This window comes from Haliotis asinina, chromosome 8 (assembly GCF_037392515.1).
Source record: "Haliotis asinina isolate JCU_RB_2024 chromosome 8, JCU_Hal_asi_v2, whole genome shotgun sequence".
Taxonomy (NCBI): Eukaryota; Metazoa; Mollusca; class Gastropoda; order Lepetellida; family Haliotidae; genus Haliotis; species Haliotis asinina.
Window position 1 is genome coordinate 63,057,293 of NC_090287.1, and position 106,188 is coordinate 63,163,480.

A 106,188-nucleotide genomic window follows, 5' to 3' on the forward strand; every position below is an offset into this window, starting at 1 on the left:
AAACCAGGATAAACGATGTAACTGAATTGTATACTGCTTTTGAGATGAAAACTGCAACATGAAGTTTTCCAAACAGCATCAGTTATGAAATTTGTGATGGACGCTAAGTTTAGTAGGTGTCAAAAGACTCCATCACGTGAGTCAGTGTCTGTTATAATATCTTATAACCCACACAATGCCTATTGATGTTGTGGTGATACACTGATCAAAGACCTCTCCAAATTGTACAGTAACATGAATTCCACTATACATGCATTCCTTTCTTGCAAAGGACATTGTATGCATACGGTTGTGTCGGAAACAGTATGTAAACACCCATATATTACCTACATTGCATCAACTGTATCACTTGCAGTACAAGACACATCTTCTTTTCCTTCAAGGAAACCACAGAAGGTTCAGGCACTTGACGCGCACTACAAAATGCGTTCTTGTTTTTTTAACCTTGTCCGTTTGATGTGTGTGTCGGCAATCAAACCAGACACAGTGTATAGTATTCCCAGAAATTATTGAGAATCATGTTGCGTCATGTAACTCATTACGTTTATTAACTTCTGGCGTTTTACTTACATAAACATGTTAAAACATCATCCTCTTACAGTCTCAGTCTTGTTTTAGTACTTTGTTAGACCTCCTCGCTCAGCAATGCATGCCTGAATACGCCTAGGCACACTACCCATCAAAGTTTGTAGGTAATCGTGTGACAGGGTATCCCAATATTGGACCACCTCGGCCTTCATATCTTCAATATTTCTCAGTCCCTTTTGGTTTATTCTGTCCTTCATGACTCCCCACACATTCTCAATTGGGTTTAGGTCTGGGCTGTAACTGGGCCAGTCTAAAACTTGAACATTTTCGCCCGACAACCACTGTTTTGTGTAGGGCGAGGACTGAGGACTTCCTCTGCTAATCATTTCATTTCTGATGTTCTCAACACTTTTCAATTTGCCCCTACTCACAATCTGCCCAAGTCTTCGGCGATCCACAACACTGAATTTCCTAGGCCGACCTGCCCCTGCTTTGTGCTCTATCCCGGTTCCTGTTTGAATATTCTTCAAAGTTCTGTATACTGTAGACAGAGGAATACCATGTCTACAAGCTAACACTTTAGCATCAGCTTCACCCCTTTCAAAATCATCTAGAATGAGCTTTCTTTTCTCTCTTGCTGTAAATTCTGCCATGTCAACACAGGAAGCAGTCTGCTCAGACAAGGGAGATAACTCTTGACGTAATGAGCTGCCTTCTAAGCCTTCAAGAGTTGTCTCCTTTAGTGCATAGTGAAAGCCCTTTTTCCAATCTTAGCATCATTAGAAAAAAACAAAGATTTTCTCAATAATTTCTGGGAACACTGTACTTATGACAATTTCATAACGATCTGTTTCTCTCCGTTGTGATGTTTTTGACATACACACACACACACACACACACACACACATACATACATACATACATACATACATACATACATACATACATACATACATACATACATACATACATGTGTGTGTTTGTGTGTGTGTGAAACATATACGACTAGTGATCCCTACGCTTTTCAACATTGATCAACATAAACAAATATTTAAAATATGAATGGTTTGCTAATGCACGTTAACGACTTGATTCATTTTAGCCAATAAGATGATAATGATTGTTGTAAGATGTAGAAAGATATTGTCCTGCGACTGTATGCAGTCTCGAGGTCTACATGTCTAAATACACCACACCGCTCCTCATGTTCGTCACCCTGTTGTATCGACCAAGTCATCACAGATGATCGCGATCGTAGACGACAATCTCGATTTACTTTAAACACATTTCAAGTATAAATAAATAAACATGTCAGTTGATCTTTCACTGCGATGTGTGTTGCTCCTGTTGCCTGGCGTTTCAAGGCATGAAAAACAATGTAGTTATTTTGTGAGTTAGAGCTGTCGTAAATCCATTCTCATCACTTCAAGTCAACTGATATGGCCGCCTAAACATGAAACAGAGGAGAGTGTCTCCCTGTTTTGTATTTTAAAACTATGCATGGAGATTCAGAGTGGAACAACCTCTCCACAAAAATGCATTGCAAGAGGGATCTCTGCTCATCCCCACAGTCAACTTCCCCTTCATAACAATTTATTTTAATCCCAAATGAATTTTTGAAGTATTAACATAAACCGATTCATTTTTCATTGCGACTTTGTTAAATCATACCAAATCAAAGTTTTCAAAGTCATTTTACATATACCCTACTGCAGAATCAAAAGTGGTTAATGTAACTTCGAACACTGCATGTTTGACAAGTTCTTATGGCAAAATAATACAGACAAGATTCTTTTCAAAACCTGAAAGAGTCGATTGTTCCATTTATACTTGTTGATTGCATGTGTTCGTGAATCTGTAAGCAGTAGCTGTGACACATGAGTTCACGTTAGCGTGTGGGGACCAAAGGTTTTAGTTGTTATATATGTTTATATATTCATGTAGTTATACACATGGCTGACACATGTCATTGTTTGTGTAGATCGATGCTGTTGATCACTTGATTGTCTGGTCCAAATCTGATTGCTTGCAGACCATATACCCGGAACATTCCTTTGGAACATTAAACAACAAACCACCAATCAAGCAGTACATAAGTCACTTTATGATGCGGTAAACGCCCAAAACATCATCAGTATTACTCATTAGTGTTGTTGTGTCGGGGGAGGTTGGGATGGGGGTGGGGTGGTTATAAATATCATTTTATCATCAGAGTCCAATACCTCTTTTTTTCTTTTTTGTTTTCTTGTAATCGAGATATACCTGTGAACATATCCATGGCATTTCTGTTTAGAATTACACCAGATGTATAACCATTTCAGACGTAGACTGTCATATTATGATAAGTGGCTGTATTTTTTAATATATTATTGAACCTTACAGACACAACGTTGTTCAAGGAGGAAGGCAAACACGTTTTTTATAATATCATGGGTGTTATCAGTTTCTTCGTAAACCTGCCCATTAAGAATTTACAATGGCAAGAGTAAACAATGTGTGGACCCCAGGGATTTATCAAAATAGGTCAATCGATAGATTGTTCTATACCTACTCTGTTCAAATAATATAAAATACAAGTAAATTACAATGTACTTGGGTGACCACCAGGGAAGCAGACCTTTGGGTCCTTAGATAATCATTTAATTTGCTCGGATTTTTCAGATACAAATAAAGGATCTATTTCAACGACACTTAGAAAACCACATTCTGACACGTGAATACGATATCGATGGTCATCGATATCTAGTACTCGTTCAAACGTATCTCAAGAAATCGATACCATGGGATCCTCAGTTAAGCGACACATGGTTAAGTGAGTGAGTGAGTTTTAGTTAGTTTTACGCCTCGGCAATATTCCAGCTATAAGGCAGCGGTCTGTAAATAATCGAGTCTGGACCAGACAATCCAGTGATCAACAACATGAGCATCGATCTGCGCAATTGTGAACCGATGACATGTGTCAACCAAGTCAGCCAGCCTGACCACCCAATCCTGTTAGTCGCCTCTTACGTCAAGCATAGTCGCCTTTTATGGCAAGCATGGGTTGCTGAAGGCCTATTCTACCCCGGGACCTTCACGGGTCCATATGGATAAGAGTGAGTGAGTTAATATTTAACGTCACATCGGCAATGTTGCAACCATATCGTGACGAGATATATATTCTTGCAACAAATCACTGTTGTCAGTGTTTTTATATTGTAAATATGACATACTCGGCATCTTGGAGAGGGCGTTCCTAAGTTGGATACATTGTGCTGATTCCATTTCATTTTCGAATAAAATATGTTTGAAATATATTTAAAATGAAATGAAATTTGTCATGTTCGTCTCGCTCAGTTACCTGTGGCGCGCAGTCGATTCCATGACTCTCTGACAAATCTGTGCTGACATCCTACCTCTTTACAACTGTCGGTGGTGGCCATCTTTGCACGTTACAATCGGCTCCCCGGGCTTTGTGCGATCACCAACTGTACTGTCACATCCGATTCCTGAGACTCTTTTGCCCATTTTGCCTTTCAGTCCATTTTGCATACGACTGGATTGTCCACTATTTACTCCACTCACGCGTACGTTGCTGGCTTGCAGACTCGCTTTCACTTTCGATGCGATTTCCTAATTTGCCACTGCGCGTGTGTTTGCAACCCAATGCACGTTCTATCGCGAAAGTGAACACGTGACTCACTGCATAAGGGAAATCATTCACCAAATAACTTACAAGACAATAAGGCATATCTGATTCCAAGGCAAAATTTATAGTAACATACTAATAACACATAGAAATATTTACTCCAGTGCATGGGAATATATCACACGGCTAGAAACGAGAAGAAAACTTGTATGCACTGTAAATAGTAACACGCTACACGAAGAGCGCACTTGTTACATTAACGAGTTTTGTGACAAGAGGAGGTTCAGAGGCACGTCCACTGTGTCTGTAGAAAGGTGTTGTCTGTCTTGTAAGGCCAGACACCTGCGTCTCATTGAGGACATCACGTGTACCTATGCGGGAACTAGCAAGTGTTTGCAACGTTGTCGAGAGATCTGGAAGAGGGCCGGACGCCGACTGTTTGAGTTGTTGTTTTACGCCACAGTCAGCTATATCTGTAAATAATCGAGTCTAGACCAGACAGCATTTCCATAAATCTACTCAAAAGCAATACGACATGTGTCAACCATGTCAGCGAGCTCGACCACCCGATCCCGTTAGTCGACTTTCACAAGAAGCATGGGTTACTTAAGTTCAAATCTAATACGGATCTTCCTGGGTCGCTCTTCAGGCTCGCTGTCTTGGTTGACTCACTTCTGGTTTACAGACCATATATCTGGAATATTGCTGTGTGCGGCGTCCGACTAAACTCACTCCCTGACCCTGATCTTCACAGGTCTTGACGGTATCTCTCGTAGTTGTTCTGTTGGTTACGTCGCCATTACGTCCATAAGGTGTTGTGGACGCTGATCTGCGAGGTAGTGGAATCTACCATTCCCATAACTTGTCATGATGTCGGATAAAATTAAAGGTGTTTTTCAGGGACTGCTAAGACTGATAATGATAATGGAGAGGATACGAGGCCTTCTAAACAACGGCTGAAGATATTTCGCACAAACCTATTTCCTTTGGTTGGTTGGGTTCATCTTCGAGTGCAACTGGCAAATTAAAATAATATCTTTTTTTCTCTAAGACTCGAAAAACGGCATTTCTAGCAGCTATGGGACAGGAAGAAAGTTAAGATTCTTCATGGATAACAACTTCTATGTTACATATGATGCGACGTTCTGGTGAAGAAGGAGTGAAGTAATACAGCACAGAACGTCGATCAAACAAAGCTATGGAAAGTTCATATGCTTACTAAAACAGTTCACAAGAAAACTGGTGGCCCGTGAGTGAGTGAGTGAGTGAGTGAGTGAGTGAGTGAGCGAGTGTTATCAGACGCCATTTGTAGTCCAGTGATATTAGAGGCGGACATTTGAAATAGAGCCGACAAACTGCAGCAATGTGTGGTGTCGAACCCATGCACTTTGTGCCATGTGCAAACGCTTGCTATAAGGCCACCCTATCTACACCTGGTGTCCAAAGGAACAGGTACCTTGGTACCATGACGTATTCAGGCTATCATCGAATGTCTTATGTCTGAAGTATTTAATCAAGTTTTAATCTCAGAGCGGTAAAATGCCATTATCTGTCCGTATCGTCTGGGCTTAAACGACAGTTCCTGAACTTAATCTTCCCCTTCGAAGTGAATTCGATTAGTTTGTCAACACAAGATAATCAATCAACATAAAAAATACTTGTATAACTAAACAGTGAAGGAATAGTTAAGAATGAAAACCGTGCCACGACGATATGGGAGGTTAATTTCACACACGCTACTCCATTCCACATACTCCAAAAAGATTACCTATATCACTGTATGCACAGACCAAGACAAGGACAAACACCCTGATTCCCTTTGGTGCTCTTCTTGTCTGTTGAAACAGGATCATGTTCTGTTCCTCCAGAGGGTTACATGTTTTTGTAGCTACGTTTGGAGTGACAGCTGCATTAAATACTATGTAAAATATTTACCTACTTCAAGCAAGACACTACTATTTTAGTCAATCGATCACGCCGACTAGACTTCACAATGTAAATATTCTATATATCGCTGTAGTCACATGCCACACTGACGGGGACAACACATCGATTATGTTTTATACCAAGCTTTCTAAGATTAACTGTCCAGGTCGCCCGTTAGTCGCTGTTGTCTAATGCAGAACACACCCTTCTGTTAAAGTAACTAAACGTCCCCAGAAAATAATATTTGTCCGGCTAGGAACCGAAGGTCAAGCACTTAAAGGTTGGATTACTGCCTTAACATTGCCTGGTCTTACATGAACATGAAAAATGTTAACCTGACACTTTAAACTCTGATATACTTTTCATATACTCGTCATAGCTTTGGGCAGGCATTATTAATGATATCATTAATCGCTTATGCATAAAACCATCGTTGTGGCGTCGGCAGGTAGCTCGTCAGCGGACATGATATTGTAGGAGTGAGTGAGTTAAGATTTGAAGTCTTATCGGCAATATTCAGCCATATCGTGACTGTTAACAAGTTAAGAAATGTTATCCCTTTCTGCAAACACCCTGTATCATAAGCTTGCCATACCCGAATGTTCAGATTCCTTGATATGAAAGTGACTAAACCCTTTCCACATCCATAAGCAATCACTGCAATAAAATTCGGACCATATCATAAGTATTTGTGTGTACGTTTGTTAAACGCCGCATTAATCGCTAAATGACGACGATCTGGAAACAATCGAGTAGGAACCAGACAGTCCAGTGAGTCTCTTTATGACATAGGTCGACAAAGTATTGTTATTAATCACTCTCATGTAGTCATGATACGAGGTGTTCGCGAAAGGCTGAGAGTATACTGTCCCGCCGGTGATGCCGGCCATGATACGTAGTCAATTGTTCATCTGAAGATAACTGATAACTGATGGTGCACGTTTATACAGAGAATTGTATCGGACATCATCTTATTCACAGATACATCAATTCTTTTACATGTCCTCCATATTCATATCATAAACCTCTTTCAAAGCTTTGTTTGGGCCTTGAACCTTGTTAGCTTGATCAAACAACTTCTGAGCAAGAATTGTATGCCATCTAGGACAAAAGATCATCAAGCTAGATTGTCCCTCAAAAAACTGTGAACACCGAAAGTTGGAGCAGTGGGAATATTGTTCGACATGAATGAGTTGATTATGGGGAAGCTGAAATCATTACTTTTGTCGTACAGCCCTGTGAGTATATTGTCACTCTGAATGTTTATGCATATAAATATAAATATGAAACAGTTAAGCCGGACTCACTTGTCTTAAGTTCAGGTTGGTATGGTAAATTAGTCAATGATAGGGAATATATTTTGGGTTACACCTTTACAGTAAAGAACAAATTCTAGTACTTATATTTGGTTCTGTTGAATCAGGGATTTCGACTCACACCTTAAGAGTTTGCACATGGTCCTTAGAAATCTGAGACGATTATCAAGTGCCGATCCTAAACTTTCGTTCGATCTGAATTATGACTACCCAAACTGTGTTTACGAGCCAACTGCGTAACCAGCTGTTGTTCCGAAATTGTGGTGATTCTGCCAGAATGCACTTTACTCTTACATTTAATCCTGAATGAGATAATCATCATCGTTGTGTAAGATCATCATCTCACTCGTAATAGATTGTACACATCAACAGAAAGTTCAGTCGAGTGCGTTTGACTTAAACCCGCTACAGAATGTCTACTCCTAATAACTAGTCTAAATGATGACATAACTTTGATGATCGATGTAAGTAATGAATCTGACCTCCTGAGGCCGGAGTGATTCTGATTCAAATGCTGTGATACATTACAATGTGCTAGCGCTATCAGTTGTAGTTCCAATGGAAGCCGCCCCACGTCTTTTCTTACACTCGCAAAATACACGTTTCTAATGTACTTACAACTCATTCTACTGTACTTATATATAAAATGAATAATGGCCTCTTTGAAGCAATTAAATTGTAAAAGAGACCATATATGGTGATAACCCGGACCTGAAATTAGTCAGAAAACAAGTTTTTATTAGTCTTCAGATCAGAGCACTACTACTTGAACTAAATACAATTTTGTCTGTAACACAACTAATCAATACTAATGTTGATGAATCTCTGGTTGTTGCACTTCATCTATATGTGAATAAGATGTGTTGTCCAACCAAGAACAGAAAAACAATGCCAGTTTAGGTAAGTTCATATAATAGGCAACCTTTGATTGATGTAAAGCACAAATACAAGTAAACGCAACTTCTATTTTACAGATTGTTCTCCTTCTTTGATTTATATGGTTGCAATTATCAATCAAACTGTATTCAAGGACTACAGAAGCTTCATCATCCACTCCATCTCCCAGTCGAATATTTTCTGTCGAGCCTCATTCCTGTGTTGACTCCTTTCAAGACTTCTTTTCCTCCGGGTGTGACTCAGTTGGTGAAATGTGAAAGGTGATATTGCGAATCTGCTGTGATCGGAACAGGTATGGCCTGCCCACACGTCCAGGTTACGCTGCACGTCAGCCTTTATCAAATCAATGTCAAGGTCATCATAGACATGGAACTGGACTTCAGATACGTTCTTGTTGTAGACCATGAGAACCTTCGAAAGAAACACACGTGAGAAATCGTCCAAATAACTGTGCAGCATGAGAAAAACAACACTATACATGGTGGTTGAATCTGCTTTCTAGGACATCCTGGATCACCAGGGGAACGCTGCTCTTATGGAGTAATCGGCAGCAGGGCAGATCCCAAGGCCTTAGCTTGTTATAAATTTTAGCGAGTGAGTTTAGTTTTACACTCAGCAATATTCCAGCTATATGTCTGTTAATAATCGAGTCTGGAGCGAGATAAAGTGACCAATGGGTAGCATAACATTTCACAAACTGCAACCACCCTATAAGTCTATATTTGGTAAAAATGACAATTTAACGTGACGCTAACTTTCTTCAAGGATTGTTGTTCCTTATGTGAAACCTTGACGCCAAAAATGCAATTCCTGCTATACCGACAGGAAACCTTTAGCGAAGCTCATATTATATTTATATGTACTTTGCCACTTTGGTCATGACCTATAATTGCCGCCAATCTGGAACATGGAACGTTAGAATTACATCGTGATTACCTTCAGAATTCCTTTCAAGCTCTTTACATCTTCCTGGTGATCTATGAAGATTCGAACCCTACCCACAGCTCTGTAGGCCATTTCCTGCTCCACCAATTCCATCAGTGGCATCGGATTCTTCTCGGAGCTGAACATCAAAACCTCAATACTCTCTGAAGGATTTGCTGGATAACGTGACGACATCAACGGCACTGGAACCAAGTGATATCACATACTAGCTAATGATATATAAATCTTTTATGCAACAATGTTTCTGCGGAGAAGAATTTTAAGGCATAAATCATTGAATTCTTATTATTGGATATTGATTTATTTAAGGAAATTGTTTCCATGAATCCTGATTGAGTTTCCAGATGAAACAACAAAAACTATGCTCACACAAACAGCATGTGGCATCACATATGATGTCAATATTTATCCACAAGACTTTATCACAACCGCTTCGACATCCACCCCGTATGACTATTAACATTGTTTATCTCATCCTTTTAGCATACATAAACACACATTTGCATTAAAGGAAATCTCACTTAACAGAGAGTAGAGCTGAATGTTTTCAACACAGATGTTGCCATCATGGCAGGCGAGGGAGTGGACGCTGGACTCTGCCGTCTCGGTGTCAAAGAAGGTTGCCCGGTCTGTCAGATCAGGGAATGCTCTGGTTGCTCGATTGATGAACTTGTCCACAACCGCTGAACACGCTTTCACTTTCTCATCCCACAGCGAACCTGGAAGACATGCATGTGTCAAATATTTAGTTTTAAAATACAAACTACTCAAGGAGCTGTACTTCTTGGAAACAAGACAGGTTTGTGAAAACCTGTGAATGTAAAACCACAAAAATATATGTCATTCATATCACAGGAAACATGTTGAAAAGGACAACACGTACATGTAGGTACGACTTTCACATCATTTCTGCAAAGGAGAAATCGATTATGGGTAGAAAGCTACTACTATTACTTTAACACATGTTAATTTGGGGATTACCACTTTCTAAATGGAATATTCAAACTATTATTTTATGTCAACCCATTCTCACGATTATGGTAAGCGAGCTATGACGTATACCCTATCATTAGTATCGAATACACAGCATAGCTTTGTGGTTTGTACCTTTTGTTTTAAAACATGTTACCTGTCGCCGGACATCCCCCGCATAACTCAACAACACATTTCTGTATGTCTGGATTGAGATCCGCTCTGGGTAGACGACCAAACCCAGCAGCTGAAGTCATCCGCTCCTGCAACTTTCTAGCTTCCTCCTTGCGGAATGGTAAGGTTTGATTGCAGAATGCTGGCTGCTCAGTCGTGGTGCAGAGTCTGAGGAAACATTCAAATGTCATTTAACACACTAAAGATAGAGCTTCTAAATACCGTTTGACTTAAACGCTGCAGTCATTTACTAATAACCAACAGCTTTCTCATATTTGAAAATTTGCCGGACTCCACCGAAAAAAGTTGTTTAAGAAACTATCATCATTGAAAACGCAAAAGTTACCTGTCGGGGCGGGGTGAAACCGCAGAAACGTAACAACCAAGGTCCCGGGGTAGAACAGGCCTTCAGCAACCAATGCTTGCCATAAAAGACGACTATGCTTGTCGTAAGATGCGACTAACGGGATTGGGTGGTCAGGCTCGCTGACTTGGTTGACACATGTCATCGGTTCCCAATTGCGCAGATCGATGCTCGTGTTGTTGATCACTGGATTCTCTGGTCCAAACTCGATCAATTACAGACTGCCACCACATAGCTGGAATATTGCTGAGTTCGACGTAAAACTAAACTCACTCACTCACTGTCTTGTCCAAATAGTGATATGTTCTCGTCACGATATGGCTGAAATATTACCGATGTGACGTTAAATATCAATTCACTCACTCACTGAAGGCTGTGCGATCTGAAATTTGTCGAGCCATGATATCATATCACCTTTTCGACTGATGTCGGGGTTTTACTGTCGCGGTCCTGCAAGCTGTGATATGGGGCATTTTCCATTACGATAAAGGACTTCTCTGGTAGAGCTGGTGCCTACTTGTTTTTAACCCAATCGAGGAAAACCGCACCATATATCTCGGAATGGTAGTCTCTGTTATCTGTGGACTTTGCCCTGAATACCAAGTCGCAGCCTGGGAGAAAGCCTATGCGACCAGCATGGAGAATGATTAGCGTTTCTCCTTTCCCTCGAGGCAGCTTTCTAAGTGACCCCTTATCACCAACGCCGGGTACTCACTGACTGCTGGCAGTGTGCGAGGCATTGACCCAGGCCTCGTCCAAGTACACTGGCTAGAACCTTTCCTCTTCTTTATTACCCTGAGAAAATTATTTCTCAAGCGAACGATATCAGGGCGTTCATAGAGTGCTAACCTCTTCTCCCCCGAAATTTTCTTATAACGAGTACCAGTTGCCAGAGTGTGTACTTCGCTACTCTGAGGTTGTGTTCTTGATTCAAATGCCTTTTTCAAATTTTCAGAGACATGTTTTCAGAATAGAGCTTGTTGATAGACTGCCTTACAAGGTTCATTTGAAAGTTGTCCAAATGTTTCAATTTGTGTGATTTTGCCCTACCTGATTCGCATCACCCTCACAATGTTTGTGTTCCAAAACATTTGTCAGTACCTTTGCTGATACTCCTAAAGCTTTTGAAATTTCCTAATGGCATAAAATGGTTTGTCCCTTTCGGCTTCAACGCAGAAAAAAATCCTACACTTTAATCAATACACTGTTTCACGTTCAGCATTCAACTTCATTTTTCATCAGGCATGTGTATCCCGTGCACGACTGGCTGTTCCGTTTCTGCGGTTTCACCTCGCCGCGACAGATAACAACTTTTGTGTTTTCAATGATGATAGTTTCTTAAACAACGTTTTTGATGGAGTTCGGAAAATATCAGAAAGCTGTTGGGTATTAGTAAATGATAAGCACGTGCAGTATTTATATTTATGCGGCAATTTGTACAATGATAATATTTGCAATTCATCGGTCAAACGGACTGTGCCGCATAAGGACCCTGAACTACCTTTAAATGGTAGTCCCATCAAGGTTGTACTGACTCATCTCAAAACAATTACTCTTTACACAGAGATTGTTCCAGTCGTCTAGGGTGACACAATTCACCGTACCACTCAGCGAGCGAAAGCCTTACCCACTAGGCGACTACACCGCCCGCTTCCACAATGACATGAAATTATTCCGACTTACATACCCATTTTGATGAAACTGGAAGGTGAGGTATTGTTTCGAACCACCTAGAGGATGGATATTGCAGATCCCTCTGTCAAAAGGGTGAATAACAGGGCCACCTTAAAAAAATGATTGCTTGAAAATATTAATTATGCAACATGAAGATATATCAATCTACTATTTAAAAATATAAAACGTCAGTGGAGAATACTTGGTCAAGACTATCGTAAAAACATTCCACTTGATGTAAAGAGGAAACTACATACGAAAATTACATAAACGGGCCACTAAAAATCAGCTATGACATCAGCTGTTCGTAACACTTCGGTTCATTTTAGGGCCTCTGTTTGGTGTAAAGTTGCCTCTATCACAGGACCATTACATCACACATGTGAAGTATCTCACCCTGAAGTAACTCCTCTTGTATGTCCAATATCTGTTTGCAGAAGGTAGCGTTCCCGGTATTCCATAGTGTGATGTAGTTCAGTTCATTGCCAACTTGAAGAGGTCTAATGTCCACATACAGTCGATCTTGGTGACACCCTACACCCAAACCCCTCATCTCCTGTCTAAGAAATGGCGTGCAGCACCTGAACAACATCTTAGCCAAATACACTAATTCAGAATAATGTCGATATCGAGGTGGCCTCAACTCAACAGCCTGACCTGTTTGGAATCTATACATTTCCTCCTCATGCCTTATGTCAAAATTCAACATATTTACGGACTGTGTACGATACCCAGAACCTTTTACAATTTCTACTTTATCACCATATTCCTCGGAAATAAGATCAAGACACATGAGCAGTGATGAGTCAACCCGCAAATAATGTCTATTTGGGCAGCTCATATCTTGAATGGTGTAATATTCAGAGAGATATGTGTCTCCGTCAAAGCCGATAAAAAGGTTTGGCAATATTGCTTCATGTTCTAGCGATACCGGGTACATATATTCTGCTTGTTCATTTGAAGGAGGGGCAACAGCAAGCCTAGCAATGTCCTCATGAGAAAACTCGACCCGTATTCCAATAAAATCTTCCTGACTTTTGACAAACACTTCGATAAACTGAGGGCTTGAAAAATTCATGAAATCGAAACCAGAGCATGCAGCCAGAACTGCCAATCTATTTAACCTTGAAATCGGTGAACTTGTAAGACGCAGCCCTCTGAAAATGCATTATGTACCATTGTTCAGTAACAGAATTCATTACAAGATAACATTCTCGATAACATAATTAATATATTTGGAATGTATTATTGACGACAGTACTTTTTGTGTGCGTAATTTTGCTGAAATCAACAAAACTACCTAGTATCCAAGCCTCAAAATCTGTACCACACATTCCTGAAATTGTGTAGTTTTCACATACAATGGCTCACTATCCCCGCTATCTCTGCCGATATACTAAAAGAGATATCGAAGTCACAAGCGGTGGTTTTATGAAGAGCGGGATGCACAATGGCCATAGTCCCCGGGGTGTCCTCAACACCAAGTAAATAATTTGTATCTTGGACATAAAATTCTTGCAAACTGTATTACTGAGCAGTAAAGATAGTTCATGGAAAACATTTGATAAATACCTTCCTTCTCTGTAATGCAGTGACATGTCTGACTGCTCAGTAAATGCCCTTTCAACGTTCACTCCTGCAACACAATATAAGCAAATAAAATATATCTATTTCTGCAGTTTTATTCAATCAGTTGCTCCACATCTTCACATTTCAGTTATGAATAAAGCAATGTATTACCCTTGTTGACGTTTAGTTTGGTGATAGTCAGTCTTCCGCTGTCTGTCAAACCAATGAGCATCTGGGGTGAAACTGGTCTCCAGCATACTATGTCACTGTATCCCGCCAGTATACATAGACTGGTGATCAGTTGCTGGAGTTCCTGTTCTAAACGCTATTATATCTATATCGTCTTTATGTAGCTGGCATAACAGTGCGGCGTTAGGCAAGAAACAAACTATTATTACATAAGAACAGAATATGTTAAAACATATATGTACCTATGCCATCTGCATGTGCTAGTTTTGCGAGTTGTCGTAGTTTGAGCGCCATCCTGGGAGTCATTAGCCGGGTGCTACAGTATGACCAAGGTTCTGTTTGGTTCATGGAGGGCAGACATGGCGTCCTACATTTTCGGGTGGAGAATCCACAAACACTGCTGGTACTTCCCTCAGCCAGGAACACAACATCAGTCCTGTCGTAGTGATACAACCTAGAACAGAACATTTGAATTATCAGTGTGCAGAAAAACATTTCACATGTCAAAATATCTGCAGTGTTGTATTTTCATACCTTTGCATGTCTACAGGGTTTAACCTGCTCAGAGCACCTTGAGGAGGCCCGCATGATTCATCCACACTTTCTCCTGAAGGTATGGTGTCGCCTACATTGAGAGTAGGGGCCTCTTTCGCACACTTTTGCAATCGAGGGTCATCACCTGGAAGATATTAAAAATGAAAAAAATAGTTAAAAATACACATATTTGCATATATATGTAATATACACATATTACTTCATACTTATATGATACGTTTATTCATACGTTTACGTCATAACAACGTTGTTGAATCATATGACATAAACAACAACATGCAATGGGTAAAATTCAATTAAACATACACACAATGAGGAATCTTATAGTTTAAACTTGTTGGATAGCTAGAACTCCAAAGCCAAAGAAGAAAGGTCTTAATGTTTGCTGAAATAGCAGGACAAACAACAAAAAGGTGTAAAGGAAAATGTGTTGAACAGATCAAAGCAATTCAATGATGATCTATCAACCCTTACTATCGTCAGCAATAAGTTCTTCAAACATCGCTCTGTCAGTACTCATGGTCATCACACTATCCTTCTTCACTGCCACGTTAACAACAGCGAGGTCTCTGTTGATGCTGACATAGTCAAATCCAGAACAGACACAGAGGGTACCCAGTCTGTCAAATGTCGCGTTGTCAACCGTCTTGGTGGCTATAGGAGGATACAGCGAAGGTATTCACACTTACTATACGTCGGTTTGTTAGTGAGTAACATGTAACATTGTATTGCTTTTCTGAAACCAAAACCATATGCAACTTTTATCCTATCTAAAGGAACATATATATGCAGTAGTGTTTCTAAGGATACGTTTAAAAACATTAGCATGACCATGGAGAGTGTACCATTTGACTCTGAAATCTAGAAACATATCCGTTTACTATTATTTTACTGGATTCCTGAGATCCCACAGAGAAAAAAACCATGGGACAAAGGAGTGTCATGTCACCAAATCCCTGCCTATATGATTAAAGAGAATCCTTATTTACATTATAGTCAGATAAATTATTCGATACAGAGGATTCATAAAAAGCATAAATATATTTGCTTACGCATTTTGTAACCTAAGAAATTAAAAGTATTCGATCTTGACAAAGATCTTAACTTTGAACACAACTGTCTCATTTGAAATATATGGCATTGTATGTTTCCCTTGATACTCGTAGGTGACAATATGCAAAACATTATAATAATGTGTTTGGTGCCCAAACAACAACATGACGATGTCAGTTACCTATAGCATTTTCGAAGACATACCTCGAACTCCTGTCAAGGTTACAGCAGCAGCCCTGCCTTCGTAGTGTAATGAACTGTTTCCATGGTGACCACCAGGAAAGGCTGGGCTTGGCTCATCCCAGGCAGCGAGTACTATGAGTGTTGCTATGGGAAGTATTGACTAGTTTTATCACCAACATTTTCCCTTGGACATAGTTTTGTAATGTTGTTAGTACAAATTCGTGGTGTTGCGGACGCTTGTTAATATCTATGTTTAAGTTTCAAAATGCCGCCAAAAATGCTGTAGGGTAATTTATCGAATGTTATTAGTGTTGCAATAAATATGTGTACATTGTCTTAAATATTCCACCAAACCTATGTCTAAGCTGATACGAGAAACACCATATACATACCGTTTGCCCACTCTGCTTTGACCATGTGACTCAGTTTAGTGATTGCACGGGCAAGACGGGGTGTCACATATCTGCTTGCACAGATGCTTGATGAATGGTTGTTGCATACTGAACATGTTGATGGTGTCAGTTCACACAGAGCTTTTTCCTCAGCAGCAAACACAATGTCTGTTCCTTCCAAGACCTCGTACCTACAACAGGTTGAACGATCCTTAAATAAAGATAATATAAATGGTTATTCTTAAGCTACCGATGTTATCATTTCGAGTCCAACGAGACGAATTACAAACCATTCAAACATGACATAGGTAATAGAATACGATAAAGAAAAACATACTTAATCGATTATACTGAGGTAGAGAACGCCAACGTACTTGTCGAATAGACTGCCGCCCCGTAAAACCCTGTCCGTCATTTCGCCACACACCTGGTCCTGCGTGAGCGGAGGTCCGAGCTCTGCAGGGCCGCCACAATGGGCCAAACATGTTAGAGACAGACTGGACTCTGTGAGTGTCTCTCTTTTCGTGATTTTCGGATTTAACATAACGTCCCTGAAACAAATACCTTTACATTGACATGCTGGTGATGCAAGGTCATTTCACAACATGACGCTATATCGCAAGGTGTCATTTCCGAAATAGCTTGGAAATCGTGCTGATTGCACCTATTCAATATGACTTCCGTATATCAGCAAGGCTTGGTGCTTACCATATGCTCAATCCAAATGCTTCAACGGAAAGAACTGACTTTTCAACAGAGAATAATCCATCTACTGCAAGTGTCGCTTCTGTGCAGACTTCAAGTCCACTAATGACAGATTCCATTTTCATGCTTGGCCTTACTCTGTAAATCCAAAGTGAATATTATAATAACTATGTTAACATAATGCACATATATTGATAGGTGATCTGACAGATATCAAAATACACAGTGGTGGGTAGTCTACATTCAGAACACACGAATATGTACGTCATGACTTATTTATCAGCAAAACAAATTGTTTGATTATTTCATTACGAGTTTTCTGATTAAATGTAGATAAACGTAATTCTATATTCTGCCAGTTTCATATACACGGAACAAACAGACACATCACGACACGCTATACACACGTACATTATTTCCATTGGCGGGTACAGGTTCATGGTTATGTCCTTTACCTTCCAGGAGACAGAGGCATTGAAGAAAATCTGGAAAATGACAGCATGTTATTTAGATACTTGCCTATGTGCATTATATGTTGCATCAACGATTGATTGCCACAGCTTCGCATTTGCCGTGAATACCTTGAACTTCGTCGTCGCAATGTACACCATATTTTAGTGACATTGCAACACGTTGACCTTATACATAACATAACCAGTAGCAGTCCAATGCAAATGATACGCTAATGCTCACATGGTAGATGCATTCTGTAACAAATCAACTAATGCGTTCAACTACTACCTTCTGGTACACATCAACGGTGATGTTGAATGTGTCAGGAACAGTCATCTCTACTGTGTCCTGTCCATCCGATGTCCAGGCGTGAGATGTAATGTCTCCGTGTAGCGATGTTGATGCCTCAAACTGCTGTGCTACAACGGGTTATGCATTGAAATTGTAAAAACAGGTGTCGTGTGTGGTGTCGATACAGATGTTGAAAGTTGACGCAAGTGTACCAACTATGCATCATACAAACATACAATATAATTAAAGATATGCGTTCATGATTGTTTCACCAAAAGCATAGCATAAAGTTCCATGTCAGAATATCTATTGATCTATTGAGAAACAGTATATCTATCCACGAATTTGGGAATTATATTGAGAAATGTCTCAGGAAAAAATATGATAAAACAGAAACCTTTAGGTTTTTTAAACTGTTTGAGGTGCAAGCGAGAAATCTATCAATCCCACTTAGGTTGTTAAAACTATGACAATCTACAAGTGACACACTTCTGAACGGAAGTAGAAAATAACCCGGGTTATCGATATAGTGACCAGGCGTTCTTAATTGACAGGCACAAGATACTAATATTATCGCTAGAAATGACGTAAATTGCCTCCTTTGTACTGTCACGGACTGGGGACGAGAATCGAAAATAGAGGAATTAAATCTAGTTAGTACAATATTGACACTGCACATTACAATATTGATCTGTTTACTTCGCTTTCATCGCACTACTGTAACAAATACAAGATGATTTCACCTTTTATTGAAGACGTTAATCTACACAATAAACTGCACATATACTCACATATTGTATATCTGCCATTTGCTCGGAAACCTGTTCTACCTCTGCCAGACCCTCCCGAGTAACCGAAGACGCTTGCCAGAGTTTGTGTGTTGTAAGCAAGGGATAGTTCTACTGGAGGTAGTCGTCTGACTACAGCCACAGGTATACGGATGAGCTCTATTGGCCCAGTCTCCCACAGCGGGGTTGTGTAGTTTATACCCATCTCCTGGCTGAACTCTACTTCAATATCAGCCCGTAGTTGGGATTCACCTTCGAGCTGTAGGGTAGGGGTTATATATGTGAACGTGTCTCGAACGTCCATTTAATGCGAAGCTAATGCTGTTTTTGTCAGAATATGTCATCATTGTCAATGCTATACTTAAGGATGACATTGCAAAGGAATTTTGGTACCAAATGAGAAGCTAAATAATGGAACAATCTTAAGAATTAACGTTTTGAAACATATTACATGTCCACACTGATGTAGTACTGCTTGAAACATCTAATTGTGTAAGTCACTGTATAATTTGTTTAGTCAGTATTTGGGTCTGAGGTGTAAACCACTATTAACATGTTCGAAGGAGAAGAAATGGTAACATACTGATACTTCTCACCTGTGAAATGTATTTCACCAGTTTGGGCTTGTTGTTTACCTTCTTTATGAGCAGTTCACTGTAATGATAAAGTATAAGATATTTTTGGCAAATTCAAGATACTCTAGATAAACAATATCGCGGACTGGTAGAGTCATTTCTGACAGCGGGTTGAGTCCATCAGCTTCAACGATGCAGCGATCGTACATTACAAAGCCTATTCGCCACGATTGGGATCCTTAGCCTGTCAGATGAACACATATGCTAATTGTAATAACCAACATTAAAACACACACAGCATACTTCATGCAACTGCTGCCAACTGCCCGCTAGGCTGCCACCAAACTGCTGCCGATATAATCACCAGTGCTTTTTAACATTAATACCTTTGCCGCTTTTCCACAATAGCTATTTTTCACAATAGCGTGAGCAACCTTCAATGGTGGCCGCAAGTAAACAATTCTTATGGACGTTGTCTGTGTATATGGCAAAACAAATGGTCGGAAGGAAAAGGAGAAGCAGTGCAATCTCTTTCATCTACCTCAGTGGCCTAAACCAGGGCTTGGTAAGAAGAAACCCACCAAAAGAAAACACGTCTCCAATTGCTTACACGCATAACACAACATGTAAAACAACATGGACCTCTTGCTGCACTCTTGCACTAGCTGGTTTGTAAACATGGATATGCAATATGTCAACATACTCACAATACATATGACATGTCAGTTCCTCCATGACAATCCATGCACCTCACAGCGAAGTCATCCTTCAGCATGAGAAGGTCTTCATGTGACGGAGAAAATGTCACATTTACCCGCCTAGCTCCTAATGTTTTGTGGACTGCAAAGTATTTGTCTGGGGCACTGCTTTGATTATGCTCTTCATTGAAGGGTATTCTGGTTGAGAAGTTGGCGTGCCAGTCGAGATTCCCGAGTATTTTGGTGAGGATGTTCGACAGGTAACGGCGATGACGTCGTTTGGTTTCAACGGGCAGATCCGATCGTCCAGGGTTGTAGCGGAAGTGAATGTTGGCTTCCTCTATCATGTCATAAGGCCTTGAAATGAAATCGCAGTCATTAAGTTCAGTTATGGTTAGTTATGCAACCCTTTCGTATTACCGTGAATTACAGAACTTGGCAACGTCTTACAAAAGAATAATTTCGAACGTATTTAATGTGCCCCTTTTTTCTCTTTCTCGTTCTCACTTTTTTGTTTATGTTACGGTTGCACACATGGACATATTGTTAAACTTATGACGGATCATTTTAGGATGGGATAGGATCTTTAAGCTTTACACGCTAAGTTTTACACGTTGAACAGCGTGAAATTGGGAGTTATCTGCGGGAGACAATCGTCACCATAGTCTTGAACACATTCTATCTAATACTTGTGCAAGTCGATAAGAAATTCGCCTGCTTAAAATCATATCGCCCTCTTTTGACAGCTGAAGGGTCTTCAAGTCGTTGTTTAAACTTCGTACGAAAGTTTTTCGCACCGTGCAAACATGATCGAGATAAACAGTTCTGGGGAACAGAAACACCTGTATGCTTCGCTCGAACACTAAAAGTACTGTGGTATTCTGAAATCATATTCCGTTCCAATGTGGATTTAAATCATTTTACGATGGATAACGCTATATGGTGCTGAAGCTGACATTTCTGTTTCCACTGGTCCAATACGATCCCAGGGTAGGGCACTGGACAGGTACACGTTTCGTGAAACCTCTTTCCGGTAGCACCACAGATTTTCATACATTTATGGACAAAATTTTCACAGTTATTTTGCCGTCTTTTAAGCCAAACGGAATCTGTTTTGGCAGATATACAAAATTGGTTATTCTTTGACTGTGCCCATATTCAAATTCAGCTAATTCAAGATAATATATTAACCATAATTATCTCCAGTCACACTCCTCTACATTCTACGAAAACTGTTCCGTCACAACAATGCCGACCCTCGACTGAAGGTATTATCAAGGCTCAAAAGATTTGAGTACCTGCGTTGTCACCACTTCAACGTTATCATGGAGAACCTCCTACACTGTTGTCATCCGGTTTACTATCTCCAGTATCCCAAGGTAGGCGTCATGATTATATTATCATTTTGTCTGTAGTGTCATTTCCTTTAAAAAAACGTTATCCGTCTAACAGAGATGCGAATAGTTTTTTATACCTCCAAGAAATGCCCATTTTAGAACCAAACAATTGCAATCGTATCGGCTTTTCTCTTTCTTAGAACTCAGGAGAGGTACGCAAGTCCCCAAAGTCAAAGTCAATTCAGCTCTACCAAACAATCAGAATATTTGTTATTTTTAATAATGGCTAAACCTCAGCACACTTGCCAACCTCCGAAGTGATGGTGTAAATGAAATAGGGTCCTTACAGCTAGTAAAAAGTTCATTATGTCCCTATTTACCCTAGTATGGTGATATACCTTCAGCTGTTGGTGAAGTACATGTGTCTAGCCCATTTTGTACTGTCTGTAGTGATTTCATGTTACTGGATGTTGTAAATTCATTGGTTTTAACACTGATATAAATTCTATTTATCTCATCAAGGTACAGCTGAAATATTGTCATTAAACGCTAAACATTGACTCACTCACTCACCCTTTCCTAGAGGGTCGAAAAATTTCCAATACGTGCACATCACGTTTATTGTGATTTTTTATCGGATATTTGACTATTTTCTGACTATTTGACAACATTGTGCATTAATGTTCAGTGTTACTGCTCTACAACATTCAGTGTTTGCAATACTTGAGAGTCCACCGTCAGGGACTGCTGCCGTCCGCAGGCTTTAAAATCTACGGGGCTTCAATTACATCTGCAGGCCGATGTTGTTAAAGTCACACCAATGAAACGAAATCGCACTGTTTCTATAAACTCCATTAGCGAAGACTATGGTGCAGAGAGAAATTTGTATTTTAGTCAATGTATGGTACTCGAGCGTCGATAAAAATGTGGGTAAGATTCTGGTTCAAAAGATGACAGACAATTCACTGACGGCCATAAGGGTCTGCTTATATTTGAAACAACCGTTCCTATGCAGCAACAGCAGGCACTGGGCACCTGGCCAAAGGTATTTCGAACGCTGATAACATTTGGTGAGACTTATACCATTACCCATTATCGCTCGCATGTGCATATAGTCCCGTCTTCATTTCGGTTTACAAAGTGAATGACAAATGGTTCAATAGACACAGCTGTTCCTTAAATTATCCATAACATGAAATGTCTCTATTTACTTTCGTTTTTTGTCATTTACTCACATGTTTACGTTTTCGGCAGGAGAAAAGAAACATTCCATTGAATAATGACTACAATATCCCAGAACAAAGTTGTTGAATGCCCCTGCGTTTTCACTATTTGAAGATGAACAGATCGTGACGTGCTATCATAACCACTGTGTGTCAGGGTGTTTGACAACCTGTGCTTGAAAGTTTGATAGAATAGGGTGTACAAAGTTCTGATTTCAGCTAAACGTCACCACGTCTTCACAGTCTTGCCTTTAACGTGAACCCGCAGACAGTACGTAACCGTCGACGTGAGACGTCAAGGATCCATGAATTCGCATCTCATCCACCAGACCTCACAATGAGACACTGAAAATTTGGATTACGAGACAGGCAAGGATTGGCCTCCATTTCTAGTCATTGATCAAGAAATTGTCTTGACCTCATAGATCGTCGTGCCCGAAAGAGGAGGAAGGTTTCAGGAATACAATGGTGTCTAACATGACCATTATGTAGGTAGTTAATGTTATGGCGTGGGATCAGTTGAGCTGCAAAAATACGATTTTCCTTCAAGACACGATATAAACTGCAGTGTAACATGCTGGTTTCTGACCTTATCGTCATAGGCATTGTGTTGCAGATTGCAGCGACCATAATAACAAGACCTTGCTCTAGACTTTCGAAGCCCTCTTCGCGCTAAGAGCGTCGTAAGTACCATACACTAATGTTAAATTGCGCCATTCTTAGCGTTAAGAGAGCTTCGAAAATCTAGGTCATTACCCTTATAAAACACACGTGTATCGAGTGCCAATTCTACAGGAACTAAGCAATGATCTTATTGAATAGCTGAACAATGTCTTCTTGGCAAGCATGTAGACACTCTCGGGAGGCTGTGGCTGCATCGTGTTGATCACATATGCGCTGCCAAGTGCTGATTTGTAGAGAAAACATGACTTTTAGGACTTTTGGGCGATTATTTTAGATTGTCTTACTTTGATTGCCGATCTGACAGATCATTGGTCATATGTTTGTTGGCATTGTGTGGTACATGGCACTATTTGTCTCTAAAGAGAAACAGGAACACTCTTCCAACGTCAGCATCTGCGTGAGTGATTGAGAGTTAATATTTCAAGTCACAGCGGCAATATTTCAACCACATCGTGACGAGAACATAGGATTTTGTTATTAAAATATGTGTGTATTATGAAAAGACTGCCGACAAAGGACAGTAAAACAATTAGAAAATCACAATAAAACGAGTGTCAAAAGTTAAAACTAATAGCAGTACTGGGACCATACAGTATAAAAACAATTGAAGGTAGATCACCATACTAGGGACCATTTGGACTTACAGCACCTCTGCTACCTACATGGATCTTAGCTGGATTTACACAATCCCTTCAGCTGCTGGCGATTGTAGCGAGTTTAAGCCAATGTTAACATAACAAATGTGTTACGATTAAACGTGTGACTTTGAATTGCAGGTTCTTATGTACCTTCTCAGGAGGACAATAGTTTTCAATAATTCAACACCCTTTGAGGGTACAGCCAATAACAAACTAAGTTACTAGTCTAAACAACCAGTCATCAAAGTACATCTAACTACAGAACACAGAACACTTTAATCATAATTCACCAATGAAAGTGTATCGGTTTTCGATTTAGAAACTTTAAAGCCTTTTTCAAGACACCATTTACCTATTTTGTTTAAACACAACTGCAGCTGCCGTTTAATAGCTAGGCGGCTGACTTTGTGTGCTGGCGATTAGGTGCTTGACTCTGAGTCTGCGAGTTCGAATCCCGGATGGGACTCAACCAAAAAGAGTACTAGAATTTGTACTTTACTAGGAAAGTGAAATCCCAAATATGACATATGTTGCATGTAACCGCCTCTGCCTTGATTGATTGATTGTTGCTCATTATTGGCTAACTAATGGCGGATATCATACAGTTAGTTGCCAGGTGTGCTGTCCTGGGTGACCAGTGAGATTATGTACACACCAGTGTGAAAAATTTTCAAACGATGTGTCACTTTTTCGCATATTAGACTGTTGAAAGACACAAAACATATATAGAGCAGGATTATTTAGCAGCTGCAGATGAAAGGAATATCGTTCTTTTATGTTGATATTGATGGATACATTCCTTTCGTCTGTCTTAAATTTAATATCTGCATTTTGTTTCAGTTTATTTCTTGTAGCATTCAGCAGAATCTGTATTACAGAAACATGCACTAGATCGTGCATAGGGTGTGTGTGAAGTATGCTTCACGTTGGCCATCTATACAGTGTTTAGATATTAAAATCATGATAGAAATTCACTGTAAGTATAAGCAGACCGTGTGGGGTTTTTTATTGACTTTCAAAATGCATACAAATGCGACAAGGAACTAATTAGGTTTATAAGACAAAATATAAAGTCGTACACTGACATCGTTACTTTTCAGTCCTAACTTTTTTTCATACCATAGATAAGTAAGTTTAATAATAACAAAGTAAAAGACTTCATTTTTGTTGATCAGTCTACACATAAACTATCAACTGCGCATGTGGGAGGCGCAGCAGAGATCACGAACCAGTAACGAATTCTGGGATATCATTCGGGTACTCACGGGAGAAAAACAATAACAAAAGAAACCACCAGTCCACGGAAATTGCTCCGCATCAGTGCCCCTTTAACAATCGCAAACAGTTGAAGGGACAGTGTACATACTCAGGGGGTACTATGCAGGGAAAAGATGTAATGGAAGTTCATAAACATTCCTTTCTGAACAGACCCGTGAAGGTCTGGGTTAGAATATTGGCCTTCAGTAACCCATGCTTGTTGTAAGACGCGACTAACGAGATCTGGTGGTCAGGCTCGCTGACTTGATTGACACATGTCATCAGTTCCCAGTTGCACAGATTGGTGCTCATGCTGTAAACCTATAGATTGTCTGGTCCAGACTCGACTATTTGCATATAGCTGGAATATTGCTGCGTCCGGAGTAAAACAAAACTCACTCACCTTTCTGAACATCATCTATAAAGCTCATCAAATCACTCACCCGGTGGGGACCACATGTATGGAAATACGATATTCGGTAGGAAAGTAGATGCTGGAGATCTTAGCATAGATCCCATCTCCGCCAGATGTCTCTGACGCATTACACCTCCATTCTGTGCTCCCCAGGATGAGCTGACCCACTCTCCAGTCTCTGCCTACATCCTTCTGGGTGGTTACCAACAGGATCCTATCATCCACACACACGAGGCGCTGGAAAATATATGTCCTCTATTGATCGCTTGTGTTAGTAATATGTTACTAACTGAAAATGATTATGAAGAAATGCCGAGTTTCTGTCCATATGTTATTGTTTTATTTCATAATCATCGAAATGAATCATGATTGTAAATAGTAGAGTAAGGAGTCATTATATATGTATGTAATTATAATGTCATAAGCCCTTGTGATTTGATCGCTTGACCCTCCGTTATAGATGTTGATATGATCATATTATTAAATAGAACAATCACCAAAACTCTATTTGTGGGAAAGAATCCATCATGTGAAATGCTATAGGCGAGCAAAATATGTTTCAATTTTTACCGCTTTGTACACCATATTATCAATTTCGAGCATCGGATCCTGGCACGATTGCGGGACGCAACTTCAAATGTGCATCGGAGTGTTAGTTTGGGTAGAACCACTCACCTCTCTGCATGAAGTATCAGATAGGACCTAACGTATCAGATCGGTTGACAGAAACTATACATGAAACTATACATGTACACTTGCAACCGTTCATGCCAACATACCTTTAGTCCATCAACACTATCAAGATCAACAACATCACTGAGGACGCCAGAACTATGAAGCTTGAACCTTTCTCCGTTGTCGTCAGTTGTGAAGTCCACGTTGTGGTTGAAGGAGTTGTCGGCAGAATAAATGTGGCGTGGGAACAGCCCCACCATAACCCAGAAGAAAACCAGACGCAACATGACACGGCTGCGGGTTGTTCAGCTCTACACCATGGTCTGTTATATACGCTAGGTAAGAAAGAATGTATTCTTTCCACAACCCAGTCCCCTACACTGGTTGGAGTTAAATAAAACCCAGGCATACCGAAAGTGTTATCTTTCTGTCACTTACTTTGCCTGTAACGCCTGCTAAAATGCTGTAAGTACATTGGACAATACAAATAACTTGTTGGTATATACAGTAGGCCGTAGGCTAAGGTTTCCACAGAGCTGGCGCACACCGCTATCATGAAGGGCGCCGACTGGGTGGGAGTCGCCCTCCTGCTACTCTGTTCGTACAGTCAGGGGTATTTCTTCCAGGACGGCCACGACCATCAGTACACCTACTCCTCTGTATCGGAACTGTTCGGCTATAAAAACATTACAACCGTTCTGAAGGTAGGTTGTAATCATTTTACCGTAATGTTAATGGGTAATATTTTCATATGTTTATAATATTTATTGGAAACCTTTATCTCCCGGCATTCAAACTGCTTATCTATGCTAGGGTTCAAGCTTACACTATACGACACTTTTCAGTAATTTCACACTCTGTAATATGTACCATTTTCATCACGGATGTGCCGTTTGCTTCTATTGAAATCTGTTTCGGAGATAATCGAAACTTATTCTGAGGCGCTGACTTGTAAATTATCAATAAATTGTTTGTTAATCAAACTGGAATATTAGTAAATGGGTGGATGTTTTCTAATACTTCAGTTCAAGATCAGAGCCCTCAATACGACAGAGGCTGGAGGGAGACTGCATTCGTTGCGCGTCATCAGTATTGTGCAGTTTGCAAATGGCAGATGTGAGTATATCCTTTATTAAAACACCCTGATACGTATGATATAACCTTAAAATAACCCCGGGCATAATACTGATCTTGTCTTAAAAGGAGACTGACGGGATCTATGGTAAGGCTCGCTCACTTTGTCGAGACATGCCATCAGACTATCCTACCAGCGTGGACCGATGCTCATGCTGTTGATCAATGGACTGTCTGGTAGAGGTTTGCTTATTTACAGACCGCAGCCATATAGATGGATTATCGCCGAGTGCGGCGTTAAACAATAACCAAGTGCGGCGAAAAACTAAACTCACTCACTCGCTCTTAATATTTACACAGACAATGTTGATCGTAAAAAGCCAAGTAAACTAAGAATCGTTCCACTCTGTGTGTCACCTACCTGTATTCAGTCTTTCAACTGAATCTGTTTCTCTATTTTGCAGACTTTACGAACCCCAAAGGTTGGAATCTGAACACAATGTAAGTGTTTTTACAAATCTTGTCCTGACCATAATAATAGAATCACATGCAGTTTAGTTTTGTGCACAAATGTTTCGGTGTCTTGTACATACGAAGTGAGAGAGTAACACTTTTACATCAGCAATATTTCAGCCATATATCACGTGTATTGTTGTCGAACAACATCTTAAAACATATTGTCTTCTAAACCTAAAAAGAAACTTCACGTGTGTCACTTAATGGCCCAAACATACGCCCAAAGTGAGTTGATAGTGGATGAATAACGGTTATCGACGTCATGATTCGACACTGAGATGTGTTTGGTGCACCCTACAAATTCAACGGTAAGAACATGGGGATCACCTTTTATTTCATCTGCATTGAGGCTTGGTCTGTACCGCGTATGTCTCACAAAAGCAAGACAGTCTTGTCCTGTTGACTGATAGAAACCCATGAACACAACATTAGGCCACTTGCACCCCTGCTGTACCACCATGGAGTCTAGGTCTTGCATATTCTAGGGCTAAGGCAACTTGTCCCCACAGCATTCTATACGTGTTGGATGGGATTGTGGTCAGTTGTAGTAACGTAATAGCTTTGGAAGCTTTCTGTGGGAACGTGCGCTCGCGTCTTCTTGATATTTGTGGGAACCTCAATGCCTCGGGATATCGTGACCAGGTCCTTGTCCCAGAGCTGGTACGATTCATGGTTGCACATGGTCCAGACCATGGTCCAAATTCCAACATGACAATGTCACACCACACACAGCTGTTTTGACATAAAATGTCATGCAAAATGCGAATACTGACGTCATAAAGTGACCATTGAGATAACCTGACCTCAGTTCCACCGAGGACGTCCGGAATGCTCTTGAAAGAAGTCTTCAACCGAAGAATGTTGTTAAGCTTGAGTTTGTACATTTGTTCTATTTGTGTTCTTGTGTTGACGTGTTAGGGTCTTGTATGTTATTTTGGGTCATCAAGCGATTGTTAATGAAGCATATCTACTTGTGTACACATAACGAATACACCTGTCTCTTTGTCCACCTGCATCATGGTAATCGTACCATCATGTTTCATTCCGCATGTTAATATGTGCAACTCCTGCTCCTTGTCGCTGAGTGCTATAGACTTACTTTGATTCATTAGATATCTTTATTAGGTGTAATCACTCCACTTGCAGATTCCTGTTTCGGACCGACGCTAAAGGATCTATTGACCTGGTTCATATCCATCCTGAAGACGAGGACGAACTGGTGGTCATCAAGAAAGCTGTCACCAGTCTTTTCTCTGTCACTGTCAGGGTATACATTGCAATGCTATATGTACAACTTCAATGTCAGAATCAGTTGTTGGCGATCTATAGCCAGGTTTTATACTGTGCAAATAGTGGTTTAGTTTTAACTTTCCACGCTAGTTTTAATTCTAAAACTGATGTCATGGAATGTAAAAGGCCAAATTGATACGAAAGTACCATATATGCTAGGATCACATTTATATTATTCTAAACATTATATAATAATATAACATTAGCTGTAGAAAATCACATTCTTAGATTTAACATGTTAACACACGGGCAAATCTGCTGAGCATAATTTATGCTCCATGTTTCCTCTCTGTGATAAAATTAATATGCATTTGTTTCATATACGATTGCAGTGATTAATGTTAAGTTAATCCCATCATGTAGAGGCGTAGTTCTACATACATTGTATACATTTTGTGTCATTGTTGTCAAGGAACCTGGAGAAAGCACGGACTCCTACGAGACAACAGATCTTGATCACCTAGGTGAGGTATTCCTCGTAGTGAGTTGGTGAGTATGGTTTTATGCCGCTTTTGGCATCCTTCCAGCAACATCAGGAGGGGGAGACCAGAATTGGTAATTGAACCCGGGTCATCAATGTGACGAACGAACGCTTTAACTGAAAAAACTGCCACGTGCTGTGCAGCATCGCTAGTTGAGGACGATATCATAGAGCAAGAGTCAAACGTGCATATGTTTGTAACACATGCAGGGGCATGTAGGCCTAGCAGCCAAAGCTGAGGAACCCGGACGTTAAAGCTGAAGACTTTAAGGGTCCATAAGGGTGCACTGTGTCAAACGTTTTTCTGGTGTCCCTGCTGTGATATTGCAAGAAAATTGATGAAACCGACGTAAAACCATGCTCATTGACATAGTCGGCGTACATTTCACATGGTTCAATTGAAAACTAAAATTTTGTTCAATTATGACCCCTCTTTTGTTTACCTATCCAGGCAATCTGACGCACAAGTACAACGTGGATACGACGCCGTCCGGAAGAACACTGACTCGGTCCCACTTCAGCCATGAGAGGGCAGAGAGAACTCACCACAAGGTTAGACCAATATGTCATTCCTAGGTACAGTATCACGTCACACTTGTCTAAAAGTCAATATTGCTTTTCTCTCAGTAAAACTACCAGCCCCAGAAAAAACTACCATGTATTTTATTCCGAAAAACATTACGTATTAAGATTACGATATGAAATTAAAAACATCGAATGGATTGAAGCAGTGTTGCATTAACACGACTCAGGCGTCCTCAACCGAATGTCAAGAAAACTTAGATTTGAGGTCCAAATATGGAAATCTCTCATCCTCATGCACTAACCTTTGTGTTTGGGCGTTTGATGTGTATGGGTGTACTGATGTGCTTTCTACATTCGGGTTTCGAATCCCGAATGTGAAAACAGTATTCAGATTCGGGATTCAAATCCCCAATCCCCAATTCGTTTCTAACTACTTGTTGCTACGATGCCACACAACCTTTACTCTTTGTTCAGTATGTATAACGGCACCTTCAGCTCTTATCATTTAACCTGCCGCCGCGCACGAGAACTGTCACTGTTCATATAGTAATATGGTATGGTGATCTACCCTCTGTTGTTGGCGATCTATGGCCTGTTTATATATTGTATTGTCCAAATAGTGATACTATCATTTTTTTAAGTTTCCACGCTACTTTTAATGCTAACTGTGATAGTCTAGTGGTTTTACTGTCCTTCGTCGACAGAGTCTTCATAATATGCATGTATATTCATTTTTGTCACGTATGTTCTCGTCACGATATGTCTGCAATATTGCCGATGTGACGTTAAATATTAACTCTTTCACTCACTATGAATAATATAAAAGTATACGTGTATGCCAACTATCCATAGCACCGACTTTTCAGCGCAGTCTTGAATAACATCGTGTAACGACTGAGAATACGTGTCCTCTTTAGAGACTAAGCAGTCAGACAAAAAGACAAATAAAAGGGCCATAAGATTATCCTAAGAAAACCAAGTAACAAGGGAAGTAACTCGGGAGCAGGGTAAGTGGGTAGTGTGTGTGTGTGTGTGTGTGTGTGTGTGCGCGCGCGCGCATGTGCGTGTGCGTGTGGGTGTGTGGGTGTTGAATTAAGAACTGAGACTTGATAGTTTCCCCTTTGATAAGAATCCAAATTCATGTGACTTCAAAGGCTTCGCGCTTCATGCTATAATCTTACAGCATGAAGCAGGGGTTATACCTCCAGTAAAATATTACTTTAAAACACATATTTTCAAACTCATACTAGTTTATGTGCAGTTACATCAATTTCTCAGTAACTCATATATTTTTGAGAATGTTGTTTTGAATTGTGCCTCCTTGGAGAAGCGGGTGGATATTGGCCGGAAGACTTCCTCTGTATATCTTGCTGCCCTTTGTTGGGTGGGGTTAAAGAGTTTATCGTCAGTTCACGTGAATCTGTAATTTACGACTGACGGAATGAAGTGGAAACTTGCCATTTGAGGAAAACAAATCTTCTCGAGATCAGCTCTTTATTTCTGTCAAATAACCATCTGTGATTTCCAAGTGGGGGATCCCCCTGGCGATTAAGTATCACTCACTGATCAATTATTAATCTTTCTAAAGTGTCACCTATCTATACTGGCTACATTCAATTTGGCGTTTATGCATGGTTGTGTTCCTTCGATTAATTGTGCTGAATGTCATTTAGAGAGATTTGGTTAAAACCCTAATAATATGACTACATGTATTTCACTGTGCGATAGGTGACAAGATGTTCCTTTACATTTATTCAAACCCATTCGGACATCATTCTGTAAGTGGGAAGAACCAGAAATCAAACACACACATTAACATCTATATGCTTTATAAACATAATGCATGTTATATTTGCACAGACTCTGCACTACCATGCCGACGGGACGTTACACAGAGGTCATGCCTATGACAAGATCCTCCTGAAAGAAAAACACATCAAAAGGGAAAAAGCAAGGTAGAAATATCACGACTTGTCATTCTAACAAAGATGTTGTTGTGTTTTCAATGCAATGTTCCTTAAAACGCCTTGCGGCAACAAAATATGTTAAGGTTAGGCATTAGTATGATATGTAGTTAACATCCTGTCTTTGATCAAAAAACTATAATATAATTTTTGAAACATATTTGCACAAAGAGAAGCGTTTTATTTTCTCAATACAGAATTTGAATTATCAGTAGAGCCATGTGGAAGAAATACTAAAGCGATTGAGGGTATTATCTTTTTTTCAAGAGCTCTACAGCCGGGCGAGAAGGTCCACGAGATATCAACCTCCGGAGGTAGGTGCTAAAGCTGATATACACTCTTCAACGAAAGAATCGTATACGCAACGTTCAGAGAAAAAATATTTCGTTATCACGATCAAATCGTTCTTGCGGAATTCTCCTCCACTCAGCAATGCGATGGACAGTTGTGTTAGTATCTGTGGCGTGTTTTGACGTCATCCCATAGGTGTTCAATCGGGTTTATATCTGTTGATAGGGAATGACAACTCCTTCTGTCGATCCATAATCGGATACATCTATGTACAAGGACTTCGTTGATGTACCGATTCGCTACCATATTTCCTTGAACCACCACTAAATTAGATCTTTGTGTGCTGGTTATTTCACCCTACACCATGACACTATCTTCACCGAATCTGTCGACCTGTTGCATGAATTACGTGCGTTAATTTTGCCGATGGTAAACACGCTGTCTTCTTCTCGCTACTGGAGAAGACATCTTGATTCATCACTGAAGTAGACTCGAGTCCAGATTCTTAAGTTCTAGTTCCGGACTCTACGACACCACCGCAAGCGATTACGTCGATGGAAGTCTTTCAAAACAGGGGGGACCAGTGACGTTTTTGGTCCCCACTTCATGTAATTGATTCCTCACAGTTTGGTCGTAATCTCAAACAAGGAGACCTTGTGCAGTCTTCACGGCTGTTTCAAGACAATGTCACAACTGAGCAGCCAGTATGTAACGGCCCTGGAACTGGATGGCATTCTTGGACGGCCGTTTCTCGGGCGATCTTGGCGGAATTGGTCTGCAGGAAAAGATCCCAGAGGCCAGAGATGGTGCTCTGATGAATGTTGAAATTACCATCAACTGCAGTCTGTGGCTGCTCAGTTTTAAGGCAACCTATGGCGATGTTTCGATTAGGAGCACTCGGTCGTGGCCTAAATAACTAGTCTTTTCCAGACAAAAACGAATGACAAAATTTAACGCAACGTTTGCCATTTTATAGTAACTAGTATCACATGCCTTTCCGATTACTTGCACGTACAATATCCTTTGCATATGTTCTTGCTGACGTATTTGACGACTATTTCTTCAAACGCTTCTTAAGCAAAGGAAAATATCAGTTTGCAAACACACCAAGATGGCCTTTTGGAAAGAAATAGTACATTTGTATTGTTGTGCCGCAACTACACGAGCCCTGTATTCTCAAAATCACCCATGCCTTCTCTCTTTCCCTCTTCTTAAAAGTATATACTTCATTTCATCTGTGACAATGGACACATATGTAACATTTATCTTCACGAGTAATCACACACACACACACACACACACACACACACACACAAACACATAGACAGATATTTTACATTAACGATTCTTTTTTCCAACAGATGTTCCTGAAATATGGACTGCCTCGACAGCTAGCATCCAGCTGGACGGAAAGAGGTTCGTTATGAAAATTCTGTCACAAAATGTACCTGAAAATAGAGGACGACTTGGAAGTTTATTAATAAGTATCGTCTCATATATACAACATGCTGTCTAGTGCATGGCAATAAATGAGTATGTTTACCCCTTGGGAACAGGGTCTTATGATGTAAATTTATTTCATTGCAGTCTAGTCAACAGTCCACTGATGGAAAAAGATGTGCAGGGTCTGTCACAGGACACACTTGAAATCAAAATGGTACGTGGAAAGTGCACACGTTTCAAAACTGTGTTGAGTAGGTGAGTGAGTGAGTTAATGTTTAACGTCACATCGGCAATATCTCAGCCATATCTCGACAGAAACAATTTACTAATATATAAGAAAATTGAGTACGTTTTGGAGAATAAAAACTGTCACGATGGTAATTCTGGTAATTAAAAGCAGACAGTACTATATAAAACACAGGCTATAAATCGCCAACGACTGAAGGTAGATGACTCACACCAAAAAGGATTCCAGATTTCAGGAAGCCTACATAAAACTGTGTAATATCAGAATCATATCGGTTTCCGCTCACGGGAACTATGATTGATTGTTTTCGGCAGTTTCCTTTCCCCGCGACTGAAAACTTTCGGAAACAAACAAGGTTGTGCTAGAAATTGTGATGCGTGCACTGGGACGTGCCATGAGGGTTCTCTGGATAGAATAGGTTCCCGGTAACCTATTTTGTGGTGATTGTGCTCTGTGAGGTTAGAAGAGTTAAGGACCCAAGTGGTATATTCCTCTGGAAATGGTCATCTAATTTGTACTGGAGACTGTACCCAGATTAGATGAATGACCCTCACTGCTGATAAACAATATCTGCTTACTCTACTGATAGCAATGTAATGATTTCTCTTACTGCAGAGAAAGGTGCACAAACGGATCCACGATGTGCAACAGAACATATCTCACTACCTGCAGTGTGTGCATATGTATCCTGAGAAAGGTAAAACTAGTCACCATAGAGAGTACTACCCTCACGAGTAGTGAATGTAATATATGAAAGCGGTAAATTCTATTGAACGAAACGAAAATATTTCACGAAATAATTATGAATTTAATAAACAAGATGTGCTCGCTAAACATTAAGAAACAGTACTCTTTATGGAGATACGGACGTTACATTTTCAGGTACAATATCTTTGACGGAATGTCTCACGTATGGACGAATCACCATACTTGTTTTATTGACTGATATACAGGCGGTGCCCACAACATTGCGTGTATATTTTATTGACTGTTGTATAGGTGATGCCCACTTTGTTACGGTATGTTTTATTTACTGTATCGGTGGCACCCACACAATAAGTTATATATTTAATTGACTGTTGTATAGGTGACGCCCTAACTGTTACTGAACGTTTTATTAACTGTTGTATATTTTAATTTAACATGTGTTTTCGTCACGATATGGCTCAAATGCCTCTGTGACGTTAAATATCAGCTCACTCACACAAGTACGCGTATGTTTATTGACTGTTGTATAGGTGACGACGACAATATTACGTGTATGTTTTATTGACATGTTGTGCAGTTGACAGACATGCTATTACCGACCCGTGAAAGTCCCGGGGTAGAATAGGCCTTCAGCGGGTCATACTTGTCATAAAAGGCGACTAACGGAATCGGGTGATCAGGCTTGCAGACTTGGTTGACACATGTCAACAGTGGTTCCCAATTGCGCAGATCGATGCTCATGTTGTTGATCCCTGGATTGTCCGGTCCAGACTCGATTATTTACAGACAGCCGCAATATATCTGGAATATTGCTGAATGCGGCCTGAAACTCAACTTACTCACTCGCTCACATGCTATTACCATATGTTTTGATATGTTGTATTGGGTACGCCCACATTGTTGTTGTATGTTTTATTGACTGTTGTGTAGGTGATGCTAACCGAACCCAGTGTGTACAGGAACTCCGGGAGATTCTGCAGGCACTTCACCCTGTGGATTACAAGGAGTTCGTCAACTCAGTTCTTAACATCACTTGTGGAGTAGCGGAGTCCAACTGTTCGGTGGAAAGACTCGTCTTCATAGATATCGTCTCCAGAATTGCTGATGAAATATCTCAAGAACTTATCGTCAAACATGTTCTGAACAGGACAGACCCCAATGAAGAGGAACTACGACACGTGTTTATACACTGCATTGCCATAGCGAAGCCGATCATGGTAGATACACGTATATATAACCCTGAAGCTTGGTATGGTATACAGAAGAAATTTAACCTAAAATGTAGTGTTGATCCAGCAATGATACTAATACTTCAAACTTCAAACTGTGTTTTATTATAGGTCAGGTGATCTATGTATGGTTTGTAGATGTAGGTAATGACTATTTCAGGCTAATGACAATAATTAATACATTACTACATTAATGTATCAAAAATAATATATTTTCTCATTTTAGCAAGTTGTCCAAGCTGTTGAGGGTTACTGCTTTGGTGTTGAAGATCAGCATCATGGTACGTCATTGAAACATTGACAATATTCTGCTGCATATAACTCACTTAATAATAAAAAAACAATTTGTTCGTACATTACACTGGCTCTTGTTTCTTGTTGTGTATGTGTCATTATGTATCATATATATATATGCTTGACAGGATCAATAAATCTGACAGTGATACAAACTCGGGCGTGTTTGGCTGTGGGATCTCTTGCCAGGAACCTCCATCTGTACTCGAATTCTTCAGATGCTGTCCGACTGGTTGAGAAGATCGAGTCATGGATCACTAAACACGAAATACGTAAAGATACCACATCCCTTTGTTGTTCTCTGAATTATAAACTGTAATCAATATTTTACAAAATACTGATAGTTTAAGATATTTTAGATGCGTCTGTTATTTTTGTGTCATGGTGACAGTACACGAGTCATCTTGATGTTAGAGCTAACTTTTCAATCAGCCATAACATGTGGAAGAGTTTAAACGAGAAAAAGAATCCTGCAGTTTTAAACCAAAATGTTAGGGAAAGTTTGCCACGAAGGTATGTGTCTTGCATTATCTCCGGCTTCCGATCCCCATACTGAAAGAATACAGTTTAAACCAACTCAATTATACCTGGGCCTATGATACACAGCAATGCTGAAACGTATATGCTCTATGTTCATAGATCCTCACTATAGACACAAAAGGTCAGTCCGTATTGAGAAGGATAGTCACTACATCATTTCTAAGAAGATACTGCTCCACAGCCTTGGAAATGCTGGCCATCCACGATCACTCAACAGAATTATCTCCCTTACTTCGCCTGGAGAGGGTCACCACGACTGGAGACGTGCGGCAGTCGAGGCATTAAGGCACTTTCGGTGTAACCAGGTAGAAAGACAACAAAGAAATATACCTTAACGTTCATGTTTCGTAAAGACAAAAATACAATTTGAAAATACACCACTTTCCATAATACTCTGAAATTTATTTCTTAGTCATTAATTTTGAATGTAATTTATAAACCGTATAGTATTGGACGTTTCGAAACAGATTCACGTACCGCTGTCGAGCTGGGGACCGGTACAAGAAACGATCAAAACGTCTCACTCACGAAATAAAAGCTCTTGTAATCGAAACGTTGGATCAATATTCGACGTCCAAACTTCTAAGACGTCACTAAAGGAGTTATAAGGGTTATATACGTTATATACAATGATATGTATATATAGCTGTGGGCGAAAACAAATTAAGACACTTACAAGACGTTGGTCGCCGCAGGTGAATTCGAATTTTTGTGGGTAGTATTTTGCTACCCACACTATGACGTTCTCGGCATTACCTTCCCTGTCGTTGGGTCGGGTCACGTGTTGACGAGCATTTCCTAGTTACCGACGTCATGTCGAAATCGGATGTGATATATCGACTTCTCACTTTATAGGAAGCAGGGTGCATATCAGTTAAGAAGTTACGGAAAATATTTAGGCTTCCTCGGAGTACCATTTACCGACGTATTGCCAGAGGTCATGCTGCGGGCACTTTTCATCGCGCGCCGGGATCTGGACGTCCTCGTAAATTTTCTCTGTGGAAATGACAGGACTCGCACAAGTGGCGGCGGTGCCTCCTAACTGGTCGGCTAAACAACTGTGATGGGCTTGCCACGACTTTAGACAATACACGAGTACACGAATGGACTGTGAGGCGGAGTTTAAAAGAATCGGATATCGTGAAGAAATCCGTTGATTATACAAAAGCAAAAGCGGAAAAGACGGGCATGGTGTGAGCGAAATAGGGACACAGACTTTTCAAGCTGAATAAACAGATGAATCGAAGTTTTTTTACCCAATTTCAAGGAAAAATACGAAACTGTCGAAATGGAAATTACGAAAAAATGCGTCCAAAGTTCTCGCCTTTTGTGATGGTGTGGGGTGGGATCGGGAAATTTGGGTTAACACAGCTCCTGGAATTACAGGCCACATTGATTCAAGGAAGTACTGTGAGCAAGATGGACTGCTAGATTTAAATATCTGACAGAGTCGAATTCCATAAGTAATGCAATAAGATTGTGCCTGAGTACGCACGCCCAACGCACAACAAAGCCTGGCTTCGTCGGAACTGCATTCAGGTAGTGGAATTTCCGGCCGCTTCACCAGATCTGAATCCCATGGAAAATGTCTGGCAAATCATCAATGACAAAGTGGAAACCGAAAGACATTGCAGACTGGAAACAAGTGATTCATGAAACGTGATATGAACTATCTCAGGAACTCATAGACAATCTTGTGAATTCCATGACTCGGCGGATTGAACAATGTTTGGAGCGACATGGAGGACTGATCAACTGACTATTGACTAATTCTGAACAATTTGACAATGCATTGTCAACATGTGTGTCCATTTTCATACATCTATGTCAATTATTAAATCAAGACGTTGAATGAAAACGTTTCATTTGTTTGCTCGATATTGTACCTTGACAATTTGTCATTACTGAATTTACCAAACAAATTAGAACACCTACAATGTCTTTTATGATCCAGCCAGATAACCCCCAAGCCTTAAGATGTACAGAACACAAACTTAAATTGTTGCTGATTTTTCAATAATCCTTCTCTGTATGCCCTACAGCTGCTGAGCTGCAAGTATACACACTCTACACGACACAGGTTGTGAATTTTGATGACTTTTAACAGAGTGCGGGGGCATTGCTTGAGAGTGCTCTTCGAGACGACAAGCAGAGTGTTAGACGAGCAGCCAGATACCTGTACCTCAAGCACCCAAGGGCAAACAACTTAACACACGAACAACAGAATATCATTCTGAGGTACTGGGCGCTCCACAAAACGTACAACGCAATATATATTATACGTGACTCATCAAGTAATTGTATGAGCAAAACATTTTGACAACCACATTCTTATTCAGTTGTAAAGACAGATACATCCATTACTCCAAACAGTTGAATCATTTTCTTTTCCACAGTTGCTTTCAAGACGTCCACCTTGACGATCTGGGGGTAACTCCAGAAATGCGTATTTTGCTTTTTGTTTCAGCCACTCTTACACATGGCCAGTTGTTGCCAGAATGAGGAGAAGTGTGTTAGATGCTGTTCTCTTCCAGTTTAGATTAGCTTTGCCTCCCGTGGACTGGAAGAAAGAGATAGGGAACAGTGCCATTGGGGCCAGTTTTGGAGTTCTTTTTGAAAACGAAATGTCAGCTGTTTTTCGTAAGTAGTGTAAAAGGCTCCCTTGAAAATAAGTTTTAATCAGCAAAGCCTAAGTAAGGTATTCAAGCTATGTATTACGTTTTTTCTTGTATAGTTTTTGTACCAATAACCATTTTGGCTTAGTTTGAAACGTCTCCGTCACTATAATCACTCAATCATTATTTACAATTCAAATGGATTTTGTGTAATGTGGTTTGTTTTTCACTATAGTTAATTATCTACTTTCAGGACCTCTAAGTGGCTTTGTGGATATCGATATCCATGATAAATTATGGGCTGAGGCGCACATCAGTATCGTTGGCATTCACATCGATATCCTCCTCATTGAACTGTGTTACAAAGGCAGACTGGAGTACAATGCAAACAAATTTAAGGTAAGTATCAAGTCTGTTTTTAAAATCCTTGAAGGGCATTGAGAAGAAGAAAAGAAAGATTTATGGATGTCAGCTTCTTCATCACCCCGTGTTACTCACAGTATAGAAGTAGACATCCATTAATCATGCTTTTCTTAAGTCTCTTCTTTTCTTTGATGTTTCGCTTAAACCTAGCAAATATAAAAATGATATTTGAATAAGTGGAGATTCATATAAGTAATTTCCACTTCAGGACGTGAGCGTTGGGTTAGCCCAGAACATTGCAGGAGCCTTCGATGACATGGCCAGAGAGATCATGAAGCCCATGACTGATGAAGCCAATAGGATGACCTCTCAGTTTTTGGAACCAGATGGTAAAACAACGAAGAGTAATTTTGAGCCACTTGCAAAAGCAGTAAAAGATCTCCCAGTGAGAACCGATGCAGCCCTCTCCTCGGTTGTGGAACTAAATACGCTGACTCAGCAGTTCCAGAGTATGCCTTGGGTGACGCGTCTTCAGCAAGCCGTGGATCATGCACAAGCATTGGTAGAAGGAATAAACACTGATGCCCTGAATTTCTACAAGGTAACCAGGAATCCCTATGTCGCAGTAATATGATAATACAACGTGTTTGCTACCTGCATTAGTTAGGCTTGCAGAAACAGAATAATTTCATAATTTGTTTAGCCGTCATATAGATCGATTATGGTGCAAATATAGTGCGAGAAAAACAAACCAAAGGAAATAACAGACAAAATGTTTATTTGTGAGGTCAACAGGGACCTGATAAAACTCAAAATGGTTCGTGATACATGTTTTATAATGTTTCCAAAGATTTGGGGTGCTTAGAGTGAATTCGAATCTAGGGAATTTGCTCCTGTTTTGAAATTACAGAAAATATCTGATGTAAGTATCGTGGCCTTGCCGGTGGGAGAAAAGGAAATAATGGACAGTGTCAACACAGCAAGCAGCCTGATGGACAAAATAGCCAAATATCCAAAGCAAGCGTTCTCCCACTTAGAAAAGTCAAAACTTGGGTGAATATGAATCATTTCTAATACATTAATTATCATAATGAAATCTGAATGTGTTAATGGGTTACCAATTGTTTGACATGCCCAATGTTTGTTTTCTTTTAAAGAACATATATTCTGGCAAATTAATTTCTGAAGTTTCGTTTCCTTTGCCCCCCCCCCCCCCCCCCCTCCCCCTTCAGTTTATGACCTAAAGATACTACTAACTGACAAATATTAATTTCAGATTCCAGCTTGGAATGGGTCGAATATTCTCAGCAAATTCCGTCATCAGGAAAGCAACTTCTTTGCTTAAAGGTATTTTCATTCTGTAAAACGTGTTATCACTACGAAATGTCGAACATCCAACCTATGTTTGTATTTACCCTAGTAACATTTTCATCTTGCATGTGTTTTTGTAAATGAAAATTTTCACCATAAATGTATGGAGTCAATCGATGTTATGCAAATAATGAATGCTGTAGGTGCACTTCCTTATGACAATAATTGTTTGCACAGTATACTTATTTTCAAACCGAAAAATGACAGCTAGAGACACACACCAACGAAAGTGTCCAAAAAGATGAGTCCAAAATTTATGATCTACTTAGATTTATCGACCTGTCTCAAAGCCGTCAAAATTAACAATGACACCCAATGCATCCCTTGTGTTGTGTTTTAGAGCTATGATAATGAAAAATGATGGTCCATTCATAAGATGTCTCTCTGTGAAAAGTGTGTCAACCCTTGAAAGTACAGGTTCACCTACTTTTTAAAGAGTACGCATCAGGAGGATGACACATTGTTGAAGGGCAAAGTTCAGGTTCACCTAAGTTTTAAAGAGTATGCATCAGGAGGATGATATATTGTTGAAGGGCAAAGTTCATCGTGGATGTCAGCAGGAAGAGAGATCACAAACGTCATTTCTTCAGTAAAAAGCATTTTGTCATCTGGGTTCAAAAGACACAAGAGAAGGAAGAGGGCACCGTCACCCTTTGATCAGGTTAATGATCTCCTTGACAAGGTGGTACGTACAAGGTCCCTTCTCTTTCACAGAATTATGCAATAGAGTTAAACGATCAACTGGCTATGTATTATTCATATGATGATATTTTGAAACGAAAGCGCAGAAACTAACCCAGAAAACGGATAGTATTGAGGTAGATGTTTTCAGTTAAGAGACAATATGGAAACAGAGTTGTAGGTTTACGACAGCAACAAACAGCATGATGGATCAAACAACGGGCATATGTAAAAGCTAGGCCACTATTTGGTATCCAATGTTGGTATAATTGTTCGAGTTAAAGAATTGTGTGAATAAAAACGGTAGTGATTTCAGTCTATATTGAAGTCATGTATACAGGGTGATTCGTCAGATGAAATATACAGGAAAATTGAGGCACAAACTAATCAAGTCCTTTCACATCTGGAATCCCTGAGAGACAAAGAACCACAAGCGTTCCAAGAAGGACTTGACCATCAAAAACTCACCACTGAAACAATACAAAAGAACTTCCAATTGTTTCAAGAGACGTAAGTAGCACCTCACTGGTTTGAACAAACTTATATGATGTTATTAAATGGTATTTCAAAATTGCGATACCCAAAATCAGGGGTAGTATTCTCAGCCAAAATTGTTTCATTTGGCAACTTCAAGAGCAACATAAAGAATGATTACTTTTCATAAACCCACGAAGACGAACCCACATTAGGAGATGCCTCCTTTTGCCAAGACATCTTAGCTCTACATTTAACAAAGCAGCACAATGGCTGGATATTACTGAAAATCAAAACTTCATTTTTATGGATATCTTATTTTAATTTGTTATAAAGCATATACTGCGTCGCAGCTTCCCAGTTTCCATTCTTTATGGTTGGTTTAAGCGGGATACAACATCTAGACTGGGAGTTGGATTTCATCTAACATCTTTACTGACGGAGTTTTGTAAAAAGACAGAAATATAGAAAATGTACACAGGAAACAAGACTGACATAAACCTGTAATCGAGAAATATACAACAACCCGTTATTCTTGCCGTCAAACACAATTAATGTCATCCTTTCAAGGGAAGTAACTCTTGCAGGCCCTACTGTTTACTGATTAAGACACAAGATGAGTGAAGCGCTCGTAATATATTCTGCGCACTAAGTCCCGACAGCTTATGAAAATCCTTACCTCTCAAAAGAATGTCTAAGTTTCAAAATATAATAAGTAATTACACAAAATAATGATCTACTTGAAAAGCTAGCGTTGCTTGCAGCATATGGATTTGTCCACTTTACTTAAAGGGATACAAATTGTCTCATTTTGAAAACAATATAAATTCAGACCTGACACATACTGTTGAAGTGAGAAATATACCGCAAATTAAACTTCCTGAAAAGAAATTCTACAATACGCAATTACATTAAGAAACACTAGTTTTACCCTAAATGATAATAGACTCACCCAAGCATGAACTTGCCAAGGACACTTTGCAAATACTGAAAATATTACTCCTTAAGAAGACTACCATGCGAATTTACTCCTACAGTATACAGGTTATAATCTGAACTCCGAAACAAAAGTTACCTGAAGAGTGAACCTTCCAACACAAGCATTTAATTCTTTCTTTCTCTGCTGTACACAATGCGACCACATGAGCTGGCTGTTTAAACCGGAAATACACGTATTTACGTTTACGTCATGAAGTAGCAAAATTATAGGTGTGCAAACCGGGCTCTGCATATTAATAGTACAATAACTGACCATTTTTTCCCTTAGCTAACCTAAAAAGCCTCATAAAAGATTTAACTTAATTATTGGCGAGATATTTTCTCACTAACAAATGAACACTTTGATGCAGTTGAAAATCTAATTCGATTCAAATCAATGGGAAATACACTTATGTCGGCCTGAGCATCTCCTTAAGAAGGTTCATCTGTAGAAGTCTCTCTATATTCACGTAATTCTTATACTACGAAGAACACAGACAGTATATTATACCTTCCTACTACTACTTTTACGATCCCCAGAATAGAAAAGATCAAGTCGACCATACAGTCACTATTTGGATCGAAGTTCCACCCCTCATTCCCTGGTCAAAGACGCCCTTCAGATTCCAAATGCGGTAAAGGGACATATCCCGCTGACACGAGGAGCAAATATGGAACTGCAGGAATAGACCTCGTGTTGAATAATGGATGGAAGGTATGACGTTTAAGACCCTTTTGGTAAAGGTTCTTACAACACACTTCTGTTCTTCATTTTTATTGTACTTTGTCTGCATCAAGTCCTGTATTTCTGATAGGAAAATGTAAAATGGAACTATAAAGTCTTCCATTTCTGATGACGTGAACAGTCACGTGAATTTCCATGCTAGATACCTGCACATGTATCATTCTTCCGTGTATACAAACTGTCGCAGCGGTCAAATAGTATCAACATATTGTGTACAGATATGTCTCTATTCAAACATTTGTGTGTACTTATGGACAGCTATTATTTATACACTTTATTCCATCGCCAGGTCATAAACCCAGTAGCTGGTATAGTTCGCAAGACTGCGGCGTCAGAGGTCACCATCAAACCAACTGATTCAGACTTCAAACAGTATGAAATTATTATAGCCAATATTAATCCCTCAGTGGGCTATGAGGATAAACATATTGAACAGGCGCAAGTACTAGGGACAGCGGGAGGCAACAACGGGTGTGACTGGCCTCACATTCATCTTGCTGTTAAGAAGAAATCCCAAGGCCCGGGTGATGACTTGTGCTTCTACATGGACCCGTCACCCTTTGTCGATACTTTGAAATTGAAACCTGTCTGGCATCAAGAATGCAAAGACTTCACATTTAAACACATCGGACAGGTTGCAGATCTGATTTCGATGCCAAATGTCTTGTCAGAGGTTATCGGAAAGCTGAAACGAGAAGCATTAGACTGGCTGAAAGGGTATTCTGTTAAATTGCTGAACAAAATCATCCCCCCAGATTCGGAACTAGGCAAGGCCATGAGCTTCATAAGCAGTAAGCTGGGATCTCTGTCTGACGTAACACAGCTGTTCACAGGATTCGGGTAATTACCATTATTATTCTATGTACGACTGAGATGAACTCAGCATAATTGTGAAAACATTATTTTGTTTTGTATCATATTATGTTCAAAAGCATTTTTTCAACTTTCAACATCTTTTCAAGTATGTGAAATGCACCTTTGATGGATATGTTTCAGGAGCCATATGAATCATTTCCTCTCAACAATAAAAGCCAATGTCAAGGGTAAGGCTTTTGGGGCATTTTCTGGAATGCTGCTGAGAAATGATCGCTTGAAGAACCGTTTTCCCAAACTGTCTCGTTTGATTGGGAATGCAACGTCATTACTGAAGAAAGTACCAATCGGAAATCTAAAAACATTTGCAACTGGTGGCATTGGTAAACATCTGGGACGACTTGGAATTCTTCCCAAAGGAGGGAGACTAGCCAGCACCTCTCTCCTGAAGACTTCAATGTTTAAAAGTAAGAACCACACAACGATGTCAATGAAACTAATATAGTTACCTTGCATCTGTGTGTTAAAGATAGTCTAAGCCCTTGACTAAGGAAAGCATAATTCATATGTTATAAGAAATAGAATGGCTCAGCGAATTGCGCAATATTACTGTTATTTAGTCAAATGTGGATTGTACGTAACAAACGTCCTACAAAATCTACTTAAGAAGAAAGTATAATTCCACGTATAGCATGTTAGATTCGTAGTTATTACGACTTGACTCTTTTCATGCACTTTTCATGTCATAAATAGCGTTCCATATATGTCGTTGAATGGTAGAACAAAGGATTACATCGAAGGGCAAAGATACGTCAGGTGCAAGTTATGCACCTGATTTGCTAGTACCATGTACGTACCCACGAGTTTCTACCAAGGCTGTACACGCTGTAATGACTTAACGCTTTCATCCCAGGTCAAGATGACTAAGTCAGTCTTGCTAAGTATTATTCAAAAAGACCGTAAACTACAACTGATGCAACTTAGCCATTGTCATACAAGTGACACCTCCCCCTTGAACAAATACACCCTTTCCTAAATTTCATAGTTGTCAGTCTTGAGCATGAAGTTTAAATATAAATGTCATTTAGTTGGATTCATGTTGTTGCATTTTGGTTCCAGGGTGTGAACACTTCAAGACTGGCTTTCTGTTTGGACATGACCAGATGTGTACGGCTGATGAAGATTGTCTCGGATTCTCTTGTCGCATTGACATTCCGCTGAGCCGTATTAAGGGTGGGATCTCATTAAAGGTCAAGGTCCATCCTCTTGAGGCTAAGGTTGACGTTGAACTAAATGGGGAAGGAAAGATTGCCCCTAAAGGTATTTCTATGGATTTAAAAATCGCAAGTATTGGAAGTATTGTTATAAATTACGAAGACATTGGACCTAGTGTTCCATGTGTTTGTAACTCCTGGCAGAGGAAAAGGTTATGATCACGTAAAAGAAATATGCTGTAGCATGATGATCCATAACGTGATTTTCACACTGTTGTATAACATGTGGTAATAGTGTCTCTCTTGCAGGTAACAGTGTCTCCAAGACTGGGGTTCGACTTGGACCAGTCTCATTCAGTCTGCATAGTTCTGTTGAAATACAGGGAGGAGAACTGGTAGTCTCGCTTTCTGTCAAACCATGCTACAGATCAATGTGTCTTCGTGACATCAAAATCATCAAGCACCTAGCTTTTCATCACAGACACAAGCGGGATATTTCTGGTACATTATTTTCCACTGCATTTATACTGATGGCTGTTAACGATAGACTGTTATTTTAGCTCTTAAAGTTTGTTTAACGTGGTTGTTTTCAAATGACCGGTACAAATCTGCCTTAATGGACAAAACATATCCTAGGGACAGATTTCCGTAAAGTCCTTTGGAATTTAAATAGAAAAAAATAGACTGAATCTTTGAAAATGTATCCAATGGGCAGATGTGAATATATTGTATAGCATGATGCATGAAGACTGAGTAATAGATTGTGTCAAATATTCTTACTCATCACTGCCACTGTGTTACATGTTTCAAAATATCCGTAAGGGTTATGTTTATTTTCATCAGTACCCTGAATCATCGTATTTACAATGATATCAAATATATACATTTTCAAATTTACAGGACACACCCAAATGGAAACTGATCAAGTTTTAGTTGCCGATCATCTCATAATGGGGCAATAGATAATATAGGTTGAAAGTGTACTGAATGCCAAACCTGGTTCTTTTGTCATGTGCTAATAATATATAAAATGCGCAAATAATAAAGTGACAGAAAGTAGCCTATTTATATCTTCCTATAATCCACCCTGAGCCCTTCTGTCGTCTTCATCCATACGTGTTGTTTGTAAACAGCTATTGTACAAAAGGGTATTACAAGCCTGGAAAACATGGACCTGTCATCCATCACGGATCAGCTAACTAACCTCAATATTCCGGGCAAAGAGTTCATAGGACAGATGAATGAAATGTTGGATGGGATACAAAAAAAGGTGCGACAAGTGGTGTCATAAAAAACTATGAGTAATAGGTGTGATGTGAAAGATATGTTAGCTTTTTAAAATGTATTTTATTGAAAAGTGAGAAATAAGCAGATTTATCTTTGGCGTGTCTTTCTTGGCTTTGTGCATCAAAACCTTTTTCACTTTACGATACATAAATTAGATTGGACGTCACGGAATATAATGAATCGATGTCATTTTGGTCTCGATTTGACTCTTGGACCCTTCTCTTGTTGCGATAGATAGATAGATAGATAGATAGATAGATAGATAGATAGATAGATAGATAGATAGAATATCGGTGTCGCAAATATTGATCTGATAAAGTTACTTGAAGACCCTCGTTTGTTCTACTGTATTAACATTAAATGTTTTATGGTATGACTGAGCATCCATTCATGAAACGCATTAAATCCTGTTCATTCACTTTGGCACCTGTCTTGGCGTTAAGTGCATTAAAGATACAAGACGCAGAGAGAAATGTCTGATGAATATCAGGAATTTGGCAAATGTCAAACTGGTAGATGTAAGCTGTATCTTACAAAATATACACATACAAAATGGTGTTCTAATTATCATACTACTTCCCAGATAACAGACACAAAAGCTGACCCAATTGGGGGTTTAACAGAGGAGATGAAAGCTGAAGATGATTATGAAGACAAGCAGGATTATCCAAATGGAAAACCACTCTACTTTCCCTTCTTCCCACCTGGCGCCATGTCGTTCCAGTATCCAGCGGGGCCAGTTATGTTTGTTATATGTAAGTAACCCCTTGAACAGTGAGTGAGATATAATTTAACGTAAGATCGGCAATATTTCAGCCGTATCGTGACGAGAACAAACATGATTATAAAGAATATATACATATTATAAATCCCGTCGTCAAAGTACGGTAAAATAACTAGAGTATCCCAATTCGAATTTAAAACTAGCATATGGCGTTAAAACTAACAGCATAATTTGGACAATATGTAATACAAAAATAGGCTATAGATCATCAACAACTGAAAGTAGATCACCATACTAGGGACCATGAACCCCTTAAAATGTCGTAATATGCCTGCTTAATTTGTTGAATACGACACAGATAATTGTGTAGGTCGATATATGAGCCTCTATTCTACAACCAGCCATCAGGCATCCCTTCGGAAATGGGAAAATCTGTATGTATTCATGCAATATATGCTATGTTAATAGCATTTCCAAAATAGCACATTCAAAACAACAGGATTTAATGTTGGTATTTCAACAAATCACTGTTAACTCGTGTTTAAGTTCTTCCTCCGCTACGAAGAATCAACGAAACATGTATTTCCGTAACCTTCACTCAAAGAGCGATAGAACCAAATAGCAAACAAAACACATAATACGTGTGCCCCACTATAATCACATACAAAGGGACGTTTAAGTGTTCACCTTACCAATCAATGAAATACATGGGTATTTTCATTTTTTTCGTGTTATGAGCATTTATCAATGGAAATATACATGCTCACCATAAATCATCTCAAGGGCGCCGTCTGAATTTTAGCTATTTTTTCTGTTTCCATGGAAAGAAGTAGAGTTACGGAATGCACAACTAGAAAGCAGTTCAATATCTTTTATCAAGAATTGGCAAATATATGAAAGATAATCAAGCCCTGCCTTTTGCTTTTTTGCAGGTTTTAAACGTTGGTATTTTTTCTGTTTGTTCCATTATGCTATATACCGTAACCAAAGGTATTTTAAGAAAATCAATTTGTTTCCTGTTTCCATGGCAACCAATTAACTTTGCTGAACCATATCTGGTGTGACAACACACATGCTTTAAACAATGTTTTCATAGGTTAAGGCTTGGATCAAAGTAATGCAGCCGAAAGTGCTTTCAACTGACGGTTTCTTTGAGACTGCATGGGGGGTGTGCTTTTTAGGACGTCCGGAAGCGGTGTAATTACACCACTAGAAATGGTTATAGCATTCTTCTATTATCTGAATTTTTGTCCATGTCATTGAAATGATATGAGTCTACCCGAACTCCTTGCAGCTTTGGACGCGGGAGCAGAGCTGGGGCAAGATATTTCCGTGGATGTACAGACTGTCAAATCAACAATGTCAGTAAGTGAGATACCAATTCGCATGTAAAGATGCTTAGAAGTAATGTAATGAAAAAGAGAACAGTTCTGATTCTTTCAAAACTTTCAGTGACTGGTCCATGAGATATAGACAACTGGAAGCAAAAGGGGTAGACATACTACAAAGTGAATGGACATAGACACTCAAGCCATTGTTCCACTGTCCCGCTGAGTTTAGTGTAACTGATAAAATTATTGTTCTTTGCCATTGTGTTACTGCAAATATGAATTACTTATGTTTTGTTGATCTGTTTTGCATTAGACAAGTATAGGTCCGTTTGTGGCCGGAAAAGTCAAAGCATCGTTTGGCATATCGATCATAATTGCATCTGCTGGAATATCTCTCACCGGATGGTTGATGAAAACAAGTTTTCCTTTCGTACTGGAGATGAACTACGCTAAAGTACCAACTGTTGCCATGTGAGTACATTCTTTATATGACTGCATGACAGCAAACAGAAATACGTTATGGAGTATGTTCCACGCAGAGCTTCTATGGTATAAACCCCACATGAAGGTATTTGAGTAATACCTATATTTATCACTGGGTAACTGATTTTCTGATACTTCCAGATTCAACTGCTGAAGTAAAACTTTATAGGTATATGCCCTTTATAAGTGTCTGATCTAACTTTCGAAAGATGCAAATAGTAAATTTGCATTTGTGAACTGTCCAAAAGCACTGAAGTACAACTTCCTTTGAAAACATCGGAAAGAGATTCCATTCATTGTCAGGTGCCACAGTTTTGGTCTATCAGGAGACAAGTGAAAGCTTTGAAATTTGGATTACTGTGCAACCGAAATATAACACAATGCTGAAGTTCAATGGCTGGTACAGGTCTAAAGAAATGATGTGCAAGCTGTATCGCCTCACTGCATTTGCGTGTGTGGTTATTGCACGCAGCAGCAAATATTCAAGCTATACTGCCGTTGCCTGTAAATAACTGATCCTGCACAAACAAGTTAGTGAACCTGACCAGCCAAAGCCCGTTAATTGCCTTTTACGAGAAGAGGTTTCCTGGAAAGAATCCTGATCTTCACAGGTGGAATCTTTATATTATTGACAGGATATTCAATCAATCAATCTTTATTGGATGTCCTCATTACAATTTTCATATATTTGTAGCGATAGTTCGTTGATGAAGAACGAAAACAGAAATGGACTTAGTATACACCCTTGTCTTACCCCAGTGTTACAGCAGAAGGAATTACACAAGTTATTATTGTTTCAAACACAAGCCTTTACGTGGTGATATATGCAGCAAAGTAGTTTACCAATTGTAGTACTGATACCTTGGGATTTACGAAGGAACCACAGCAAGTTTCTGTTAACCGAGTCGAATGCTTTTGCAAAATCTACAAATACGGCATACCTCTTTTCTCCCTTTCGGGCTAAATATTTCTGCGCAAGTGTCTGCACAATAAAGACATTATCAGTTGTAGAGTACCCGTGCCTGAAACCAGCTTGTGCTTCATCCATCCTATCAAAGAAATCGTCCCAAAATATTAAACGTCTGTGAATAATACTTATAAAAATCTTACTGAAAATACTTGAAATAGTTATACCCCTATAATTGTTGGGGTGAGTTAGTTAATATTTATCGTCACATCGGCAATATTGCAGCCATATCGTGACGAGAACAAGTAGTAATGACATTGTAGGATAAATGAATATAAGAAACTAAAGCCCTGTTGACGAATAACAGTAAAACCCCTAGAATATATCACAGATATCCATTTAAGACTAGTCATTAAATCTAAAACAGTTTAACTGTAGTAGACAATACAATAGAAAAATGGACTATAGATTGCAAACAACTGCAGGTAGGTCACCACACTAGGGACCATGGGGACTTACATTACTTTTGCTACCTGCATAGACCATAGCTGGATTTACACCATCTCCTCAGCCGTTAGCAATAATTTTACAGTACTTTAACCCCCGTTGAGGATACAGCGACTAGCAATATTAGTTATCAGTTCAAACTAGCAATCATAAAAGATTTATTTGTTTACAAATCTGTTGTCAAATCTAATTCTGTTTAAAATGCTAGAATCAAACGAGAACTTATGTTATGAAAAAGATGCTTCATAGATTCGAAATATTTATCCCTTGTGAAGTCTAATTCGACACAGTCAAACAGGACATTTTTGCCCGTAATTATTTCATCAAAAGAGATCTTGTGTGGCCAATGCGACATCGTCGCATGATGACCTCTTCAAATCTAGACTGACAACCCTATAATTGTTGGTATCATTACTTGATTACTTTTTGTGCAAGGGAATTAACAATCCCCAAACTCCATTGTTCTGGGAAGAGAGACTTGTCAAGCATAACGTTAAGAAGCATTTCAAGGTAGGGAAGGAGGATTTCGAATGAATATTTACTCGGGAATCAAGTTATCTTTCCCGGCAGATTTATTACTTTTTAGACTTTCTGAAATTTCATTTCTTGTTATGGGTGAATCAAGAATCTCTGAACTTAACTGGCAAAACGACGTATCGAACTCATTCGATTCATAAGTATCACAAACACTCTCCTCATTCCCTGTAGAGGTGGAAAATAGTTCCTTGAAATGGGAAAACCAATTCTCGATTGGTAAATTGTTTTGTAAATGGCAATTAGTGTTCAGCCCTTTAAGAGCTGCTTAGAATCGCGTATACAATGTTCGAGTTTTTCCTGTTTCTCTTTGAGAAAGTTCGCTTTCTTTCCTCTGCATACGCTGGCATATATATTTCTACGAATGTTGTGTTCTTGTAAAGCGTTATTATCCTTTTTCCTCCTAAACTTGTTTAAATATTTGCATCGTTCTTTTTAGTAGTTCACATTCATGTAGTCAAGCCACTGTTGGCTAAACTTATTGGGAGAACACACTCTTTTCATATCACTTGCTGCCGTACACAAGGCCTCTGACACGTAATTTTAACTCTTTTGCCTATATTGTACAGCGCTTTGTCGACAGCTTTTTCTAATAAAGAAACACAATCACTGCTCAACGAGTTGGAGTTAAATTGGTCAGCTTTATCGCTGGCCCAAACAAATTTGAAAGCAATCTTATTACAATAGGGTAGCACGGGCTCTGTGAGGTGCGCAGGCAATCCATGACGGGGAGATGTGGCTATTCAGTGCGTGACACTATGTTATAATTACAGCATACCTCAAACAATCTAGCTGAACATTATTACGTAGTCTATGACGCTTGCACCTTGATTACCAATAAACGTATAGTCACCAACTTCTGAGTCTGACCCACATCTTCCATTCAGAGAAGGTATATTTAGGACACTACATAAACTTGTCAAACATTTTCCAAAGTTGGTTAACACTCTGTCTGATGTCGTACGTGCCAAGTTAAAGTGGTCATGCAGGAAATCATACACTAAAGCGTCATCATTATCTAAGTATTCAAGGATATCATCTTCAAAAGAATCAAGCACAGTACCCGTCTGTGCATTAAAATCTCCACCTTCGTCACAGTGCAAGAGTGCACTTCGTCGCAGTGCAAGAGAACATCTAGTAGCTCCTCTTGTAACACTAACACCGTTACTACAGTGAGTGAGTGAGTTAAAAATTAAAGTCACTTTGGCAATATTTCAACCATATCGTGACTAAAACAATATATAGATTAACAATAATGAAAGATAGATTATACCATCCTGTCAGCAAAGGACAGTCAAAAGACTGGAATATCACAGATATACAATGTCATGTAAAACTAGTAATTAATTCTAAAATATTTAGCTAGAGGGGACAACACAATATAAAAATAGCCTATAGATCCCGTTATTACAGTCAGGTGATAACGTATTATACAGTTTGACGATTCTGGTTGGATATACACGCAGGAGACCATTACATCTTTATCTAGGTTGAACAATATCTTGTCAAGTAGGACAAATATTCCAAGGATTTTCGTCCATTTTACGAAAATCTCAAACTTTTGCCTTATAAGAAGTAGCAGCCCACCTGAGAGGCGACCAAAGTTGGATATTTCATCTCCGCCTTTTGTTATAGCTATATAATCAGGAAATATGGTTGTTAAATCAGTCTCCTTACACCACGATTCTGACAATCCAATAATATCACATTTACATATGAATTCTGTAAAGTCACGATCCTGCAGCTCAGACATCAGACCTGATAGTTTCCCAAATGTTCATCATAGTTATCGTTATTCTGGGGTACATTGTTTGAAGCACCCGTAAACTATCGCGGCCCTGGCCACACCTATCTCACAGTCTTCCTACCACGGGCCTATCAGAACGACTCATTTGTCAGCCGCTCCTAGATTCGTCCTGTGTCATCCGTATGTCTCTAATGTTGCACTGACTATTATTTATGTGCCTGTCTTGACTCTGTCGCGTGTTGTCAGTTCTTTCACGTCTTACATCTTCGACAATTTTACCTCCTTTGAAGTAAAATCTTTTGGTCGGATTTTCCGTGCGCAATCTATTAAGTTCTTGCCTTTGGTTACAGGTCAGGTCATTCACTACACCGTGTCCCATATCTCTAAGAGTTTCTCTTAATCCAATAGTGTGCATTTTGTCCTCCCAATGACACGTCTTTACAATGAGTGGGCGTGGTTCATCGTTTTTGACACACATTCTGTGAGCACGTGCAATGTCTCTGTACAGTGGGTCCGGGATTGAGCTCGATGTCTCTTCCTAAGTGTAGTAAGCTAACAGTTTGTCTGCTGATGTCGTGTGTGTGATTCAGTTTTCGTGATGTAAACAAAGTCCCTTTTCCAAAGAGATTTGTGCAAAACTCACCTCTCAAGCAAATGAGCGGCTGGTGGTCCATAGAGGATAGACTGTATTCCATAGCTGATCCAGTGACTGATCCTAAGGCCCACAATGTAAGTAGAAGTATAGTGCACAGCACAATCCGATAGGCCATGGCTGTCCTGCCCGTCCATTGTGAATGTGGAGAGTATGGCAAAATTGTCTCAACTTGTTCGTAGCCCTTCGGGTGAATAAAAGTTCCGATTTTTGTTCTCCATAACTGCAGGGGTATTCCCATTTTCAGTGGAATACTATTGGTTGGACTGATTTTTGTATATTCTTTGGATCATGCTGATGTTTCTTGAGAGCTGTCGGGTATGCGCCCAGACACTCAGGGGAGGTAGTAAGGCCTCGTAAATAATTACCTTCTAAGAGAAAAGGGATCTTGGAAACAATCCTGATCTTCACAGGTGGAATCTTTATATTATTGACAGGATGTTGTGACTGCTTATGCTTCAGGGATAGCATTCATCACTCGTGTTATGGTTCAACGTATTGTTGATAAGTGCAGTGGATGATAACATTTGTCCGACATGTCTCCTTTATGCAAACATCTTACTGAACATGGCCAGGACCTCATATAGGATACATTTCACATTCATGAACTTGTTTGGTAGATCTTGAGGTAAAAGGTGGAACAGTGTACCCAGCATTAACACTTTTACTTTCACGAAGGGAGTCATCTTTCTCACATATTCTTATGTGAACCACCATGTTGTTGCAGAGTGTTGTGGAATCAGCGTCTGTTGTATGGTATTTTCAAATATGTCCGTGTTTGGACAATCCACATGCGTTCTTGTACCCCTAATTGTTCTTCAACTATGCTGTATGTGGGTACGTACAGTTTGAAATCGCAATCATGTAAGATTTTCAAATTTCATTGATCAGTAAGTTGCCTTTTCTTTTACTTTCGCCTATATACTATTATATAATCCATATCAGTGTAAAACGATAATTGAATCCATCTTCTATTTCAGAAAAAAACTCAATGTCGAGCTTACACCACTTGAACTACGACTGAGAGCCTGGGTAAAAATACTTTTCATTATCAACATGCATTTTGACATCTGGCACTGGCGAAGTCCCACATACACTGGCACTATGTGGAAACACCAATATGATATAAACGATAACACTCCACCAAGATTCCCCAACTGTGACCACAGGAAGAGGTCATTGTCAGGAAGCTGCTCTGTCCGGCAACTTGATGGAAGGCATCCCAGCGACACAGCATTCATCCTGGAAGTTGACAGTGGGGATGAAAATAGTCCTCTTACTCTACACTATAGCATTGGTACTTCTCGGAGTGGAAGAGATGTGAAGTCACTGGTGGAGATGAGAGGGCCTTCCTTAACATTGCCTACAGTTTCATTGCCTCATGGAGTGCCTTTGTACTGGACTATAAGGGCTAGGAACACTCAAGGTATTGAGGCAACGACTACGTGCATGCTCCACACCTATGACAATACAGTTCCAGATGGGAGGGTAGATGCTGCATATACATTTACAAGTCATAGGACTGTGATCCAAGCGAACGTTGTCGTATTTGAAGATTCTCCACTAACACCTAATCACTCAGTTGCTGTGGGATACAGTCCTGGGGAGTTCGGAAAAGAAATTTTGGACTGGCAAATTCTGTACCTGGAAAACACAATTGAGAGAAAAGATGTCATGTCCGAATTGAAACATTTTGCCCCATCTAAGCCTGGAAAGTTGTCATCTACTCCATTTTCTACGGCTCATGCCGATAATGACATTGCATGTGCAAGACTGTGTTTGCAGACGGGTTCAAAGTGCATTTCCTTTGACTATGAAATGCATACTCAGGTTTGTGATCTCCAGGAAACAGTTGTCGGAGCTAAGGCGAAACTTCGAGCTGCTGCTTCCTATTTCCACTATGAAAGACTTGGAGTTGGTTACAGCGCATTTCGGGAGTTCTCTCACTCAAACCTTGAACATGGCGCTCAGTATTTCATAAATGCCAGGATCACCAACACTCTAGGATACGTTGCCTACCTGCCATCAACTGGGACTCTAGCTGACTTTACTCCACCTGAACCTGGTCCTGTAGGAGAAGCTGTCTCTGATATGTTGACAGCTGATGGATGTAAGGCAGCAGTGACTCAAAGATGCATCGATGTCACCAAGGAGCTCAATCACAGGTAAAAGTGGCACCTTTACCTTCTGCACAATGACCACATAAACATGTTGAAACGTACATTCGAACAGAATATTATCCCACAGGTTAAATTATATTGAAGTAATGTCTATTACAGAAAAATTATTGATGGGAGTGCTGGAAGAACGGTTTTTGGAGGCAACAAACCTCTTGAAGATACGAAATACACACTCGCAAACAACTATATCTCAGGTAATCTGTCATACCATGGTGTATCTTTACATTGTCTACTTAAACACAAATGCCATGTGTGGCCATGAAAATCTGACAAACAATGCCTATGGAAGACCCACTGGGTCACGATTACATTTCCTTATGTAATGGTGGATTATTCGTTTTGTGTGGTTTGTTGTCATCAGTATGTATATGTTTACTTTTCACAGGTAACTGCGATGGCTTCCACGACGACGAGAGTGGTATTTGGGGCTACACGTGGGCAGCTGGGACGTCTGTGTGTGGGTCCGATGTCGTGAAGTTCACTGATCCTCACGCTCAGCTGCAAACCAGGCACGACTGGACCTATACCGGACTTGGCAAGAACCTCCATCTAGCTGATGGTCAGTATTACATTACCTTCCAAGCTATCAACAATGTTGTACACGGAGGAGCCTTGGTCACAACGGTATGTCACTCTACACCTGTGACAGTTGACACAACGGCGCCCGTTGTACATGAGGTAGGGGATTTGCTGTTTGATGAGGATTTTGATATCTTGGGCGTCTACTTCAATGTATCAGACTCTGGATCGGGTATTGCAAGAGTAGACTTTGGTTTGGGCAAAACAAAGTATGATGTATTTGTGAGATCTTACAGCCGTCATCCCTTCTTGAACCGAGCTGACCCATATCTTGTGATAGAAGATCTTGGCTTGACTCCTGGTGTTCAGGCTTGGGTGCGAATCAGGGCTGTAAATTCAGGTAAGCAGAAACTATTGACTTGAGGTTTTAACTCACTCACCCACTAATAGATAGACACCCTTAAAATTAATTAAATCGACTTACTGCTTGCAGATAAATATTTACCATGCGCTATTGTTTGTTGTTCACAGTGGATCTATCCACTGCAAGCCATGGTGATGTTCCGATACTCATTGACTTTACACCGCCGGTCGTTGGTAGAGTACTGGATGGGAACAAACTGCTAGAAGATGTCAAATACCAACACGACACTCAGAAGATTTGTGCTCAGTGGGTGGACTTCCATGATCCAGAATCTGGTATTGACAGGTACGTGAATCCAATTACATGTATATCTGAACGTCTCCTTTTTTGCCTGTGCCTGTATGCATCTTGCATTAATATTTATATGAAATACTTTAAACGTAAAACACAACTTTGCAGATTCTGGTACCTTTCGGTATGCACTTACCGAAACAAATCATAAAAAATGCCAATTGAAGCTATAAAGTTGAAAAAAACGCGATGAAAAAAAGCCCGAGAAATCGGAGTTCAAACGTTTCACTAAATTCCCCCAGCGGTGGGGGGAAACTGGTTTCAACAGCTGTGCTGGGCTGCGTCCATAACGCATGCGCAGTGAATAGGTTCGCGGAGCTTGAGGCAGTATGCACACAAACAAGTAAATAATCTACTCGTTACGTAAAACAACTTGTTGATTGTGGTAAACAGTCTCTGTCACAGAGAAAGCTCAGTGTCTGGTTTATTCACACCTATATGTCTGTCTGCCTTTCTGCTAAAGACAACATGCAATGCACCGCTTCAATCATTGACCACGTACAATTTGAACTTAACTTGAACCTATCAGACTATACGACATAAAGAAAATAAGTTGATTTATGACTCTTGCACCCGAGTCCCGTGTCTGCCGCATTATGGAATTAGGCACGTGTGATACACATGACATGTTTTTATGTCTGTGGGTTGCAAACAAACTACATTCATTTTTTCCGACTGGATCTGACGGAAACTTGTGCAAACTCTTGTCAGATTCAAGTCCTGCTTAGTACTTGGACGAATGACAGATTCCAGCCACGCAGTAGTTTACCATCTCTACTGACATGATTTTTTATTGGATCGAGCGCAAATTCAGTGAACATGTATTTTCCAAACCCAACATCTCTATATACATTATCTATGGATAACGACTTCCTTTCGTGTATATGATTTTGATTGACAACAGTATATGAATCCATACTGAAACGACGCATCAAGTACACAAAAAGAAGTTGTTATCCATAAAGAATCTTACTTTCTTGTGACTGGCTATACTTCTAAAATGCCCATCAAACAGATCATCTTTCTGTACACACAATGAACCCTCAGCATGTGAGCAAATGAAACAGCCAATCGGAATCCGTCGTTACACTTGAGTGCATATCCACCCGCTATGACTGGGTTCGGTCTCCCGAGGGCTTTGTTTCGGGGAAAGTGAGCCCAAGTACAAAATATTACAAGTGATAAATGTGTTTTAATTATGTTTGAGTTTTTGGTTGCATGTGACCTTTAAACACATGTATTCTTATCATTGATGAATTGACGATCTACATGAGAAACTAGAAAGGTTTTTCATCTGTGATAGTGACTGCTAAGTTGCAATTTACATGAACTTTCAGTTATCTCTGGGGTGTTGGAACAACAGCTGGAGCTGATGACATTCTTCCATTTACGAATTATACACATCAAGTGAAATCTGGGTGCAGCGTTACAACTCTGCATCACAATACAACATACTATTCAACAGTTGTCGCTTTCAATGGGGCAATCAATCAGAAGGACATTCAGGCAACATCTAATGGAGGTATAGTTTCATATTTGCTGTTTAATCTTAGAATACCCGTCTTTTTAATTTATGGCTAGATTTCGTGAATTGCTAACGGCTGAAGGGATGATGTAAATCCAGCTAAGGTCCATGCAGGAAGCACATGTACTGTAAGTCCACATCGTCCTTAGTATGCTGATCTATCTTCGGTTGTTGGCAATCTATAGCCAGCTTTTATGTTTTGTTGTCCAAATGGTGATATTAGTTTTAACTTTACCTGCTAGTTTTAATTCTAATTGTTATATGTTAGTTGCTTTACTGTCCTTTGACGACAGCTTTTAATAATATATTCATGTTTCATTTCAGTATCAAACATGTTCTCGTACGATATGACTGGAATATTGCCGATGTGACGTTAAATATTGACTCACTCACTCACTCACTCATGTTTGCTAAGTTAATGACGTCGTAAGACATGTTTAGTGTGCTGTATGAGGATATGAATGTGCACAAACTTCAAACAAATCAGTAAATACAAAAATCTGACTAACCAAACAAACTGTCTCAACCTGATCTTATGCGGGTATGCCTTAGAAAATTAAGGTTAGAGTAAGGTATTATTGTGGCATTTCGTAAAGGCAGACTGACTATGGGGTACTATGTTATATTAGATGTAAAGATGATGCTATTGTATATTAGATTGAGTAGTATATACAATGGTGGTTCTGGACCACTTTCAAGAAATGTCTCTACAAAGCCTTATTTAGTAAATAAGGCTTTGGTTGGGACCTTAACTCTTGCTACTATTACCCCTACTACAAAAAGGTTGGGTGTCTATGAAACAGTTTACCGTGTATTGGTTGGAGGTAACACTGTGCCGTACGGTACGATCAATAATTCTTCTCTTACAAACCCCCTACCCGGCCCATCCCTCAAGTAGTACAAGTTAGGTTCGTCGGCTTTCATATCCACTTTATCTATGTTGTAAGTTTTGACTGACCATATAGGATCGGTGGCCCGCTTACGGCTATCACCCTCATGTTCCCCCGGCTGGTATAGATACCTCACTAGGGCCCTATCTGGTATCTGTTTCTCCTTCCCACGCAATGGAGCGGCCGACTCTGCAACTATTGATTTTAGTTTGATAGCGTCTGCCGGTTTCTTACCGGTGAGACGGGTGACTTCATGGTTGATTGCCGACACCACCTTGGGTAACCTCGTGACCCATTCAGTCGATCGTTTTCCAGGGGTGACCATCTCCCTAGCATACTGATGGCCGTACAAGCGCTCAGCCAAAGTCCTATTAAATCTCTCAACTATGGCTTGGCTGCGATGGGCTCCGGCCGTGCCACGCCTGACCTTTGTATCATGTTTGGCTAGCAGTTGTGACACGGCACCCATGAACTCCCGTCCGGGGTCAACTTGCAGCTCTGTTGGCCACGTCAGCGGGCTGCGTTTGTATATGCGTTCGAATCCTCTGGCTACCTGGGCCGAATCTTTCGTGGTCAAGGGTTCGGCTTCCTTGTAACGACTGGCTACGTCCACTACGGTTAAGGCATACTTGTACCTCTTGTCGTGGGGTAGGAACAGTAGGTCTGCCTGGTGAACGCTATTAGGTATGTTAATACCGAACCTCCTTCTAGGCACGTAGCGTGGTGCCGGCAAATAGATCTGCCACAGGGCTTGTTTTTCAAGCCACGCTTTGGCTTCCTCCGGGGGTACTCGCGTTATTTTAGCTAGCTTATCTACTGCGCTAGCTCCTTTCCAGTACCCACGCGGGCTGTAGTAAATAGCCTCAAATTTTTTCATGTCCATGCGCGTATGTGTTTATCCCATCAATAGCTATCCAACGTTTCGTGTCCATAGGCGACAGGGACGTCTTGTTTATAGTCAGTCCGTATATCTTATGTCCATCACTTCTAAGTGTGTTCATTTTATGTCTAAAGGTACGGGTCTTGAACAGGGCTTCCTTGAATCTGGCGTGTTTGATGTGTTGTTTCACCACATACTTCTTAACCCCCTTAGCCTTCCGGATCTCACTATTGTCGGCTTTCAGTATGGAGTACATCTTAGGTCTCAAACCTATGTACTCGGCTATGGGCGTGCCAGCACACTCGTCCTTCATCTTACCTAGGACCTTTTTATTTACCGTACTGTGTAGGGCATGGGTCTTAGGTTAGTCGCTGGTGTCGTATAAATCGAGGTGTTTTTTCATGTCCTCGTACACGTCCTCGGTTCGAATCTCCATCAGCAGGGAATCCGTGTCAGTGTACAGCACTTTACACCTGTCCCCGTACTGTTTCTTGAGCTCGTTGTAGTAAAAGTCGTACATCAGGTGTTTGGATAAATCGAGGATGCTCATCCCCACGTAAACAGGCCGGTTGAATTTTATGTGGCTTTTCTTCATGTGTAGGGCAACCAGGTTGTCTGTGAATATCTTACTACGGTTGAATGCCGGACTGGCTATCAATCTCCTGAGCTTGTCTTCCTCACTCGACCGAACCAGCTTCACGGTCACGCGTTTCCTCAGGTTCTCCATAGTCTTACCAAACACCGAGTTGTGAATGAGCTTGTAGAGATTTTTCTCAAAATCACTGGTGGCTTTTTTTTCGTAGGTCTGTGTTCATTCTGATGTAGGGCTCCATCCATGGGCTCTGGTCGAACATGAGCACCCTGTGTATTTTGGTCAGCCTCATACCCAACGACAGGTACAGCTGTAGGTTGCGATAGTGAACGATGTACTTGGTCTTATTCATTAAGTTAGGCACGAGTTTTTCAACGTCTGTCACACGCCCACCTGACAAGTTATGTTGGTACACAGACATCCAGTCTGGGTTAACCCTCATACGTTCGGGGGCCAGGGGGTAGCTGTTGTGTGATGTGTGTAATTCCTTGGTATACTCTAAGTCAACCTCGAGGATATACCCTTTGTTCGAATCTGGTGCAACCCCCATAACATCAACGTGGGGTACCCATTCGAATCCCCCTGTAGGTAGATACTGGCTCATGGCCCAGCCGTACAGGTTGTTTGCGTCGAGGTAGAGAATGTGATTGGTTGGCTTGTTAGGATCGTAACCTTTCACGTATTGATTATTTGCTTTAGCGTATCGTTTGGATGCCATGGAAATCCCACCTCGCAAGCCTTTCTCAATGAATAGGTGCATGTCGTAATCTGTGAGCAATTCCAAATTAACTCCGGTCTTTTTAAGCAAGGCGTCCCACGACAGACCTAGGCTGGTGTAATACCATGCGGGGTCGAGTTTATACTGCTTGAAACACGTCCGCCTAAACGTCTCAAACACGTCGGCTAACAGCAGTACATCTGTCCTCAAGTACAGGTCGTGATAATCACCCAGGTTCTTACAACCCAGTTTATTCCATACGTTAGTCGCGTGCGAGTAATCATCTCGTGAGACGGACGCCTCATTCAGCTTGCTATAAAAGCAGTCAATAGGGGGTAGTCTGGTCTCGGTGAACTTGGCCCAACTATCCATGTACTCATAGGGGTACACACCCTTCCTCATAAGCAGGGGTCTAGTCTCGGCGTCTGTGTATCGATCGGTGATAGGGAAGGTATTGTTGGCCTTGACCAGACTGTCGAGTGACGACAGGAGGAACTGAAACGAGTCAATGAACCTAAGTCCGTTTAAGCTGAAGGAGATGTATCTCTCCATGTTGTTGGGGATGCACGTTATATTACCATCGATTTTCGCGATGGCCTGCATGATCAAGTGTGAGTCGTACCCTCTCAAGTTGTGAAAGACAACGGGGATGTTTATTGTCTTAGGGTTGATTTTAAGCTTGAGGTTGCACGCGCTGTGAGCGGCGCCTCTATACTTACCAGTTATGTGGCAGTGATCTCTCACCGAATCACCGTTAAGTGGTGAGTCACACACGTGACAGTTAGTGCTACTAGCGTGAGCTAGTCTGTCGACACGGGTCATACGCATGGGAGCGATTCTATACAATGCATTCCTAATAATTTTTTCTTCCTCCTGCAAACACTTTAGAAACCTTTCAGCCGCGTCAGGGCCCCTATACACTACCGGAGCTTTCGTTTCCCCGTCACAACGAACGACAATGTATCCAAACGAACAGGCTTTATGCTCTTGTGTTTTGTGGGTGAAGGGAGCCTCGCCGGCGGCACCACTGGGGGAAACTAAGGCTTCGAAGTCGGCGTATATGATATAAGGCACAGACATTTGGTTCTTGTGGTTACTGAATTTTAGGATATTATCACCTTCCTTAGGCATGTCGACTCGTATGGCCGTCTGCCCCACACCTTGACAATCATCCCGGTGGGATTCTAATAAATCAGCTCGTGTGAAGCCATGTAGGCATCGTTCACAGAAGTGGGTCTTTTCTCTATGTGCCGATTGGTCATACAACAGCCTGCTAAAGTGTTTTATCCATGTGTAGTGATACTTGTCACCTCGCTGGATCATGAATATATTGATAACTTGGCGATCCTTCACCGGGCTGACCCTGTGTACTATTGTTGTGTTACCTTCGTGCCCAAAGACATTTATAGCCAGATTATTCTGTTTTTCTACTTTAGTGATCTGGGATATGGGGGTGGGTTCATCTATACCATCCCAGTTGAGCCCATCATCCTGAGGATAGCTAGAAAGCCTATCTGAATGAGTGTCAGCTGGAAATAAGGCTGACCTGATAGCTAACCTCAGGCAATCGTTTCCTCTATTCTTAACGTTTACTATGGCATGTTTGTTCTTATAGTAGGGGGGTAAGGCTAGGTATGATCCGCCTCTGAACGGCACGTAGTTAGCTATGTCTAGATAGACATTATCGATTTTATCTACAGCCCACCCGGACCCCAAGTGTGTATAGCGTTCTAGGTATTCTCGTATCTGCTGAAAACTGGTATCGATTGATGTATCAATGGTCTCTGTATGTGTGGCGACCTCTTGTTGACCTCGGAAGTAAGGCTGAACATACTCAGTGGCCCCTGTGGGGCCCCCAACCTGCTTATCGAGCGACATTTTCACTGTGATCTGAAACTTGATACTTCCTAGGTTATTTAGTTCCTGGTTGACCTTATCAGCTATCAGAGGCTTGATATCTGTAATGTCTATGTTTCTATCAACGTGCATGCGCCAACCTCTCAAATAATTGCCTACAGCGCGCTCAGTGCGCACGAACTGTAGGTCAATAGCTCTATTCTGTTGTAATAATTCTACAAGCTGTGGTTTTCTCATACGGGAATACCCGCCTAAACCCAAATCGTGTGCCTCGGCTTTCAGTTGTTTTACAGTGGGAGGTTTTGCTACAGGGGCATGTGATAACAATGCGGTTAACCCGGCTCTCCCCAGGTTTGAATAACCCGTGTATCCAAGCTGTTTTGCTTGAGCTTTTAATTGTGTTACCGTAGGAGGGGCTTCTAAACCTAGTAATCTCAACAATGCTGACTTCCGCATTCGAGAATACCCGATCACACCTCTCTGTTTTGCGACCCGCTTCAGCTCGCGTACAGTAGACATAGTGTTTACACCTAAGAGAACCAATGTCTAATTGCTTCACAGTAAAGGGAGGTAACCCTTAAGTGGCTATCTTGAGCAGTCGCCTACGTTCTTTTATATAGCCTTTTTTATTCTCGTAGATGAGTTGATGTCTGACTACGTTCGCTCCGTGAGCTTTACATAGACAGTAGTGTCCTTTAACCCCGATACCACACACAGAACACGTGTAGTTAGGACTTCCCATATGGAAACAACAGAACCCCTGATTCCTGCATTTCCTACCACAGGCCTCGGTCTTCCCCATAAGTATGTATTCGCATCGGTATGGAGCAGGTCTCATGTTTACTTATGTAGGTATTTTAATTTAATTGCTTCGCAACCAACGCAGTAGCTGCTATACCCAACACTATGAAGCCCAGTTCACGATTCATTTGTCCCTTGGATGGTGTGTAGTACTGAGCGAGTGTGGGTTTATTGAGCGGTTCCAATTGTTTACCAGTTAGTAGGTAGTATTCTTTCATTGCTTCATCAACATCGTTGAATGTTTGAACGGCATGGTTTTCACGCTGGAGTTGTTCGTTAATAAAATCGATCCTCTGGAGACGTTTTTTAGCGTACTCGGCCTGTGCTCTTTGTAATTTCTCAGTAGCGAGTTCGTGCCGCTTCCTTTCTTCCTGTATTTCAGCCGCGTGATCATCTCGTAGTTTCGAGAAGAGGAAATTACTCCCGGAAAATGCCAGGGCATTCACTAACGCCCCACCAACCATCATAGCTATCGTGGCCATCCCTATATTTATTTCATTATATTATCAGGTATTATTCCTTGTTTTACTAGGATGTCTTTTGTGGCCATCGCCATACCAAGGTTCATTATAAGCATACCCATATCCTGCAGGTTGAAATCTAGCTTAATAGTTGGTTGTTTAAGCACCATTTTAGTCAACCGAGCGTACCCTACGGCTAGACTGGCGACCACTGTGGCGTGGTATGCGTCGATGACGAACGTTTTCCCCTCAGACATTATGTATATGATATAAAATATTAAAATTATAACATGATACCGGTCTACCGTGGGGGTGGGGGGCTCACTGTTGGGTGGTGGCTCACTGTGGGAGGGTACCCCCACGTATAACCACGAGATAGCCAAGGCAGCAGTTACACCTACAGCCAACAACAGTCGGGTTGGGTTGGTCACTTTATGTTGGTTACACCACCGTTTTTTACCGGCAGCTACTCTCTTAGGATTCTTCTGTCTGGTTACTGTTTGTGAAGGGGTCACTTCCCTCACCTCGGGAGGGGTTTACCTCACTGGTTCCTGTGTCACTTCCGTCACCTCGGGAGCAGCATCCATCTATACTATTATTATTATTTTTTCTCTCAAATTGACAATGTTTTGCTGTGATAATCGCCGCCGTCACTGGAGCCAACAACATACCATATTTGTGGTACAGCCCGCAGCTGATAGAGCTCACGGCGTGTTCGATAAAAGGGTCTTTCTCGAGGTCCTCCCACAGGTAAAGTCGGCGCTCTGGTGGAATGGGAAGGAAGTGTCATACAATACCGGTGTATATCTGGGTCATAGCCGATCCTATTGTCTTTGTCATTTCTGCTCCGAGCCGGGACTCGTATCTAGCGTACAGCTTATCGATTTCTTCGGCTGACATTTTGTGAATTTTATCCGGAGTGTAGTCTCCAAAGTAATGTTTGGCTTTGCCGCCAACAGCCAACGCCACCAGTTTCTCTCGCTTGGGGGAATCCCCCACACCCCCACTGGGGGTACCCCCCAACTGTTCGAGCAATTCCTCACACTCCATCTTATAATATAACAAGTAAGATTTAGTTTTAACTATATAATACCCGATGCAGACAAAACACAGTGAAATGAAGGTTAAGTTGCACACGACAAATACTTCAAATATCATAGCTATGCTTAGCATTTGCTTAGCTTTGCTTAGCTTTAGCATACTATATATGCTACTGGTTGGTCGGTTTTTAGAACGAGCTTAGCGTGTTTAGTTTCAGCGAGCTGTTTCTTTACCCGTTCCTGTTCTAATTTGCTCATCACATCGTTCTCTCTCAAACACTCCTCGAACGAATCCCTGTCCTTGCAGTGAAATAAGGCCACCCATCGCGTCTGCTCCCTGAGGTCTTTCAACACCGAGTTGAACTTCTGCGTTAGCACCCAGACGCTGTGATTTGCATGCCGGCCGGAGAAGGCCAGGTACGATAGCATGTCTCTCTTTTTTGTTATCTCGCGATTAGCGCTGCAGTCGTCTAGTATGAACAGCGTCGGTTCCCCTTTAAATTTCTCGTGAAGAGCTTTCAACCAGTCCTGCAGGCGTGTTCCAGGGTCGATTTTGTGTACGTCCGGGTCCGTCATCACCCAAGGCCGCGCGTACGTTTTATTCATGCTCAGAGTAGGGCACATGATAACGATGTTATCGAACACATCCTTGTAGTAACCCTCCAACATATCCAAGACGAAAACGGTCTTCCCACAGCCAGTCTGCCCGCACACTATGGCGCAGTGTGGGTCAGTGGGTAGTTGGGGCAGTTTATTGTTGGGGGGTGTGGGGGGGTACCCCCCATCAGTAGATGGCTTGCACGAATCTCCCATTGTCTATATTAAGTTGCGCGTCCATAATAACGTACAGATATAATTTCAACTTACCAGCGGGTTGAGCCTTCTTAGTAATCTGGATGGTTATCCCTTCGCTGCCGTTATCTATACGGCGCCCGCTACCGTGCAGTTTATCATCATCCGTGGATCGCATGTCCAACCATAGGGCGTACTTGGTGGTCAGGTATTCACCGATCTGCACGGAGCCGAGGTCCAGGTCCTTTGTTATATAATCCCCCACTGGTAGCTTTTTTATCTCATCCCACTGCTGGTGTGGTCTCATGCCATGACTGAACAGCTGGTTGGGCACGCCCTCGATGGTCACTTCCACCTTTTCAATCTCGGGGTTGAAAAACTTCTCGCTGTCCCTCCGGAATGGATCGTAATCCTCCACGGGGACGACCAGGATACCTTTCATCGATCGCGCCGGCACGTTCAGGTTGATATTCCACACAGTGTCGCTCTTATCTCGCACGACTGATCTATGCCTAAGTACACGATCGTACAGTATAGCCATCTTCCCAGAGTACTGACTTCGAACCTGCCTGGCCAGCTCCGGGCTAGTGACCATGTCGAACTCCAGAGAGATGTTGTCCATGGTATAACTAGCCTCATCACCGTTCGGCGTACGCACTACTTTGCTATAGTCGTTAAACGTGAGCTCGTATTCGAGCCTATCACCCAGCGCGGCCTGGTAAAACGGCGCGTGTCCCGTGAGCAACTCGAAGTCGAGCGGCACGCAGAATCGATTCCCGTATGCTCGAGCGATGGCCTTTTCACCGTCCGATAGCTTGTCTTGCTGGTCTTGCGTGAAGACATACCCTATGCGCGCCCGGGTTGATTTGCTGATACCCTGGTACACATCATTGACTCGTTCTCCCTCGCTTTTCCAGAGATCCCTGTAGCAGTGAAACACGTCGCTGTCGTCGATGCTCAGCACCTCGTTACCGCTGAACTTGACGGTCGTTTTCTTGATGATGGCTCGACCCACGTTCCGCACTAGCTCGCGTTTGTCGTTGTCGGAGGTCAACGTGATATTGAACGCCAGTCGAACAGTGCCTGGTACAATGAGGTCATTCTCACCAAGGTTTGGAAATCTAACCAGCAGAGTTTGATTCTGGTCTATCTTGCTGGGATTGTTGGTGATGGTCACCGACTGGCGCACGGCTCTGGCTCCTAATGGCTCTCTCAATCTTCTGAAAGGATCTAATTTTCTACCGTACATTGTTATATAAATGAAATATATTTTTAATACTAATGGATGAAGACATACCTATGGATGATATGTGGGACGATAGTGCCCAGGCATTCAATGATGACCAGGAGACCTCATTCTCGCAAAGTGACGAGCTCCTTAAGGGCGCCGTCGATGATTATTACAACGCAGTTGAAAATAGAGACAACATCAAGGCGCCGGGAAGGTACTATGACAAGTTTTTTGTTGATACGGGTGGCCCACTGCGTTTGAAGGCTCGCCCGGAGGCCGATCTCGTGCATAAAAGCACGGGAAAACCGCTTGCTTTATCAACATTGGCCAGAAAATATGGGATTGACTTTATCCGCGATGAACTAGGCTTAGAATATTACGGTGGCGCGCGACCTAAGATTCCTCCGAAGTTAGTTCAAGGTCTGGAAGGCATCAGGGACGCCCCATCGGATCAAAACATGACTTATGATATTAAAAAAGTGTTGACCGACTACGAGAACAAACCCTTCCCGGGTCTCGAAATTACCTTTCGGGAACTGAGGGGGTTGGACCTGTTGATGCAAACCATTCGTGGTCAGCTCTGGAAAAGCACGGCCAAAATGAGTGAGATAGACGACCACATCGCCTATGAAAAGAAAAAACTCGGTGAAACTGAGGACGAGTCTATGAAAGCCACCATCGAGGAACGAATACGTAATTTGGAAGATGAAAGGCAGACATGGTTGGAGACAGCGTCCGGCTACAAAGAAAAGCTTAGATCCCAGGTCAGCCGTATACGGGAAACCATCAATCAAGTCCTCCACCGAGACACCACGTTAGCAGACAGGATTCGGATATTGTTCCGGGAGCAAGGGATCACCATCGCCAGCATTCTGACTGCATTGGGTTTCATCATATCAACCCTGGTGGTGTCACTGGTGGGAGGAACCCCCACACCTGCCGGCGGGGGAACTCCCACAGGCGGTGGTGTTAAAGACTGGATAAAAGCGGCTAAGAAATCTTTAACCAAATAAGTCCCAAAGTTACCCCACCAACCACCAGGGCCGTTTTATTATCAATATGCTGCTGATAGGGGGGTACCCCCACATGTATATGGGGGTGTGTGGGGGGCACATGAACTTTAGACTCCGGGGGTGGCGCCACTATACCCGTTTCACGTGGTGGGATGTGTGGGATATAGGGGGTGTTAATATCGGGGTTGATACCCAACTTTTGATCCGCCGTGGCTATGACTATTTTGTTGTTATAACCCACCACTTTTTTTACTCTCTGTTGCATATCACTCGGAGCCATGTACAACCCCACGCCGAACACGTAATTGACTTTCGATCTGGCGTATTCTAACACGTTTTGGTAACGGTCGATGGCCCTCGGGAGATCAACTGGAGAATTGATAGCATCCTCAACGTTGGCAACGAACTGTGTCTGAGCGTCGTAAGCAGTTCCCTTACCGAGGATGTTGGAACGCGTCATCGACTGCGCACCCAACAGCGCCCACACGTACGTTCGAATCGAGTCGTTCAAGCGTATTGTACCAGCACGAGTGAATCCTTTCGATGTTTTTGAGATCATTTTAGTCCAGGCTGTGGCTGCATCAGGATTGGTTTGCTTTATACAGCTGACATGGATCTTTTCATTCGTTGTGGGGCCTGTAAATGTATGACGGTTTGGGTTGTATGAACCATCTTTAGAACCGGCATAATATGTTCCGGACCTGTAGAAGTACACGAGAACTATACCGAGGCCATGGTTCACACCAGGAAGGCGAAAGTCTTTATTCGTTGGAATCTCAAACTCCCCACAAACACGTTCATAAGCGCGTCTATCATAGGGGTTATTCGTCATACGCCACGCTTTATCTTGGGGAAGAGGAGCACTTATTTCCTTCAATATTCGTCTCGTTTGATAATAAATATGAAACAAAATAACCGCCTTACTCAGTTCGTCTATACCGTAGTCTGGTGTCACACCCGACCCTGTCGTCGCACACCACACAGCAAAGTTGAGTTGGTTCTGCCAAAACTGCATTGGGTTTTGATTCCAGTCTACCACCGCCTGCGCGTTATTAACGGACACGATATAGTTTTCAAAGATATTAATAAAGGTTGTTTTAAACCCCGTACCATCTGCATTCACCACGATTTTCAAGTGTGCTAAATCCATATTATAATATATAATTTATATATTATAATATGTACATAACACTTCCAGGAATAACGAGCGGTGAGGCCGTTCAGCTGACGCACGCGATCGATAACACGTCAGGTCAACTCGAAGTCGCACTCTGCGATATCACCTACCTACCGCAATGGACTAACATCAACGCCAGCAACAATAAGCTGTTCGTCAGTGGAACTCGCAGTCAGATAACTGACGGCTACTACAGCGTGTGCTCTCTAAACGACGAGGTCTTCAAACCCCTGGGAGCCGAACTCAAGATGAACGACTCAAATGGTACAGTGGTGTTAATCAACAACGGAAGAAACCCCTTGAGGCTCGGCCGACCATTAGCGAGGATACTCGGTATGTCTCCTGACGAGATAAAACCAACAACAACCGTCACAGGCACGAAGTTACCCGACCTAGTACCGTACCGAGAGCTGTACATTCATCTCGATCAGGTGAGCACAACGTACAACATTCAAGGAGGTCACCCTTCCACTATACTGAGAGCAGTGCCGGTGAAAACTGAGAAATACAACGACGGTAGAACCGAGTCGTTTTCACCACGGCAGTATAAGAGATTAACCCAGGGCAACATACCTGAGCTGACAATATCGGTGTTAGATATAAATCATAATCCTGTAAATATAGGATACCTCAGCTTAACGCTTCATGTAAAATGACCAGCGCACAAGGGCCCGGAGTGAAAAAATGCGTCAATATCGGGATCTCTGACCTCGGAGACACGCGCGGTTTCGACGCTCCCGGAGTAGATGGTACATCGTACGCCTTGCAATTGAAACACAACATTTACAAACGTGTTGAAATCCCCTCCGGTGGAGCCCTAAGTGATATAGTAGATACCGCAAGAGCAAAAGTCAACACTAAGTACGCCCTTGTCAACACCGGTGATAATAACTGGATAATATACCCATCGTTCGGGGGTAAACTGTTCGACTTAGACAATGTTGAGAGCACTACCGTCGCCCGAAACAAACCATATATGCTCGTCTTCACCGAAGATGACAAGTGGGTGTTGTTACCCGATAACGACGACTGGTTTCTCAATATTAGACTCGTCTCTCCCTACGTGTTCACGGATAACAAAGACAACCACCTAAACAAAGTCGTGAACAATGGAACCCTGCTCGTGGCTTACGTCCCAACTCAGAGACGTAGCATAGTCGTCAGCCCACTCGACACTATGGCAGCCCACATGCTATCGAGTAAACCGGCCATACAAAACGTGAAATTGCAGTTGGTGTCTGAATTCGAAGGCGTGGTCAGTATACTAGAGGATCTACCGGCAAACTCAACACTGATCATCAAAGTCTACTTAGGGGAACCATCGGGGAATAATATCGAGATCGTGAAGGGGATCAAACTCTGGTGGGTGAAACGACACCAGTATCAAGTTTGCAACGTTTACGTGCGGGTGGGTGTCGGCTCCAACACCAGTCTGCAGGGGGTCAACGTGATCGTGGAAAACAAGATATCACTAACCAATATCTTCCTGCCTGACAACATACACTTCATGGGTATGAAGTTCACCCCTGAATTATTATCAGAAAACCAGTTGGAAATTATATCGTAATAGTATAATAATGACCAGTCATCATCCCAACACTACGCTTAACGACTTAGGAGATACGGAGGGATTCGATCAGCCTGGTGAGGAAGATGAATTATACATCCTGCAATTCAAAGACAACGTGTACAGACGAATGTCGTTATCAGATTTAAAAGAGCCCAAATGGCTGATCAACTTAACACTCGCCTCACCTTATATCACATTAACCGAATTGGGGCGTATCTCTAAGATTAGGAACAACGGTGTCTGGCCCGGGGATTTCATTCCGGAGAGGGGATTAATAAGAACTTACAAAAATAGGATAACGTCTTCATTCGAAAATAAATTAACATTTAGTAATCCTGAAATAAGATTCCCCCCTTTCACACTCATCATAGAAGTCTTCTTTGAGTATTCAGACAATGGAGACCCCCAAATAGTACACCAAATTTTACCCGGGGTGTCAATACACTGGTTTAGCGTACACAAAGGCGAATATTGTTGTATTGTTATACAACGGGATACCACGGGTCCTATAAACCACTTAATAAGCCTCCTTGGGGTTTATATTACAACAGAAAAGTCTATTAGCCTCTCACCTATTGCCCTGACTAGTAGTCTAGAACTTGGAGACTTCAAATTCATTGATAGATTTTTAACTGAAACCCAATTAAAATATCTTTCAAAATATACATTATAGGATGGGTCTGTACCCAGTCGTAGAGGAAGTAGCGAAGACGCTGGAAACCGTAGATGGGTTCCGCTTGAGGCAGTTATGTGATGTGAAACGTCAACTAGAACAAGACCGTGACACGCGGAAAGCTCTATGTAAAAAGTACAATAGAGCTTTCAATATCGTGGACGGGGCTGACACTACCCTTATGGCAACCAGCATGGGACTAGGGGCGGCAGGCGTTGGGTTGTTAGCTACCATCGTGGCTGCACCTATAGTGCTAGGTATTGAAATAACGGCAGGGGTGGCAGGGTTGGCAGGATTGGCGCTTAAGTTAGTATCACGCAGACTTCATCGTAAGGCATTGAAACACGACGAGATCAGGGTTCTGGCCGAAGCAAAGCTGAACACAGTGAGTGAGCGTATTTCCACGGCACTCTCTGACAGTAAGATCTCAGAAGAGGAGTTTCGTTCAATCCTCTCTGAACTAAAAAAATATAACGGAATGAAACAAGATATTCGATCCAAGTCTCGTAAGTCTGCTATCAGCGAGGACGAGAAAAAAAAGTACATAGAACAGGGGATACAAAAAGCCCAGCAAGCCTTTATTATGAACACCAAAGAGATCGTAGGCGGTTCACGTTAAACTGTTTCATCGATATAAACATAACATAGGCACAGACGTTAAGTAGTAGGGGAACACGAGGGCGATAGCCGTAAGCGGGCCACCGATCCTATATGGTCAGTCAAAACTTACAACATAGATAAAGTGGATATGAAAGCCGACGAACCTAACTTGTACTACTTGAGGGATGGGCCGGGTAGGGGGTTTGTAAGAGAAGAATTATTGATCGTACTGTACGGCAGAGTGTTACCTCCAACCAATACACGGTAAACTGTTTCATAGACACCCAACCTTTTTGTAGTAGGGGTAATAGTAGCAAGAGTTAAGGTCCCAACCAAAGCCTTATTTACTAAATAAGGCTTTGTAGAGACATTTCTTGAAAGTGGTCCAGAACCCCCATTGTATATACTACTGATTGTGTGTGTGCGTCGCAATGTGATTACTGAAAGCATCGAGGGGTACGTGTAGCGTCTTTTGTTTCAGTGCTGGTAGACATAACACCTCCACTGCTCGGGTATGTCCAGGATGGTGCTGATATTGCGAATGATGTGGAGTTCAGCTCCCAGACGGCTACTATTGAAAGTGTCTGGGCCAACTTCACAGATCCAGAAAGCCATGTACAAGAGTACACGATGTTGGTATATGTAAACCATGAACTAAAAAAGAAGTTCCATACTGGATCCATGACCAGTTATACTGACCATACAATTGACACTAAACACAAAGACCATGTCCGCGTTCAAGTCACAGCAACAAATGGAGCAGGACTTGAAACACAGGCAGATAGTAATGGGTATCTGGTTGACGAAACACCACCCAGCATGATGTATATACAAGATTCTCAGACAGGCAAATACCAAAGTGATTCTTCACACCTTGGCATCAAGTGGTATTTTACAGATGAAGAGTCAGGCATCTTGGAATACAGATACACTATATTTGAGAAGATTGGCGGTCAAAAGAAAAGGTTTTGGCCAAAGCATGAGACATTTGCCGTCATTGAAGTTGAAAAAGCAGACATACAGTTGAAATCTCTTCCTCTTACAAATGGGGCCCTATATACAACATCAGTCACGGCACTCAACAAGGCACTTCTTGCAACCTCAGTAGAATCAAGCGGAGTTCTTATTGACACAACACCACCCACAGTAAAGAAAGTGAGTATCCATCATCCTAACATATGTATTTCCCAAAGACATTTGAGTCAACCCATGGTTAATTTTATTATGTTTCCAAAACAGTAATAACGGAACAAACACGTATGTGCACCGTTTGGAACAGTTTTTAAAACTTTTGCAGGTTGTGTAAGCATTTGTGCAATATAATAGCGCATGCCTGATGTATGTATGTTGAAATAGTCCAAAAATGACCTGTGTGACCTCATTTTCGCGGAAGTCAATGACCTTGGAAAACACTATTGCGGTGATCTTGAGCGGTCCTCACGGTCATGGGTGTATTTTTAGGTCGGACGCATAGCAACCATACAGACATATCAACCCCTTTAATTTTGGATTATGCATCAGTTTCATTCCTGAATACACATCACATCCAGGTCTCTCTCTCCCTCTTGAAAATGGAAGCCCTTCACCGTTATCATCTGAGGAAGAATTATTCTGGCCTCGTGCAAGCGATACAGAGAGCAGAAGAGGTGGTCGACAGACTGGTACAGTTTGGAGTGCTTACCATCTTCATGAAAGCTGAGATTATTGAGAAACCACAGGCGTCTTTTGATCGGGTCAGACAACTCCTGTCCATGTTACCTAGAAGAGGCCCCCAAGCATACACCTTGTTCCGCAAAGCCCTAGAGGAATGCGGAGAGATACAGGCCATGGCATCGATGGGACTAGAGAAAGACAAGACCCAGTGTGATGATAGATACCTATGTATGGACAGTATCCCCCTCAAACACAGTTCCAAGAACGGCTGAATTCGTTTCAGTCTTGGCCTGTGCAGATGAAACAATGTCATAGTCAAATGGCCCGGGCAGGATTTGTGTACTTGCTCAGAGGAGACGCTTGCAAGTGTGTCCAATGTGGTGTCATTCTCAAGAACTGGGACGGAGGATAATCCTTGGAGTGAACATGAAATATGGTCTCCAAACTGTCTGTACTTGGCCCTGGTAGGAGTACCTCAGAAAGAGATGGCCCGTTGGGGTAGTCATCTGGATTTACATGTTTAAGAGATGGACGTATTTGTGACTATTTGGTTGTCATTGGTTGATATAAATGTCCTGACAAAAAACGCAGATACAAGTACAGTAGAGTGGCGCAGTGGAAGCGCACTGGGCTCATAATCCAGAGGACCGTGGATCGAAACCACGCTCTGCTCCTTTTTGAACACGAGGGGAGTTCTATATAAAGGGCTACGAGGGCAATCTAGCTTCATTTGGCCATGGACCCGCGATAGTGACACTTCATCTGAAACCGCTGTGTGAGCAGAAACAATGAACGGGAGATACTGGAGACCCTATCTGGATGACTTTAAGAAATTGACCAAATATTACTACTTTCAGGCCAAGGGCTATCCGAATCCCTTTACGAACGTAGATGATTATGTCATATATTTCGAGAAACAAGGGGTCAAGAGGGACCTATCCACTTCTACAGACACGTTTGCACTCACGTCTCCCACCTAACAAGTCGTTCAACAGGCGAAAGCCAAGTTGAAGGAAAAAAGTGTCGTCAATAGGGAAAACACCATGGAAGCAATCACAAGCATATGAGTTTTGGGTTTTACATGTCAATAGCATCCTTGAACTTGCTAACACCTATTTAAATATGTGTGTGTTTAATCTCTGAATTTGTATGGATCCAAACAAGCCACAGCAGGCAGGAAATATAATATGGGCGAGAACAATTTTAGGAGATATCATATGACACCTTGGCTGAGTGAGCTCTCTCGGCTTCAGGCCGGGAGTGAACCATGTCTCAATCGCGCGCGCACATTGAGACATGCAGCAGAAAAGTTGAATGAGTATAGAAACATGTAAACGTGGTGTAAAGACAAGTCACGTGATTATTGTCAGCGGAGTTCAGATGGAAACCGGATGAAACTGGTTTGTAAACCAGTAAGTATTGATACTTGCTGATTGGTCCAAATGGATGGCGTGATGTGTCATACCGGTTCCCACGGGGTTGTGAGCCAGGTGTTTAATTAGGTCATTGGAGCGCCCGAGTGAGGTCGATACTGTACGGTGATGGTCCAAATGAATGGCGTGATGTGATGGTGAGATGTGTCATACCGATTCCCACGGGGGGTGCGCGGTCATTGACTTCCGCGAAATGAGGTCACGCAGGTGTTTGATGACGTCATTTTTGGACTATTTCAACATACATACAACACATGCCTGAAGCAAATGCAGATGTAATTAGATGCTTGAAAAGTTGTTTTACATATTGTAGGTACTAATCGGTCTCCCTGGGCAAGAGGAGGAGCTTGATGACTTCGGAAATGTAATCCACATGGAGGATCAGCCGATGCATGTGTCTTGGACAGCTCGTGATCCTGAGAGTGGTGTAACTGACACGCTGCTTTGTGTTAAGAACAATGTCATACAGTGTACTCGAAGTGAGCAGTTTACCAACTATGGAAGCACATCATCGGTAACATTGGAAACTCTCGATCTTACATCAGATGACAAAACTCATTATGTTGTCGTTATCAGAGTTAGAAATGGAGCAGGTATGACAGCAGAAACTTCATCAAGGCCAATACACGTGGAGAAGGGAAACTCCCCTGGAACAGTCTATGATGGTAGAAGTATCAGTGAAGATGCAGATTTCCAGCAGGATCTCTCCAGTCTCTCCATGTCGTTCGATGGCTTTGGTAGTGATGCTTGTGGAATAATCGGCTTTGACTGGGCGATTGGAACACAGCCATATCTGAACAACATAATGCATTACACAAACTATGGACTTACGATGGTCAGTGATAGTTCCGGATATGCTGAAATAACAAATACAAATTTCAATAATGTAAAGTACTATGCAACTGTGAGGGCTATAACTGGAGTGGAATGTCCAGACGCGTACATCGTATCATCATCAGATGGTATAACTGTTGACCATGAAATTCCGGTTATAAATCAACAGTACAGAGGTCAAATGGTCTCTTCCACGGTTCTGTTTGAAAACCAAACAACAACTCTACCAATATCATGGTCCGTAGAGGATGCAAATATCCTGCCCGTTATATCCTGGTCAGTAGGAAGCCTCCCAGCCTCTGGTGAAAAACACACTGTTAATATTTCAAAGTCGGGTCTTGATCCATCGGACATAAGTCTTTCAGCAAACAGCACATATTTCGTAACAACATATGGCACTGATATGGGAGGTAACACGGCTTTAAAGAGTTCGCCGCCAATCACAGTTGATAAAACACCCGTCTCTATTGATGACTATCAGTGTACACCCTTTGTATCAATGCGGTCAACACTTGTCACTTGTTCTTGGAAGTTTCTTGAAGAAGCTGAAAGTACCATCACCAACGTATCAATCACAGCACGTACAGGTCAAGGTAGCTCGAATATATTAGTGGCTAGCAGACTGACGGCAACTGACAGACGCTGGAGTTTCGACACAGATGGAACTTTGCAAGATGGAGTTTTATTCCTGTATATAACTCTGGAAATTGAAAATGGTGCTCATCTACGCAGCAAATTCTTCAAAGAAATCCTCTTTGATCAGACACCTCCAGCCGTCGGGGAACTCTCCGTAGTTACATCATCGAATTTATCATCAAAACAAGAAGTAGTCTGTCAGCAACAAACGACGTACATATCTGTCTTTGTGACTGGATTCAAAGATCCCGAATCTCAGATAGACAGGTGAATTACAATTTTAATTATCACCTCACAGAAACATCCCTTCTATTTACGTTATTTCCTTATATGCTATCGTCTAAATATCATGATACTAAAACTGTGTTATGTTTCAGGTATGAAGCAGGACTGGGAAGTGAGCGAGGATTGACAGATGTTCTTCCATTCACAAAAGTCAGTTTGTCCAATGGACTGTTTGTAGTACCAAACCTGTACTTGGAATCTGGAGCCCTCATCTTTGTCAGTGTCCGCATTTTTAACAAAGCCGGTTTGTTCACAGTGAAAGAGAGTAACCCGGTGTCTATCAGTCCTAAACCCTACCTAGTTGTTTTGGATGGATCCGGACCTGATGATGTTGACAGTCAACATGATCTGACGACCATTCAGGGAAGGTGGGGTTACTCAGATCCCTGCCCTGTGGTTTCAGCAGAGTGGGCAGTAGAAGATATCAGAGGAGAGCTTATCAAAGGCTTTGAACAAACCACTGGGAACGGACATAGCTTCTACAATGATGAATTGACATTGGAGAATATGAAGACATACAGAGTCATTGTGAGAACCACTGATGCCCTCAACCGCACTATGACTGGTAGATCTGATGGGGTGATGGTCAAGATTCAACCTCCACTTCCTGGGAATGTTCGAGATGGCATTGCTTCTGACATCAACTACCAACTTCCTACAAATTACCTTGCAGCAAACTGGGATCCTTTTGGAGAAATGAATGATTTGGACCCATCACAGAAAATCGAATACTATGAAGTGGCTGTAGGGAATGACAGAAGATATGAAGACAGGAGGTCAAATGTTCATTTCTTTGAGAATGTTGGCCTCAACAGAAGTTATGTCTTTCAGAATTTAAATCTCACTGCAAAAACAGTTACATATTACATCACAGTGAGAGCATATAGTTCTGCTGGAAGTTATGAAGAGTCTTTTTCAAATGGAATCCGAGTTGGATTTGGAACAGACATCGTGTCGGGAAATATCGAAGTTGCTGAGTATCAGTCCAGCACCAATGAAATACAAGTATCGTGGTCTGATTTCATATCTGACTTTAACATTCGGAAATACGAGGTTGCTGTTGACACTGAAGAATATACACAGTCAAATACAAGCTTGGAATGCCACACTATTGACTTTCAGCCACTTGTAGCATTTGAGTCTGTCAACAAAGACACAATCAAAACCATAAAAGGTCTTAATTTAAATCATTCGGAGGTTTACTTTGTACTGGTCAAAGCTGAAGATGAGGCAGGCATGTGCCGGATTGCATCCAGCAAAGCAGTTACAATTGATACAACACCCCCTGAACCAGGACAAGTGATCATTGATGGTGGACGGTCATCTGGTGTTCTATACGCCACAAAACTGCGCTCTATACATATTAACATGACAGGATTTACGGATGAAGAAAGTTCCATAAATTATTATACAGTGGCATTATTAGGAGGGTATTTTTGCGCCAATTCAAAGTCATTATTCACCAAAGACAAAGACATTTTACGTTCTGTCACTGTTTCAACTTCGGATGCTCACTTTAACGATCTCATGTTAGACACAACCAGGCCATACTACATACAGGTTACAGCAGCTAATAAAGCAGGTTTGAAGAAAACTGTAATAAGTGAACCTATTTTAGCAGATTACAACCCTCCAGTTCCTGGAAACATAAAATTTGGATCAGACTGGAGGTACAGTTCAAGATCTTGGGGCGACACGAACTTGTTGCAAGGTACAATTCTCATCAATACCAACATACACGATTCTACATGTCAAACGGAAAGGGAATTACTGAATAATGACGATGAAAAGGAAATAATGATTTTAGATGACGTCTTCCAATCACACGCTGTTGATATTTTAGATAACAGCCGTGTCAAGATATATGCAAGACTTGACCCCTCGTTGCAACTGTTTGAGAAGGGAGGAGTCAAAGCAAACCCAATGCTACTGACAGAAGGCAATTATTCATTTTGTCTTCAGGCTACAGCACGACACAACGTTTCATCTATTATAGGTCTGGTTCAAGAACGTCTTCCAAACCCTGATGATATCTTAAAGGCTTATGCACAGATATTTATAGATACCTGCAATGGCAGCGCATGTTCAAATGGCAACAGAACTGTAGCAACTCATGAGGGTTGGAACCTTGGTCTTCTCTTGACGATGAATAACGTCTCAGAACCTCTAATTCTGTTCTGGGCGATGGATAAATCCAGAATCAAAGTTCATAATGTCCATGTTGACTTTGATCCAAGTTTCTCACTGAACGACTTTTCTTTTCAAGCAATAAATGATTCAACACCATCAACAGATTCGTGGAACATAAATCTATTCATCAACGGTCAGTTGAAGGGACAACATGCTGGACTGAACATCCAAGGATACGTTATCGCCACTGTGTTCTCCTGGAACAATGGTGGATATATTCCACAAGTGGATGATCCGTTTGACCCATTCTCAACTTACCTTCTCTTGTCATCACTGAGACTACCGCTCCCGCAAATACATCCATGTAGGTATGGAAGAGCATTTTATGATTCTCAAAGTGGGATAAATGATATTTTTATTGGTCTATCAGATTCTCAGAACACAACTGCCAACATAGTACCTTACACAAAACAAATGTCTTTTTGTATTCCCTGCAAAGATCTTTGCAAAGAAAGTTGTGACTTTGAGGGTGCTTGTTCCCAGAGTACAGACCAACAGGGATTATCAGTCAGGCACTTTGAACTCGCCAACTTGACACTGATTCCCTCTCAGATGACTGATCGAATTAACTACACTGATTCTCAAGCCAGTGCCTACTATTTTGATGTGAAAGTAACTGATCATGCTGGTTATGAAAAACAAATCAAGTCTGACGCCATCATCATTGACACAACACCTCCAGTGGTGACTGATGTCACTTGCTTTGATCCCGAGTACTCGTTGTATGAACCTGCACTCTACGTTGGAAATGATCATGCTGTCAGTGCTAAGTGGGAGATATCAGAGGATTTCAGTGACATTAAAGACGTCTTTGTTGGGATCGGAACAAAATGTGGACTGGTTGATATTGTTCAAATGTCCCTTCAAATGAGATTGAAAAATGTAACACTGAATTCAACAAATGGAAGTCTTCAACAGGATCAAAAGTATTTTGTCGGCGTTACCGTGGTAAACACTGCTGGTCTGAACCACACTGCATGCTGTCCATTTGTCGTTGATATTAAAACTCCCACAGTTTCCTCTGCTGAACCAGTGCCACTGTTTGTCTCAACCGAAGATGTAGCTGGACTGAACGTTTCACTTACCGAGTATAATGACCGGGTTGGAATCCAGTGGAATGATCCTCATAGTGATGTGGACTATTTTGGTAAGAGAAATCCTGATATATTTTTCTTCTTTTCCTTAAATATATTAGTGGTATTTAGATGGTATAGTGTCCAAGTTGCTACAACTTAAATGCTCGATCGCTTTAGGTTTCCTTTTGAAAGGTCGCAAGAACAGTTATTCTGAGATGTCGTAATTTAATTACATCTATTTCGTAGCCACGCCAGTACCCATCGGTTTGAATCCAAATGTCTCCTGATTATGATCTTTGATTTGTCATCCTCTGGCACCCAGTTTCTGTTTCTTGTTTTAAAAGCGTTTCATGTTCCCACAGCTGTGCTATTGTCATCTAAATGTTGTTTCAGACTGGCAGCTGGCCAGTGAAGATTCAGCAGACAAAATATATCCAACTATGCGAGTCGGTTCTAATTCAACTCGACGTGTCGAGGTTCTCAAGGGGGCTATAAGTCTTTCTCATGGTGTTGTCAACGCTTCGGTGTCGGAATTCCTTAACAGAAACTTCTCTGATGGTCTGAAGAGTGCGGACTTCAAGAATAGTCCTCTCATGCTTGAACCAGGCAAATGTGTCATCCAAACTGTGACATCTGTTAGTAGAGCTCACAAGAAAAAGGACTTGACGCCACAGAAGACCTGCATTAAACGTAATATCCCCTTTATGTGTATATTGATGTCTGTAAGATATTTCAGCATATTGTTCACCCTCTGCTTATTCCGGGTAATCGGACATGGAGGACGCATGGAATAATATGCTTCAATGGTTTGCTTGCCCTAGATTCAGTTATATGCAGCTGTTGCACAAATATTGCTGAGAGTCATCACAAACAACATGCTTTTATTCTTTTGTATTGTCCAGGCAAAAAAGACAAGATTGTGAAACAGGGTACCAACAAAACATTTGTGATTGACGGTGATGTCATCTCCGAGTCATTGGCGAAGCACAATCACTCTGTTTGCACAATATCAGTTGAAGGTAAGGTGATCAGACGATTACACAGAAGCGACAGTTCTGTCAATAACAAACTATTACAGTTATGACCAATATACCAACACGGTTTGACTCAAATTTCGAGACAAACGAGGGTTTTTTCTGTATATTCTGCAGTATGCGTCATATACACTCACTAAACACCTGTTGTTGTATAGTTTCCAGTGGCGCCCTAACGGTCGGTGTACTGAGCAAGAAAGATCAACACATGGCCTACGGCGCTCCAGCCGCCATGAATTATTCCCCTTACATCGTCAGCCCTGACATCACCTCAACACAGCTCTCCCGGTTTCTCACTGGAAGGTGAGGCTTTGTGTTTTGGTCTCTGATGCAAGCGTGAGTACACGTATCACAATTGTCAATGCATTGTACTCCTGTTCACATGAATCATGAGATATAAACACCAGTTCTACAAAAATGTTCTCATATGCATCTGACATAGTTTAGCGAATGGCGGATAATTATTTTATATGAGATACCAAACGTTCATTTTCTTCTTCAGACTGTACAATTTTGTTAGTCCTGCATTCTACCTGTCGCCGATCAGCAACGTGCAGCTCGGAGAAGACGTCAGCGTTGATCTGCCTGCATCACCAGTTGATGAACACCAAGAATCAGTGATCATTCTATGGGACACAGGTACAAATACAACTAACCACAACTCTTTCAGCACATCTGCCTTGTATGGCATTTTGAAAGGAATCAGTTGGTATGGTTTTGGCCTACGTCACATTTCATGGCAGAGGACGGGCCAACCGGGCTTCACTTATTTTAGCAATGAGAGTGTCGAAAACTGGGGTGGGGGGGTCGGGTGGTTGCGAATTCGAATATATTCACGAGCCTATAATACAGTCCCATTTTGAAAAGAAAACACCCGTACATTATGATACTAACTGAGGTGGGGGTTTTTTCTGGACACAGGTGACAAGGTCTGGCGCCATGTCAGTGAAGTCTGCGGTATTCCTTCTTTCAAGAGCAATGCCACCACGCGTGATCCTCATGCAATACAAGTGAGTTATATAGAGAGAATACTACACGAGTGAGAGAGAGAGTTAATATTTGACGTCACTTCGGCAATATTTCAGCCATATGACGAGAACCATTAATATTATACATAATAGTGAATGGTAAAAAGTCTGTCAACGAGGGACAGTAAAACAACTAGAATTATCACAGATAGATATTTAAAACTAGTAATTAAATCTAAAACCGTTTAACTATAGAGACGACACAATATAAAAACGGACTATACTGAAGGTAGAGCACCATACTAGGGTCCATGGGGACTTACGGTACCTTTGCTACCTGCATGGAACTTAGTTGGATTTACACCATCTCTTCAGCTGCTGGCGATTGCGGGAAAGTTTAGTCCAATTTTAAAATAACAAATATACTACATTTGAAATCGGGTAAGCAAATATTAAAGTGTGAAAGTTTTTGTACCCTCTCAGGAAGACAATAATTTTGCGATACCTTTACTCCCTTTGAGGATACAGCCACTAACAATACCAGTTGTTAATTTAGACCACCAATCATTAAAATACATCTATCTACAGCACATATGAATCAAAATTCAATCATGAAATCAATTTCTGTTAAAGAACAATAATTAGCTCTACACTTTGAACGACGGCACATTGTAATGACGTTACTGCGTCTGCTCCCTTGGTAACCGACGTCACGATACATGTCGGTTGTTATCGCCTGGAACAGCCTCCTGCAGTAAACTACTCCGAGACATCCCGTTTCTGGGTTTGTAGTTGCTTCACTCATCTACCATCACTGGTTGAAACATTGCGTTGGTGTGTTTCGATGGATATACTGGTCGAGTCACAGTCAATGCATATAAGTTGTAGAATGAATGAATTCATGTGTTTGTTATGAATGGAAACGAAGCTCAGTCGCAACATGGCGCAACGGAAAGGTCATCGGTTATCCAATCAAATCGTTAGAATCTCAGGTCAAATCGTTACGACATAGGCCAACGCGATAGGACAGAGGTCAGCGCGATGGGACGGTTACAGGCCGGGAAAGCCACATTTTGGAAACTGATGTGACTTTCCCGGAAATAGTTACGGTTGAGGGAACACGGAATGTGGCTCTCCCGGTTATGTTGTCAAAACATACTTAGTAACTCAAACCCGTTACCGTATTTAACAAAGCAAGACATGTTTCCTCATAATTTTATTCAGATTACAACATGTTTTGTTTCTATAATTACCACCACATTTCATACTAATAAGTATATTATATACAATAATAAAACACGGCGATAAGCACATAAGCAGTGTCACCTCACATATAAAAAGTGTACCAAAGGTCAGTCATTCAAACTGCAGTGCAATTTCAATTAGCAGAAAGTATAAACGATATACTGATCAGAAAGGTTTATCAGTATCCTAACACCGACATATTGCCACCACCCTACCCTAGGCTTATCCAATCCGACATCGTCTCCCTCACACACCAGCACACACACGCTCTCTACCACACATGCGAAGCACCCAATATTTGAACGTTTTTAACAGACAAGAAGGCACTGACGTTAACAGCGGTGCCCAATCATGGATATGTTTTCAGCATAAGTAGTATAGGGAATGGGGGTTTTAAAACACTTTCAAGAAAAGTCTCTACAAAGCCTTATTTAGTAAATAAGGCTTTGGTTGGGCCATTAGCTCTTGCTACTATTACCCCTACTATAAAAAAGTTGGCGGTAATTACTGTGCCTTGGTAGGAGGTAACACTGTGCCGTACGGTACGATCAATAATTCTTCTCTTACAAAACCCCTACCCGGCCCATCCCTCAAGTAGTACAAGTTAGGTTCGTCGGCTTTCATATCCACTTTATCTATGTTGTAAGTTTTGACTGACCATATAGGATCGGTGGCTCGCTTACGGCTATCGCCCTCGTGTTCCCCCGGCTGGTATAGATACCTCACTAGGGCCCTATCTGGTATCTGTTTCTCCTTCCCACGCAATGGAGCGGCCGACTCTGCAACTATTGATTTTAGTTTGATAGCGTCTGCCGGTTTCTTACCGGTGAGACGGGTGACTTCATGGTTGATTGCCGACACCACCTTGGGTAACCTCGTGGCCCATTCAGTCGATCGTTTTCCAGGGGTGACCATCTCCCTAGCATACTGATGGCCGAACAAGCGTTCAGCCAAAGTCCTATTAAATCTCTCAACTATGGCTTGGCTGCGATGGGCTCCGGCCGTGCCACGCCTGACCTTTGTATCGTGTTTGGCTAGCAGTTGTGACACGGCACCCATGAACTCCCGTCCGGGGTCAACTTGCAGCTCTGTTGGCCACGTCAGTGGGCTGCGTTTGTATATGCGTTCGAATCCTCTGGCTACCTGGGCCGAATCTTTCGTGGTCAAGGGTTCGGCTTCCTTGTAACGACTGGCTACGTCCACTACGGTTAAGGCATACTTGTACCTCTTGTCGTGGGGTAGGAACAGTAGGTCTGCCTGGTGAACGCTATTAGGTATGTTAATACCGAACCTCCTTCTAGGCACGTAGCGTGGTGCCGGCAAATAGATCTGCCACAGGGCTTGTTTTTCAAGCCACGCTTTGGCTTCCTCCGGGGGTACTCGCGCTAGTTTAGCTAGCTTATCTACTGCGCTAGCTCCTTTCCAGTACCCACGCGGGCTGTAGTAAATAGCCTCAAATTTTTTCATGTCCATACGCGTATGTGTTTATCCCATCAATAGCTATCCAACGTTTCGTGTCCATAGGAGATAGGGACGTCTTGTTTATAGTCAGTCCGTATATCTTATGTCCATCACTTCTAAGTGTGTTCATTTTATGTCTAAAGGTACGGGTCTTGAACAGGGCTTCCTTGAATCTGGCGTGTTTGATGTGTTGTTTCACCACATACTTCTTAACCCCCTTAGCCTTCCGGATCTCACTATTGTCGGCTTTCAGTATGGAGTACATCTTAGGTCTCAAACCTATGTACTCGGCTATGGGCGTGCCAGCACACTCGTCCTTCATCTTACCTAGGACCTTTTTATTTACCGTGCTGTGTAGGGTATGGGTCTTAGGGTAGTCGCTGGTGTCGTATAAATCGAGGTGTTTTTTCATGTCCTCGTACACGTCCTCGGTTCGAATCTCCATCAGTGTACAGCACTTCACACCTGTCGCCGTACTGTTTCTTGAGCTCGTTGTAGTAAAAGTCGTACATCAGGTGTTTGGATAAATCGAGGATGCTCATCCCCACGTAAACAGGCCGGTTGAATTTTATGTGGCTTTTCTTCATGTGTAGGGCAACCAGGTTGTCTGTGAATATCTTACTACGGTTGAATGCCGGACTGGCTATCAATTTCCTGAGTTTGTCTTCCTCACTAGATCTAACCAGCTTCACGGTCACGCGTTTCCTCAGGTTCTCCATAGTCTTACCAAACACCGAGTTATTCATGAGCTTGTAGAGATTTTTCTCAAAATCACTGGTTGCTTTTTTTCGTAGGTCTGTGTTCATTCTGATGTAGGGCTCCATCCATGGGCTCTGGTCGAACATGAGCACCCTGTGTATTTTGGTCAGCCTCATACCCAACGACAGGTACAGCTGTAGGTTGCGATAGTGAACGATGTACTTGGTCTTATTCATTAAGTTAGGCACGAGTTTTTCAACGTCTGTCACACGCCCACCTGACAAGTTATGTTGGTACTCAGACATCCAGTCTGGGTTAACCCTCATACGTTCGGGGGCCAGGGGGTAGCTGTTGTGTGATGTGTGTAATTCCTTGGGATACTCTAAGTCAACTTCGAGGATATACCCTTTGTTCGAATCTGGTGCAACCTCCATAATATCAACGTGGGGTACCCATTCGAATCCCCCTGTAGGTAGATACTGGCTCATGGCCCAGCCGTACAGGTTGTTTGCGTCGAGGTATAGAATGTGATTGGTTGGTTTGTTAGGATCGTAACCTTTCACGTATTGATTATTTGCTTTCGCGTATCGTTTGGATGCCATGGAAATACCACCTCGCAAGCCTTTCTCAATGAATAGGTGCATGTCGTAATCTGTGAGCAATTCCAAATTAACTCCGGTCTTTTTAAGCAAGGCGTCCCACGACAGACCTGGGCTGGTGTAATACCATGCGGGGTCGAGTTTATACTGCTTTAAACAGGTCCGCCTGAACGTTTCAAACACGTCGGCTAACAGCAGTACATCTGTCCTCAAGTACAGGTCGTGATAATCACCCAGGTTCTTACAACCCAGTTTATTCCATACGTTAGTCGCGTGCGAGTAATCATCTCGTGAGACGGACGCCTCATTCAGCTTGCTATAAAAGCAGTCAATAGGGGGTAGTCTGGTCTCGGTGAACTTGGCCCAACTATCCATGTACTCATAGGGGTACACACCCTTCCTCATAAGCAGGGGTCTAGTCTCGGCGTCTGTGTATCGATCGGTGATAGGGAAGGTATTGTTGGCCTTGACCAGACTGTCGAGTGACGACAGGAGGAACTGAAACGAGTCAATGAACCTAAGTCCGTTTAAGCTGAAGGAGATGTATCTCTCCATGTTGTTGGGGATGCACGTTATATTACCATCGATTTTCGTGATGGCCTGCATGATCAAGTGTGAGTCGTACCCTCTCAAGTTGTGAAAGACAACGGGGATGTTTATTGTCTTAGGGTTGATTTTAAGCTTGAGGTTGCACGCGTTGTGAGCGGCGCCTCTATACTTACCAGTTATGTGGCAGTGATCTCTCACCGAATCACCGTTAAGTGGTGAGTCGCACACGTGACAGTTAGTGCTACTAGCGTGAGCTAGCCTGTCGGCTCGGGTCATACGCATGGGAGCGATTCTATACAATGCATTCCTAATAATTTTTTCTTCCTCCTGCAAACACTTTAGAAACCTTTCAGCCGCGTCAGGGCCCCTATACACTACCGGAGCTTTCGTTTCCCCGTCACAACGGACGACAATGTATCCAAACGAACAGGCTTTATGCTCTTGTGTCTTGTGGGTGAAGCTACCCCCACTAGGGTGTGTGGGGGATTCCCCCACAACTAAGGCTTCGAAGTCGGCGTATATGATATAAGGCACAGACATTTGGTTCTTGTGGTTACTGAATTTTAGGATATTTTCACCTTCCTTAGGCATGTCGACTCGTATGGCCGTCTGCCCCACACCTTGACAATCATCCCGGTGGGATTCTAATAAATCAGCTCGGGTGAAGCCATGTAGGCATCGTTCACAGAAGTGGGTCTTTTCTCTGTGTGCCGATTGGTCATACAACAGCCTGCTAAAGTGTTTTATCCATGTGTAGTGATACTTGTCACCTCGCTGGATCATGAATATATTGATAACTTGGCAATCCTTCACCGTGCTGACCCTGTGTACTATTGTTGTGTTACCTTCGTGCCCAAAGACATTTATAGCCAGATTATTCTGTTTTTCTACTTTAGTGATCTGGGATATTGGGGTTGGTTCATCTATACCATCCCAATTAAGCCCATCATCCTGAGGATAATTAGAAGGCCTGTTCGGATTAGTGTCAGCTGGAAATAAGGCTGACCTGATAGCTAACCTCAGGCAATCGTTTCCTCTATTCTTAACGTTTACTATGGCATGTTTGTTCCTATAGTAGGGAGGCAAGGCTAGGTATGACCCGCCTCTGAACGGCACGTATTTAGCTATGTCTAGATAGACATTATCAATTTTATCTACAGCCCACCCGGACCCTAAGTGTGTGTAGCGTTCTAGGTATTCTCGTATCTGCTGAAAACTTGTATCGATTGATGCGTCAATGGTCTCTGCATGTGTGACGACCTCTTGTTGGCCTCGGAAGTAAGGCTGAACATACTCAGTGGCCCCTGTGGGGCCCCCAACCTGCTTATCGAGCGACATTTTCACTGTGATCTGAAACTTGATACTTCCTAGATTATTTAGTTCCTGGTTGACCTTATCAGCTATCAGAGGCTTGATATCTGTAATGTCTATGTTTCTATCAACGTGCATGCGCCAACTTCCCAAATAGTTACCTACAGCGTGCTTAGTGCGCACGAACTGTAGGTCAATAGCTCTATTCTGTTGTAATAATTCTAAAAGCTGTGGTTTTCTCATACGGGAATACCCGCCTAAACCCAAATCGTGTGCCTCGGCTTTCAGTTGTTTTACAGTGGGACGTGCTACTGGGGCATGTGATAACAATGCGGTTAACCCGGCTCTCCCCAGGTTTGAATAACCCGTGTGTCCAAGCTGTTTTGCTTGAGCTTTTAATTGTTTTACCGTAGGAGGGGCTTCTAAACCTAGTAATCTCAACAATGCTGGCTTCCGCATTCGAGAATACCCGATAACACCTCTCTGTTTTGCGACCCGCTTGAGCTCGCTTACAGTAGACATCGTGTTTACACCTAAGAGAACTAATGTCTAATTGGTTCACAGTAAGGGGAGGTAACCCTTAAGTGGCTATCTTGAGCAGTCGCCTACGTTCTTTTATATAGCCTTTTTTATTCTCGTAGATGAGTTGATGTCTGACTACGTTCGCTCCGTGAGCTTTACATAGACAGTAGTGCCCTTTAACCCCGATACCACACACAGAACACGTGTAATTAGGACTTCCCATATGGAAACAACAGAACCCCTGATTCCTGCATTTCCTACCACAGGCCTCAGTCTTCCCCATAAGTATATATTCGCATCGGTATGGAGCGGGTCTCATGTTTACTTATATAGGTGTTTTAGTTTAATTGCTTCGCAACCAACGCAGTAGCTGCTATACCCAACACTATGAAGCCCAGTTCACGATTCATTTGTCCCTTGGATGGTGTGTAGTACTGAGCGAGTGTGGGTTTATTGAGCGGTTCCAATTGTTTACCAGTTAGTAGGTAGTATTCTTTCATTGCTTCATCGACATCGTTGAATGTTTGAACGGCATGGTTTTCACGCTGGAGTTGTTCGTTAATAAAGTCGATCCTCTGGAGGCGTTTTTTAGCGTACTCGGCCTGTGCCCTTTGTAATTTCTCAGTAGCGAGATCGTGCCGCTTCCTTTCTTCCTGTATTTCAGCCGCGTGATCATCTCGTAGTTTCGAGAAGAGGAAATTACTCCCGGAAAATGCCAGGGCATTCACTAACGCCCCACCGACCATCATAGCTATCATGGCCATCCCTATATTTATTTCATTATATTATCAGGTATTATTCCTTGTTTTACTAGGATGTCTTTTGTGGCCATCGCCATACCAAGGTTCATTATGAGCATACCCATATCCTGCAGGTTGAAATCTAGCTTGATAGTTGGTTGTTTAAGCACCATTTTAGTCAACCGAGCGTACCCTACGGCTAGACTGGCGACCACTGTGGCGTGGTATGCGTCGTTGACGAACGTTTTCCCCTCAGACATTATGTATATGATATAAAAATATTAAAATTATAACATGATATGCGGGTCTACCGTGGGGGTGGGGGGCTCACTGTTGGGTGGTGGCTCACTGTGGGAGGGTACCCCCACGTATAACCACGAGATAGCCAAGGCAGCAGTTACACCTACAGCCAACAACAGTCGGGTTGGGTTGGTCACTTTATGTTGGTTACACCACCGTTTTTTACCGGCAGCTACTCTCTTAGGATTCTTCTGTCTGGTTACTGTTTGTGAAGGGGTCACTTCCCTCACTGTTGGGGGTATCACCTCGGGAGGGGTTTCCCTCACTGGTTCCTGTGAAGGGGTCTCCACCGTCACCTCGGGACTCACTGGTTCCTGTGCAGCATCCATCTATACTATTATTATTATTCTTTCTCTCAAATTGACAATGTTTTGCCGTGATAATCGCCGCCGTCACTGGAGCCAACAACATACCATATTTGTGGTACAGCCCGCAGCTGATAGAGCTCACGGCGTGTTCAATAAAAGGGTCTTTCTCGAGGTCTTCCCACAGGTAAAGTCGGCGCTCTGGTGGAATGGGAAAGAAGTATGATACAATACCGGTGTATATCTGGGTCATAGCCGATCCTATTGTTTTTGTCATTTCTGCTCCGAGCCGGGACTCGTATCTAGCGTATAGTTTATCGATTTCTTCGGCTGACATTTTGTTAATTTTATCCGGAGTGTAGTCTCCAAAGTAATGTTTGGCTTTGCCGCCAACAGCCAACGCCACCAGTTTCTCTCGCTTGTCATCAGTGGGGCCTGCGGGCGGATCCTCCAACGACAATTGTTCGAGCAATTCCTCACACTCCATCTTATAATATAACAAGTAAGATTTAGTTTTAACTATATAATACCCGATACAGACAAAACACAGAGAAATGAAGGTTAAGTTGCACACGATAAATACTTCAAATATCATAGCTATGCTTAGCTTTGCTTAGCTTTGCTTAGCTTTGCTTAGCTTTAGCTTAGCTTTAGCATACTATATATGCTACTGGTTGGTCGGTCTTTAGCACGAGCTTAGCGTGTTTAGTTTCAGCGAGCTGTTTCTTCACCCGTTCCCGTTCTAATTTGCTCATCACATCGTTCTCTCTCAAACACTCCTCGAACGAATCCCTATCCTTGCAGTGAAATAAGGCCACCCATCGCGTCTGCTCCCTGAGGTCTTTCAACACCGAGTTGAACTTCTGCGTTAGCACCCAGACGCTGTGATTTGCATGCCGGCCGGAGAAGGCCAGGTACGATAGCATGTCTCTCTTTTTTGTTATCTCGCGATTAGCGCTGCAGTCGTCCAGTATAAACAGCGTCGGTTCCCCTTTAAATTTCTCGTGAAGAGCTTTCAACCAGTCCTGCAGGCGTGTTCCAGGGTCGATTTTGTGTACGTCCGGGTCCGTCATCACCCAAGGTCGCGCGTACGTTTTATTCATGCTCAGAGTAGGGCACATGATAACGATGTTATCGAACACATCCTTGTAGTAACCCTCCAACATATCCAAGACGAAAACGGTCTTCCCACAGCCAGTCTGCCCGCATATGATAGCACAGTGTGGGTCAGTGGGTAGTGGGGGGTACCCCCCATCAGTAGATGGCTTGCACGAATCTCCCATTGTCTATATTAAGTTGCGCGTCCATAATAACGTACAGATATAATTTCAACTTACCAGCGGTTTGAGCCTTCTTAGTAATCTGGATGGTTATCCCTTCGCTGCCGTTATCTATACGGCGCCCGCTACCGTGCAGTTTATCATCATCCGTGGATCGCATGTCCAACCATAGGGCGTACTTGGTGGTCAGGTATTCACCGATCTGCACAGAGCCGAGGTCCAGGTCCTTTGTTATATAATCCCCCACTGGTAGCTTTTTTATCTCATCCCACTGCTGGTGTGGTCTCATACCATGACTGAACAGCTGGTTGGGCACGCCCTCGATGGTAACTTCCACCTTTTCAATCTCGGGGTTGAAAAACTTCTCGCTGTCCCTCCGGAATGGATCGTAATCCTCCACGGGGACGACCAGGATACCTTTCATCGATCGCGCCGGCACGTTCAGGTTGATATTCCACACAGTGTCGCTCTTATCTCGCACGACTGATCTATGCCTCAGTACGCGATCGTACAGGATAGCCATCTTCCCAGAGTACTGGCTTCGAACCTGCCTGGCCAGCTCCGGGCTAGTGACCATGTCGAACTCCAGAGAGATGTTGTCTATGGCATAACTGGCCTCATCACCGTTCGGCGTACGCACTACTTTGCTATAGTCGTTAAACGTGAGCTCGTATTCGAGCCTATCACCCAGCGCGGCCTGGTAAAACGGCGCGTGTCCCGTGAGCAACTCGAAGTCGAGCGGCACGCAGAATCGATTCCCGTATGCTAGAGCGATGGCCTTTTCACCGTCCGATAGCTTGTCTTGCTGGTCTGTCGTGAAGACGTATCCTATGCGCGCCCGGGTTGATTTGCTGATGCCCTGGTACACATCATTGACTCGTTCTCTCTCGCTTTTCCAGAGATCCTTGTAGCAGTGAAACACGTCGCTGTCGTCGATGCTCAGCACCTCGTTACCGCTGATCTTGACGGTCGTTTTCTTGATGATAGCTCGACCCACGTTCCGCACTAGCTCGCGTTTGTCGTTGTCGGAGGTCAACGTGATATTGAACGCCAGTCGAACAGTGCCTGGTACAATGAGGTCATTCTCACCAAGGTTTGGAAATCTAACCAGCAGAGTTTGATTCTGGTCTATCTTGCTGGGATTGTTGGTGATGGTCACCGACTGGCGCACGGCTCTGGCTCCTAATGGCTCTCTCAATCTTCTGAAAGGATCTAATTTTCTGCCGTACATTGTTATATATAAATAAAATATATTTAAATACTAATGGATGAAGACATAGATATGATGGAGATGCCGGGCGCTAGTGCCCAGGCATTCGATGATGAGCAGGAGACCTCATTTACTAGTTCATCATTGAACCAAGAACTTTTGGCAACAACGGTAGATGATTATTACGAAAGTTTAAGAAGAGATAAAAACTACGTTGAACCACAGGGCCGATACCTTGATAATTTTTTTATTGATACAAAGGGTGTTCTACGCCTTAAGTCTGACCCAGGGGTTGACCTCGTTAACAAGCGCAATAAAAAACCACTGGCCTTGTCAACTCTAGCCAGCCGCCATGGTGTCGAATTTATTCGTAAAAATCTAAACATGAATGATTACGGTGGTGCAATACCTAAGGCCGTTAAAGAAGATCTGCAAGCTACCAGATCCCACCTCACCACTAGAGATGAAATGACACCACAGCGTGCTACAGAAGCCTCAGACAGCATAGAAAAACTGTTGAGCACCTACTGGGACAAACCGTTACCGGGGTTTGACTTTCCGGTAAGGGAACTGTGCGGCTTAGATGAAGCCGTGAAACGCGTGCGTGGAGAACTCGTGAACAAGATGGGGAAACTGAACGAAATCGACGAGCACATCGCTAGGGAAAAAACCAAACTCAACGAAACTGAAAACGATGATATGAAGCGTCGTATCAATGAACGACTACGCGATTTAGAAGACGAGAGACGTACACGATTGGAATCCGCTTCCTCGAATCGTGAACAGCTTCGATCCCAGATCAGTCGTATTCGGGAAACAATCGATAGAATACTGAACGAGGATACAACTTTAGCCAACAGGATTCGGATATTGTTCCGGGAGCAAGGGATCACCATCGCCAGCATTCTGACTGCATTGGGTTTCATCATATCAACCCTGGTGGTGTCACTGGTGGGAGGAACCCCCGTGGGGCCTGCCGGCGGGGGAACTCCAAGTGGCGGTGGGGGTGTTAAAGACTGGATTAAAAAACTCGGGGAAGGCCTAGCTAAACTGGCTGGTAAAGCCGCCGAAGCCCTTCCCGGCATCCTGGGTAGCATCGTCTCGTGGTTGTTGAGCGCTCTGTCTAAAACTGCCATGTGGCTCAGTCAAAACCTGTGGGCAGCCATCGTCGCCGTGGCGGGTCTGGTGTACGTAGCGGCTAAGAAATCTTTAACCAAATAAGTCCCAAAGTTACCCCACCAACCACCAGGGCCGTTTTATTATCAATATGCTGCTGATAGGGGGGTACCCCCACATGTATATGGGGGTGTGTGGGGGACACATGAACTTTAGGCTCCGGGGGTGGCGCCACTATACCCGTTTCACGTGGTGGGATGTGTGGGATATGTGGGGTGTTAATATCGGGGTTGATACCCAACTTTTGGTCCGCCGTGGCTATAACTATTTCGTTGTTATAACCCACCACTTTTTTTACTCTCAGTTGCATATCACTCGGCGCCATGTACAGCCCCACGGCGAACACGTAATTGACTTTCGATCTGGCGTGTTCTAACATTTTTTGGTAACGGTCGATGGCCCTCGGGAGATCAACTGGAGAATTGATAGCATCCTCAACATTAAAAACGAACTGTTTCTGAGCTTCGTAAGCAGTTCCCTTACCGATGATGTTGGAACGCGTTTGCGACTGCGCACCCAACAGCGCCCACACGTACGTTCGAATCGAGTCGTTCAAGCGTATTGTACCAGCACGAGTGAATTCTTTCGATGTTTTTGAGATCATTTTAGTCCAGGCTGTGGCTGCATCAGGATTGGTTTGCTTTATACAGCTGACATGGATCTTTTCATTCGTTGTGGGGCCTGTAAATGTATGACGGTTTGGGTTGTATGAACCATCTTTAGAACCGGCCTGATATGTTCCGGACCTGTAGAAGTACACGAGAACTATACCGAGACCATGGTTCACACCAGGAAGGCGAAAGTCTTTATTCGTTGGAATCTCAAACTCCCCACAAATACGTTCATAAGCGCGTCTATCATAGGGGTTATTCGTCATACTCCACGCTTTATCTTGGGGAAGAGGAGCACTTATTTCCTTCAATATTCGTCTCGTTTGATAATAAATATGAAACAAAATAACCGCCTTACTCAGTTCGTCTATACCGTAGTCTGGTGTCACACCCGACCCTGTCGTCGCACACCACACAGCAAAGTTTAGTTGGTTCTGCCAAAACTGCATTGGGTTTTGATTCCAGTTTACCACCGCCTGCGCGTTATTAACGGACACGATATATTTTTCAAAGATATTAATAAAGGTTGTTTTAAACCCCGTACCATCTGCATTCACCACGATTTTCAAGTGTGCTAAATCCATATTATAATATATAAATTATATATTATAATATGTACATAACACTTCCAGGAATAACGAGCGGTGAGGCCGTTCAGCTGACGCACGCGATCGATAACACGTCAGGTCAACTCGAAGTCGCACTCTGCGATATCACCTACCTACCGCAATGGACTAACATTAATATCAGCAACAATAAGCTGTTCGTCAGTGGAACTCGCAGTCAGATAACTGACGGCTACTACAGTGTGTGCTCTCTAAACGACGAGGTCTTCAAACCCCTGGGAGCCGAACTCAAGATGAACGAATCAAACGGCACAGTGGTGTTAATCAACAACGGAAGAACCTCCTTGAGGCTCGGCCGACCATTAGCGAGGATACTCGGTATGTCTCCTGACGAAATAAAACCAACAACAACCGTCACAGACACGAAGGTACCCGACCTAGTACCGTACCGAGAGCTGTACATTCATCTCGATCAGGTGAGCACAACGTACAACATTCAAGGAGGTCACCCTTCCACTATACTGAGAGCAGTGCCGGTGAAAACTGAGAAATTCAACGACGGTAGAACCGAGTCGTTTTCACCACGGCAGTATAAGAGATTAACCCAGGGCAACATACCTGAGTTGACAATATCGGTGTTAGATATAAATCATAATCCTGTAAATATAGGATACCTCAGCTTAACACTTCATGTAACATGACCAGCGCACAAGGGCCCGGAGTGAAAAAATGCGTCAATATCGGGATCTCCGACCTCGGAGACACACGCGGTTTCGACGCTCCCGGAGTAGATGGTAAATCGTACGCCTTGCAACTGAAAAACAACATTTACAAACGCGTTGAAGTCACCTCCGGTGGAACCCTAAGTGATATAGTAGATACCACAAGAGCAACAGTCAACACTAAGTACACCCTTGTCAACACCGGTGATAATAATTGGGTAATATACCCATCGTTCGGGGGTAAACTGTTCGACTTAGACGATGTTGAGAGCACTACAGTCGTCAAAAACAAACCATATATGCTCGTCTTCACCGAAGATGACAAGTGGGTGTTGTTACCCGAGAACGACTGGTTTATCAATATTAGACTCGTCTCCCCCTACGTGTTCACTGATAACAAAGACAACCACCTAAACAAAGTCGTGAACAATGGAATTCTGCTCGTGGCTTACGTACCAACTCAGAGACGTAGCATAGTCGTCAGCCCAGTCAACACTATAGCAGCCCACATGCTATCGAGTAAACCGGCCATGCAAAACGTGAAATTGCAGTTGGTGTCTGAATTCGAAGGCGTGGTCAAGATACTAGAGAGTCTACCGGCAAACTCAACATTGATCATCAAAGTCTACCTAGGGGAACCATCGGTGAATGATGTCGAGATCGTGAAGGGGATCAAACTCGGGTGGGTGAAACAACACCAGTTTCAAGTTTGCAACGTTTACGTTCGGGTGGGTGTCGACTCCAAGACCAGTCTGCAGGGGGTCAACGTGATCGTGGAAAACAAGATATCACTAATCAATATCTTCCTGCCTGACAACATACACTTCATGGGTATGAAGTTAACCCCTGAATTATTATCAGAAAACCAGTTGGAAATTATATCGTAATAGTATAATAATGACCAGTCATCATCCCAACACTACACTTAACGACCTGGGAGATACGGAGGGATTCGATCAGCCTGGTGAGGAAGATGAATTTTACATCCTGCACTTCAAAGACAACGTGTACAGACGGGTGTCGTTATCAGATTTAACAGAACCCAAATGGCTGATCAATTTAATATTCACCTCACCTTATATCACAACAAAAGGGGGGTGGAGGTTTATCTCTAAGATTACGAATAACGGTATCTGGCCCGGGGGTTTCATTACGGGGAATGAAGCAACAGACACGGTATATTTTTATGAAGGAAAAATTGGATTAGGTTCTGGAATAGAAAGTAAATTAACATTTAGCAGTATGTATTTACACGAAAGGCAGCTTGAGATATCCTCCCCCTACACAATCATCATAGAAGTCATGTTTACGAATTTTGACCAGGAAAACTCCTCAAGAGTACACCAATTTTTACCCGGGGTGTCAATACACTGGTTTGATGAACACTTAGATCAATATTGTCGTATTATTATACAACAGGATACCCCCACGGGTCCTATAAACCGCTTAATAAACCTCAGTGGGGTTTTTATTACAACAGGAAAGTCTATTAGCCTCTCACCTATTACCCTGAGTAGAAGTCTAGAACTTGTAGACTTCAAATATATTGATAGATTTTTAACTGAAACCCAATTAAAATATCTTTCAAAATATATATTATAGGATGGGTCTGTACCCAGTCGTAGAGGAAGTAGCGAAGACGTTGGAAACCATAGATGGGTTCCGCTTGAGGCAGTTATGTGATGTGAAACGCCAACTAGAACAAGACCGTGACACGCGGAAAGCACTATGTAAAAAATACAATAGAGCTTTCAATATCGTGGACGGGGCTGACACTGCCCTTATGACAACCAGCATGGGACTAGGGGCGGCAGGCGTTGGGTTGTTAACCACCATCGTGGCTGCACCTATAGTGCTAGGTTTTGAAATAACGGCAGGGGTGGCAGGGTTGGCAGGGTTGGCGCTTAAGTTAGTATCACACAGACTGCATCGTAAGGCATTGAAACACGACGAGATCAGGGTTCTGGCCGAAGCAAAGCTCAACACAGTGAGTGAGCGTATTTCCACGGCACTCTCTGACAGTAAGATCTCAGAAGAGGAGTTTCGTTCAATCCTCTCTGAACTCACAAAATATAACGGAATGAAACAAGATATTCGGTCCAAGTCTCGTAAGTCTGCTATCAGCGAGGATGAGAAAAAAAAGTACATAGAACAGGGGATACAAAAAGCCCAACAAGCCTTTATTACGAACACCAAAGAGATCATAGGCGGTTCACGTTAAACTGTTTCCTCGATATAAACATAACATAGGGGAACACGAGGGCGATAGCCGTAAGCGAGCCACCGATCCTATATGGTCAGTCAAAACTTACAACATAGATAAAGTGGATATGAAAGCCGACGAACCTAACTTGTACTACTTGAGGGATAGGCCGGGTAGGGGTTTTGTAAGAGAAGAATTATTGATCGCACCGTACGGCACAGTGTTACCTCCTACCAAGGCACAGTAATTACCGCCAACTTTTTTATAGTAGGGGTAATAGTAGCAAGAGCTAATGGCCCAACCAAAGCCTTATTTACTAAATAAGGCTTTGTAGAGACTTTTCTTGAAAGTGTTTTAAAACCCCCATTCCCTATACTACTGCATATGTTCCTTTTTATCTCACTACATTATGACATAGTCGGACACGCTAACGAACCCGATGTGACAGTTATAATACAGAACCATTGAAATACATGTTAAAGCAGTGTCAGTCTTGTTATAAACTATTTGAAATTGAATGCACTGAAATGCACGTCCCACAATGACGACATTTATACATGTTACACAAACTGGAAACCACACGACAACAATGGCCAGATTTACACATGTGAAATACATATAAATGCAGAGTTGATTGTTTGTTTATTTTAACAGTTCTTTAAATGTATATTAATCTGAAAGCCAGGTGATTCATAGATTTCGAACGTTGTTCATATGAGTGCCGGATGCCACGTACATTAGTAAATTTGGGTGATAAACTGATTTTGTGCAGTGCAAGAAGCCACTTACATATGCATGTGTTATAGACAAACAAGATTGGTTCATTGTCAATTAAAGTGGGGACGCTATTTTACCGGTTACGGTAACCCATTAATTAAATAACGTATTGGAAATATGGCTTTACCGGGTACAGCCATGTAATTGAAAATTGGCCTTCCCGGCGATAGTCATTTTTAAAATGTGGCTTTCTCTGCCTGTCACCGATGGGACACTTGTGCGACGTACGAGATTAGTATGCAACTACACATACGTTGATCATGGGTAATAAACGTTGTTATGCACATTATATGCAAGTAAAGGCACATTTTGATATCAGTGCGTGTGTATCAGAGCTATCTTTACCTTTAGGCCTATTCTGACATATCATCGTGCTATAACTGGCCATACTGCTTAGGTCTCTCGTATACAGCTATAGTTCGCCTATTACGATCTCCTAATATTAATATTAATGAACATGTAAATTTGTTTTCAGATCTGCAGTTTAGTATTTAAGAGAATCTTGACAAAATCAAACACCCGTGAGAAGAGGGCAACGCCTAGTTTCTCGAGTCCAAGAATGTTTTCCGGAGCAATTGTGTCTAAATACGTGAACAATACACTTCCCGTCATTGATACCAATGTTATCCAGTGTGTTGAGGACAGCTTTGTGAGGCAAGTCATAAAGTACCACGATCTGCAGCATGACAATTTGACCTTTACTGTAGTAGATCATCCTAAGCACGGCGAAGCTAATCTCACAGCAGAGGGGTTGATATCCTACCGACCACATAAAGATTTTAATGGCTATGATAGTATTCTCGTAAATGCAACCGAGGTATTTATCCATGCTTTGGGAATACAACCAACTACATTCACTAAGAGAATACAGATCAACGTGTCAAATGTTAATGATCCACCGGTCACTTTCTACCAGAGGGAAACCCAGTCGGCAATACCATCATTTGTTCAAAGTATTCACAAGGTGTATATTGAAGGTAATCTAACGGATCACTCTCTGGGCTCGTTTTGGATCGCAGATGTTGATGACCCTGAAGAGGTGAAAATCCTTCAAAAGGTTGTAAGTGGACCGGCCGCCAAATTTACACTTACACAGGTTGACGCAGCCGGAGATGAAGAGACATACAAAAACTTATCCGTCAGCTACTCAGGGAACACTATTACCAAACTTGATTTGAAGCTGAAAACCCACAAGGAATTCCATGGGAGCATCCAGTTCTCACTGCTGGCTGTTGATAAGATGAAGAGCTACAGCCACGCCCTGTCCATCCACGTGTTTGTCCTCATCAACCCATGTTACCATGGTAGCTGTGCTCCAAGAAACCCGTCTTTACCATGTGAACATCCGGACAGAGCAACGAGCTTTCAAGCCTACCGCTGTGATTGTGTAGCTGGTTACAAAGGACAGTTCTGCGAGAAGGAAGTCAACGAATGTCTGAAGGCCACCTGTTCCCTTCTGTATGATTGTGAAGACAGACTGGCGACCTATGAGTGTGTCCTGAACATCCCTAAGATTTTTGCCATACTTGTCTGCATTCTTCTGCCCTGCTTAGGTGTTGCCTTTTACCTAAGCCGCAAGTACAAACAGATTAGACGCCGGGCAAAGATTTGGTAAGTCAAACTTCACTTGTACTTTTTGTTTTCTTTTAAATTATCAAAATAGGTATGGTAATGATTGGGTTATTTGTCTTACACTTTACTTTTAGATGGTGTATTATTCACAGTAGAATCTCAACACGTATGTAATTTGCGTTTTTGTGACGTCGACGTTTAAATATAATTTTTTATTTGAAGGAATCTGCCAGACAGTACTCCAGATTCACAGACGAATCCTATATACCCACCAAGGTGCACATCAGTAGAACCACACCGTGAGGGTGGATCAGACACGGAGCAGACGACTTCCGGGTCGGCCTCCGCCACGGAACAAGTACAGGAGCAGGCGACTTCCGGATCGGGATCGGGTTCCACCATGGAACAAGTAAAGGACGAAACATCGGCTGCTTATCAAGAGAATGGCGGAAACACGCCTGACTTGTTTATGCGTCCAGGACACGCGACGATGCCTCACCGGCAAGCAAAGTACTCCACCCTATGGAGGTCAGATAAAACTCTTCCTAAAGTTGTTGATTGAAGCAACGGTATTCAGAGTGTCGAAGTTTGCAGTGTTTACTGTGTATGTGTCCTACTAAACTCACAGTAGAAGAACCCGAATAGACCTGTGTGTATGCTTTGACATTTCCGGAATCAGCATTCAGCATTCAGCATAATAATCCAAGTGTGTGGCTTTGAGTTAACATTCTCCATATTTAGAAATATTTCATATATGTATATGGAATGCAAGTCATTAGTCATCTAACACACGAAATATGTTTCATTAAGAACTTAAACATCTATAATCAAAATTTGCAAAATTTTCAGCTATTCATAACGTATCTTAGCGGTGTCGATAATTTCGTAGTGTAATCAAATGATAACGTGCATATGGATGACAACTTACATAAGATACACATATACAGATCGATATACAAGATCGAAAGTTGCCCGATTTATACAGAGCTGAGTGTGAAGATGTTTAAATATATGAATAATATTATTGTCAATAAAACAGAGTGTGTGCCAATCTGAGCATAAGGTTTAACTCAATAAATAGTGATTTCGCCTTCTTTGTTTGTTATCTTGATTTGATACCGAGGATGGGCATAATCGCAACTTGTTATGATCGGTTAAAATTACTATCAGCTAATAAAATGTTATTTGCCTGGAAAAGACAGACAGATCTATACCCACCCTCTGTAGAAGGATGGACTAAAGGAGAACTGTAGACAATTGATTAAATGTAATTTTTAAAAGCTGCTCGTCAAATGGCAATATCACTGTTATGATCGTGTCAGGAAAAAGGTTTTGATTATTGCAAGACTGTTTGGGAATTTCTAACATGTGGTATGTCTGAAGTAATATTTCGTATCAATCCCGGCCCAACCGTAAGTCGCTATTCAACATCGCAACCACCAAACTGAATATTCTCCTTAAAATGAAAGAAACATATGCTAAAATAAGTGAACTGTGAAAGAGGTTGCTTGTAGTTTAAAAAATACTACTTTTTACCTGTAAACATCCTGTTGAAATCATGCTTTCCCGTCCGTCATACAGTCGCGGCTGGCTCTACCGTGCCGTACATGATTTGCATTTCCCAGGCATGATTTGTTCTACGAGCCCCAAGTACAGTGTGGTAGTGCTGACGTGATTGGTGTCCTGTCTCTAATGAATGATGAGGTAGCCAGGGTTAAAAATTAGCCTACGAGGTATATAAGGGCCTGTAGCACACTCATTTATAGATAGTTGGTCGACTTGAAATACTGATGGCCCCTTAGCATTGTCACCTACCGCCAAAGAACCATAAAATACGGTTTCTGAATGGTTTCTGACTGTGAACATTGAGTTAAGGTCCATCAAAATATACCGACTACAAAAGAAACGCCGCACTTTCCAAAGTCATCTTGATCCCACCTGATATTGGAATTTGATAGGTTCATTCACAGTTATGCTATTGTAACATTACAGATATGGCATTGACCATTCATAACACATCATCCTAAAGAAATCACATTTTTATTCAAACTCATACTCTTTCCGTGAATATGGTAATGCTCTCGAACGCAACTTAAAAGCATGATGCACGTGCAAATCCCTGGTCCAGTGGGTACAAAAGGGATCCCACACCATTATCCTGTCATTCGATTTCTGATCACTGTCACCATGCCACGTCTGCCTAGAAATCAGAGGGAACAAGCCATCTGACATCTTCACGCTGCTCAACGTCCACGGGTCATCGCCAACTGCAGTGTTCGGACAGTCGAGAGACTGCCGGAGCGTAAAAATGCAACCAACAGCACGTCAAGATCGTCAGCGCAGTGGCTGTCGCAAGGTAACAACAGCACGTCAAGATCGTCATCTTCACAGGGAGCACTTGCAGGATCGCTTCCGCAAAGCATCAGAATCGGCTCGAACGACTATTGGGATCCACAACAGACCCAGTATCTGCAGCAACAGTTCGTCGTCGGCTGAGAACTTTCAACCTGGCCTGTCGACGTCCTGCTCAGGGTCCTGTCCTGACAGTTCGACATCGTCGGGAACGTCTTCTGTGGGACAAACAACATCAGAACTGGCGCTATCAGCAGTGGAGGACTGTCATGTTTTCAGACGAGAGTCGTTACTGCATATCCGTGGCAGATGGTAGAGCTAGAGTTTGGAGAAGGAGGGGTGAACGGTACATTGATGCATGTCACATGGAGAGGGACTCGTGGGGAGAACCAAGCATCATGGTTTGGGTTGGCATTGGACTGAACCACAAACTTGGACAACAGGTCTTCCAGAATATTGGTCCAGGTCGAGGAAATGGGGTGGCTGCTGTTCGCTACATCGATCAGGTGTTAAGACCCCACGTTCTGCCACATTTCGCCCGTCATCCAAACCACGTCTTTCAACAAGATAATGCACGTGATCACACAGCCAGGTTAACTTCCTCCAACAGCACAACAGCCGCACATTGCCCCGGCCAGTCCAGATCTGAACCCAACTGAGCACCTATGGGATTAAATTCAGAGAAGGCTGCATGACCTTCGACCAAGGCCGACAACTGCAGCAGAACTCTGTTTTTCAGCTACGGACTTCAACCCTGAATGTCAAGGACATGACCTCATCATGTGGTACCATGTGGCGTCAGACTTGTTTCAGGAGTACCTGTTAATCAACAAGACAAAACAGTTCCTTCAATTTCTACTTTAAATAACAAATATGTCTCCATGTAAATAAAAAAAGTTTCAGATGTATACATGTACGACGTTTCCTTTGTAGTTCAGTGTATATACAACGAAAAGCCTATAACTGAGACCGTTTGAGAATATTAAACCTTGTCAATCACATGAACCTCACTGTCACTGGGCGACCTACCTCAAGGGAGCCGCCCATTACACGACCATCAATAGCGATCACTTGTACCAGTTCCATATATTAAATCTATAAAAGCAACACTAGATTGCTTGATTGTGTACTCCTTTTGTTTGGTGACACAAACGATCAAGGGTCATTATATTTCAAAATCAGTCAACACAGTTAGTGTGCTCATGAAATGAAATGAAAATATGAAAAGGAATCTAAATCTTGACTTATTATTTATTTTTGGATGAGTAATGTTATGCAGCAAAATGTACTGCTTCAGTTTTGATAAACCTTGCATTTACCATTATTATGATTGTAGGGCAGCATGATTTTGGACGAAAGCCTCACTCACACTGACACTCACACTCACACTCACACTCACACTCACACTCACACTCACTCGTTCACTCTCGCATGCATGACTGATTAACGTCTGATGGTTGTAAACTGTTTTTGTGTCAATATGTGCGTTGGTTCCAAAACGTTGCTTCCCATTGTGAACTGGAGCTGATGTCTCAAGTCTTATGACTACCTTCTCTTGTGAATAAATTGCAATCGATGTCTTTGTTAGAATGGCGATGTAACGATGGCCCGAATCAGCCACCATACTTGGGAGTGTTCGCAGAAATCTGTATTCTCCGGGAACACGGACTGCAGCTGAATGCATTAATCTTTCAACCATGTCTGAATCCTCGTCTTTCATTTGCAATGCCCTGAAAAGAAATTCAATGGATTTATTTCCGCACACGTTGCTTCTTCACACATTTTGTTCGCAATCGTTAAAAACTGTTTAAACACATTGTTCATGCTATTGTTCATGAATGAATGATTATCTTACGCAAGTGTGTGTATGCATGTGGATCGTTAACGGTTCCTGAACGTAACGCACTGTCGTTACCTAGAACACTTGATTCAAAGGGTCAGACCAAGCAGCATGCCAAGATCATCGCCAGTACGATTGCACTGAAACAGTCATTTGTGTCCAAATGAGAACGATGAACTGGAAAATAACTCAAAATCTTGAATAGTCTATTCAATGTACCCGTGAAGGTCCGGGACAGATTGCTGGCCTTCAGTAACCCATGCTTGTCGTAAGAGGCGACTGGAGGGCTCGCGTGGGTATGCTTCCTGATTTGGAAGCCGCCGCCGCCGCCATTTGACTGGAATATTTCTGAGTACGGCATAAAACTTTTTTTACTCACAATATTTAATATCGACATGTTAGACTACAACGAATACTCAAAGTCTTACTGACATGAATAAACTTTCGCAATAGCGAGTCTGACTTGATTTCTTTTCTTGAAAAGATCTGTATTCTTTATCCACCCTAAATGGTTTTATTATGCGGCTGACGAATGTCAGGATGTGTGAGTGGCGTTTCCTCCTCATAAACAGCTTACAGATTGCAGACACAATGAGGTTAAATCGTTTATGTTTCAAAGACGATGGTGTTTCAAAATGCAAACACGTATTCTAATAAAATAATTACTTATAAT

At 41.9% G+C, this 106,188-nt stretch overlaps 2 protein-coding genes across 2 annotated transcripts; one reads left to right on the top strand and one right to left on the bottom strand.

The window, feature by feature from the left end:
• Nucleotides 1–8,110: 8,110 nt before the first annotated feature.
• LOC137294035 (uncharacterized) lies at nucleotides 8,111–26,496 on the bottom strand. The gene is made up of 21 exons (XM_067824958.1): nucleotides 26,209–26,496; nucleotides 25,458–25,666; nucleotides 19,885–20,232; nucleotides 19,199–19,256; nucleotides 18,606–18,861; nucleotides 17,812–17,942; nucleotides 17,482–17,555; nucleotides 17,074–17,208; nucleotides 16,740–16,916; nucleotides 16,366–16,556; nucleotides 15,995–16,117; nucleotides 15,212–15,391; nucleotides 14,717–14,861; nucleotides 14,425–14,636; nucleotides 13,997–14,060; nucleotides 12,821–13,581; nucleotides 12,438–12,534; nucleotides 10,370–10,554; nucleotides 9,762–9,959; nucleotides 9,232–9,422; nucleotides 8,111–8,706 (listed from the first exon to the last, which is right to left on the bottom strand). Exons 1-21 carry the CDS (start codon nucleotides 26,389–26,391, stop codon nucleotides 8,431–8,433), a joined length of 4,194 nt encoding a protein of 1,397 aa, XP_067681059.1. The 5' UTR covers nucleotides 26,392–26,496; the 3' UTR covers nucleotides 8,111–8,430.
• Nucleotides 26,497–26,642: 146 nt separating this feature from the next.
• On the top strand, nucleotides 26,643–102,413 carry LOC137295348 (uncharacterized). The gene is made up of 47 exons (XM_067826662.1): nucleotides 26,643–26,808; nucleotides 27,130–27,220; nucleotides 27,643–27,679; nucleotides 28,841–28,961; nucleotides 29,397–29,448; nucleotides 29,917–30,017; nucleotides 31,851–31,945; nucleotides 32,222–32,268; nucleotides 33,607–33,661; nucleotides 33,833–33,902; nucleotides 34,551–34,632; nucleotides 35,574–35,860; nucleotides 36,099–36,153; nucleotides 36,295–36,438; nucleotides 36,806–37,011; nucleotides 38,814–38,944; nucleotides 39,174–39,346; nucleotides 39,575–39,720; nucleotides 39,953–40,285; nucleotides 40,595–40,737; nucleotides 40,961–41,031; nucleotides 41,589–41,740; nucleotides 42,077–42,246; nucleotides 43,729–43,903; nucleotides 44,223–44,773; nucleotides 44,930–45,213; nucleotides 45,866–46,066; nucleotides 46,270–46,461; nucleotides 47,094–47,230; nucleotides 47,831–48,002; nucleotides 49,266–49,336; nucleotides 49,616–49,773; nucleotides 55,113–56,297; nucleotides 56,412–56,506; nucleotides 56,698–57,231; nucleotides 57,363–57,540; nucleotides 58,884–59,068; nucleotides 73,848–74,521; nucleotides 76,766–78,189; nucleotides 78,300–81,544; nucleotides 81,867–82,163; nucleotides 82,376–82,492; nucleotides 82,666–82,810; nucleotides 83,010–83,146; nucleotides 83,429–83,517; nucleotides 100,227–101,362; nucleotides 101,546–102,413. The coding sequence occupies exons 1-47, from the start codon at nucleotides 26,659–26,661 to the stop codon at nucleotides 101,883–101,885; spliced, it is 14,634 nt and encodes a 4,877-aa protein (XP_067682763.1). The 5' UTR covers nucleotides 26,643–26,658; the 3' UTR covers nucleotides 101,886–102,413.
• The last annotated feature ends 3,775 nt before the right edge of the window (nucleotides 102,414–106,188 follow it).

Coding starts and splice junctions, on each gene's coding strand:
- LOC137295348 (XM_067826662.1), top strand. CDS start 26,659: ATGAAGGGCGCCGACTGGGTGGGAGTCGCCCTCCTGCTACTCTGTTCG. Junction 41,032..41,588: donor AGCAACTTCTTTGCTTAAAG/GTATTTTCATTC, acceptor ATATTGTTGAAG/GGCAAAGTTCATCGTGGATG. Junction 57,541..58,883: donor CCAGAATCTGGTATTGACAG/GTACGTGAATCC, acceptor ATGAACTTTCAG/TTATCTCTGGGGTGTTGGAA.
- LOC137294035 (XM_067824958.1), bottom strand. CDS start 26,391: ATGTTGCGTCTGGTTTTCTTCTGGGTTATGGTGGGGCTGTTCCCACGC. Junction 18,862..19,198: donor TGGTGAAATACATTTCACAG/GTGAGAAGTATC, acceptor CCTACCCTACAG/CTCGAAGGTGAATCCCAACT. Junction 17,209..17,481: donor TACCCGCCAATGGAAATAAT/GTACGTGTGTAT, acceptor TTGGATTTACAG/AGTAAGGCCAAGCATGAAAA.